Source organism: Carettochelys insculpta, chromosome 23 (assembly GCF_033958435.1).
Source record: "Carettochelys insculpta isolate YL-2023 chromosome 23, ASM3395843v1, whole genome shotgun sequence".
In the NCBI taxonomy this organism is placed as follows: domain Eukaryota; kingdom Metazoa; phylum Chordata; order Testudines; family Carettochelyidae; genus Carettochelys; species Carettochelys insculpta.
In genome coordinates this window covers 13,574,727-13,684,806 of record NC_134159.1, presented here as the reverse complement: position 1 = coordinate 13,684,806, position 110,080 = coordinate 13,574,727, and the positions used below count along the sequence as shown (strand labels likewise).

Here is a 110,080-nt window from a genome sequence, read left to right as displayed (position 1 = left end):
CATAACGGCGCACAGTGAATCCTCCTGTCTAGACATCTGCAAGGAAGTAACAAGCTGCCAGGGAGCGTGTTGGGGTTGGAACACGCACAGTCAGCAGCTCTGAGCATGCAGAGCTAGGGGTGGCTTCAGGCAGGGCACAGGGACAAGCACACTGGCTGTTTGGCCCAGGTGACTAGGATTGCTTGAACACCCCTCTCCAGGGCTGTGCAAGTCAGCTTGGGGCATGGAGAGGTTTGGTGCCTTTGTCTATTCAAGTGTCTCTTCCTGAGGATAGGGTCAAAATTCAAAATGATCTGGACAAATTGGAGAAATGGTCTGAGGTAAACAGGATGAAATTTAATAAAGACAAATGCGAAGTGCTCCACTTAGGAAGGAACAATCAGTTTCACACATACAGAATGGGGAGAGACTGTCTAGGAAGGAGCATGGCAGAAAGGGATCTAGGCGTCACAGTGGACAACAAGCTAAACATGAGTCAACAGTGTGATGCTGTTGCAAAAAAAGCAAACATGATTCTGGGATGCATCAACAGGTGTGTTGCGAGCAAGACATGAGAAGTCATTTTTTCACTCTACTTTGCACTGGTTAGGCCTCAGTTGGAGTATTGTGTCCAGTTCTGGGCACCACATTTCAAGAAAGATGTGGAGAAATTGGAAATGGTCCTGAAAAGAGCAACAGGAATGATAAAAGATCTAGAGAACGTGACCTGTGAAGAAAGACTGAAAGAACTGGGCTTGTTTAGTTTGAAAAAGAGAAGATTGAGGGAGGACAGGATAGCAGTTTTCAGGTATGTAAAAGGGTGTCATAAAGAGGAAGGAGAAAACTTGTGGTCTTCTTGGCCTCTGAGGATAGGACAAGAAGCAATGGACTTAAACTGCAGCAAGGGAGGTTTAGGCTGAACATTAGGAAAAAGTTCCTAACTGTCAGGGTGATTCAACACTGGAATAAATTGCCTAGGGAGGCTGTGGAACCTCCATCACTGGAGATGTTTAAGAAGAGGTTCGATAAATGTCTATCAGGAATGGTCTAGACAGTACTTGGTCCTGCCAGGAGTGCAGGGGTCTGGACTCAATGATCTCTCGAGGTCCCTTCCAGTCCTCGTATCCTCTAATTCTGCACATCCCTCCTGGGCACTAGGAATTTTTTTAAAAGTGCTAATTTAGGGCTAGCCCATGACCTCCAGCAGCCCCTTAAGGACAAGTGTAGGAGCGGCAGCCAGAACCCCAGCAGCCGCTGCAGGTCAGCTTTGGAACTCATAGTCCTGGGAGAGTTCTGCCGCTGCTGCATTCGGTGCTGTAGTAACACTGCAGAATTGCCCCAAGACTGAACTCTTGCTCCTGCACCAGCCACTTTATGGGCTAAATGTAAAATCTGTCTTTGGCTGGACTCCCCTGCCCTGTGGTACTTCCTTCACTCAAACTGCTCCAAGGACGGTCTCCCAGGGCAGATAACAATGGACCTTGAAGTAGCAATCATGTAACAAAAGAATTTTACCACTAGATTACCAAGGGAGACATCTGAACTGGAATTCATTTGCAAGTTTGACACATTTAACATGGGGCTTAAGGACAATTTCCCCACTTTTGATATTCCCAGGCATGGCACCCATCCCACTTAACAGGTCCTATTAATGATAGATGACTTCTCTGCCACCCTACACACCCTTTTTTACCTTCTTCTTCTCCTCCCCTCCTCACCCACCACACACACACACACACACACTGTATTCTCATTTTCGCTCCAAAATCTGCAGAAGTGAGTCTTACCCACAAAAGCTCATCACCTAATAAATCATTTTGTCAGTCTTTAAGGTGCTGCAGGACTGATAGTTTTATTTGTGCAGCTACAAATGGACACAGCCACCCCTCTTAGACTACTCCCAATCCAGTTCTTTCACTGCCAGTCTGGGGAGAGGCACCACAAATACGCTGGGGTGGCAGTGGGGTCAGATGTACCCAACTCCATGTCTGGATCTTCCCAACCCTGTGTAGAAGAGTGTGGAGGAGGTCAAGTCAATGGGAGATACCGTTACTGATTTAGCCCTAAGCAAGGGAAAGACTAAGAGCCAGTAACTGTTATCATGGCCTCTCCTTATGAGAGCAGGGATGAAGGCCTCACAGGAGGCAAGCTGATCCCATGTGCTCATCCCAGTGAAGTAGTAATTGCAGCTGAACCAGGCCCTGGGGGAAAACATGACTCACCCGCCCAGGGTGAGGAGATGGTGCTGCAGGTTGTTCAGCGCTGCAGGCGAGCTGGCTGGCAGCAATGAAAAAGATGCTCTACCTTCCCTCAAGGAGCAGAGGTGTCCCTCCTGGAGGAGATGTACGTCATGCATCAGAATTCCCTCTGTCCCTGGGAATTCTTTCTGCAGGCACAATCATGCATTGTATTTAAGATATTGCATGCACATGTTTGGTGCCCTTGTAAGTCAGGGACTAGGCTAGCATCAGTACAGTGCTGGCAGATCCAATTCACAATCCTGCTACTGTACCCCGTTCCTTCCCTGAAATGCATCCTACACTGCCCTGCTAGGAATTCCCGCCCGGCTGGGATACACTGGGGTACCCAAGCACTGCTCAGAGACACACACCTCTGCTGCTGCTCACTGTACCACTCCACAACAGTCATATGCTCCAGTGCTTCTGTAATAGAGCACCTGCACCCGACTGGGGCACATAACCCCACTCCACACAGCGTCTGATGCTGAACGCACACGTTATTCCAAGAGACTGAGTCGTGCCCTCAATTTTCCACCCAGCTAGGGTGTTGAGCCTGTGGACAGAGTCCCATCAGCCTCCAGGTGGGGACATGCAGACAGGACAATGTCAACTAAGCTGGCATGTTCCATTTCCTAACTGCTTTGCAGGGATTAACTAATCGGTCCTCTTGACAGGTCAGTATCAGCCCCCCCATTTAAGGGTGGGGGAAACTGAGGCACAGGGTGAGATTAAGCAGTTTGGCAAAGGCACAGATGTCAAGATTGGAAGAACTCAAAGTCCCAAGCTGCTGGGTCCCTGTCTCATGCTCAGACTCGATGCTCTGACTCGATGCTATGCAAAGTGAGGCGTATGTGTTCTACCCACCCAGTCTTAGAGCATCTGATAATAAATGGCAATTTGCTGACACAAAACAGGCCACTACTACCCAGCAATACCCCACTATCCCCAGGAGAGGCTATGTCTATTGAAGATGGGTAAGAAAACCTTGTGTGCACATGCTCGCTACAAACAAAAGCCCCAGCACTGAGTGCGATGCAGCCATGTGGCCCAGTTGCTAGGTCATTGGACTGGAACGCAGAAGACATAGCTTCTATTCCTGGCTCTGTCACTGGCTCGCTGGGTGATCTTGCATGAGCCACTTTAGCTGCTCTGTGCCTCAGCTTCACCATCTGTAAAATGGGGATAATGAGACTACTCTCTTTCATGAAGTGCTGGCATTACAGTCAGTCCTCAATGTAAGTCACTCCAGTGTAAAAATATTTCACGCTCACACCCTTGAAACTTTGAGGAACAGGACATAAATATTGCTCACACTTTAGTCAATACCTCATTTAAAAATCAGAAAATTAACATAGCCTCCCAGCATCCTCTGCAACTCTCCTCTGCCTCATACTGCCCATAGGATAAAAATCGTTTAAAAATGTACTTTGGGTGAGGATCATTTCTTTAAATGGTACTTAAAATGCTTTAAATGCCTGGTACAGTAAGTGGTACATTAGGATTTAAATGGTCACATAGGCAAAATTTATGCTCTTACATACCTCTTTTTACGTTATTTCTTATGGGGGGGAAGATTCCTACTTATACATTGTTTCAGTTTAAGTCATAACTTTACGGTCCCGACCCTGACGTACACCGAGGACCTGCTATATAACATTACAGCTACCTTCCCATGCAGTCTTGAGGCTCGTAGAGGGACCTGCCTGCATGGATGCAATTTCAGTTTTCTAGACACCTCCTGGGGCCAGGTTTTCACAGGGGCTCAGCTATCAGGAGCACATCGGGTGCAGAGATCTTTTGAAGATCTGATCCTTAATGTTCAACATCAAACCAGCCCATTAATGGCAGAGAAATCAAGCTCAACCTTTTCCCCCTACATCTTTTTGAGAGGCCAACACACCGAACACACAGAGGCCGTCAACTGACAGCACGTGCTAACGAATAGATAAACCGAGAGGATCCAGCTCGTTTTTCCCCTGCAGTGGATGGGGCAGAATGGGAGCCCTTTTATGCAACCTTGTGCACCTGCCTGGAGGCAGCAGGAGGTCTGGATCTCGTGCCCTCCATTGGAAGGCACAGAACAGCATCAGGGCAGGAAGAGGGTCTGCTCAGCTGCTTGCAGGGATCCTGTCTTTCCTACACTTCTTTCAAGTGAAGGTGCGCTGTGTTGGTTCTAGAAATCTGGTGGCAAATTACACATGCGCCCTGTAAGGTGAAGGACAATACCCTAACCAGAGTCAAGTTGAGACTCGTGCAGAGTCTTTATCTGCCTTTGCTGGGACTATTTTTTGTATTAGCCAAAGAGGGCGTTTTCTGAGGAGTAAAATATTAGAGGTTTTTTCTGTGTTACCCTCCCCCCCGGTACCCTGTCTTCCTGAGGCTACCCCTACTCTTTCTGGAGAAAATCAGCTGCTGCAGTTTGATCTTCTGGGGTGCCGTTTCACTCCTCCTGAGCTGCGTGGCAGTAAGGAAGGTCAACGGGAGGAGAGCTCCCATCGACCTTCTGCTGTGAAGACTGGCACAGAAGTCGACGGCTGCAAAGTCGATTTTTGGTATGCAATTGATATACCAAGAATTGCGTAACAGCTGTCGTCCTTCGAGGTCAGTGCAGACGCTGCCTGAGTGCTGACAAACCCAGGCATCCCCTGTCGAAAGAGGTTACAGCTCTACAGACAGGACAAATGACAGGTGGGAGGAGAAAGAGGCCCTGGGGAGCTGAAGTGATTCACCCACAGTCACTGAGCTGGGAATAGAATCCAGATTTTGTGACTCACAGTTACAGATTCCCAAGGCCAGAAAGAATCACTGCGATCGCCTAAGAAGGGGTGGCCAACCAGTTAGGGACTAAGAGACACAGAGGGAGTCCAAAGAGCCACACATTGTATATTTAATCTATCTAATACTTGGCTCAGTGCCCTCCCCCAGAGCCAGGCACCCCAAGCCCCCTGCTCTAACCCATCACTACCCATCCCCCAGAGCCAGGCCCCTGCTCTAATTGAATGCCCTACCCACCCCAGAGTCAGGCACCTCCAGCTTCCCAGCCCTGCAACTTGATGCTGGTGACTCACTGAAGCCACCGCCACCACCATGCATGTTTCCCACCAAGCGTTGGGGCACCAGCACAGAGCAGCTGATAGAACTCCCGGTGTGCAGCTCTGAGAAGGGTCTACACTGAATGGCTGGAGGAGCTGCATGCAGCTCGAGAGCTGCGGATTGGCCACTCCTGATCTGAGCAGACGCGGGTAGCCCGCAAGCCGGAGATTTGTCTTACAGTAATTCCGAGAGCAGAGCGGTTTTCAAATCAAGCTGGGATAGTTTTCTAACATGCCAGGGAGGAAGAATTCACCACGACCTTTGGCAAGCTGTTCCAGTGGTTAAGGATCCTCACCATTACACATGGACAGTCTGAGCTCGTCTAGCTGCAACTTGGAGCATGCCAGACCCTTCACTGCCAGACCAAAGAGCACATTATGAAGTGTTTGTTCCCCACATAGGCACCTGTAGATGGTAATCAAGCCGTCCCTTGAAAGAATCCTAGTCCAGTGTCCCATCCGCTAAATCACGAGGCTTCTCGGGCTCTACTGATGAATGCAAAAGTCGTGCATAGTTAGACGGGGTGGGCTACCAACCGAATGTGTACTCAGGATCCCTGGCAGGCTCGCGGTCCAGTGGCTAGCCCCCCATGTTGCCACATCTTCATGTACGCTAGCTAGATTAAAGCTGGGGCAGATACGTCCACATGCTGCAGTCACATCTTTGCTCTGCTGTGTAGACAGACCCAGCAAGGCCACCAACTGGGGGAGGGGGTAAAGAGGGCAGCTGTCCTGGGGCCTGGCAATTTAAAAGGGCCCAGAGCTCTGGGCCACTGCCACAGGAGCAGCGGTGGAGGTTTGGCACCATGGGCCCTTTACATCACTGCCAGAGCCACACAGGACATGGTCTGGGTGGTGCTGTGGGCTGGCTGGAGTAGGCAAAGCACTGTCCAGCAGGGCTGAGGACCAGCTGCCCCTGGCTAGGCTCCTTCTACTCGAGGCCTCACCTTTCCAGGTGGCCCAGAGCTAAGCCCTCTCCATATTGTGTGTCCCCAGGCCTGATACACAGAGAAATTTGCCCAAGGTCACTCTTGTCAGTGATGAAGTTGGATTCTGAACTTGAGGGTTCCTGACTCCCAGCTCTGTGCTGGTAAAGTTGTTAAAATGGATTTTGAAGGGGAAAGAGGCAAAATTAAGTGAGGTCAATGGACAGCCCTACATTTCTGCAGAGCAGTCACAGGTCTGATATGCCAACCTTCCAAAGGAGAGCAGGATGCTAGAGTAGTCTTTTCCCGAGCGGTTGCGAGGATGAAAACATAGATGAGTTACGCAGGGAGCTGTGACAGAGCCATCTATCCTGGGAAACCTTTTCAGGTCCTGAATCAATCACCAGCCAGAAGATAAGGCATTTTTGCACTTTCTTGGGCATGGTTGAAATATTCATAAAAGTTGTTTTAACAAAATATAAACATAAAAAAACTCCATCTGGTCAGAAGTCAATGTGTGAGCTTCAGCTCCCTCCTCTGATGAACTACCACTTCTGCCCATTGCAGCTGACTTCCCCTGCCAGCTTCTGACCAGGAATGCATCCTACCCACTTTGCTACCACCTGGCTTAGTAGTTTGGTCAGAAATTGGGACAGAAATAATACCAGGGACTCTGGCACTGAGTGACAGAGTCCAGTATCACCAGTATGTGGTGAACAAAGCAGCCTAGAACTATTACACAGATTCCCCACATTATTGCATAGGCATGAAGACGGGAGAGAGGGGAATTCATGGGTGTCTACATGCATGAATGTGAAAGTGGAGTAGTGGTTGTCCATCTGTTCCTTCCAACCCAGGAAAAGCTCATTCTGTCCTCCCTCGCTAGACAACACAGGCAAGTCAACACCTTGCAGGCATCAAGGGAGGAAGAACCGGATAGATCAAATTAAACCCATGTGGACCTTGTAGCTGTGTCCATGGCTGGCCAGGAACATCAGCCACCAACATTCACCCTCTCCTTTCCATAGCCAGAGCAATGGTAACCCAGGAAATCCAAGTGGAGCAATTCAGCTGCAACAGCGACCTTCCCCTGCAGCTATTGTTGATGTCCAGAGACGGTTTCTTGTGGAGTGGCCACTCAAGAGGAGCTGGCAGATGATTTCTTATCGAGGAGGGATGAATGATCAGTCAGAGTGGGCCCACAGCTTTCTGCCCTGGCTTTAACCATCCAAAAAGGATATGTCAATCCCACACCTTGGTGAGCAAGGCCATGCAGCAGACATAGGGCATTCCTTCCCTTCAGAGTGAGTTCCACACCAACCTTATCTGAAAGCTGACAGCTCCTTGAAGAAGGGATGCTCTACTCAGCTACTGAGCTGAGGCAGTCTGGAAGAATCAGATCGCCTGCTACCTGGGACTGGTTCTGCCAGCCTAGATGTCGCAGCTGTTATAGTGGCAATGGGGGACTCTCTCCACCTCAAAGACAGCCACAGCAGGGGGTTATGAAAATCTTCTTTAGTGCAACTGATGGGGCTTGGAGGGTGTCCCAGCAGCAGTACTTCTGCCTTTGCTGTTTCAATGGCATATCACCATGGGGAATAGCCAGACTAACACAATGGCCAGATTTCATCTCTCACATTGTGAAGTTGCTATGCTCAGAACTGTAAGAATACCTGAAAAGTTGTTAACTTCCCCTCTGAGCCCACAGATCTCACGAGGCTTCAGCTTGGAAGGTTTTTAATGAGTTCTATGAAACCGATGGAAAAGTGAGTCTCGGTTAGAACTGAGATGCTTAACTATAGCAGCATAGAAAAAGCCATTGTGATACTGACAGACAGCAATCAGCGACTGCTAGAGGAGATCAGCTATTTAAAACCCAGAGTGTTTTAAAATAACTTGCCTGGATCAGCCACACCCAGGGGAATAAAATGGATTCTAACTCCAAAGCACAAGCGTTTTGTCCTTCTTGGTACTAAGGAAGAGATCCAAAGGTGGGTTTAATCAGAACTCATTTTCCATGTGTCCTTACAACATTTCACTGGAGGAAAGGCATCATGTTACATAGAACTAGAAAGGACCTCCAGAGGTCATTGAGTTCAGTCCCCCACCCTCACAGCAGGACCTAGCACCAGACCTTCCCAGTTAGGACTCTCCATCTGTAATCCATATAGTTTGGGCCCTCTTTATGCAAGCCTGTCCTTCGATCAACTTTTGAACAAATTCACTAGTGCTGAAGTTACATGTTTTTGCTACATCAGCCCTAATAAGAGGGACATCACACACATAGCAAATTCTCTCTAGCCAGGAGAGACTGCCTGGTTCATCAGAAGCTATATATGGCCTAGATTTCTGCAGTGCTCTGGGAACGAAGGCTTCCCGCTTTTGCAATTCATCAACGTCAAATCAAATTAAAAACAAAAATTAAAAAATCCCCACTTGACAAACAACCGGTGCTGGCAACAGGAACTGAGGTCTCTCTCCCAGCAAGAGGAGGAGAACAACTTCTCAAGGAGGAATTGTGACTCTATCCTGCCTATAAAAATACTATTGTTATGAACAGAATCAGAGGAGCAGAAATGCAAGTTAAGGGAAAAACGATGCTTTGAAATATATTTTACACTCTCTGTGCTCAGTCATACTTACAGATGGAGGTGCTGAGAGATGGTTCATAACTAACCCCTAACGCCTGGATATCCTGGGAAGGGGGTGTGTGTGTGTGTGTGTGTGTGTGTGTGTGTGTGTGTGTGTGTGTGTGTGTGTGTGTGTCTCCCTGAACTCCTCGGAAGGGTTTGGGGATGTAACTCCCAGATTTCCTAGGAAGGATGAGGGTATGTGTGTGTGATGCCCCGATCTCCTAGGAAGGGTTTGTGTGTGTGTGTGACCCCCGGATCTCCTAGGAAGGGTGTGTGTGTATAGTATGTAACTCCCAGATTTCCTAGGAAGGGTGTGTGTGTGTGTGTGTGTGTGTGTGTGTGTTTGCGCGTGTAACGCCCGGATTTCCTAGGAAGCATGCGGGGGGGGGGAGTGTGAGTCCTGGCTGCTGAATCTGCAGGGCCAACCCCTCTCTTGCTCCGAGCTGTGCAAGGAGCAGCAGCAGCCTCAAGACGACCCCGCGGCTCTCTGGCTCCCGATTCCTTTGTGCTGGGCTCCCCAAATTCTACTGGGCTGAAATTGACGCAAATGTAAACCAACCAGGTGCAGGCAAGACTTTTAAGGCCGCGCCGCCTGCTGCCCCCATCTTCAGCAGCAGCGCAGGGGGCACGGCCCATTGGCTCGCCCTTTTAAAACCACAGCGGCCGCAAGGCAGCTACAGAGCCGGGGACGTGCCCGGACCCGCGCCCAGATGGGCCCAGGCAGTTCAGCTCTGGGACAGAGGCGGAAGCTGCCACGCTCCGTGCCAGTTCCTCCTTAAAAAGCTGCTCTCCCGGAGGGTGCAGTACTGCAGGCTTTTAGCCACTGCACCTGGTGGGTTTTTTTCTTTTTCTTTTTGGGGGGGGGGGGTGTTAAACTGCTCTTGACCCTGCTCCCCCCCCCAAGACTTCTGCAAAAAGCCCCGCTCTGCATCGCGCCAGCTCAGCCCTGCAAAGGGGAGTCACCTGAAATAACCCCGCCAAGCAGCGCGGGGTTAAGTGCCCCCAGTGACCCTGCGCGTTAGCCGGGAATCAGAGTCTGTCTGTCTGTCCTCCTGGCCCCTCAGCCTTGCAGGCTCCGCCGCTACCCTTCCCTGCCCCTCTCCCACAAGCGCAGCGGCTCCGGCCCCGGAGGAACAAAGGGATGGCTGGTCCGGCTGGGAGGCGAGACCAGACGGCAGCGGTCGGGGAAGGACGCATCGCAGGGGCAGGACACAGGCTGCCTTCGTGATAGAGACGCCAGGCTGCAACCGAGCTATGGGGCTCTGCAGTGAGTCCACCTTAAATCTCCCTACCCATTGTTCAGGGTTGCTGTCCCCTAATGTCTCCCTTCCTCTGCATGCAAAATAATAATAAAGAGCCTTTCCCAGCTGGTACTTACCTAGTGAAACGCGTGAGGACGTTGGAAACCACACTGGTGTCCCAGGACTGGTATCCTAGTGGCTTTGCTAAGCCATGGTTGCACTCACTTCGCGGGTTCAAATCCCCCTTCGCCCTCCCCTTTTGCCTATGTCACAGGGAGGCTTCCTTTTCTCCCCAGTGCACCTTTCTCAGCTGTGTCTGGCAATAACAGTCCTCTCCGTGTAAAGTCGCCGCCTGCTCTTGGATTGCAAGCTGTGATGTGCCGGGACTGTGTGGTACAGACCTCCTCTTGCATTGCTGTGATGGACACACGCCAACAGGATGTAGGTCATCACTCAGCGTTAGCAAGAATCATAATCTAAAAGTGGCATTTCCTTAGAAAAATATTGTAAAATAATTAATACCAATGTGGAAAGGGGTTGGTTGAGAAAGATTCTTTTAACAGGGCTGAGATTTGCAAGTGTCCCATTGCAACAGGCACCTTGCAACTCCCTTCACAATAAGGAAGTGCTTTAAAAATTGATTCAAAATCACTGATCTCTTCCTCCCCTGGAATCCAGTGTGTCTGTAAGGCCCAGAAGAGGAATGAATGCCTCCTGCAGAGCCCCACTGAATCCAACAGAATTACACACATGGGATCTAAAGGGATTCTCAAGTTCTTGCAGTATTGCAATCTTTATATATGTCTATAAATACAGAGAGAAATACATGCTATTATAAAGTAAGCTTGAGAGAGAAATTTGAATGGTGAGAGCAAGTATTAAATATTAAACTATCTCTCTGTATAGCTTGGTGGTCACTGAATAACAAGTTGGATGTCTTCATGTCACCCTCCTATTTGTGAGTCTGTTGACGGCTGATCAACCAGATTCTGGAGCCACGGATCTTATCAGAAAAGGGGCAGGTGGTGGTAGCTGCTGCAGGGGGGCAGAGCAATCTTAGATGATCTTTTCTTCTTCTCTGCCTCTCCTCATCTGCACTGCAGTGGGACCTCTCAAAATGCACCACCCCTTCCCAGATTACCATAATGTAATATAATCATAATGTAATACGGATCAAAGAGGTAGCCGTGTTAGTCTGTAGCTTCGAGAACAACAAGAAGTCCTGTAGCACCTTATAGACTAACAGATATTTTGAAGCATAAGCTTTCGTGGGCAAAGACCCACTTCATCAGATGCATGATGAATCCCTCATCATGTTGTCCTTGTTGTTCATAATGTAATGTAATGGTTAGCGCATTGGCCTTGTAAACTAGGGGTTGTGTGAGTTCAATTAAACTATATGCATTGTAGAAAACACGAGACAGCAATTTGGCATTAAAGTCTAAACATTCAGTCTTGAAACATCTTTGTTCAGAGCACATTTTAAAAACTCACCTTCCTCCCTAACAAAACACTCCCCTGCACACACAATTCTTCCCCTTGGTAGTGCGTATGAGAGAGAAGGAACCACATGTTACTGAAAGTTGCCCAGCATCTAAGAACCTATGCAGAACAGATCTCTTTGCACAGATCTAGCGACTGATACCCAGAGACATCACAGAATTCTATAGATAATAAAGATTTCAGGCAACCTTTTTGTAAGTAGTTAGTTAATTAGTTAGTTAAACTCTTCCAATGGGTCTGGTTTTCAGCACTTTTGGAAAATCAGGCTCCTTTAAAGTTCCTCAGGTTGCACACCCACATACCCTAAATCTTTTGTCTCTCTCACAAATCTGGCCGAGAGCTCTGTCAGTTGGTGTCTTTACAAAGCAATGTACAAATGTAAAAAGCAAAGGTCTGGTGTTTGTTATTTAATACTGAAATGACTGTCTCTTTGTTAGTAGAGAGATTCAGTGCTCAAAAAGCAAGCATATCTCCAGTTTCAGTCTGTGCTTGTTCGGTGGAGGAGAGGTCCATCAGTGGCTCGTAACCCAGGAGGTCAAGGTGGTAACCCCATGCTCTGGGAGTCCGTAGCCTCTAAGGGCAGGTCAATGCTTAAAATGCTGCGGTAGTGAAGACTTACTATGCCACCAGGAGAGCCTCTCCCATCAGAGCAGGTGCTCCATCTCTGTTAGAGGCGGTAGCTGTACTAACTGGAGAAGGCTTTCTGTCGGCACAGCACTGTTAACATAAAAGGCTTATCTACACTGAGGTTTTTTGTTTGTTTGTTTGTTTGTTTGTTTGTTTTTGGCAGAAAAAACCCTTGCATCCACACTGCAAAGCTTGCTTTTCTGGAAAACAGGGCATTTAACTTATTTCAATAATAGAACACCGAAATAAGTTATTTCTGAAAAGCCCTGCAGTGTAGACATAGGGATTGAGTCACTTTACCTGTCTGGGGGGTGTGGATTTTTCACACCCCTGACATTCTACTGACTTTAATTGCCTAGTGAAGACCTGGGCTGGCTCCTAGAAGCTGGGGATGGACAGAGGATGGATCACTGAAAAAAAAATCCCGACTCTGTTTATTCCCCCAAAGCTTCTGATCTCAAGGCTACTCCCAGCAGGCAAAACCCTAGGCTAGATGGAGCATTGATCTGATGCAGTGTGGGCCTTCTGATGTTTCTGATGGCACTCCCGCCACTCCGTGTATGCCCATTAACACAGAGTGAGCTGGGGTGTACTAACACTTGCTGAGGCCCTAGATAAGAGGCCCCATAGCATTACCATAAACGTGTAGTATTCTAACAGAAAAGACAATGAAAATAAAAATATCAATAGGTTTTCTATTTGGATATGTACGATTCAATATCCAATAGGTTTTCTATTTGTATATGTCCACAGCAGGATGCAACTAAAATTTAGCATTTTTTTCTATGTAGAGGCTCCCTCATAGCCTGAGGCCCTAAACTGTCCTAGATCAGTGTCTGCCAAGCCCGCCACCGCAGCTATCGACATCCGCCCTGCCGCCTCAGGACTCTGCACACCCGCAGTCAAGAACCAAGGAATCAATCCAGCCGGCTTGCTGGGGGCCTCCCCCTTCGGCCGCTGCATTGTGGGAGAGGCCGAGCGCCGGGCCGCACGTTGCTGCGCCATGGCGGCTGGAGGCAGGAGGTAAGGGGGGCGCGGGCGGGCCCGCTCAGCTGCAGGCGCGGGGCCCAGGGGTTGCTGGCACGTGCGCGAAGGCTGCAGCGTGCGCTGGCTTTGCTGCATGAGCAACCTACGCTATTATTTGGGGCCCCAGCAGCTGGGGGGGGGGACAAAATATTCTTGCTCGCCCCCCCGTGGGCTAGCACCCGCCAGTGTGTGTGTGTGGGGGGGGGACTACTCTCGATATGCTCTAACCCCAAGGGAGTCTGCACAATGCAGGAGCCAGGGATCTCCTGGGGGAGAGACAGGGGAGAGCCCCTCCCCCCGTTGTCATGTTAAGCAGTACAGAGGAGACCGGGAAGGGGCTTTACTGGGGGAGGGGCAGAGAGATCTTTGCAAACCTATTTCCTGGCTGTGCTCCGGGCAAGGGAAGGGGTGTCCAGGGTCAGAGTGCTGGATGAGGACGCACGAGGGTCCACTTGCAAAGCCGGAAACCCGATGGGGACCGTCCCTGCAGTTGGGGGGTGATCAGAGCCGGATCCAGGGGTGGTTTCAGTATGTGCTAGGAAGGTGTTTGGGGTGAATGGTGCCATGTGTTTAGTAGGTTTTATTCATCTCAGGGCTGAGAGCTTGGAAGTGGGGGCCCCTTTTGTGAGTGTTGCACTCTGGCCTTGTGTAAAAAATATTGTAGAGCAGAGGTGAGCAGACTTTCATGTCAGGCCCTGCTTTTTTATCTCTGCAAATGGCAGCTCCCCCCACCCCCGTCCTCCCCACCTTTCTAACGTAATCCAAACTGATGGAAATTTTGGTTATATTCATATGGGGGCGGGAAAAACCACCTTTGGTTACATGTAAGAATATAAGTACATAGCACGTAAAAGCTTTATTAATACATATATAAAAGTGAACACGTGTACATAAAAACAGAAAAAATATTTCAACGTTTGTGATGAGATGGATGAGCCTGAGAAACAGCAGCTGAACATGCTGTGGCCCCCTTAGGAAATTTCACACCCCACTCCTGTTATGAACACTAAGACTCTGTTTTGCTTTATGGGTGATGCCCACAAGGACAATTATGGATTTAGTTTTTAAAATCCCCACACCTACCTCCGGGACATGGTGGGTTATACCTCTTGCTTTTGAACTTTGCTTGTTCTTTTTCTCTTTCACCCACTCTTGACCCCTGGATCCACTATACTTTTAAACTTGCCTTTGCTTTCAGTTTGTTTTAAACATTTGATTGATAAAACTTTTCCATAATAGGCACTTGGGGTACCAATCACAGATCAGGGCTCCATAGTGCTGTGAGCAGAACGCACATAGTGTTTGGAACTTTCCATTTGTACATGCTTGTGTCTCTTCAGACTGAAATGTCTTAAGGTGATGGTGTCTCCTGGAAAGTTAGCAGCGGTTAGAAAGTTATTTATTCTTTCTCATCCTCAGGAAGGATGTTTGGTAAGCAGGCAGAGACTCCTGCAGCAGTTCACTTTTGTTGAAGAGTTTGCTTTTGAGTCTTTGGATTATAAACTAGTTAGTAAATCAAAAGGCTGTTCATTCCTTGAGCCGGTTGAAATAAAACTTGGGAAGGGTTTTTATGTTTAAATGAAAGAGCTCCTGGCAAGCTACTGAACAGAAAGCAGGTAGCCTGGTCAGTGGTGTAAGTGCCTTGGAAAGGATTCTTGGGCTGCAAAGCACTGTGTTTTGGGTGTAACTTGTGCCGATGGGAATAAGGACAGTCAGAAGTAATTGCTGTATGGTAGTTTCATTACAAAAAATGCCATATTGGGAATATGTGCTCTGCTACTGATCAGAAAAACACATCTTATATTAAAGGGGCTGTACCTTTTTTTGGGCCACATTTTTGCATCCCTTATGAATAATCCAAGTGAAGCCCATGGAACCACTTCCCTAGTAAAATTTGAGGTGCTGCTGAGTAGGGGTATAAGATCCTGTTTATTAGTTAACCAGTTAAGCATTAAGTTTAATGAGTATCCGCTTAAAACTGGGGGTGGAGGAGGCATTCCCAGAGCTGCCACAGACCATGGCTGCTTCAGCCCTCATTGGTTAACTGTAACCGGTAAGTCTCATCCATTCAGGGTCAGGCTTACCAGCAATGTTCCTTCTGATTTTTTACATCCACAGGTGGAATAAATTTTATGTACACTAATGTGTGTCTGGATGTGCACAACCAGTAGAAACACATGCTGCTGGCTGGGGGTACTCTGCTAATCAGCAGGGTGGCACCTGAATCTCTCCTGGGTGGCTCATCTTTCAGAGAACATCGCTTACCAGTTAACTGTTAACGTCTCTACTGTTGAGACATTACATGAACTACTAAGTTTCTTTAGTAAATACTTCTGATCATACTTGAGCATGTGTTCTTGGTTGGTTGCGGGGTGGCTGGGAGCATTGTGTGATATAAGCATCAAATATGTTTAATTTAAAATCTTGAAGACTCTTCCCTTTCTCACACTTCCACCTTATGACTCTTTTCCCTCTGGAACTAGAAAACTGGCAGAGTTGAGCGTTGATGAATTTTTAACCTCCGGATTTGAGTCAGAAGTTGATGATGACTCAGAAGAGGAGACTTCAGAGCTGGTGGAAAAGGTTGCTAATGGGAAACAAAGCCAGAATGGCCAGGCAGATGGGAAGAAGACAACGAAGAAGCTGCTCCAAGTTAAATCAGCAGAAGTGTAAGTCTGGCTCCTTGTGGATTGGGGAAATGTGAAAAGTTCTTCACCTTGTAGATTCTGTCATTCCACTGACCCATCCTACGTTTTTCAGTTCTAAGCAAGTGCTCTTAAAAAGGCATGAAATATGGTTGCTTTGTCCACAAAGTGGAAATAATATCTAGCTCATGTAGGTTTTTTTTTTTTTTTCTGGTGGTAGATTGCAAAGTATTTTACAGAAGAGGCGTGTAGCCTTATCCCTATTGTACGGATTGGGAAACCGAGGCACAGAGAAGTGTAGTGACTTACCCAGACACACCCAGCAGACAAGTGGAAAAGCTGAAATCATTGTGGCCCAAAACCCTCTGACCCAGGCTACACAGAGCTTTGTTTAATCCAGGCTGAAAGGCTGTTCTTTGTGTCTGTCTGAGCTACATCAGTAATGGAATCAAGACATGGTTCCAACAACTATAACCCCTTATCTGGTCTGCCTAATTTTTGTTTGTTTGTTTTAGCTATAACGTGGACAGGATCTACCCATATTTTAAAGCCATCCCTTAACTAAGGCCATATGTCCAGGGTGGTAGTCTGGTTGAGAGGCACAGGTTCATAGCATAAACAGGACTTTATTAACTGGGCTGGGGGCAACTGTTGTAGAATTAATGGGCCTTCAAACTGGGTGGGAAAATCTGGCATGGATTTTTGGCTGTTATCACTGGCATTCTGGAAGTCCTTAGGAGTGTTGTAGAGATAGAGGCAGTTAAGGTCAGATTGTTGTACTAACTTTGCACTGAAATGTTGTTGCAATTTAGTGTTTTAAGTTGTTTTTAAATGTCAACATTTCACAGTTTGTTTTCCCCAAGACAACTTTTTTAAAATAGTTTTAACGGTGGTTTGTAAGGTGACATGATCTTTTGGCTTGCGCCTTTGCCATGTTTGCAAAGGGATGTGTGTTCCCTTGTATATTCTTAAGACAACTTCATGTCCTTCCCTGTGTAATTAGGCAGGGCCTTCCTGAACAAAGGATGTCAGCAGAAATGTGAATGAAAGCTTTTTTTAATCAAATCCAATGGGTTTTCTCCCAAAGCAGGCAATGAAAGAGTCCCAGCACCCTATGCAAGGTGGTTCCAAGTCAGGGAAGCCAGCTCCATTTTGTACAGCATTTAAGCATGTGCGTTTTAGAGTCAGGATTTTTCTGAACAGCTTAAGTTGGGTTACTTGTACACCTCGTCGTGTGCCTACTGTGCTGAATAAATAACCTGGTCTTAATGCCTCTGATTCCTCCTCCGTCAGGAGAGTGAAGAAAGGTAAGGCATCCGAGCATAAAGACCAGCTCTCCCGGCTAAAGGAGCGAGATCCTGAATTCTACAAGTTCTTGCAAGACAACGACCGTTCCCTGCTGAATTTTGATGACTCGGACAGCTCCGAGGAGGAGGAGCAGGGAGTGCACATGCTGCCAGAAACACTGGAGGTACTGGCTCCTCCTGGAGGATCGAGGAGTGTCCTAAGCACCTTTCATAGGTTACCTTCATGGCATAACTGTTGTTTGTGAGTTTCGGTGCAAGGGCGGAACTCATTTCTGGCGTGTGATGGTACAGAACTGCCTCCCCAAAGGCCCGTAGGCAGTTAGGGCTGGTGGCCTCGAAAGCGGTTGTGGTTTGAAATAAATAATAATAATTTAGCCTTTCTAGCAGCCCATCACCCCACCCAGAGCTTTGCAACATCTTGGTGATGTGGAAGGGTATTCTGCATGGAGACACCGACGTCTGGCAGTGGTTCTCTTGTTGCATGTCCCCTGGACTTTCTCTCCCACACTCTTGGAAGAGTCTCCTGCTTCCCATCCTTAGTCCCCTCCAAATCTCTCCGGGCAGCTCCCTTGTTCCTATGATTATTATTTGTATTACTGTAGCTCTTCAGAGCCCTTGTCGTGCCCCAGGACTCCACAGTGCTAGGTGCTGTACATTTCTGCACACTGTGATGTTTGCCCTGTTATCCTGTCTCACATATGTCTGTAAGGTTGGAAGCTCTTGTGGGGTTCATGTCTGTTTGTGGTCAAAAAGGACTTTCTTCTCACTGTCTCTGAGGCCTGGGTGATCCTTACAACTTAGGGTGATGAAGCTATGGCGTTCGAGGGCGTGGACTTTTCCCACACCTAACACCTGCTGTGGATGCAGCAAGGTTCTGGAAAGGCCGTGTTCCGACAGGGGCAGAAATACCCTTCTGTCACTGCAGCCTGCGCCCACGTTGCTGAGGTGCATTGTCACAGCTACAGCAGGCCCAAAGGATGGGGTGGCCTGATCCTGTGTCAGCTGCCCTAGCCGCTTGGCTGGTTTTCCTTTCCCAGGGGCTATGATAGTGGTGGGCAGGGGCAGTGGAGACTGATCTGCAAACCCAGCGTCACCGCAGGGGACATCTCTCATCGTTGTAGGAAGCGAGCGATGACGACGACGACGAGGAAGAGGAAACGGTCAAACGGAAGAGAGTTGCCTTCGTCACCGTCACCTTGAAGATGGTGGACCAGTGGAAACAGGCTGCGGAGGTGAGATGGGCCCTGCAAGCAGTAAGGGGGAGAATTTGGGCTGGCCTGGGACTGGGCCTCAGGGTTCAGGCCTGGCTGAAAGGCCCAGGCATAGCGCTGAGACCTTTGCTTTCTAAAACCACCTTAATGCTAGGTGCCAGGGAGATGGTTCTTGACATGCGCTGGGGAGGAGGGTGGACTCGCGAGGCAGATGTCATATCTGCGCCTTGCTGCCTCTTGGCCCGTGCTTGGCTCCTGTCGCTGCTTGTTCAAAGCACAGGCTTTGTTCTCCTCAGGCCCGCTCACCACATGGGCTTTGTACAGTTTGGCTATGTCCTTTTGCACTGCAGTAGTTACCTTGGCACAGCCCCCAGTGCAGATACTGTTATATCAGCATTGCTGATTCCCTTCCCATAGGCACCTGGGTGCCGATATAACCAAGGGCCAGGCAGGGCGCTTGTACTCCTTCAGCTGCCCGGCAGAGTTAGTGCAGGGCAATTATTGCACGTCGATGAGCCCTTAGTAACTGCTTGACTGTATTGTTGACTGTCCTCTCTCCCTCCTGCTGCCTCGTTCCCTGTTTGCCTGAGTTTAGGGAATTTGAGGGGGGAGGGGTAGCTCAGTGGTTTGAGCATTGGCCTGCTAAACCCAGGGGTGTGAGTTCAATCCTTGAGGAGGCCATTTGGGGATTGGGGCAAATAAGTGTCAGGGATGGTGCTTGGTCCTGCCAAGAGGGCAGAGGACCGGACTTGATGTCCTCTGGAGGCCCCTTCCAGCTCTAGGAGATGTGTATCTCCAATTATTTAAAAAAAAAAAAAATACAGGGCCCAAGCCTGGTCTGGGGATATTCAGGACTGGCTCTGTACCCAGGTGGCTTGTCCATGCTGCCTGCCTCCCTGTGTCCACACTGCTTTCTTTGGCGTGCTAGCTTGAGCTGATGTTCAGGGCTGCAGTGGTTGTTCCCAGCTGCAGTGGGTAGAGCTACCCATGGAGGCCATGGTTTTAGGACAGGCTTCTCTCTGCCTCTGAGCATCTACTGAATAGCATAACGCCCTCCCCGCTGAGGTAGTTTTTCTCCCCCACGCGGTGGCTGCAAAATCCTGAGAAATCTGGAGCCCTGGTCTACTTGGCTATGTCTACATTAGTCCCCCTCTTCAAAAGGGGGATGCGAATGAGACACTTTGGGGTATGCTAAGGAGGCCCTTTCATGAATATGCAGCACCACATTAGCATAATGGTGGCTGTGGCACTTCGAAAGTGCCGCTTTCAATCGCGCGCGGCTCGTCTTTGTAGGAATAAGGGGATTTCGAAGCATGCAGGGTCCTTTCGATGAGCTGTGCACGACCGACGGTGGCACTTTCGAAGTGCTGCGGCCCCTATTATGCTAATCAGGCTGTGCATATCCCTGGAGGTGCCTCATTAGCATATCCCAAAGTGTCTCATTAGCATCCCCCTTTCGAAGAGGGTGCTAGTGTAGACATAGCCCTTGTGTTTTCAGGTCGTCTGGCCTAGAAGGGCGGTTGGAGCCTATGCTCCGGAGAGGCTGGTGGTCTCTTGTAGTGAGGTACGAACCAGCAGGGTACAGCTGTATGCTTCTGGTGTGAGAGAGCAAAGCTGGTGTTTATCCACCTCAGCAGCATCTTTCACCCTGGAAAACTACATGGACCAGCAGAACAGAGCGATCGCCCGGAGCAAGGCTGTTCTGCTCACTGTGTAATGGAGAGGTGGGCTGCCCCCTCTCTGCTCCCTTCCCCCCGTGCCTCTTGCTCACTGTCACCCTGGACTCACCTCCTCCTCCCCCTTCCTCCCAGCATTTTCACAGTGCCACGAATCAGCTGATTCACGCTCTGTTTGAACGCCCATCCTCAGCTGATGGCGGCATTCAAGCTCTGGGGGGTAGGGGAACAGCGCAGGCATCAGCTGTGCTCTGAGAGTGCTGGGAGGTGGGAGGAGTAGGTAAGCGCAGAGCTTCTGTGCTATGGTGTGTGGGGAGAGGGGACAGGCAGGGTGTGTGGCCGTGGGTGGAGCCCTAATGGGCTGCAGCTTGTCCATCACCGCCGTACCTAAAGTGATCCTAAATGTTTCTTTTTATTATTCGACGTTGATGATGGTTCTATGAATAGAGGAATGAGCAGAACATTTCTATTGTGTTGAAATGTTCCGCATATTAATGTATTTAATCTTATTTGTTGGGTCATGGTTAGTACACAGGATGGATCTCAATCCTGTGGCCTGCTGAGGCAAAGGAGCACCACTCCCTAGCCTTGGCTGCCCATCACTGGCATATCATATGGATGAGGCATCCGGCTTGGCCTTGCTGTGATGCTGGAGAATGATCAAGCCTGCACGGTTCCTGGTGTGAACAGGGGTTCACAGCTCACAAACAGAAGCTGAATTTAGAGCCCAGTGAGATTCAAGGGATTCACATGAGGTCACAGGAGGAGTGAAGTTGCTTTCTTGTTTTTGACACCCCAGGTTTCTTCCTAGGCGCTCTGCCTCCTGCACATCCTGTGGACTTTTTTAATAGCATGTAATGTGGTGAGCCACGTCCCCCTCCGTGCCTCAGTTTCCCCATCTGTATAAAGGGGATACTCATTCTTCCCTCCTTCTGCAGAGCACTGAGATTGCTGACAAGTGTGTAGCGAGAGGCGATTATTAATGAGGAAACAGAGCTGTCTCTGTTTGTCCCACCCTGGAGTGCTAACATTTATTTTTTCCTCCCCTCTAGAAGCAGCTAACCCCTCGGCTCTTCCACGAGATCACACAGGCTTTTAAAGCATCTGTGGCTACTACCAAAGGAGATGACGGAGGGGCTGACCACAGCAAATTCAAAGTCACTGACAGTGCCGGTGAGAGTTTTTGTTCAGGCTAGAGGCTGCCGAGACTTATTTCACAGGGGGAGACATGGAATGAGGGCCTGACACACGGGTGGATGGACAATTCCAGGCCCATCTGGATAAAAGGAGAAAATAAAATTATCAGAAATGAAAATCATCCCTTCATCTTCATGTCTTGTAGCTTTTAGTTTAACAGCACAACTCCTCCAGGTCACGAAGGAGTGACACGGGGATGGTCCCAGCTTGTATAGAGCCCATTCTGGAAGGGGGTCCTGAACCTCCCTACTCCGGCGCCCTCGAGGTCTAACTGGAGCCAGATGAGAGAGGTTGCCGGACCACAGGAGGTCAATATTGTCTAACATATTATAAACCCTTCCACTGCTTACTGGGCTCTGAGAAGACATTTTGGGGGGTAAATTACAGCCGAATAACCACCCAGAGATCTGAGAGCCAGGACTGGTGGCAGGAAACAAACTTTTTGGAATCGTGTGAAACTTGGCCACAGCCATGATGAGTGAATATGATAAATAAAATCATGCCAGCTTACGGAGTTTGCCGATGAGAGAAGTTCAGTCTGTACTGTTGTTCGGGCAGATCTGAAATATCAGGGAGGGGTGTCGGCAAAGGTGCTCTCATTGAACACCCCCGTGTGCTTCTGAGGTGATCATGTCCCACGTAAAATTGGGACTTAAAGTCAGCCACTGATTCTTCCCTTGCTGCACTAATACTTATTTGAGGAATGAAAGAACAGCCCCAGTCTGCGTGCATCTGTCCCTGCTGCATATGTTTATTTTTAGGAGCACTGTTGTTGTTGGAAAAGCTGCTTAATACCCTGCTTAGAGCCAGCCCTGGATCACTGCTGAATTTCAGAAGCGATTGAATGTGTCTTTCCATTCCATAGACACATTCCATTCCACATGTGGCCAGTGGCTAGTGTGGTGGATGCCACAGTTCGAGGGTATGTGCATTGCGCATCCAGTAGCTCAAGAGGATCTGCCATTTGACACAAACCTTTTGTTGTCTGTTGCAATAAGTCGCACAGTAATGAGATGCTGTCCGACGGCGTTGCTCTAAAAAACAACAGAAAACCAGAATTCCTGGTTTCTTGACTCCTATTATTCTTTGCATCGCAGTAGTGCCAAGCGGTCCAATTGTGAACCAAAAGCCCAGTGTGCTAGACGCTGTGCCAACACAGAGCAAAGAGCATCATGTGCGTGGAGGTCTCTGTCCAGAGCATTTGCAGTCTCAATATTCTTGCTTTTTAGGACAGGGTTTCTTCCGATGTTCAGTCTAAACTTTGCTGCAATTTGAGCTGGCTGTTTCTTGCCTTACAAGTTTAAAACATCTTCATAATACCAATAATAGCTCTCTCTTATCTAGAGCTTTTCGCCATAAGTTGTCTAAGTGTGTCTACACAGCAAAGTTATTTTGGAATAATGGCCACTAACTCTGCAAACGTCTACAGAGTAAAACTGCTGTTTTGAAATAATTTTGAAGTCTGTGAACCTCATTCGCCGAGGAATAGCGCCTATTTTGAAACAGATTGTTCGGAATAGCGCTTATTTTGAAACCGATTGTTCGGAATAGGGGCTATTTTGAAATAAGCTCTTGTGCTTCTTGTGGAGTGGGTGGAGAAAGAGAAAGCAGAGAATGATTTGTGGGACCTTGTGAAAGCCCCCCAAACCTGTCTGGTGCATGTCCTGTTTTGCACTCGTTGGGGTGAGCTCTGTTGGAAGTTAGCAAGTGGACCAGGATGCGACTGGGAAACCAGTTGTAAGGATTTTTCTGACTTGTTCTTTTTTGGTTCAGTGTTCAACGCACTGGTGTCCTTCTGCATTCGGGATCTCTTCAGCCTCCTGCAGAAACTGCTTCAGGTGAAGGTGACGAAGGACAAATCAAAGTAAGTTGTGTGGCTGTCGCCCTGCAGATAAATGTCACCTGGGCCTTTCCCAGTGCTGAGACCTGGAGAAAAAAGTGGAAGACCTGGCAGAGAGGCAGCTCTTCATGGCTGTGTCTAAACTACAAAAATAACTTCTGAAGTTGAGCGTCTACACACACCCTACTTTGAAGTTAAACTTCGAAGTAGGACGCTACCCCATTCCCAGGAATGGAGTAAGGACTTTGAAGCTGGGCTCCCTACTTCAAAGTGAGGGAAAATGCGTATAGAGTCTCTGCTGGCTACTTCGAAGGAGTGCCTAACTTGGAAGTTAGTTCCTAGTGCAGGCGCACCCCCTGGGGTCCTGGAAAAACCATTTGTCCGTGCTTATGGGCTTCTTATCCTCGTGTCTTGGACCTTGTGAAGCGGGGCACAGCATAGGGGTGTCCCATGTGAAGCTTTTCCTCCTGCTCTGGGGAATGCCAAAGCAGGTGAGATTTTATTCAGGATGAAGGGAAAAATGGTTTGTAACTGACCGGCTTGCCCTGGAGCTGTGACTTGGTCGCAAATCAGCCAGCTGCTTTCGATGTTCACTGCTGCCAGTGTGCTAGGCCCCAGGTGGGGTAGGTTGAGAGCAGCAACTCCCCGGCTTGGCCTGGTGCGTGTTGGTTTGTGGGTGGGTTTAGGGAACAGCAGTGGGCAACTGGGCTGATGGGGGGCACAGTGAATCCCTTGTTCCTTCATGTGGGCGTCAGTGCAGAAGTTCTGTTTTGCATTCCTTCCTGCTGTCATCTGACTCAAGCCTTCACTGGCGACGGAGGAACTTGTGACTCATGGGCTCTGTTTTGTTCTGTGGAATTCTGGCTAGCTGCCCAGCGACCTTGGGCTGGAAGCTCATCCTGATCCAAGATCGACAGGGATGGGTTGGGACAGCACTTGGATGGGTGACCACCAGGGGGTCATTCGGGGCTGCTGGAGGCTCGATAGGTATCAGTCTTAGCACCGAAGTCATGCTGGACCAGTGCCACAGGATGCTGGGTAAGCACAGAGGTGCTGGAAGTAAGAGCCAAGCTCTGTCTGCAAGACGTTAGGCCCTCTGGCCTGGCTGTGTTCTCCTTCTAGGCCTGTGGTGTCCAGCCAGTGCTGAAGTAGTAGTCACACTATTCTGAAAATCTGCTTATGGTTCAAGCCAGCTAACCACACTCAACTGGCCAATCTGTGGCTTGTTGGCTTGAACAATAAATAGATTTTCAAAATAACATGGCTACGGCTTCAGAATTGGGTGGACCCCACAGGCCTAGGAGGAGAACATGGCTAGCGTGTTGGACCCTTCGGTTCTAGGCTGTGTGCGTTTGTCATTTTCTAGAAGCCCTGTGGTTTCAGCTACCTACAATTTTTTTTCCTCTTTCTCCCCTAAAATCTTGTGTTTATACAGCAGGTGTGTTCCACCCCAGGGGTGGTTGCACTTAAGTAAGAGCCTGCGAATCATGGTAATTGTGAAAAGCGCTTTGGCATCCTGGCAGGTTTGAATGCAGTTATTGTTAGTGTTCCTTTTTCGCTTGGGTAGTAGATGGGATGGGAGGTGTGGGGGTGAGCTCAACTCTGAATTCCCTGTTGGGGACGAAGCGTAAGTCTCCGCTCCTGGTGCCGTTGGTCTGAGATAACATGACAGCGCTGACTGCAGAGAATAGCCTCCCCCTTTCCTCCTTCCTGGAACAAAGAGTAGTGGATGTCCTGGGTGGTTTTGCCTGACAGATGCTCAGCCCTGCAGTTCAGTCGATGGGGGCGTGAGCTCACGACTCGCACGAGTGAGATCCCCATGCTGGGGAGGCCACCCCAACCTTACATAAGAAGCAGTGTAAATCCAGCCACTTCACCAGAGAAATTGCTCCTATTTTTAAGCCCTGGCCCCCAGGCATGCTGCATGCCAGACGCCCCCGCTCTGTGTCAGCCTCGGGGCTGTTAGCCAGATGGAGAGGGCTGCTGGGGAGCTTCCTCCGCTGCATCGGAGTAACGTGCTGGGGCACCCTCTGCATGACAAAGCCTAGCTCCTTTTAGAATGAGATTGTAACACTTTGACGCCCCCTCGCCTCAGCAGGAGGAAAATGCTGCTTTCCTGGGAGTTTCCATAGCGCAATGACTCATTGTCACTTGGAGCTCTGAATGATACGCGACACATGCACACAACCTGTGTTCTCTCCTGTTGGGTCCTAGGTTGGTGCTGCCCTCATCCAGCCCACTCTGGGCCAAGCTGAGACTGGACATCAAGATGTATCTGAGTTGCACCATCCAGGTAACGAGCTGCAGCGAGGATGCTGGGTTTCTCTTGGGAAGCAAGTTTGTCTTTTGGGGTCATGTGTCCAGGATCAAGGGAGCTAGCTGGATGCATGGAGCCACCTAAAGGCCAGCAAGCCAGCTCACAAAGCAGGCTGCCCACAGCGTAAATTCCTCTAATCTTACAAACCCAGCTTCCTTTTGGGAGCCAGTTGCTGCTGTTTTAAGGTCCCTGCTGCTCATCTCAGAATCTCATCAGGTTAAAATCGTGTCAGGTGTTGGGCCTGCTCCTGCCTCCCAGCACCAGTGCATTGTTGACTTCATACAGGTTCAAACTCCCTGGTCCAGCACCCTTGGGACCTGAGTGGTCAATGCTGCCCCCTGCCGGCATTCCAGCCCCTGTTCTGGACTCCCCGCTGTCACCTGCGGCTCCCTGACTCCCACCCCCCACAGACACCTCAGCCACCCCTCCCGAGCTGCAGCTTCCCCAGGGGCAGCTTCCTGCCCCTCCCCAGCTTCCCACCCAGCCCTGGCAATGAGCTGCTGCTCCCAGGCCAGGGGCTTCCAGCCTGGCCAGCATCACACCAAGCTAGGGTCTCTCATTGCAGCTCTCTGGTGGTGGCTGTTGTTGCCCTCCGTCCCCGCTCCTTTCTGCCAGACCAGCTGTGGCAGCCCTACTCTGGGCTCCTGCCACTGGTCTGGCTGGCTCCTCCTCCCCCTCGCCCCGGGACTGTCTGGTTCTGGAAGATCTGTAATATTGCCAGATGAGGGAAGGCTAAATTTGGGAGTTTCAACTTGTGGCTGGTGCTCCCTTTCCTGCAGTGAAACCTGTGATGGGGTTAGGTTTGTCCAGTGCCATATGCTGACGTCACCAAGTAGAATTCTGCTGCAGCTTCCTAAGAAGATCCCATCTGCAGACGTCTAGTTTTCTAGGGATGATCGAAGTGGGTTTATAAAGCCAAGTTCCTCTCTTCCTACATCAATGTTGTTGGAACAAACTTAGGGAAGCCAACAGGCGGTTTCATCATCCAACCCCACATGGAGAGAGTTGGACTTCGAGAAAGAGCAGTTTGGTCTCCAAGGCAGCGGTAGGGATTTGGGGGGAAAGGAAAGCAGGGAAACAAAGTGAAAGTGCTGCCCCCATCTAGTGCATAAGTCAGCAAAATGATTCAGCAGAAAGGCTGACTTGAGCAGCAAGCCCTTTTCCTCACAAGGGCTGATAATTAAGGGGCACGAGTAGGCTAAAGATTTCCGTAGAACTGTGAAAGGCATCGATAAACTGGGGATAATTATATAATTATACTTACTTCCCTTAGGCTATGTCTACACAGCAACATTATTTTGGAATAAGTTGTTCCATAAGAGATGTTCCAAATAGCTTATTTCGAATAGTGCGTCTACGCACAAAATGCATATTGAAATAGTGCTCAGCTGTTTCGAAATAGAGCGTCCACACACAGTAGACCCTATTTCAGATTAAAACCCCTGGAAGCACAATGGCTTATTTCAGAACAGCCCCTATTCTGAATGATCTGTTTCAAAATAGGCGCTATTCCTGGGAGAATGAGGTTTGCAGAATTCAGAATTATTTCAAAATAGCAGTTTTGCTCTGTAGATGCTTGCAAAATTAGTGGCCGTTATTCCAAAATAACTTTGGTGTGTCGACACACTTAGACAGCCATGATGAAAAGCTCTGAATAGGAGGGAGCTATTATTGGTATTATGAAGATGTTTTAAACTTGTAAGACATGAAGCATCTGAGTTAAATTGCAGCAGAGCTGAGGTTGAACATCGGAAGAAACTTCCTTACTTTCCATGGAGTTAGGCACTGGAATTGACTGCCTAGTGAGGTTGAGAGATCTCTGTCACTGGAGATGTTTTAGAGCAGGTTAGAAAATGGCCTGCCAGAGATGGTCTACCCCAGTGGTTCCTAACCTGTTCACTAGTGTGGACCCCCAATTGTCCACCCCGTCCCCCTTCACAGACCCTCCTCAAAGCCAATTTTATTTTCTATGCTCATTTTTTTTTTCCCCTGGGACCCCCTGCAATGCCCCGGTAGACCACCGGGGTCCGCGGATCCCAGGGTGGGAATCATTGCTCTAGTTATTACATAGACCTGCCTTGAGAACAGGGAACTCAACTAAATCACCTCTCGAGGTCCCTTTCTGTCCTATGTCTCCAGGGCAACTTGAAGTCTAGACCATTAGAAGTATTTGCAGTACTCTGCCTGCTCCTGAGCACCAACATTACATTGGTTTTATAACCCTACTCCTGGATTTATGCACATGTTTCACTCTCCCCTGTTGCTGTATGAGAGACCTGGCCTATACAAGGCAGGTAAGTCAATTGCAGATACACAATTCTAGCTATGACAGTTGCATAGCTAGAATCGATTTATCTTCAGTTGACTCATCTGGCTGTCCAAACGGAGGGAGGTTGATGGCAGAGTGACTCTTGTCGATTTCCCTTAGTCCTTGCGATATCGAGGAGTACAGCGGTCATCCGCCAGCCCCAGACAGTTCGATCTCACATGTCTGTGCCAGGTGTGTGAAACTGACCTCCGGAAGATTGATCCTGAAGGGGTCGTGTAGACAAGTGCCGACTCTAGCTACCCCCACCCCCAGCGTTGTGTTCAGTCTTGCACCCCGTAGAGCAGGGATAAAGGTGGGGGCGCGTTGCCTCTTCTGTCAGCGGTGGGATTCGGGGTGAGAATTGGAGCAGGAGCTGATCAAACCCGCTGCTTGGGTTTTGGCCTGGTGGGGGCTGAACCTGCCCTTCCCAAAGATGCTAAGCTGTGGTCTGTGTGTTCTCTGAGCCCCCATCCTGGAAGCCATTAAGGAGTCTGTAAGATTCTGGCCTGTCTCCCCAGCTCAGGAAGGGCACTGGGCCTGCAGTTGTCAGGCCTTTCTTTCAGGGCACAGCGCATCCTGCAGACATCATAAAACCATTCAGCTTAAGTCCCACGTATAAACTAGCTTGTTCCCTGACCCAGGACCTTCTGCAGGGACTCAGAAGTCTCCGCCTCTCTTTTCCCTGCTGCTCCACGGCCTGCCACAGGAGCCACGTGCCTCTTGCAGCTCTCCCCCTTCAGCCCAGAACTGCCTGGCCTTTGTAATCCTTTGGCCAATTTCTGCTGGGAGGCCGCTGATGCGTCACAAGCCAGGCTAGGCCCAGGTTCCCTGAAGGGCCGGCCGCACAGTAAGAGACCTGCTTATTAGGTTTCTACTGAGGCGGAATTCACCCCTCAATGACTTGCTGGTGCCTCTGCTTCCTTCCAGCAGCCTGCTGGGGAAACGGCCCAACCATGTTGGCTGTTCTCAGGCTCCTGGAGGCTAAGGCGTTCTTAGCGGGGCTCACAGCCAATCCCGTCCCACCCCTGCCCTGTTGGGGATAGTGTTGTACCTTCCCTAAGGCTCATTTACCAAGTGCAGGGAGACCCTGGGAGCCAGGTCACTATCCAGTGAGTTTAGCACTGTGCTGGTCCTGGCTTTGCTCGGGAGTTCTTTGGCTTGGCGGATGGTAAACTGTACACCCAAACCATGGCTGAGGCTGTGCACCTCTGGGCATCGGGGAAACATGAGGGTCTAGTGAAGGGGTTCCCTAACTTTTCGGCATCAGTCCCCCCTTTTTGATTTTCGAGAAACCTTCCAGCCCGCAACTGCTTCTTTACCATCATTCATCATTATCATTCATATCATCATTAACAAAAAATTCAATTTGTAATTTAAAATAAACACACAAATTGATATAAAAACGTTATTTAAAGTTAAAAATAAGCACAGATAGTTTTTCTTGGCCCCTTGTGGGTGCCTGGTGCAGCCCCAGCTGGACAGCTGCCAGAGCTGCCTGCGCTACCCGCCTGCCTGCCCGAGCCCTATGCTGCCAGAGCCGCCTGCCCAAGCCGACCAAGCCCCACGCTGCCAGGGCCAGCTACCCGAGCCTTGTGCTACTGGGGCCAGCCATCTGCCCACCCGCCAGCCTGAGCCATGAGTTGCCTGCCCTACTCCTTCCCTCCCCGAAAACCAGGCATCCCCAGCCCCCCATCTAACCCCATCCTCCTACTCCTTCCCCTCCTCCCCCAACCCACACTCACTCACCCACTTTTGCAGGAGACAGCTAGCTCCACCCGGGTCTTCCAGCTGCATGTGGGTCTTTGCCGGCTGCCTGCTTTTTATAGCAGCTGTGCCAGGTTGCCCAGATAAAAAGGCAGGGGCTGGGAGCTGGAAAAAAGGACCTGCTCTTTCTTGGAGTGGGGGAAAAGAATGTGGGGGAGGGGGGCTGGGTTGCCTCGCACCCCTCCTGGAATTTCTTCAAGCCCGCCAGTTTGGGAAACCATGCTCTAGTGGGTCCTGGAGGAATTGAGTGGGAAGCACAGGAGTGACCAAGGTTTCGTTTTGCCTTCCCCCCGTAGCTCCTGTCGTGTCTAACCGAAGCTTCTGTGGGTGCTGCCGTCCTTCACCACGTGAACGCCATAGTGCCTTATTTCTTGGCATTCCCCAAGCAGTGCCGCATGCTGCTCAAGGTAAGGCGCAAGATAACGGAAGCTTGATTTAGGCCTGGGAGAGGGAAGTGAGACCTCCGTGGCTGCGTTTCCTGTTCCCTGAGTGCTTGTGTGGCCAATCAGGAGAGATTCCGGTGCCTCTCAGTGGATTAGCAGAGTGCTCGGAGCTAGATTTTGTGTTTGTCTTGCTGGTGCACATTTGCATGTGCTTCAGTGCATGTGACAAAATTTATTCCACACGTGGATGGCAACACTCAGCAGGAACATCGCGCCATGTGCACCTCGCATGGTATTGGATCTTTGGGGTTAGAACAGCATCTAGGGCCCTGAGCTCTGATCCCAGTTGCTTTCCTGGGCTGTGCTTCTGTTATCATCATCTGTTATCATCATTCTGTTACCATCAAGGGTGTCAGCCCATCACCCTTGCACCAAGTTCAGCAGGGGCTTGGATCCGCCTGCACAAGGCCACGAATCCCAGGGGCACATCATGCGGGAGCGGTACCCGTTGCGGAGAGACGTGGTGATGTTACGGGGAAGGTGTTTTCCTAATCATGTTGAGAGTAATTGCTACCCGTGGGGTGTCTGTGCGTGTGTGATAGCATTTTCCTCTGGAGGGTCGGGGGTGGAGTATTTGTGCAGTGACTTAATCACAGCTAATGCACGCTCGAGAGAGACAAAGCGGGAGGAGGAGCGGGGTGTGGGGAAGAGGGCCACGGGAGTGCTAAATCAGGGATGCCTGACAGTGCGGCAGGTGAACAGAGAGGGGGACCAGAATGGCTGGGAGCATCCATGGTGCTGCAGGTGGAGATAAGGGTAATTTGCATCAGTTCTTTTGAGGCCTCTAACTGGCATCAGAGAGGAATTTTCGACTCTTTGCAGCTGACCAGGTGCTTCAGGGTATTTTTGCTGTGCTGAGTGGCTGGGAGAGGTGGGATACTTAGAGTTATGTGTGTTCTAGCAGTTCCTAGAGGCCTTAATTCTGAGCGCAGCCCCATGGCACCAGATGCTGAGTAAGAGAAAGTCTCTGTCCCCAAGAGCTTGCAGCTGAATAGACTCAACAGATCACCAATTTCATTTTTACTGCTGGGGAGTGTAGGCCCTAAGATTAAATGACTTGCCCCATATCTCACAGGAAGGCCTGTGGCAGAGACAGAAATTGACTCCAGGGATGTTGCATTCTGATCTGGTGTTTCTAGTCGCCTTCTGCCGCTCAGTACTGGACCTTGATAAGGCAGTGATCTGAGGTGGGACAGCAGAGCCCTGTCTTGTGAGCCCCTTTGTCGTGTCTTGGGCAGGTACTACCACTACTACTTGTACTCCGAGTGGAGCACAGGTCATCTACAAGTCTCCTCCACTTCACTCTGTCTTGGGACAGCCCTTCTAGCTGGCTCCAGGAGTACCCCAGTTGTTGTCCTTCAGTCTCAATAGAACTACTCCATATTGTCCAAGGTCTTCCTCTTTTGCGTTTTCCTTGCGTGTTCCATGTGAGAGCTTGCTGGATGATGCTGGATGATGTTTTTCTGAGCGTGTGGCCGAGCCATCCCCACTTTCTTCTCTTGATTTCAATGTCAATTGGTTCTTGTCCTGCTCTGCTCCAAAGCTCCTCGTTTGTGACCAAGTCTTGCCAGTTGATGCAAAGGAGGTACCTCAGGGCGTCTGTTTATGAACGGCTGTAGCTTGTGATTTGAAGGCTATTTTAATGCACCAGGTCCCGCATCCATACAAGAGCACACTCCTCACATTCGTGGTGAAGATCCGCAGTTGTATCTTTGCAAATATTATTTGTGAACTCTCTGTGGGATGGAGAGTCTTCAGTGCAGCTGTTGATTTCCCTGTACTGGCATTGATAGTTCTTTAAAGCCAGGGCGGGTTGTTCTCCCAGGGAGGGTATTGAGAAGAGTTTGTAGAGTGTTCGACCTGCAGGAACGTTGGTTAGGCTGACTCTGCCTGGAGTGTTGGGTGTGCCCCGCATCTGCTGTGATGCACATGTGATGGGGTCGGCAGACGCAGAGAGCAGCTCCTAGCTAGAGGTGACAAACCTGGTTTGGTCAAGGCACCTTCTTAGGAAAAGCCCAGGAAGTTGAGTTAAATTTAGGCTTGGTCTACACTAGACCTTAAAGTTGATTGTAGATATGCAGTTGTAGGTACTGCTATTGCGTAGCTGGAATCGACTTATCTATGATGCACTTACGTGGCCGTCCTCACTGAGGGAGAGTTTCTCCTGTTGACCTCCCATGCTCCTTGGGAGATTAAGGAGTACAGGAGTCAACTGTTGACCCCGATAGTTTGATTTCGCACATCCCCACTAGGCGTGTGAAACTGGACCCTGGAAGATTGACCCTGACTGTGTAGACGTACCCTTAGAAGGAGGTCAGCAACCTTTCACAGGCAGCGCTGAAATTTGACCCTTTGACCTCTGCGCGGTCCCAGTGCTGGTGATACTTTTTCATGTCACCAACAGTCCTACTTACAACAGCTTCATGAACAAATAAATGAAGGTGCAGAGCTTTGCCGTGTAGGTGGTGGTTGGTAGCATTAGCTGGGCTTTTGTTAATTCACAGCTGGCCTGGCTTTGAGCAAGCTCCTGGCTGCGTGGGGGAGGAGGGGCCGGGCTGAGCTCCTGCCTTGCATGCCAATGAAAACCGGCTCGCCTGCTGCTCTTGGCATCTGTGCCAGGGGTTGATGACCCCTGCCTTAGAAAGTAGGTGCCTAAAGTGGGCTTGACTTTGCTGAGGGCATGCACCCGCTGCCGTTAGCTGTAGCAGACAGGTATGTTTGCAAACGCTAATCTTGGCCTTTAATGTGGAGGCTCCCCCTGGCCAGGCTGTGGGGATGGGGCAGCCGCCAGCGCCGTGCTCCCTCCTGCAGCATGAGCTGCCCTTCCTCTCTGACCCTTTTTCATGAAGGGCGAGGGGGCGCAGTCGCCTTTCTGCTGGGGTGGGATCGTGTGCTTTTGCTCACCCGGGCCTTTCATCTTCCTTTCTTCTTCAGCAAGCCATCCGCCTGTGGAGCACAGGCGAAGAGACCGTGAGAGTGCTGGCCTTCCTGGTCCTGAACAAGATCTGCCGCCATAAAAAGGAACTGTACCTGAACCCCGTGCTCAAGGTAATGGCGGGGTTTGCTCAGACCGGTGAACAGATCTCAGTGGGACTGCAAAGGAGGCCAGACTCGTTATCTCTGTTTGCAAATGGAAAACTGAGGCACTGTGAGGCAAAGTGCCTTGCCTGTGGCCACCCTGGAGGTCAGTGGCGGAGCAGTGAATTGAAGCTGGAGGTCCTGAGTCCCAGCCCAGTGCACTGTCTGTTAGGTCACGATTGGCCTCGGTGTGCTGGTGCTGTGCTGCTGCTCTGTCTAGATGGCAAGCAGGCATGTCAGTGTGCACGTGTTCTGGGGTGTGGGCAGCGATACAGAGACTGAGCAGGGGCTGTGACTGGCATGGAAAATGCTGTGCCCAGAGCAGTGGTGTGTGAGGGTCACGAGGCCACCATCCAGCTGAGCAAAGCAAGTTTCGTTTGAGCTGGGTGTCCGCATTGCCCCAAGCGCCCTCACCACCAGCGTCGCGTGTTTGTGGTGGGGAGAGCTAGTTGCAAACGCCAGGGTTCCCTGCATGCCGAGTGCTTGGGCAGCCGACCTGCAGAGATTCTAATGCCGCCCCGCTGATTTGCAGAGCGCTCATAGCAGGCGGCCTGGGCTTCTGCTGGTGCCTGGTGGTGCACATCAGCGCATGCCTCGGTGCACATAACAAAATTTATTCTGCACATGGATGGGAAAAATTATTGAGGGAACGTTGGTGAGCGCTCCTCTGATCTGCACAGGTCAGGCATGCGGATTGCTAGCTGGGGCAGCAGGGGGAGACTTGCTCTGCCTGTGGCATTTCTAAGCAGAGGGTAGCTTCAACCTCCAGACCTCCCAGGCTGGCCCCCATCTCCAGCACTGATGTGCTGGAAGCCAGGCTGTGCCGAGGTTTTGGCTGGGGGCTGCTGGCGGGCGCACCTTCCCTGCCAGGATTTTCATCCTTACTCTAGTTCATGCCTTGCCCTCTCCTGCAGCAAATGTACATCGCCTATGTGAAGAACTCCAGGTTCACCTCCCCCAACGTCCTGCCCATGATCAACTTCATGCAACGCACCCTGACGGAGATGTACGCCCTGGACACTCAGGTCTCCTACCAGCATGCCTTCATTTACATTCGCCAGCTGGCCATTCACCTCCGCAGTGCCATGACCCTGAAGAAGAAGGTAGGTTCTGAGACCCAGCTCGGGGGGCTTTATGAGCTGCCCTTACGATGCTCCTCCCCTGGCTTGGTGGAGACCTGACAGCGTGGGTGATGCTGGCTTTCCCACAGGCTGGGCTGTGGGTTGGTGCCTGGGGAAACAGGAGAAATATCCCAGTTTCTGCCTCAATGCTGCAGGGTGCTACAGGTGGGAGAGCAGGTGGTCGATGGGAATGGATTGGCTAGTTGGAGCATTGGGGCTGAAACTGGAGCCTTAACCTGGATTCTGAGCGAGGGCAGCTGGTGTCATTAGGCGGGCTGTGCTCCAGGACTATTGCTGGGAAGGGCTGGGAGGCTATGCAGATGAGAACTTTAAAACCAGGGTCAGTCTGCTGAGCAGGGACCTTTACAGCTCTGACTCCATGTTTGTCCTATTCCTGGGCTAAATGACCTCTTCTCAGTTAATACTTGTCTGTGCAAACTGCTGGGAAGTAGTGGATCTGCCAAACCTGTTCCCACCCAGTGGTGGGAGAAAGAACTTGCCTGTGTGTGTTTTGCCGAGTGCTTTGGTTTCTTTGGGGTTGAACGGCACTGTGTAAAGAGCAAGGGGATTGGGGTTCTCTCTTTGATAGCGTCCCCCTGCCCTGGGAACGGGGGAGATTGGAGCCCTTGCTGGGTGGATGAGTGGCTTTTAACTTCATGGTTTGGTGTCACTCCCAGGAAATGCCTTCTGTGGAGCCTCTGGTGCTGTGTTTGGGAGAGAGCTGACGCACGTGTGTTTGGCACACCCCTGGAGTCCATGGGGCACGTCAGCAGGCATATGGGGAGCATCCTTGGGGAATCTGGAGCCAGTAGCAATTGGCCGTGTAGGAAAGTGTTCCACGAAGCAGGGCAGCCTTGTCAGAAGGGCACCAGCCTCTTTTGGGATGTGCTTAGGATCCAGCAGGCGGCTGTTCTGCCAAAAGGGTGGAGGGAGCCAGAGTTCTGCCAGCTGCTCCTGGGAGAAGAAATGCTTTTGCGTATGGAGCTGTTTGGGTTTTTAGCAAGGAGGTGGAGCGCAGATACTGGCTCGGTCGTTCTCTTCCCAAGCTGTGTCGATCCTGGCAGAGGGTCTCTCTTATGCTCTGGGCGTCTCTCCCCTTCTCCCTCCCATGCATGTGAAATTAATGTTTCAGCCACTTAGCCAAACCCAGAACAAAGGTTTGATAAGCCACCCCCCTGTCTGTAGTTGTTTCCAACTGCAGTGTCTGGCAGGCACTCTCCCCGTCAGCCTGTGCCACCTGCTCAGGACCTGTCTATCCATTTCATTGAGGCAGCTGGGGAGCTGTTTTGATTTGGGCCGGGCCCTGTCTGAGCTGCCTGTGCTGGGTCAGATTGCTAATCCCATCCTGACCTGGGTTTGAGAGAACAGCCCCCAGATAAGTGGTTTGGTTGCTGCCGTGCATGGCAGGATTGGTTACCACTTAAATCTCCTGGATGCTCAGACATGGGGATAAACCCCACTGAGCTAAGAGAGTCTGGTCCTGGGCATTTGCCCCTAATTGGATTGTATTGGCTTCTGATACCTTCAGCCCTGGCGAGACAGGCCCCGAACCCAGTTGGTGACGCAGTAGGGGTTCGAAAGTGGAGGCGGAGAGTGCGGTTAAATTACAGTGGCATGATCAGTGTGGCCAAATCCCAGCAACAGGTCAGTCAGCGCTAAAGCAGCCCCGGGTGCTTACAGAAGCTGGGTGGATGGGGAGGCAAGAGGGAGCGACCCACCCCTCGGGGGGGGGATGTTTACCGGAGCCCTCCCAATAGGTGCTGGGCTTGTGTGTAATACGGGTATGCTGCAGGCCCGCAGTCTGTCATCCAGTCCATGTGCACCCTGCACAGGCATGTGTGAGAGAGGAGCAAAGGAGCCAACAGCCTCCATAAGCCGGTGGGCAAAGTGTGGGAGGGGAGTTGGCTCAGCAGTCTGGGAGGGGGCGGGGCCTTGGTTGGAAGGGGCGGGGCTAGGAGAGCCTGCCCTCAGTGCTGGCAGAGCATGGCCCTTTCCCCCAGCCCTGAGAGTGCACGGTGTGTGCAGCTCAGTGCTTTGGCAATGATTTAAAGGGCCTGGGCCTGCTGCTGCGGTAACAGCAGCCGGGAGCTCCAGGCCCTTTGAGTTGCTGTCTCCAGGGCAGGAACTGCCCCCTTTGTGCCCCTCCCACCTCTCCAGGTCTGCTGGGGAGGAGCCACAGTGGTCTGGGCTGTCTCCATTAGCCAGCAGGTGGGAGAGGCTCCCTGAGGGGAGAGAAAGTTGGAGTCCAGGGTCCCACCCTAGGAGCGGCTTTGGGAGCTGCCAGACACTGGGGTTCTTCTCTGCACGCCGAGCTTTTTGCGTCTGCAGCCTCTGGTTGAGCAGTCCCTGGAGAACTGGCTTCCATAGGGACTGCCTGGGGGCTGGGTGGGAAATACGGGCTGGGAATGGCTCTTTCACGGAGGGTTTGTGTTTGGTGCTGCTCAGAACCAGGCCGTGCACTGGGAGGGCGGGAGGGAGGGAGATGCTGCCCATGGTTCCTTGGGAAATGCCCGATGCTTGGCTGGAGGCAGAGGCTGCTCTTTGCAATGCTGCTTGGGCAGGCTGAGTGAGCTGGGGCTGCATGTATTAATTCCCGAAGTGGCCTGTTGCCTTGCTTTGTCTGGTGTCGAGGGAGGTGGCCGTTGGGCTGAGGTGCAGGCCGGACCTAGGAATGAAGCTGAAAGCTCGTTCTGGGCGCTGGTTTCCTTTGTGTTCCCTCAGTTCCAACCCGCTAATGTCGCGTCCCCTCATTACCGTGGCTGTGAATGCCCATGAGGTGGGTGTGCTGGATTGTGGCTGCAAGAGGCTGACTTGAACAGGGAGTGCATGATGGAGAAGCTCTGAAAGAGCAATACCGCGCCTTGAGAGTCTCAGCTACTGCCCCGGCTCCCAGAGCGAGGGAAGGTCTCTGCTTTTAGTGTTTTGTTTTTGAAGGTACAGACTAACGCGGCTCTCTCTCTGATGCTTAGTATTGCAATTGAGCGAATGATCAGAGCCCTCTAGTGGCAGCTTCTGTGCAGCTTGTCCTGCTTGGCATTGGTCTGCCTGCTTCATGGGTAGTGCCGGGGAAAGCTGGTCCCTAGAGCAGGGGTGAGCAAACGTTTTGCATCAGGCCCCACCTCATCCCTGCAATTAACAGGTCTCCCCTCCCCCCCAACCCTGTCGAATGTAGTCCAAAGCGGTGGAAATTTTGGTTAGGTTGATATGCAAAAAAACACCAAAAAACAAAACAACCCCCCCTTTGGCATGCATTAAAAAATAAAAAGTTTGTAGATGTAAAAACTTTGTGACTCAGGGTATATATGGGAATACACAAGAACAGGAACGTATTTCAGCATTTTGAATGAGATAGATGAGCCTGAGACCCAGGAGCTGATTGTGCTGTGCCCCCCCCCCGAGGAAATTTCGCGCCCCGCCTGCCTCCCACTTTGCTCACTGCTGCCACAGAGGTTTCTCTTCCTTCCCGCCAGCAGAGGTGGAGTAGGAAGAGAGTCAGCCCAGCTGTAAAAGGGATTTTCCAGCCTGGCTGCTCAGGAGAAATCAGGGTTCGTCTCTGTTAGCCAGTGGATGGGAAAGGCTCCTCTGGAACATGGCCCTGGCCCCCATCTGCTGTGGGCAGGGATGTTCAGCCCCACTCACCTGCAGATAAATGACACGAGGAACAACACACCTAGACGTTTCCTTCCAGTGAATAAGCAGCACTTGGCGTTTCCAAAGCGTGGCGCAAACCTCTGACCATCCCGACCGGCTGAATCCTGGACTAGACCGGTCACTGCGCAGTCCCCTGATTCCTCCTGGTGTCACTAGTCTCTGCCAGAGCCAGGGTTAGAATGCATGAGTCCTGGGTTCCCACTTCTGCACGCCATGTGTTAGACCACTGTGCTCCTAGACAGGGGTTCCCAACCTGGTGTCTGTGGACGGTATCGTAGGAGATCCATGAAAAAAAATAAAGGATAAATACAAATGGACACCGGAAATAAGTTTTAAGTGAATTGCGAAGTTGCAATCAATAATTTGTTGTAATGAGAAGTGCAGTCGAATTGTTCTGACGTCAGACATGAGTATGCATTGTTTTAAACGTCGGTTGTTTAAGTTTCCCTTTTTCGTTTAATGGCTTGTATGGAGTGGCTAGAATTGGCTTTGATGGGCGTCCACAAATGGTTTGAGGGAGTTATTTGGGTCTGCAGTAGTGAAAAGGTTGGGAACTGCTGCCTTAGAGAACGCACAGTCTGCGTGCTTGCTGCAGAAAGTCAGTTCGCTGCCTGTCTCAGCTGTTCTTGTGCCTTTCTTTCTCCTGTAGGAGAACTACCAGTCTGTGTACAACTGGCAGTACATCCACTGCCTGTTCTTCTGGTGTCGGGTCCTTAGCACCATCTACCCCAGCGAGATCATGGAGCCGTTGATTTACCCTCTGACCCAGGTCATCATTGGCTGCATTAAGTAAGTAGACGTGGATAGTTCTCTGCTTCCCCCGCCTCATTTCTCTTCCCTCCACCCTTCAAAAACTTGGGCTACGAGTTCACATAGGGGATGAACAGGAGGGTCTACGTAGCTATTAACCCTTCCTTGTACGGGTTGAACCTCTCTTGCCCAGCACCCTCGGGACCTGACTGGTGCCTGGCGAGAGACTTTGCTGGACCACAGGAGGTCAGTATTCTCTAGCACATGACCAACACTTTCTCTGCTTGCTGGGCTCTGAGAAGACATTGAGGGGTAAATTACAGCTAAATAACAGCCCAGAACGCTGAGAGCCAGGACTGGTGGCTGGAAAAAAAACTTTGTGGGACCACGGGACGCTTGGCCAAACCCATGATAGGTGGTTTCCTGGCGAACGAAAATCATGCCGGGTTACAGATGTTGCCAGGCGAGAGAGTTCCAGATTAGAGAGGTTCAACCTGTAGGAGACTGTCCTGTTATATGCAGGAGGGCTGCTCTCATGAGTTGTGATGTATTGAAGTACGCCTGTGAGATGTGGCTTGCTGCACTGTTGCTTGAATGTAGTATGAATGTTATTGAAATGCTTTTGTGTCCATTAACCGAGATCATTGGTATGATCACATGTGTGGCTGAGTGGCTGAAGCACTGGATTGGGATTCAGGAGACCTGGATTCTGTTCTGGGCTAAGCCACTGGTTTGTTGGGGGAGCTTCATGGCTCTGTGCCTTGGTTTCCCCCATCTGTGAAATGGGCATAATATTACCTCCTTTGTAAAACATTTTGCGATGGACTGGTGCAAATTGCTGTCTAAGATCTAGGTATTCTTGTTTTTACTATTTTTTTTAATTTGAGTGAACAGCCTCAGGATAAGGGTGCAAAGGAAGGAGGCTTGGAGCAGACTGGGAGGAGTGGAATAGTATGTCTGTCCAGCCGAGCGTTGGACATGGTACAAATAATGGGTGTACTCAGTACTGGAGGTGCTTTTTGGACCCGTTAGCCAGAAGCGCTTGCACAGTCACTCTTCCACTAACACCTGCTGTTTCGAAACCCTCTGGTGAAATCTAGCTCCTGTGCATTCACCCAGGCTCCTGGGCTGAGCTAGTCCTTGTCCGGGCTTGGACTTAGCACCAGACCCTCCGAACAGCAGTGCAAACACTCCAAGGTGGGCAAGGATCACTGGGACCTGCCGAGGCAGAGCCAGGCTGAGTTGGATCAGGGCACATTTCCTCCAGGGTTTTATGCTGGGACACCTGGGGCGAAGGCTAACCAAGGAGCTGAGACCAGCATCCCACTGAGAGCTGGCTTTCGTAGATGTGCTGTCATTTCTCATTTTAAAGGAAACCAAAGCAGCCCAGTCCCTTAGTGAAATGAGTAGCCTGCACCTTAGTCCAGCCTGCGTCTTTTAACCTGAGCGGGGAGTGAGCATTAATGTTCCCCTGTCTTGTTTTGCAATGGGCTGGCCTGCAACCTGGTGTTTTGGGAGCGCCTTTCAGTTCTGTGCCTTACCTGTGCCTTTTCCCTTGATCCCTACACTATGGTAAGCTCTTTTGTGGACAGTTCTTGCCCCTTGCCAGTGTGCCCTGGAAAGTGGGTGCTTGTGTGGCCACTTGGGAGAGATTCAGATGCTGCCCAGCTTTTTAGCAGAGCTCCCAGAGCTAGGTTTTTGTTTCTACTGTGGTGCACATGGACATGTGCCTTGGTGCACATAAAAAGTTTATTCCACACATGGATGGAAAATAGTAGCACATGGAAAACATTGCCCCTTACCCCTCCCTTGACACCCTGTAGGCAGTGTGGTGTAGTGGGTAGAGCAGGGGACATGGCTTGGAGAACCTGACTTCTAGTCTTTACTCTGCAGCTTCCCTGCTGGGTGACCTTGGGCAAGTTGTTTTGTTCCAGGTGGGGGTAATGATCCTGACCTCCTGTGTAAGGCACTTGGAGTGGGATGGATGAAAAACCCAGCAGAGAAGCTGGGGGCTGTTGCTGTTGTTTACCGGAGCATGTATCTCTAGCAACCTACCACCCTAGTTTTGCAAGATCTTTGGTGCCTTTTGTGAGGTGTGCAGCCCCTTCCATTTGCTGTTTACCAAGCAGAGGTTCCACTGGGAGGCCAGCCTGTTAGACTGCATTCCCTCCCCCCAGCTCCTCCCCAGCACTCGCGCTGCAGTTAGTAATTGCAAGCCCCAGCAATGTGCCCAGTCTTGCTGGCTCAGCAAAGATGCTAGCAGTGAAGAGCTCAAGGTAATGGAAACGGAGATAGCTTGGCATCTCCCTGCATCAGAGACCTGGCAGGAAGGGGAAAGCAGCCTTTGCCAAATGGCAGCTAGCAACCTCACTGGGGACAGCAATTCTCTGGTCCAGCTTTTCGGAGGGGGCAGCAGATGATGGGGGTCGGTGGGGATTGCCTTCCGCCAGAGTGGCGTTTTGTCCGCTGCTTTTGCACGCTCTGTGCTACAGGCGTGCTGCAAAGCAGCATTTCTGCAGGGACTTAGGGCACTGAAGGGAAAGCTCATAGGTCTGCTGTAGCCACTCACGACATCCGAGCCGGTTTCTAGGGAAGAGTCATTCTGTGCGTTGTGGGAAGTAGCTGGCGTCTTTCATTCCCACCGGGGCAGATGTGGTCTTGGCATGGTGCCTCTTTGAACGACATCATGTCCCTGTAAGAGTGTCAGCGCTGGGTACCAGCTGAAGTTGGGCTATGGGACATAAGCCCTAGCTGTCACTGCTCTTCTAGTACTGTCTAAGCTACAGCTATGTTGCTGTAGTGATGCTGCTTCCTTGGTCAAGGGAAAAGCCCCTCAGCAGTCAACGGGAGTCATTTCATTAACTTCAGTGGGCACTGCTTGGATCCAGGCCGTGAATGTTTCATCCAAGGCTGAAATGCAGCCACTTCTGGGGTGGAACCCAGCAGCAGTGGAAATGTGCACAGCCATTTCAGACAGGGTACAGAATTTACAACCCCCTTGATGATTGGAATGATGAGCCTGATCCTTAGGAGCACTGGGTTAGAAGGGAACACAAGGGTCATCTTGTATCGCCCCCTGTCCAGATGCACAACTTGTGTCAGACTGTCCAAGACCGATGGTACTCCAGCCTCCTCCTGATTCTGACCCTGAAACTCCTCTTACCTGTGTTCTGATTACATAGGACAGTGGTCAGCAACCTTTCCAAGGCCGAGTGCTGAAATCTGAACTTTTGACCTCTGTGTAGGTCAGAGGCTGGCGAGACTTTTTAAAGTCACTAATAGTCCTACTTACCACAGCTTCATTAATAGGTGAATGAAGGTGCAGCGCTTTACCATTTAGGTGGTGGTTGGTAGCATTAGCTGGTCTTTTGTTAACCCGTGGGTAACCTGGCTTGGAGCAAGCTCTGGCTATATGGGAAAGGAGGGGTGGTGCTGAGCTCCCATCCCGCATGCTGGTGAAAATTGGCTCGCCTGCCGCTCTTGGCACCTGTGACAGGGTTGCTGACCCCCCGATCCTTGTGGTTTTGGGTGTCCCCAAGCCGTTTTGGTAATCGCTTTCCTTGTGCTGTCACCCCTTGAAAGCACAGAGGTGTTGGAGGAAATAGTGGCACAAGTTAACGTTGGTATCAGGCTCTGATTTCGGGGCTGCCCGCCTTTCATGTGTAAAGAGGGTCAAGGGACCTCAGGGTGCGGGAGGATGAGACCTCAGAACTGCCCTGCTCAGAGCTCTGGGACCCTTTGCTGGGACAGTGTCATTTATTTTTATTTACTCGAAGGAAAGATTGTCACCATGACCCATTCCAGCAGCACCATTGTCCCCCTTTGCTTACTAGCTCAGGCCAGTCGTGCAGCGTTGAACGACAGTGCTGCTCCAAGGATTATGGTGGCCTGTTTGCACTGAAAACTGTGTCTGGCTAGTCAGCCAGAAGGCAGCAAATCCAGTGAGGTAAATAAACATGTTCAAAACAATCTCATGCCAGTGAAGGCACCTGCAAGGAAATAGGAGGGAGTTCTCTCGGCTGTCCCACTGCAGGAATAAGCTCCTAGCACTCGCACCAAAAGAGCAATGGAGACTTGAGAGCGGCAGGGTTTTTATACCTTAGCACTGATTGCCTGTGTGTCATGTGCTTGTGCATTTGGACATGTAGACAGCTTCTTATTTATTTGCACACTTTATCCGGGCAGAGCAGCGGCAGTGTTGCTATGGCGCTGGGTTTTATTCACAAAGGTGATAGATCTCCTTTTATTTCCCCAGAGAAGAGAGCTATCCATGTGCAAACACCTGAATGGGTCCCTTCATTACAATGTCTGAGCCAAGCTGCTGTTATCCAGGGATTGAAGGCTTGTTGACTCCAGAGCCTCAGTGTGTAATTAGCCTCTGGTTTTTTTCCCCCCTTCCATTTGCATGCCAATGAAAAATGCAATTGTGTGGGGAGAACTCGGGTCGCGTGATGGCTGTTTGCCTTCTTCCATCAGACCAGCAGGAAGGGCCAGATTCAACCCTGATGCAACGTGCCTGGCATCAGTGGAGTCACACCAACAGTAAATTTGTCCCATGTCTTTTTGCAGCTCAGCTTGTGATCTCGTTTAAATCTGAGCAACTGTGCGTGGAACAAGTGGGGTGTTGAGTAATTACAATGCTCTGTAGAAAAGACAGCGGAGCTCAGCTGAGATCCGAGCTCGTTTGTGCAAGGCACTGTCCAGACACAAAATAGGAAACAGACAAGACGGACCCAGGGTGAGAGGGAGGAGGGCGTACTCTTCCCCACAGAGAGATGGAAAGACTAGCCCCAGGTGACATTGGGAGTCATTGGCAGAGCCAGGAGCCAAACCCAGATTTAACTGTGGATAAAGTACATCTAACCTGGATGCGTCTTTCTGCAGCCTGTAGACTACGTACACACACAACCTCTCCTCCACAGATATAAATAGCTGGGTCGTTGATGTGGCATGGCTGAGACGTAAGGACACGTGGGGAGGGTAGGGGTATGGATGTGCGCACATGCCCTGTGTGGCTCTCTGCTTCTCAAGCCCAGGCTTCTCCACCTATACTGCTGTTGGCCTTGTCATCTCTTGCTTCTGGAGCCTTCCCCAGCCCCAGGGAAGGAGCCTTTCACTTGTATGTGGACGCAACCTGCTGTGTGTTCTCTCTGCGCTGCTAACCCTGGCGCAGAGCTGTGTCTCCTCTCATGCTTTTTCCATCCATGGGTGGAATAAATTCCATTATCTGCACCAAGGCATGTGTGGCTGTGCACCACCGATAAAAACACATGCTTGTCCACTGTGGGTGGCTGTGACTGCTCTGCTACCATGGAATGCTGTCCAAGCGTTCAGCTTGCAGGGAACACTGGTGCGTCGTGTACATGTGACTGAAGTTCGGTACTTTCTTGCCTCTGCCATCTTGAGTTCTTTCACGGTCTCTCTTTGGCTTCTGTCGGCATGTGGTGGCACCTCGGTTTGCAGACTTGTGACCTCTTTCTTTTCTGCGGTGAACTTGACTCCGCTTCCTTCTTGCACCCTCCTGGTTTGTGACGGAGAAACGTACTCTGTGCTTTGAAATGGCAGGGGATAGGTGAGCTCTGAAATCCTCATAGACCCGTTGCTAGTTTCTCAGTCTCAAATGCTGCCGGCCTGGGCTCAGAACTGCCCCGGGTGATGGGGATAAACAGGGTCCAAATGACAGTCAGGAGTCTCTCACCCCCAGTTTCCCTTTGCTGTTGCAGCTTTTTAATTGTCCTGCGGACAAGCCTAGGCAGTTCCCCACCTGTGCAGGCAGATAAATCAGCTCTCTAGGGCCACAGAAGGGTGAAACTGGAAAGGCCCTGGGAGAGCAGCCAACAGAACTAGTAGGCATGTGTGATGTACAGGGCCTCCTGGAGCACTGTGTAGCAAGCACGTAACAAGCAGTGCAGGTTTGGGGCTGTGTCAGGACCTGACTGTGGGGTAGAGAGAGCTGGGAACAGAGCCTGCATGACGTTCCCCTGGTGAGCAAGCCGGTGACGTGTAGGCTGGGGTGAAAAAGATGGGTGCAGTGTTTCCTGTAAGCTGAGCGGTTGGACAGCTGCCCTGGGGAGAGTTAGGTGCCACCCAGCTGATTAGCGGAGTGCCCAGAGCCAGTGGCCTGTGTTTCTACTGGTGGTTCACATCCCTCCATTCACACATCAAAATTTGTTCTTCACATGGATGGAAAAAATGAGCGGGAGCCTCGGATGGGTGTTGTCAGCAAACCTGCGTGAAAGGGAGAGGTCGCAGCGTGGGGCACCATGGGGTCTCCTCCCTCAGTCCACTTGCTGCAGCTGCGCTGCCAGGTCCAATCCTGCAATTTCAGCTGCTGGGCAGAGGGCTCCTCCAGGGCTCTGGACTGTGGCTGCCTTCTGGCTCGGAGGTAGCAGAACAGGAACGAAGCCCACAGATCACAGCACAGCAGGCAGTCTCTGGGAGAAGCACCAAGGGCTTGCAACACGTTCAGATAGGACCAGGCTGTTGCTCATTTCTCCATCCACCCTCCTACCTGCTTCCTTGCATGTAACCGCTACACACTGGTGAGAGTCCCATGTGGGCCATTGGGTTGTTTCTCCTGTGCTACAACATGCTGCGGACAGCGTCAATCCAGCAGCACTATCTCAGTCGGTGGCTGGAAGCAGCTACTGAACGTAGGGTGTCTGGAGGTGGGGGCTCTCCAGGGAGGCAGGATGTTGCCCACTTAGCTTTCACAGGGGTGTGTATCTTTAACTGTCTCTCAAGGGTAGCTCAGATCCTCAGCTTGTGTCTGTCTGGGTAGCTCTTTTGGTGCCACATTGCACCAGCGGAAAAATCAGGCCTTAAAGGCTTTAAAGGAAGAGGGTTGATTACACGTGCCCCTGTCATCCTGCTCCCATTGCTTCCCCGCTTCCCCCCTGGAGATGTGGAATAGAGCAAGGCAAATATAGGGGGTCCTCGTTGTAAGCCCAGGTTATGTTCCTAAATAATGCAACTTATGGTGAAACGACTTACAAAGGGGAGTTAGTATCCATTTAGGAATAATGCGATTAGCTTGAGATATGTTCTCAACATGTACAGTTCACACACGTGTGGTACATATAAGACACCTATAATCCACAAAACCAATAAGTAGAAATAGAATAGAAATAAATGAATAGAATAAATAAACAGATAAATAACAATTCGATAAATAAATAAGTAGAAAAAGTTAAGCCAGATCCAGGCTCCCCACCAGTCCCCTGTGACTTCAGGGCTCACTTCCAGGGCCCCAGCACTACAGCACCTGCTGCCTGGCTACCACAAAGCTCTGCTCTGTTCCAGCTTTTGGTCCCTCAGCCCCCTGATGTTAAGTGCAGATCACTGCAACTTATGAATCTGCTTTCCTGCATGAATTAAGGACTTATATGCAAAACGACTTACAGCAAAGCAGCTTATAACGAGGACCCTCTGTATGCCAAGGAAAGCGTGAAGTTACATGAGACCAAATGTGCTTCAGCTCCTGGGCTTGGTTTTATTTTTTAAAGCCGTTCTACTGCGAGGGAAGGATTCCAGCCGACTTCTCTTCTGTAAATAAAACCTTGTCTCTTGGGGAAATAATTTACATCCTGTCTGTTTGTCATTCATCTGGGTGGCATCATGGGGTTGGAAGAGACCTCAGGAGGATATTGATTCCAACACCTCCAGTGAAAGCAGGACCCATTCCCAGCCAAAACATCCCAGCCAGGACTTTGTCAAGTCTTAGCTTAAAGACCTGTAGGGCAGTGGTGAGCAAACGTTTTATGTCGGGTCCCGCATCTCATCCTTGCAATTAGCAGGTCCCCACAACCTGTCTAGTGTTATCCAAACTGACCAGAATTTTGGTTATGTTCATATGAAAAAAACAAACAAAAAACCCCTTTCAGCACGTGTAAGAAAATAAGTCTGTAGAATGTAAAAACTTCATGAATTGGTGTAGAAATGTGACTATACAGACATAAAACCAGGAACATATGTCAACGTTTGTAAGGAGATGAATGAACCTGAGACCCAGCAGCCGATCGTGCTGTGCACCCTAAGGAAATTTCACACCCCCTGAAGTGGCCAGCTCCCCACTTCGTGCACCCCTGCTCTAGGGAAGGAGTTTGGAAATAAGACCTAAGATAGGGTCACTTGAGTTAGAGATGCTGAGGGTTTAATTGCTAAACCTTGCTCAGCGGGGGCAGAGAAGTTTGCCCAGGACACAGGTGATGGCTTAGATACACCTGAGAAGGTCCTGTGCCAATCTGGGTAGGGCTCTGCTTCACCAGGGAGTTTATCACGCCCCTTTGGACATGTTACACAAGCAGAGGGGCAGCCACTAGCATTAAGGACTGTAAGTCTAGGATGGGTAAGTATCAGGTGGCTGCAAGCTGATGTCCTTGCAGGAGGCAGGAAGAACCCTACAGGTTGAACCTCTCTAGTCCAACATCCTTGGACCTGACCAGTGCTGAGCACAGAATGTGCCAAACCAGGAGGTCAGTATTATCTTGGCAGCATTACCAACACTTCCACTGCTTACTGGGGTCTTAGAAGATATTTTGGGGTAAATCAGAACTAAATAACAGCCCAGAACCCTGAGAGCCAGGACTGGTGGCTGGAAACAAAGTTCATGGGACTGCAGGAAACTTGGCCACATTCATGATAAGTGGTTGTCCGGCTCACTAAATTCATGGCAGACTCCAGAGAGTGCCGGACTAGAGAAGTTCAGCCTGCAGAGGGACCTGCTGTTCATTACTCTCCTATTGTTCTGTGTTCATAGTACTCAGTTTTGGGGTATTTATCTGCCCCCATCCTGGCACCTTGAATAGGTTGTGCTCTTGCTTGTGCCAGTTCTTCACAGGGGTGGCTTGAAACTCACGTTGCAAAGGAGCAAATAAAATCCTGCGGAGAAGCTGAAGGAAATAATTTTCTCCTGTTGTTGTTTTGCTTTTCCCTCTGCCGGCAGGTGGCACTCTTGGTCCTAGAAAAGGGCTGAGAGAGAGGAATGGAGAGGGGGAGGGAAAGGTGTGCAGCTCCTTCCCCTCATTACAGGAGGGGACTGGGGAGAAATTACCGTCCGTGGAAGCCTCATTGCTCCAGGCAGGGACCAAGGCAGAATTTGAAATGTGCTTAAACAAGATAACTAGTAGCAGAGGGCTGCCTGCTAACCTCGGAATTAGCTCCCTCGTTTTCTTATCCCTCACCCACCCCAGCCAGCCCCTCTCTGGGGTATAAAACTCATTAAAAACGTATTTCGAAGGATGCGGTGGAGAAGCAGATCTGGCGCAGCTTGAACTTCCACGGGATGGGGATCCTGCCCAGGGAAAGTGGAGGGGAGGCCAGGGGGAGACGATGCCGTCCCAGCTGCTGGGGGAGAGGGGAGCCCGGTTTGCTGGGGGCATTGCAGGGAATTGCTGACACTTCTCTTGCAAATAAGGAGCAAGAAGGATGCTCTGGCTAGGCTGGGTCTCTCCTGACATTGGAACACAGGGAGAAGGCTGCTTCATTGGAGCACCTCCGATTCCTCTGGTGTCTCACGTGCTTCTGCCTTGCCCCCCCACTTGTTTTGGGGTGCACCCCCCACTTCCAGCTCACACCAGGACTGCCCAGCCCTGCCTACTTTGGGGACACATTCAATAAGTACCAGGCTCCTCTTCCTTTTATAGTTAACCAAGCATTGCCTTGGTCCCCTGGGACTCCGTCTCTTCCCTTGCAGGCTGTGCTTGTGAGGAGGCAGGAACCCCATTTCAACAGGCAGAGGAGATGTCGGGGTGTTTTGGGAGCAGCCCCGTGATTGGCTGACTAGCCTTGCCTGGGCTTACATGAACGTTGGAGGGGCTTCCGGCAGCCTCCCCAGTCAGGGAGATTGTGGCGGCCAGTAAGAGGAGTTGCAGAGAGTGAAAATAATTCTTGTCAGGTCGTAAACTTCCTGCTGTGCCGCACCCGGGGCCCTGGCCTCCCGGGAGAAGCTGGGCAGGCGTTTCGGGGTTAGCCATCGCGCCCCTCCACAGCGGGAAACGTGGGCGGGAAACTCAGCAGCCCGAGCCGGCCCTTCGAGGGCCTAGCCAGCCCACCCCCCGCCCCAGCAGGCTGCAGGGCCCTGCTGCGTTTCCCATGCTGCCTCCGTCCCAGCCAGCCGGAGGTTAGGCTGATTGCTGCTCTGTGGAGTGTTCTGAAATTAATGGTCTGGGTTTACAATAAATCCATATCTTTAACAGGTTTATCCCTCGATCAATTAATTCCTGAGGAAGGCTTTCGTCATCTCCAGCGGTGCCAGCGTGTGGGTGCAAAGTAGATTTATTTCCATAATGGATCCAGTGATAATTATTTCACTATTTGGTGGAGGGAGGGGGGGAGAAAGGGGGTGATTTATCTTGGTCGGCGATGCAGATGCTTTCTGCTGCGTTGCTCAGTGGTCTCTCTCTTTTGGGGGGGGACGGGGGACTTCGCCTCTCAGGATCAAAGCTATTCTTTGGGAAGGGCATTGAAAAGTATCCGTGTTAGGTGCAGTTCATTCACGCCCAGGGTGTTCTGCCGGGGGCTGGTGGGCCAGAGCCTTGGCCTAGTGATGAAAGTGTGGGGGGGCCTCTGGCCTGCTGATGGGACAGGGGTGATGGACAAGGGGGGCAATTGCATAGGGGCCCAGTGTCTGAAAGGGGTCTGGAGCTCTCAGCTGCCACCACTGCTGCAGTAACAAGGTCCAGAATCTCCAAGCCCCTTTCAAACATGGTGGGAGTGTCACTCCCTCACTCCCCGTGGCCTCTGAGGGCTTTGGAGAGGATGGTTAGTGCTGTGCTCTGGTCGGCGCTAAGGGCTGACTTCAATTGGCCCCACCCCTTCCCCTGAGGCCCCGCCCCTTCCAGCGCATGGAGTTGCCCCCTAGGCATGCCATGATTGTTGGTCCTGTTGAGGGCCTGGGGTCAGTTTCTTTATTCTCTGCTCTGCCCCTCACTTGCATTGCAGTCCGAGTGCCCCATATGAAACACGGCTGCTGTGGAAGTGGAAGGTCCTGGGTGAAGGTGCTGCATGAGCACAAGTGAATTACAAACTAAGATAAGTCGGACAGATCAGGCCGTTACCATTCTAGATCAGTTTCCAGAGCCATAAACCCTGTGCTCCTGTTGCTGAGACAGCCAGGGCTGGGGAGACTAATCATGATTGTGGGTTTAGAGATGGTAATTACTTGACATGCCTGTACCAAAGCAAACCTCAACCCTTGTTTCCCCAGGGTGGTTGGAGCACTCCGTCCTGGAACAGTAGTAGGGGATGGTAATAAAAGGCAGTATTTCCCACAGTGCCGTTGTGGTCCCCTGATGAGCAGTGTTGCCTGGTTCTGAGTAGAGCTCTGCCTGGTTGCTCAGTTCTTGTCCCCTTCCTGCCTGTTGGGTTCTGGTTTAATGGATGGGGGAATGATGCTATTAGGGACATCAGAAGACAATGCAGGAGTACACGGGAATTGCTTGAACTGTGGTTTTCAACTTTTCTTCATTTGCGGATCTCTAAACATTTTTGAGCGGTGTCACACACCCCTTTGGAAATCTTAGACGTACTCTGCAAGTCCCTGAGGTGGGGAGAGGACCACTGGTTGAAAATCACTTGCCTAGGAGGAGGACACAAGGAGGATGAATCATGGTTGCAAGAACTTGGGGTGCTCAAGTCAATGAGGAGCTGAAGTCCGTGGGTTGCACACTGGCCTAGTACAAGAGGTCACTAGGGAAGTCCGTAGGTTTCACGCTGGCCTAGTGCATGAGGTCACTGGTGAAGTCCTTGTGCTGCACGCTGGCTTAGTGCATAAGGTCACTAGGGAAGTGCACGCTGACCTAGTGCATGAGGTCACTAGTGAAATCCTTGTGTTGCATGGAAACAAAAAAGGAGTCCAGTAGCACTTTAAAGACTAACAAAATAATTTATTAGGTGATGAACTTTCATGGGACAGACCCACTTCAGCAAGTCAGAGAGTAGAGGGGGTCTGTCCCATGAAAGTTCATCACCTAATAAATTATTTTGTTAGTCTTTAAAGTGCTACTGGATTGCTTTTTTGTTTTAATAGTATATAGATTAGAACGGCTTTCTCTCTGTTACTATTCAACTTGTGTTGCATGTTGACTTAGTGCATGAGGTCACATCTCTCACTGCAGGCTGGCCTGAACAGCTCTGACAGCCTCCTACTCAAGAGCTAAAACAACTTGCCTTTTCAGGTAGAGAGGCCTTTGCCATTAGCATTTAAGACTGTAGATGTGATTAGCTGCTGACCTCACCTGCTGACCTTCCCTTTGTCTTCTTTCCAGGTTGGTACCCACTGCTCGTTTTTACCCCCTGCGGATGCATTGTGTCCGGGCCCTCACGCTGCTCTCTGAGAACACCCGGACCTTCATCCCTGTTCTTCCCTTCCTCCTGGAGGTAAATCATCCCGGTCGGCTAACAGCAGCAAACACACACATGCGATCTCCCTGGCATCTGCAGGCAGCTGCTCATGCTCTGCACTTCCTAAGCTCCTTTGCAGGGTTCAAATAGTCCTAAACAGGGTTGAATTTTCGCTATTTATGTTTCACTATCTATGTTGCAGCCTTGGAGGCTGCTGGGAACTGATGGACAAAAGACATTTTTGTGATGGCTCCCAAACAGAACTGAACCCTTCCCCGGATAGCACAGAGTTGGGGATGCACTACACAGCTTAGTGCTGCTGTGCTGGTAATACTTTGCCACGCTTGAAGAATGCTTATGGTTTCTCCCCTTTCCAGGGCACGTTCCCCATCCCCAGAAACGGATTGTGTTTGTGAAAGGAATTGTCTGTGTCGAGGCTGCGGGTTGTCCCGTTCATAAATTACCAAACCAGAAGTGATCATTGTGGTCATTTAGTCTGACGTACATAGCCCCAGCCTGAACTAATTCTTGTCTGAACCGGCCAAGGATGGAGAAATCCACCCCAGCTCTTGGTCAGTTGTCCCAGTGGTTAATTATAGCCTGGTTCAACGATGTTACAGCTCAGCACCGGACCTGAATCATCTGATCTGCCTGAGATGTCCCAGCCAGCCAATTGGGGATGTAACTTTGCATTCTGTCTCTGGTGCTTCTGTTGCACCGTTTGGATCTTGGGTTTTAGCTTTCCCAACCTGGGAGTGTGAAGGGTACAGGAATTGAGGGGCTTGGCTCTTTCCACCCACCTCAGAGCCAGAATTGAGCTGAAATGCCAGGAGCTTCTTGCTGAAATCTGGTTGCGCCTTTTATATGAAGAACACATTTCTCTGTAGTTTGTTCTTGATGAATGGGTGTTGAATGGTTATAGGGTCCAGCAGATTAATAGGTGGCTTATAACTGTCTACTGCACTTTTGAGTGATGGGCTTCTAACCGCGTGTAACATATTCTGCTCCTCCCTGCTGGTGAGCTGGGGAGGCATGTCTGACTCTAAGTGTGACCGTTAGTCCTCGCTTGATGTGAACAGTCGCTTGCGGCCATGATGTTCTGACTCAGAGTTAATAATAGGCAGAATTCTGCTCCCTTCGCATGTGTTTTCTCTCAGCTGGGCATAGGTGTGGGCATGTGACTCGCCACGGTGGCCGCTGGATGCCATTGGAGGTGTCACGTGAATGCAGCCACAGTGACAAGGAACCTGAACTAACCAACTGGAGAACTTGAGTTTGAGTAGTGCTCGCATCTGCCTGGGCTCTGGCACCCCCTTTCCTGCCTCCCCCAGGCCCTCTAAGGACAAGAGAGCAGGTAGTGGCCTGGGGGGAGGGAGGTCTTTGTGTTAAGGCAGCTCAGCGCAGCAGTTCCAATGGGAAATGGGAGGAACTGCGCTGATAGGCTTTGCTGGAGCAGAACTGTCAGCCCTGCAGACTGATGGCCACGGTCCACAGAATAGGCCCTGCCAAAGTAGCATCAGGCCACGTGTCTCCTGGGGGCTGCCACAGCTGGGGGCCGTAGGGGCCAGCTGTAGGTGTGGAAAGGGGCTTCGTGCTCCATGGTGCAGACAGGCCTTGGCATCTCCAGGCTGCCTGCAAAGGGCCCTGTATTGCAGTTGATTTCTGTGGTGGTGACCTGGACTGAGCTGGCTGGATAGCTTTCCCCAGGCCCACTGAATGTCTGTCAGGATGCTACCACTGCAGTCCACTGAGTTCTTGTGGTTTAGGCACTGGAACGAGCCTCTAGAGGTCCATGTTCAATTGCTAGCTCTACTATGGACTCGCCAGGCTGTGTCACTTATCTCTAACTCACCTGTAAAATGGGAGCCATTGTCCTGCCTCAACTGGTCGGATTGTAAGCTCTTAGGGGTGGGGCAAACTCACTGTGTGTGTGTACAGCACCTGGCACGGTGCGGCCTGATCTCAGTGTGTACAGCACTGGGCGCGGCGGGGGAGGCTTACCTTGGCGTGTGCAGTGCCAGGTGCTGCAGGGAGGCTGTTCTCAGTGTGTACAGTGCCTGGTGCAGGGAGCCTGATCTTGGCATGTACAGGGCCAGGCATGGCAAGAGAGGGATGAGGGGGTTGATCTGGGTGTGTACAGCACCGAGCATGGCAGGGGGGCGGGGCCTGATCTCAGTAGGGCTGCCCAGGCAATGCCATTGTACATATGACTAACAAGCTACCTATTCCTTGGTGAAAAAGACGAAACATCCTGAGCGACTACCCAAGGTGTTCTGCAGAAAAAGCCTGTTGGACATAAAAGGCTGCTTAAAATAGCTGCCTGCAAGCAAAGCCTATTCTTAGTCCCCGTGAGGTGGGGCCGAGCAGGCAAACAATCAGCCCCTCACCCCATCCCGCTCCCCCGGCCTTTCTCACAGACCTAACGCGCTGGCTCCTCTTCCCCTGAGCCGGCCAATGCGAGGGAGCAAGCACGGAGGTGGCGGCTCAGCCTGCGCCCCGCAGATCCGGGTTGGGGCGAGAGCCCTGGCACTCGACACGTGGGGAGGGAGAGGCTGGAGGGGGCCCTGGGTTCGTTGCTAGTCCGGTTCTGCTGAAGCAAAGGCGCTCGCGGTTGCATGTTGTTGTAAACGTTCTTGGCAAACCACATCCCCTCAGCCGGTGGAAGCGAGGGCTGTTTATAACTCGCTCCCGCCCCGGCTCTCCCTGGCTCCGGGAGGGGTGGCCCTGATCTTCGCCTCTTTCCTTCCTTTCGCCGACTGTTCTTCAGAGCTCCTGCCAAGCCTGCCGCAGGATAGGGGCATCTCCCCATGGCTCTGCAGGGTTGTTTTTTCCTCAGGATCCGGGAGATAAAGGATTTGCCCCCCGCCCCACCCTTCAGCCCTCTCTCCTCTTCACACCTCACTCCCTGCAGCCATCACCACCACTTCAGTGGCGAGCTCTGTATCGGGTCCTCACCAGCTGTTACCGCGTTGCATGCGGAACTTCCTTCTGGTTTCCGCAAGCCTCTGACCACATCCAGGGCTGCTGTGTGTGCGCCTGTGCTCTGGCTTGGCACGTCCAGAGGGTGGGGAGGTGTTACCAGGGGGCTTCCTCAAAATGCTTCGTTCCCTGTGACAACATAAGAGGATTGAAATGGAGCAAACCTCTCTAATCTGCCGTTATCTTTCCAGCCTCCCCTAGCAGCCACAAGTAATGTATCAGTCCTGTATCGAGTCTCTGAGAGCTGTCTTTTCAGTCTCTTCCCGCCTCCCTGTTCCTCTCTCCCTGGTTGTGCTAGTATCCACGTACCATACAGTCCTGAGTGCATTTCCTTTCCTTTCCTTTCCTTGTGAGGTAGAGAGAGATTATCCCTGTTGTACAGAGAGGGAAACTGAGGCCCAGTGGATCAGTGACTTGCCTGGGGATGCGCCTGGTGGTCAGTGGCAGAGCTGTGAAATGAATCCAGATCTCCTGAGTCCCTACCTGATTCTTTAGTGATGAAACTCTCCTTATAGGTCTTCAGCTCTGCTGGGACTTAGCCCGTCTTCTCTGGCTTGAGACCCCAGGGGTGTCCCCTGTAAACCTCCCATCACACTCCAAAGTGCGAAGGTCAGTTTTAAGCCCAGCTTCCATAGCAGCTTCGTTGCTTCACTAAACGCCAGCAGGCATAACAGGCTTTAACTAGCTAGCTAGCTAACTAGCTTCCATAGCAGGCAGGATGGGAGTGTCCCTGAGGGTCTGTCAGTACCACGGGCTACCTCTGGAATCCATGACTCTGTTTTCTGTGTGCACACTCTGGTGGTGTGCTTGTGATCACCCCCCGTGCCCATGCTCTGATGCCGCCTGGGCCTGTTGGCGTAGGTTCTGCAGGATTCCAGCAATCCGTTTCTCTGGAGCCCAGTAGCTGGCGTGTTGGAGATTGTGGGTTTGGGCTTTTTTTGTGAGTGGCAATAGTGCTAGTTTACCCTGCGTGCAATCCAGGAAATCCAGCACTCACTGCATGTGCCCCCATCCCTGTCATCACCAAGCTTTCCAGAGCTGGCAGATTGAATGTCTGTGCGATTCCTCAAGGCACAGGAATTCCCTGAGCCCCTGCCACTGTGAATGAGAGCTGGCTCCCTGATTTATCTTGACAAGAGCTTCTGTTCCTCCGTGCAGGCAGCCAGCCGGCTCCTCTGGATCTCTGCTTTCCTGGAGGGGGTGGGAGGGAAGTCTTCCAAGGTTACCTCTGGGGGGAAGCGGGAGGAGGAGGAATCTGAGAAGGAGACTGAAGGGGTGGCAGAGGGGGGCAGCATTTTGGATTCTTCCCCCATGCAGACCGTGAAATCCTGTTGCTTTTCTGGTGCATCTGTTGTTTGGTGACAGGCGGGAGAATTGGCGGTTCAACTGCTGGAAGGCAAGTGTGAGTAAACAAGGTGGAAGTCTCCCCAGGGGAAGTCTTGGTACGCTAATTTAAATGTAGCTTCTCCTGGGCAGGGTGGGGGTGAAGGCAGGAGTTGTTCACCACACTGATCCTGAAAGCAGCAGGTGTCTTGTCTCAGGTGTGTAGTCGGCTGGGGGCTCAGGCAGGTGTGGGACGGTCTCGACTGTGTCTGCAAGGGTAGGATCACTAGAGCAGTGAAAACGCCAGGCATGTGTCCATCACTTCTTGCCAGTGGTCACTGTTCTTGCTGCTACGCAATTAGGGAAACTCAGTCATGGGAGGGTGTGCCTTGCCTGAGGTTACTCGCGGGGTTTGGGTGCGCACGGTAAACTTCCCGACTCCCTCTCCCTGTCTGCTGCTGGTGTAGCAGGAAGACGTTTGTTCTCAGTTCCATTCCCGGACGATAGGGGCTTGTTGCCACAGCTGGTGCTCATCCTTGGGGATGGCTGGGGCAGTAGGGTGAATCCTAGGACAGGGCCATAGGACGGCTGGAGCTATGTGTTCTGTGCAGAGCCCAGAGATGAGGGTAATGGGTGGGGCTCTGCCAAATTTGTGGTCCATTTTGGTCAATTTCACAGGCACAGGATTTTAAAAATAGTAAATGGAATGATTTCAGCTCTTTGCATGTGAAGTTCCACAGTGTTGTGATTGTAGGGCCCTGACTCACAAGGAGTTGGGGGTTTCACAAGGTTATTACAGGGGGAGTTGCAGTTATGTTGCCTGTATTTCTGCACTGCTGCTGGCTCTGCCCTCAGAGCTGGGCAGCTTGAGAGCAGCGGCTGCTGGCCAGGAACCTAGCTCTGAAGGAAGAGCTACTGCCACAACAGCGCAGAAGTAAGTGTGATGTGGTGTGGTATTGCCCACCTTATTTCAGCACTGTGGCTGTCAGGGTGCTGCCTTCAGGGCTGAGCCCTCAGCCAACACGATAACCATCGCTTTCCATTTGCTAGGTCAGAAGGCAACGCAGAAGTAAGGGTGGCAATATTGTGACCCTCCTAAAATAACCTCGTCAGCCCCACTCCCCATTTGAGAAATGCTGGTCTCCCCAGTGAAAGCTGTATCACATGGGGTAACAGCACACAAAAGACTGGATTTCACAGGAGGACACCAGATTTCACAGTGCGTGATGCATTTCGTATGGCTGTGAATTCGGGAGGGCCCTACTGATGGGTGCTGGACGGGGCTGAAAATGGAAGAACTAGAGATCTGGTACTGGCAGCGAGTCCTGTATATACAGGGGTACAAGAGAGGCCCTCTAGATGTAGGAATGAATGACTCTGTATATGAGCCCAGATGGTCCTTCCCGTATTGCTTTAGGTTGCTATGTCCTTTCCTCTGGCTAACAGATGTTATCCCAACTTCAACGCGATCACAGGCCTGGGTGTCTTCTGCCCCTCGTGTTCTCTCCATACTGCCCCAGGGTGTCTACCCTTCACCCCTCCTGCCCAGCTCCCTCGCTAGTCTGCGTCCCTTCCACCCAGCTGATTCATCTGTCATCTCCCCAGCCGCGCCGGCAGCTGCCTCCAAACGTCTGCCTGCTTTTCCCCCTCAGCCGCCGGCATGTACGGTCCCGCCACACCCGACGCCTCTCGCTTTAATGCGTCTGACCAAGGGGATCGATACTGCTGTTTTGGCCAGAAAAATAATTGTGCATAATGAGGTTTGTGGCATCGATTCCCCGGAGACGGGCTCTTTGTTTTCACAAGCCACCGAGCTCGTCCCTCCCCCGCCGCCCGTAACCTGGCCTGACAAATCAAAGGCAAAGGATCGATCGCTGCCTGCATGGTTTCTGGCTTGGGGGCAGCCGTGTGACCTGGACCCTCTTTGCTCAATGCTGAGTCCTCTGCTTGCATTTGCAATGCTGGCTGGGTTCTGGGGTGTCCCAGGGGCCATGTGCTCCCATGGCTGGGACATCAGAGAAGCGCAGGATCAAAGCGTAGTGTTTGAGGTGGGGTGTCCTCAAGGTGGAGGAGAGGGAGAGAATGCAAGGTATGACAAGAGACCTTGCTGCAACATACAGCAAGTCTGCTACACATGGGCACCTGAGCTGAATGGCCCCAACAGCTGGAGGTGGTGTACGGAGCTCCTGTTCCCTCTGTCTGGGAGAAGCCAAAAGGTACCACCCATGGTCTGGCCAATCTGAAATGAGACCTCTTGCCAGTGGACAAGTGTCCACCTTCCAAATCTCTCTCTCTCTCTGGCTGATTCTGGGCTCCAGGGCAGAGTTCCCTCTTTTTAGTTCTTTTCCCCAATCCATGTGCAGAATAAATTCTGTTATGTGCACCGAGGCCTGTTCAGATGTGCACCACCAGTAGGCGCATGCATTGTGGCTGAGGGTGCTCTGCTAATCGGTTTGGGTGGCACCTCAATCTCTCCTGGGTGGCTGCCCACCCAAGTGTTGAGCTTACAGGGAACACTGGTTTGGGGGGCAGGAGGGAGGTGTAAGTGGCATCTCATTCAGAGATGTGGGGGAGGGCAGTGCTCAGGCAGGACAGAGGCACGTGGTGGGCAATCTGAACCTGTCCCCAGGGGCTAACATTGGTCCCTTTCAGTGATGCTACCCTGCCCTATAGAAAAACCCTTGTGTTGAGTATAACACCATCATCAGGACAGGGCATCCCCACCCAGTGCCTGCCCAGGGCATTGGGTGCAGAGGAGATTACTGAGCCAACTCTTTGGTTTGGATTTCAGCTAATGGGCAAGTCTGGTCTTGCTGAGCGTGACCTTTCCGGGAAGATTAGATAGAGATTCTTATTGATCCTTCTTCCCCTCCTCCTGCAAAGCTGGGACGACTCCCCAGGCAGGGTAGGTGGGTGGACTTTGACCTCCCTTACAGTGGCTGGAGTTTTACAGCTTTTCTCATTTAAACCCAAACATCTGATGCCACTTCAGAAGACGAGTGCTGGAAGGACAAATCCAAGCCTGTTGTTCTGATGATGCATGACGGTGCGTTGGGGTCCCAGCCGAGCTGTCAGAGCTCTCCTGCATTGGGCCTTTGTGTGGCAACCGATGTTCCCTCTAGTCTTTTCCATCCACGTGCAGAATACATTTTTATGTGCGTCGAGACAAGCGCGAAGGTGCACCACTAGAAAAAACAAAAAACCTAGCTACGGGTGCTCTCCTACTCAGCTGGGGGGGGGGGGGGGCGGGGGCGGGAATTGAGTTGCTCCTGGGTGGCCGTCACTGTTCCCTCTAATCTTGTCCACCCAGGTGTGGAACAAATTTTTCTACACGCACCAAGGCATGTGCAAATGTGCACCACCAATAGAAACACAAAACCTAGCTGTGAGTTCTGTGTTAATCAGCTGGGCCACACTGGAATCTGTCCTGAGTGGCCAAACAAGTGTGCAGCTTACCGGGAGCCCTGGTGGCCCCTGCTTGGAGCCTGGAAAAGGGACAGTTTTTCCCCTTATGTTTAACTGGTGAATCCAGATGTAGCACTGGAACCATCTGTGGTTTCTCCCTTCTGTAAAGGCCAGGATGGGACGGACACAGCAGCCCGCGTTTCAGTGGGGTTCGGCATGCCAAAGGAGGCCTTGATGAAGGATGGCTTGTGAAATATACCGGCTGGTCTTTCTGTTGCGTAGGAAAAGTCAGGATGATGTTTCAGTGAAAAAAAGATAATAGAAGTGGGTTCTCCACTAATGAGCATGTCCTAAACACAGCCATAAGAACATGAGAACAGCCATACTGGGTCAGACCAAAGCTCTGTCTATCCCAGTGTCCTGTCTTTCCACGGTGGCCAATGTCAGGTGCCCCAGAGTGATTGAACAGAGTAGATAACCACTCTAGCGATCCATCTCCTGTCACCCATTCGCAGCTTCTGACAAACAGCGACTTGGGACACCGTTCCTACCCATCCTGGCTAACAGCCTTTGATGGACCGAACCTCCGTGAATTTCTCTCCCTCTTTTTTAACCCTGTTAAGGTCCTGGTCTTCACAACATCCTCTGGCAAGGCGTTCTGCAGGTTGACTGTGTGTTGCATGCAGAAATGCTTCCTTTTGTTTGCTTTAAATCTGCTCCGAAGTCTTGGCTGGCAGTAAAGGAACCCATTCTTGTGAAGGACCACTCAAAAGTTTCTTATGGTTCAGCTCTGCTAAGGAGCAAGTTTCTGGTTTCTTGTGTAGCTTTGTAAGAGGGGGTTTTGTTGGACATCGTGTTTCCGTAGCCTCTTTCACGTTCAGCTCTTCGAAGCGTATAGCCAAATGAGACATTTGATCCTGGACTTCCTCTGCAAGCTGCCAAGGGCATGGATAAGATACATAGGAATGAATGAAGACTAGTGGTTAGAGCAGGGCAATGGGGGAGTTGAGATTCAAACCTTCTGGGTTGTAATTGCAGTTCTGCCACTGATTTTGTATGATCTTGGTTTAGTCATGCTCTGCCCCAGCGGACCCATCTGTGCAATGATGGACCTTGGGAAAAGCTTCCTAACCATCAGAGTGGTTGAACACAGGAATAAAGTGCCTAGGGAGGTTGTAGAATCTCCATCACTGGAGATGTTTAAGAGCAGGTTAGACAGACATCTGTCAAGGATGGTCTGGACAGTCCTTGGCCCTGCTGTGGGGGCAGGGGGCTGGACTCGATGACCTCTCAAGGTCCTTTCTAATTGTAGTGTTCTATAATTCTAACCCTTCCCTGCCATTGAGGAACGTCTGAGGCTTTGTAGAGCAGTTCATGCTCACCCCAGCTCAGGGCTGCACTACGGAAGGGAATGGGAATTGTGCAAATGTTATCCAATCTGGGACCCAGCTCATGGGCCTTTCAGCAAGGTTGTGTCCTTGTTAGTTACGCCTCTCTGTGTCTATCTGCACTGTGGGTTGTATCGTCCTTACCCTGGGTTTTCGCCTGTTGCAGATTTTCCAGCAAGTGGACTTCAATAAGAAGCCAGGCCGCATGAGTGCCAGGCCCATTAACTTTGCCGTTATCCTGAAGCTCTCCAATGCCAACCTCCAGGAGAAGGCTTTCCGGGTATGTGTATACCCCTTCCCTGAGCCATGGAACCTCCCTCGCTCTGCCTTCCACCCCTGAGGTGTTGCTCTAACACCCAGCACAGAGTGAGCCAAATGAATCCCTAGGCAGCTCCTTTGAGGTCAGTGTGGTTTGATTTTGTAAGCGGGTTGTATCTCCATCACATTTACCTATGGATGCCACATGGCATTTGTACCCAGTTTGCCTGTGATGGGGGCACAAGAAGGCACAGGCAGTGAGTCCATTCCCACCTCCTAGGCTGGCTTGTTCTGTGGTCTGTGTATTGAGATCTTCACATGGGCCCATCTTGGTGTGTCTGTTTCTCTTCCACCCACAGGATCCTGGGCGGCACAGAGCCCTGCCCCAGAGCGTCCAGGGCCCTGGCAGAGTGCGGGAGGCTTGGGATTTGGCCTTTATCTGATTTCTTTTTCCTTCCACCCCCTAACTCAGGATGGCCTTATTGAGCAGCTGTATGACCTGATCCTCGAATATCTCCATGGACAAGCCTACAGCATTGGATTCCCAGAACTGACCCTGCCACTGGTCATTCAGGTAGGGCACATTCCTGTGCCAGGGCTTTGTGAATTTGAGGTGGGCTCAAAATGGCTCTGGCTGTACTAGGTGGGGTGCCTCTCTCCTCTCCCAGGGGGCCTCCCCGTGGCACTTTGCCTGATGTTTTTCTCCCCCTCGGGCTGTGGGCAGAGGGAAGTCTCAAGGCAGCAGGAGGATGAGGCGAGTGACGAAGTGGTTCTGTATTTTGCTTCTCCCTGGGGAGAGGTGAGCAGCACCATGGGACATCTAATCACTGTAGATGTGTCCTTGTGACTGACGACTGTCCCAGCCCGGAACAGCCATGGGCTGGTAGGTCTGTCTCGTGAGGAGATCTGGGTCCCTTCCTCAGACATCCACCACCCCGTGAGCCGCTGTCTTCCAGGCCTCCCCTGAGCAGATGCTCTTTCCCCTCATTCGCCCCCTGTAAAATAACACACGTGCCCCTTTCCCCTCACATGTGGCCAGACCGACAGTCCATCCTCATGGCTGCTTACACCTGTCCCGTCCTGGTCCCCTTCCAAACAAGTCCTGCCGTGCTCCAGCTCCTCCCTGCCAGTGGCGTTGTCTGCTGATTGCTATTGTGTGTTGACCAATGCCTGGTGCACCTGGCTCACCGGATGGCTTGTATTTCCATAGCAGCGGGTCCCTGGTTCTGAACAGTAGCATTTAGCTTCTGGCTCAGTGAACATGTTAATCTCTCTCCACTCCCTCCTTCCAGGTTCCCTTTCCTAACTCTTAATTAAGGGGCAGCGTACGGGAACTGGCTTAGGTTTTCCGCCCTCATTTTGTTCAGTACATGCCTGTATCTTTGCTTCACCGATGCTTGGTCTGTGCTAGGCAGGTAAGTTGATTGCAGATATGCAAGTCAAGCTACCGCAGTTGCGTAGCCAAAATCAACTTATCTGCAATCAGCTTACCTGGCCATCCTCACTATGGAAGGTCGTTGGGAGAACTATCGCGAGGCGTGCGGGGGTCGAATGCCGACTTGTGATAGATCGATTTCATGCGAAACTGAACCCCGGAAAGTTGACCATGAGTGGATCGATCTTCCGGATGATAGAGACGTGCCCTTAGTTGCCCTGGGCTAGTGTGTCCATGCACGTGGTTGCCAGGACACCCCTGGCTGAGCTGGTGGTTATTTCTCAGCTCGGGAATCTGGGTGGCCTGTGTGCTCCTGGCTGCAGCGTTGCAGACCAGCGCCTGCCCAGTTGTCAGCTGGGTACCTGCAGTCTGGCTAGCCCCTTGCCTAGCTACCTGGGGGACCTGAAGTAATGGGCTACTCTGTGCTTGGAGAGCAGCTCCCCTGCTCGCTTCATTTACTGATTTACAAGAGACGCCTGAAAGCTTCTGCTCCCTGCGTCCCTTTTCAGCAGCTCGCCAGGGCTTCCGAACCATCAGAGCCAGGGTTGTGGCTGGAACGGGGCGTATCCCTTGGCCCCTGGCATCGAGTGCCCTGTAGCCTCCAGACAGCCCCGGCCGTTCTGCAGATAATTACAGTTGTCTGTGCAGTGTGGTGCGACAAGTGCATGGCTCAAACAGTCTGTTCCCTTCCTGTGTGGCCCCCACTGACCCCAGCCTCGGATATGTGCTCAGTCTGGGCGCTGGGTTCGCCTGCCCCACAGCTGAGGTCCCGGGAGGCCGGCCATGTCCACGGGACACGTCCGCTCGGTGATTAAAAATGCCTCCGGCCTGACGCTTGGAGTGGCTCCCCGCCCGGTGCCTTGGCCCTGGGGCCGGATTCCTGCTGGCAGAGGGCGGGTTCCACAGCTGCCGGTCCGTGGCTTGAGGAGAAGCTCTGCTGAGCCGACTCCAGACGGAACTTGACAGCCCGGCAAGCAGGAAGCACAAGGGCCGATCAAAGGCACGCGGAGCCAGCAGGAGGGAGGGGGTTCAAAGGCTTCTCTTCGGCCCAGCGCCTCGGGAGCGCCCCGCGGGAGGCTGCCAACAGCGGGGAGGGTTGAGTGCCCTTCTGAGGTGGTGCCGGTCTGGCTGCCCTGAGCCTGTCCTGCTGTCTGGTTCTCAGCACTGACTTTGAAGGCGGCCGCTTGTCCCCTCCCTAGCGCCCGTCCCAGGGAGAGCACCAGGCCGCGGCTGACAGAAGGAGAGGCACAGGGGAGGGGGAATCCGTGGAGGCTGGGCAGGTCTAGCCACATGCCGCTCCAGCTGTCCTCTCCTGGCTCCCTTTGTCTTTGGAAGTGGCGGGTCTGGGCTTGGTTTGGATGGCTGCGAACACGCAGACACGGCGGCTTCGGGTAATTTATAGTTCCCAGTGGCGTTTCCAGTAAAGAGACTGTTTTCCGATGTGGTCCCAGCTGGTGTAAACCATTGGTGTGGCTGGCTGACAGACCCACCCCAGCTAATCACAGGGCTGCCGTGCTGGTGCAAGATACCTTTCCTGTCTCGCTCTTCCCCGCACCCCCTGCCTTCCCTTCTGCTGGGAACACACAATTGTGTGACTTGGCAAAGTGGACGCACGCTCCCCGTCTCCCCCCCCCCGCCGCCTCTCTGTCGGCTCCAGCCTTCTGGGCTGTCTCAGTCTTTTCAGGCCGGAACCAGAGCGGGGGTGAGATCTCATTACCCCTCGCTAGTATCGGAGGCAGGGGGCGGAGGAACGGGGGCAGCGCGGTGGGGGGAGCAGAGAACGGCACGGATAGAGCTGGCGGTTTGGCAGGATTTCGGGTGACACTTGTGCAGCGGAAGAAAAATGAGCCTGTGCATCCCCACGGCTGAAATGGATCTGGCGCTGCAGCTGCGGGGGTCCAGCGAGATAAATAAAATGCCAAACGCGTCCCTGGGTGGAGATAAATATGCAGCACCCATAAAGATACATATTTTAGGGGGAATGGGGGGGGGAGATGTGAGCAACAGAAAACCAGTGTCAGGGGTGGGTTTTTAAACACCTCTGGGGGGAGGGCAGCGAGTGTGTGTTAACCCCACTGTTTCGGTGGATGAAGGGGAACCTAGGGTGGTGCAGACTTGGGGGGGACGGGGGGAGCGCAGGGCTGCAGTGGAGGTGTTGGGAAAGGATTCATCATGTGGGTTGCAAGCTCGAGCCAAGGACTGGCTCTTCCTACAGTACTGAGTGAGAGGCCAGCGGCGGGGACCCCAGCACAGAGCAGAGGTGTTGCCTCTCGATCGCGCTGGTACCCGCCTCCCAGGTGATCCAGGTTAGGGGACTGACAGAGGGAGTCCTCCTTCCACTTCTCCTCACACAAGACTTCAAGTTCCTCTGTCGGAGGCTTCTAATCAGTGTCATGGTAACATCTGCAGGCCCCAGCTGAGATCAGGGAGCTGTTGCACTAGGTGGCCAGCCCATTAGGGGCAAAGAGCTGCTGACAGGGTGCAAAGAGCCACCTCTTATCTCTCCAGATAAATTAATCGGCAGTAGTGGCTCCGTACCCTGCCTCTCCTCCCCCGGCTCTGACTTGGTGCTGGCGGCTCACTAGAGGCACTGCTACGCGCATCTCACCAAGCACTGGGGCATGTGCCCAGAGTCGTGGATGGCATTCCCGCCTCAGAGTCACATTTAATGGCTCAAAGAGCCACGGGTTGGCCACCCCTGCACGAGGTTCTCTATGTGTGTAGGGTGAGAGACAATCCCTGTCCCGAACATAAGAGATAAATGGTTGGAGGAGAAACTGAGGCACTGTGCGTTTAAGGGACTTGCCCAAGGTGTCACACGCAGTCTGTGGCGAAGCCAAGGACCAAACCCGGCTCTGCGGTCCAGTGCCAGAACCTCAAACCCCTCTCAGTCCCGTGGTTGGTTGGTTCTGGTGTGTTGGGGTGAGGTGGAAGTGGCTGTTGCAGTTCTGCCCCGGTTTGAATAATGGGTGTGTGAAATCAAAGTAAAACCAGCCTCTGCCTTGAGCCCATGTTGTGCCTCAGAGCCGTCAGCTGGCCGGTGTAGTGCTTTGGCTCTTTGCACTGCTTTACCTATTCCCGACCCGCTATGGGCATTAACTGGTCTAGCATCCACCCCCCCACCCCATTGCACTAGGAAGATACAGAACAACCCTCATTTTACACATGGGAAAACTGAGGCAGGGGAGTTGCGTGACTTTCCCGAGGCCCCTCAGCCAGGCAGTGGCAGCGCTGGAATTAGAAGCTGGGTCTCCTGACCGCCTGTTCCTGACGCTCTCTGCTAAACCACGCCGGCTCTCTGCTCTGAGGGCTGTTTAGGCAGCCGCACGCCCTGCAGGGGAAGTGACTGGCTGGCCTTTCACCCTCTGCTTTGAATCGCCTGACAGGGAGCCGTTTGTCCGCCCTGGTGGGTTTTCTCAGAGGGTGTGGCTCTGGCCAGGAGCCTGCCTTAGATTGCTGCTCTGTGATGAGGGCGGAAGCAGTTGGCAAGCAGTGTAATGCACCTGGGAGGAAGTCGGTCCGTTCACCCTGCACCCGCCGCTGCCTCAGCTTTTCCTGGGGGGGTGTTGAGCAGCCTGAGAATGGGTGCAGAGCTGGGTGGGGGGCGTTCAAGGACATGGCTGCAGGCGACAAGTGCCTCCCAAGGTGGTTGGAATAAAATACCCTCATTGTAGTGAAACCGAAGCGTGTTTCCTGGCCAGCAGCTCCTCGGTGACTGGGAGGGTCCCTGTACAGGCCAGCGGCAGAGTCTGTGGTTTCCAAGCAGTGCTGGCCGGGAGCCTGCAGGCTCCACGGTAAGGTGTCAGGTCCAAGAGGAAATCAAGGGCCGGTTGGGGGCCTCCCAGCTGTGGACAGGGAGGTTCATTTTGCAGATTCGGAGTGTGTGCGCGGTGGGGTTTGCTCTCGGGAAAAGGGAGAGGCTTTGGCTGGACCTGGGGGTGGGATGGTCATGTCCTGTGCAAAGTCACCCCACCTGACTCTTCCAGGTGCAGCTCAGTCATGATCACCAGCCCCCTTGGTATTCCAGCTCTGCCATGGCCCTTCTGTCTGCTCCATGGTCCCCTCCCATGGTATTCCCTTTCTCCCCCTTCCCCAGCTCTGCCACTGCCTCTCTGCCTGCCCCATGGTACCCCCCACTTGGTATTCCAGCTCTGCTAGTGCCCTCCTGTCTGCCCCATGTCTCCCCTCCCCCTGGGATTCCCATTCTGCCCTTGTGCCTGCTCCCTGGTCCCCTCCCTTGGTATTCCAGCTCTGCCACTGCCCCTCTGCCCGACCCCTGTGCTCTTCTTCCCCAGGTTATTCCCATTCTGGGCTCCTCAGCCCTGTGGCTGCCCCTCTGTCGACTCCCTCTCCCCCCAGTATTCTAGTCATGCAGGGACCGTTCATGTTGTGATTATGCAGCAGCTGGGAGGGAGCTCTGCGCTCAGCCCGCGGAGGAGTTTGCAGCTGGAGGTTGAGATGCCCTCTCCAGACAGGCGCTGCGCTGAGCGAGGCCTGGGGCTGCGCTCCAGGCTGACATCTGGCACATTGGTCTGCTCCAGCTAGGCTGGCCTGGAGTGGGGAGATGGGAAATAGATGGCTGTGAACTGAGGGGAGGAGGAGCCCTTGGCTCTGAGGGGGAAAGGCTGTTTGTGGGGTCAGTCGGGGGAGGCGATGACAGGACCCTCATTTCCTGCCCTTCTCCCCCCTCTGTTTTCTCCCTCCAGCTCAAAGCTTTCCTGAAGGAATGCAAGGTCGCCAACTACTGCAAAGCCATCCGGCAGCTCCTGGAGAAGGTGCAGGACAATGCTGCCTACGTTGCCAGCAGGCGTCAGAAAGCCACCTTTGGTGTGGCCAGCCGGGAGGCCGTGGTGAGTCTACCTCGTCGATTTCGCTTCTGGGAAACGCAGGCGGACTCTGCAGCTGGAGTTGGTGCTTTTGGCAGCTGGTGGGGGGAGCCGGGGGCGGGAGATGGACACACACAGGCCATGGGCTGTGCTGGAAGCTTGCGGTGTCAGTGAGGAGATTCCCCAGCCAACAGCATCCTGGAAAACGTCGTTGCTGAATCGCACGTGTTGTTACACGTAAAGGGAAGGGGGTGCGCTCCCTTTGGGGAGTAATGAGCTGGGCCTTCCGTCGACGGAGCTCTGTTGGCTCACAATTCCCGGCTCCGGATGGGGCAGGCGGGGAGTGGGGGATGCCTTTGCCACTCCGCTGATTAGCAGCATGTTGTGTTTGTCAGATGAGGGGCCTGGTTAGAGCCTCCTCCTTTGCCTGGCCACTGTAACATCAGCTGGAGGAGGAAGCCCTCAGGCTGTGAGATTAGGACTCCTGCGTGTTGTGCCTCTGTAGCTGCTGGCAGACGGCTCTGGGGCCCACAGCCTGATGCCAAGGAGAGCTGCCAGGCCACTGCTGAGGCAAAGGCCATTGTGTGGTTCTGCTCTCCACCTTGGGGGCAAACCTGATAGGGAGGGAGAGGAAGGGGAGCGGGAGCCTGAGATGTTACATGGCAGCGCTGGAGGAAGGGGAGGGAGGCAGTCAGTGGAGCTGCCAGTGGGCGAGGGGAGCTTGGCTGCTGAGCAGGGGGCTTTTGGTCTCTGGCTACCATGGAAGGTTTCCTCCCCAGTAGAAGACTGGTCTTTGGGACCATACCGCTCAGGAAGGGGGCTGTGCCGACGGTGCTGAAAGGGGAAGGCTGGGCTTTGAGAGGCCTCACTCTGCTTCCATGGGAGGAGCTGGGATAGCTACCATTTGTGTCAGCAGGAGCTGAATGAGGCCAGTGGTCAGGAGTTACCCACCAGTAGCCCTCTCTGCTCAGAGCTGGCCCAGCACCAGGTAGTGTTCCTTCCAGGCCTGAGAAGGCAGTTCCAGTTTCCTGGGACTGGTCTAGCCCTGTCTTCCCTGCGGGGAACGTCCCACAAGGGAGTGGCTAGGCTCAGTGGTGGTGATGCTCAGTTTTCTTGTCAATGGGCACTTGCCCATTGGGACCTGGGCTGAGACCTGGCTGGCACATTTCTTACATTCTGCTGGGCTGGATTTGAACCCTCAACTTAGTGATGAGAAGTCCCCTGGCTCATTTCTCATCCTCTTAGTCCACCACCTCGCTTTCTCATACCTGCTCAGCAGGGCAGGTCTGTGAGTCTTTTCTGGTGGATTCTCTGGAACCAGGAAGTCTTTAAATTGTGTTTTGAGGGCGTCAGGAGCACAGCCAGAGGCCAGGGGCCTCATGCAGCAGTGGGCGGGTGAGGTTCTGTGGCCTGCAATGCGATGAAGATCAGGCTGCAGGAGCGTGACGGTCCTGCCTGGCCTTGGGCATCTGAGTGTAGGAGTGAGGGCAGGGTGAGAGCGCAGCTTTGGATGGTTTCTTTCTGAGCTGTGGAGCGAAATTCCCTCCTCTCCTGGCTTGACCAGCCTGGACGCCTGCTTTGCACGACTGTGGAAGAGGCTGGAAACCCTGTTTCATTCTTGTCTTATCCTCCAGTTCTCTATCTTTTCTGCACTGACTTCTTAGATTGGCTCCTGGCTGTGTGGTGTTGGAGATGCTACTTCCTAGTGTCTCTCCCGGGGCCTGTCTCCTGTCTGCTCAAAGCTAGGCCCCCAGAGAGAGAGAGGTGAGCCCATGGTCAGGCCTTGCGTTTAACTCTTTGCTGCATTCATGCTGAACCCCCTTGGTTCTTCTTTCTTGCTTGCTTGCTTGAGCGCCCTGAGTGGGCATTTGAACCCCGATTCCAAATGCAGCCTCTCTGGGCAACTTGTGAGTGCAACCAGCCTTCCCTCTAATTTTTTCCACCCGTGCGGAATAAATTTTGTTAGGTTCACCAAGGCACGTGGATGTGCACCAACAGTAGAAGCATGTGCCTCCCACTGTGGACACTCTGCGAATCAGCTGGGCAGCGTTTGAATCTCTCTTGGGTAACTGCCCAAGTGCTTGGCTTACAGGGATCGCTGAACGCCATCCAACAGGTTGCTCTCCTACTAATACATTTTTGTGCGCTTCAGTGCCCAACGTGGGATCCTTCCCTTCCAGGAAGGGAAGAAGAGGTGAAAATATTTCATCCTCCAGAAGAGCACGTGGGGTCAGAGCAAGCCCATGCTCCCCCCACTGTGCCAATGGCTATCAATCGGCTGATGCTCTGGGTTGGCAGAGGCTCCACCTATTAGCACTGGACATGGAGCAGGAGACCAATTTATCTTCAGGCGGTCAGCCACAGGGACTGCGGGGAAATGATCGTTTCAAATCCTAGTGTATCCGTGCCGGGCTGCAGCAGTGTCGTTCTGGGATTAAGGGGCTGATGGAGCTGGTTTTGTAGTGCCAACGTATTCTTTGGTTCTATAAATGCCTTTCTGGATCGGACTGTCTTGCCAACAGGATTAGGTTTCCCATCTGGAACAAGGCTGTTTTCATTTTATCCCCCCCACGCCATCCCCAGTCAGTGCCGTGACCACCCACTGGCTCTGCAGAGGCGGAGATTTCAGCCTCTGGGGCTTTCAGTGTGGTTCGGGGCTGGGGAAGATGGTTTGGTTTCTAGCAACTATGCAATTATCTACTGGTTCCCAGCAGCTCAAGCTGCAGCCTGTTTATCATTATTTTTAACACCGTGTTGCCCACACAGCTCCTGGTTCCTTATCACACCTGCAGCTGCTGTGTGGGACAGGAGCCAGTCAGGGCAGACCTCCCCCAGGCAGCGGCACATGGGCTGTACTGGGAAGGGTGGGGGAGCACCAGGCACATTTTTGCAGGGTTCTGTTTTTTGGGTTAAGGGATGTAGCAGCAGCGTAGATGCAGGGTTGTCTGAGCTCCCTGCAGTGTGGGTGATTGCTGGTCTCTGCTCCTTGGAGGGGCAGGAGCCAACATTTTTTTTTTCCCCATATCATAGAACTGGAAGGGACCTCCAGAGGTCATCAGCTCTGGTCCCCTGCACTCACAGCCGGGCCTAGCCTCATCCCTGACAGATCCTTCTTTATTTTAAAATGCTCCAGACCAGGGGTCAGCAGCCAGAAAAGCCGTTGTTAACATTCAGTAAAATAATAATTCAAGAGCTGCAATGCGTGTGAATACAAGACATTCCTTAATAAATGACATCAAACGATACTTTTTGTAACCCCTATTTTAAGAACAGCGCGCACTGATTTGTGGCGCGATGCATGTTTATTGCAGGACATTCACTGTTTATTGAAAAGTATCAGGAGGGTTTTTTTTTTTTTAACTTAGCAATTATAGTGTCAGGAGCCACAAAGAAGTCCTTAAAGAGCTGCAGGGTGCAGACCCCTGCAAGGCCCCCTCAAGGAGTGTGATCACAACCCTCGGTTTAAAGAGACCAATGCTCTAACTGCTGAGCCATCCCTGCCTGCAGGAGTCCCTCTCTTTTTTTTCCCCATCCATGGGTGGAATAAATTTTATGCGCACCGAGGCGTGTGTAGGTGCACCACCCATAGAAACACATCCTACCTATTCTGGGTGGCTGTGGGTGCTCTGTTTATCTGCTGGGCAGCACCCAGATCACTCCTGGGCAGCCTCCCAAGCACTTGACTTACAGGGAACACAGGCAGGAGCCATTGCCTGGGAGGAGGGGGGTGTAGTTTGTGCCTCCTGTGCATGTTGGCAGTGGAACGGCACTGCCCTCTGGATGAGGGGAGCAGCCGGTGCCAGGGGAGAGAAGTGGCGATGGCCCATCTCATGCGGCTGCCAAGGAGTTCTGAGTCCAATGGACAAGAGCCCTGTAGTGCCCTGTGCCGCCTTGCGAAGAGATGATGCAGATTTCCCACCGGGGCAAGGCCCTGATCTAGTGAAAGGCTTCCTGTGGCCCTCTGCGTGAGTTGAGTTCACCAGCCTGCCTCCAACCTCCCAGTGCATGTGGCAGCAAATCCCCGCCAGAGAGGGCAGGCGGGAGGGAGACCACAAACATCCCTACTTCTCCCTCGCCAGGAGAAGTGATTGAAAGCAAACGCTCCCTGGAATTCCTGTCGGCGCATGAGCCAGGGGCCTGGGTCGCACGCGCTGCAGCGGGGAGCAGAGCCCTGGCACCTGCACGCCAGGCTCGCCTGACTGCTTCCTTTGCTCTTTGTGCCGCAGCACGGAAACACAGCTGCCCCGCCCAGACAGCTGCAAGCCAGCCGGCTGCAGAGCCAGGGGAGTCCTGCCTCTGGACATGGAGCCACGCCAGCTGTCCGGAGAAGCGCTTGTCTAACGGAGACAGCATGTTCTAGCTGAGGGGAGGATGCTGGACTGGGGGCCGCGAGGCTGGTTCTCTCCCTGGCTCGTTTATGATCTCGTGGGAGCTAGTTTAGCTCCCTGGGGCTCTGCTTTGCTTCCCGCTCTTCACGCAGGGGCTGGGGTGGTACAGTACCCACCTCAGTGGGGCCTTGATTTTGGTTGAGGCCTTTAAATGCTACTGTAATTTAATAACAATAGCTGGACAAATCAGACATAGCCCCAGATCTGAGTTCTGATATGAAAGACCGTAAGCGATAGTCGAGCTCATCTCCCTATCTGCATCTTCTGACATGATGGGCTTGGAAAGCTCATCTCAGGCTCTTCTTAGCTTTGCTCCCGTCTCATCCTCTCTCCTAAACAGGCTGATGAGAAAAATAATCCAGCATGATTTTGGGGGGTGGGAGGATGAAGAAAACATGGGAAAGAGAAGGGGCGGAGCGAAAACAAGGAGAGATGACAGCAAAAGGGGCAGAGAAAAATTCCTGTGAGAACTGAACTGGACCTCTGGGGCAGGTGTTCTGACCAGCCTGGCTTTTGGTTCAATTCACAGGTGACTGTTTAGCCGAGAAGAATTATTTTCTTGGAGAGGTTGATTTGTGGGGAGCGGGTTAGGGTGACTTGTTTCATGGACATGTTTCCACTCAGTTCCACTGAGCAGTGAGTATGTTGGGGGAAAACTTGGGGCTTCACCTGCCTGGGCTTAGAGTGTTTTCATCTAAAGGGCAAAGGAGCTCCTACCGGAATTGGAACTTGCAGCCTAAGGGAGATTAGAGGCATCAACCCTGATTCTTAGATTGCTAAGCCAGCCAACTCTTCCATCCTGCGGGGCAGCCCCTCTGGAGGTTTGCCCTCCTGCCCCAATCCAACTCTGCATCATGGGTGGTGATTCCAGTTAAATCTTTTGTTAAGTGTCGTATTCCAGAGCCCGGGCTGCTTTGAGAAGCCAAGTCTGATGCTAATAGGATTAATGCATTAGTGAAGATTTTACTGGGGAGGGCCAGGCAGAGGACCGAGCCTGCCACTAATTCTTAATCCCAGAGCACAGCATGCAAACTCCAGCCATAGACTGCTTGGCACCAGCACAGGTCTCTGGTGCAGTGACATGGAATGCAGGCTGGGGAATTAGCGCCATGGGGCCTGCAGTGATGCCTCTGCAGAGAAGGCCGCTCTGTCTGAAGCCAGGATAAACTGACTCTGTTCAGTAGAGGTGCTGGCCTCATCCTTACCAGCAGACTGTCTGAGCACCTTCCAGAGGTCCGTAAGCGACAGGTTCCTTCTATCTCATCGATTGCACGTATAATTTTTCCACGCCCAGAGTGTTCTGGGCTTTGTTTGTGTTTTAAATGTCTGCTCTGCTGTGTTGGTGTTGGGGAAGGCTGGTTGAAGAAGTGCACCTGGCCCTTGGATGGGAAGGCAGTGGGGTTTGTTCCGCACTCGTGGACTGGCCCCTCAGAAAGCCCCATCTCCTGTCCACCTAGCTGTGTTCAGCCCCCATAGCTGTCTCTTTCACCTGGTGGCTCCCCCTTGGTGAAGATGAGCTGTAGCCAAGACTTTTCCTAGCACAGCCAGCATCTGCAGGGTGCCGTCCCTTTCCCATACCCTCTCATCCGTCCAGCTCACGGGCCGCTTCTCACCCAACCCCAGTTTAGCACATTGGGACCCTTATTTGTGCTCAGCACCCTGGTCCCAAATATTTAATTGTGCTGGAAGGAAAGAAAATTGTAGATAACTGGCCAGCAGGCCTGGACTCAAGCCCTGCGGTCCAGAGCTGTGTGTTTCCCAGGCTGCAAAAGGGTGTTAGGAACTTGGGTAGGAAAGGGGCTGTTTGGTGTGAGACTGTGGTCCTGGCTGTAACATCGCTGTGTTGAAGATTGGAAGGGACTGTCGGATGACCTGGTCTGATCGGTGTATTGCAGGCCATTAACACCACCCAGTACCTGCACACTAAACCCCAACCGCCAAACTGGGACAGTGTTACAGCCCCCAGCAGACTAAGCAGTGATGTGCTGCAGGCAGAGAACAGGAGGGGCCTAGGGCCCCCAGTATGCCAATTCAGTGATAATCCCAGCAGATGACCCACACCCCATGCTACAGAGGAAGGTGTGTATGTGCCCCGCCAGAGTGCTTCAAAGCCAAGGTCACTGCTGATCTCACCGAAGGAAAAGGGCTTCCGGATCCTGCCTACAGTGATCAGTTCTTCTCTGAACACATGAGCAAGAACCAGTCAGCAAACGCCCGTGACAGGTTACTCGGTGCCACCTGAGAGCCCTGGCTGGCCTTGGCTTGTGTCCTGTCTCTTCATGTGACCATCTTTCATGTGTTCTTTCAGCAGCCTCCTGCACAGGTGCTCAGAGCAGCACGCAAGCTGGTTTTCCTCGGCACACTAGGTGGGAGCTCAGCCCCCACCCCTCCTCCCCCATGCAGCCAGCAGCTTCCTCAAAGCCAGGTTGCCTGTGGATTAACAAAAGCCCAGCTAATGCTACCAATCACCTGTTCTATGGTAAAGCTCTGCACCCAAGTTTGTTTATTAATGAAGCTGCTGTCAGTAGGACTATGAGTGACTTTAAAAAGTATCCCTGGCACTCGGGCTGTCCATAGAGGTCAAAAGGTCAAATTTCGGCACTTCACCTCAGAAAGGTTGCTGACCCCTGCTTTAGAGAAGGGAGTCCGATTCCCATCCCCTGACTAAACAGATTCCAGATCTGGTTACCGTTTATTTACCCAAGTGCTGTTTGTGATGTTCTTTTTTGACTTTCCCCTCTACAGCCAGTTCTTGAACTGGTGGAAACGGGTGCAGCCCACTTCTAGCTTCCATAGATCCATGCTGACTTTCACCAGCCGAGGATCTGGCCTGCTGTGAATTGAGGAGCGGCTGTATCTCTGCCTGTCTTAGCAGTGTAATGCTCTTTAGACGTGCTTTTCCCCGGTGGGCTGGGCTCTGATTGGCACTGGCAGGCAGCACGCTGTCACGTCTGAGCTGTGATGAGCTGCTCCCCAAAGCCCAACCTGACTTTCTTCCAAACAGACGCTTGGTGTTTTAAAAATGATGTCCCAGGGAGAGCTTATTTGAACCTCCACCTCTACTGCGTTGCCAGTACGTTTCCATGGCGGGAAATGGAATGAGTCGCACAGCTGCTCGGCATGTGCCGGGTTTGCTTGTGACACTGGAGTCTGGAGAATCCTTTTTTCCTTCTGGGTCTTGATTGGCATTGTGTAAACACACGTTCTTGGTGCTGTTTCCATGGTCGTCCTTCGCCTGTTCCGTCTGCTGGTGACCCACACTGATGGTCTTCCATCTTGCATTAGATTGCTTTTCCCTGTGTCCTTCTGCAGTGCCTCTAGGAACTCCTAAAATAAAGTGGATGTGGCTGAGGATGTCTGCAGCTTATTTTTGCAGATGTGGCTACAGATTTTGCATCCAGGCAGGGCTCTGCCCAGCTGTGTGGGGTCTATGGTAAAGGAATGCTGCCAGGGTTCAATTTAACACGCTTTTTGGCTGATCACACACTGGTCACATCTTTTGAGAAAAGAAATTTTAACCATCATGAAACTGACTTCCCCTGTTTCTCCCTTCTTGGATGGGGAGCATAGATGAGTCAATCTCACTTTCTGCCTTTGCTGGGCTGTCATGTTTGGGTGGCAAAAACTGCCGGGAATGTTTATTTAAAAACCAGATGCTTTAGCAGTCGAATTAAAAGCAAACCCGGCAAACATCTTTCAGACTTATGCTTGGCAAATGCAGGTGGGTTTGGTGTTAAAAAGCCTCATGCCAAACATTGTTTTGAGGACCAAATTTACCCCAGTGGATCCCATGAGTGGAAGAAATAGAAATCCTGCTGATGTCTGCTGACTGTGTCTGTCTCCATCTCTTCTCTCCCAGACTCATAGAATATAAGAGGCCTAGATACGGGGCAAGAGCTTAAACAGTCAGTCCCTAAGTAGAAGTGGCCTGATGTTCAGAGATGCCCAGTGAGTACTGCAAGAGCTCAGGACCGTTGAGGATCAGGTTGCTTCTCTTAGGGCTGAAATGTAGGTTTAGGAACATACATTTTAGGCCAGAAGACTTAAATCCTCTGGCCTGAGTTCCACTGTCCTGTGTGCTAATGTGTGAATGCCCCAGGGTCGCTAGTGTGTCTAGCATTCCCTTACAGATCTCTCCCTTTGCTAAGCCCTCCTGCCCCCGTCTCACAAGCTGTATCTCCGTGCTGGATCTGAGCACTGTTGATTGGAACTCTGATGGCAAGGCCGGGACAAGATTTCCAAAGTTAGCCCTGATTTTTGGGCAGCCCGGGTTGGCATTGGAGAGAGGGCAGAGATTGATTTGGCCATAAACTTTCGTGGGCAAAAAACAACGTTGAGTGTAAGCTTTGGTGACTCTGACAATGAAATGTTAGTTTTTAAGGTGCCACAGGACTGCTTGTGTCTGTATGTACAGACGAGCATGCTACCCCCGATACTCCTCTCCAAAGGGTGTTTATTTCGGAACGTGCTGAGCGCCTGGGAATCAGGCCACTTTCAGGTGTTTCCAACTGGAGCATCCGACATGGCCTGTTTCCAGGGGAAAATCTTGCCCCTTGCCTTGATGTCAGTGGTTCTGTCTACAAAGTGGGGAGAAACGCCCCCAACAAACTCTCAGCAGCCAGGCTCTGACCCCTCCATCTCTGCACACTCAGGCATGGACTCCATCCCTAAATACTGCCATGCGGATGCTCTTGCTAAGGCTCTGAGACTCACCCTTCTTTGGGCCCCATCACCTGAGGAGCAGCTGGAGTGGGAACATCTCTGTGGCTACTTTCAGAGCCAGCACGTGGACATGTGTCTGCCAAGAGGTGCTGATGGGGGCGGTCTGGGTTTTTGTTTTTTTTTTGCCATGTGCTGTACTGCAGCATGTTGTATCTGATCCTGCAGTTGCCTGAAATGACTTCAGAATTCACGCTTTGCCTTGCCCTAGTTCTGTGAGGTAGAATCTAGGTTCCCAGGTGGTTCTGTGTGTGCTTGGAACAGGACTTAGCTACTGTGGTCCACAGTCTGTCAGCCGTCAGTCACTCCCTCTGCAGCTGTTACCCGAAGGCTGCTAGGAACCACTGCTTTGACTGCCCCTGGTCCTGGGCTAACCTTGTTCTCCTCTCTCTCTCCACAGGACCTATGGGAGAAACAAATCCGGGAGGAGGGGACGCCACTGGTGAAGTATTACACTCAGTGGAAGAAGCTGCGGGAGCAGGAGATCCAGCTGGAAATCAGTGGCAAGGAAAGGGTAAGGGCCTTCCTTGTTGGGCTGTGCAGCGGGAGACCAGGGGCTCCCTCCATCTGGCTGCTGAGCCAAGACCGGCCCCTGGGCAGCATGGCTGAGCAACCCTTGCCCTGGAAGGGGGTGCGGTTTGGGATTCTGCCTGGCTGAGAGCTTGTGTGAGCGCCCCAGCCAAAAGAACGCCGTCGGCTCCCTGTTCAGCCTGGGCGCTGCCTTGTGAGGATCCCAGGCCTAATGGCCGTCTTCAGGTCAGCTTCCTGGCTACCGTGCCTTTCCCCCAGTTCCCAGGGCAAGGGTGGGCTGGGGCTGGGCCGAGCCCCCTCCGATGGCTGTATTGTTCATGGGTCGGTGACTGTGGCATCTCTTCACACTGACGGCAGGCGTCAGTGGAGGTCAGGCCGAGTGATCGAGTTCAGGCCCGAGGGTGACTGCCGCTGTGTGTTCAGGGGCACACAGGCCCAGGGAGCGGGGCAAAGGGGGGCACGAGCTCTGGAGCTTGGGGCTCCTTGCCACAGCTGCTGCTGCTATTAGGGCCAGAGTGGTGCACTGGGTTCTCCACGCAGCTCTGAGGCTGGGGGCAGGGGTGGCAGCATGATCTGGGTGGCACTCAGGGCCAGTTGCCCCAGCCCTGCCCTTTCCACCCAAGGCCCCGCCCCCTCCAGCAGGCACAGAGCCCCCCTCTCCCACACACCTTCCCCCAGGGCCCACAGTGGCTGGCTCTTCTTCCCCTATCAGGGAGCAAGGGGAAGGTACACAGCTTACGTAAGTTACTCCTCTGCTCCCTCCTCAGCCAGCCGGGAGCGTGAGGACTGCACGCAAGCAGTGTCCTTTCCCCTCACTCCCTGGCAGGGGATCGGGAAGAAGAGCAAGTCGCGCCCTGGTAAGCGTGGCTGCAGCTCCTGCCAAAATGGCGCCCTTGTGCAGCTCTGGGCCCAAACTTCCCCCCGTGTTTGGCTCCCGGGCTTTGCTTGGCTCCCCCTAGACCTGTAAATCCAGAAGCAGCTCAGGTGGAATGCCCTTTTTTTTTTTTTTTTTTTTTTTTTTTTTAATGCGCTCATTTCAGCGATAGTGGTGCTGAGATTGTCATATGGGCAGTGCGACCAGCTCTACATGATAGTGCAGTGGGTGGGATGCCGGGCAGAGAGTCAGAATTCCTGGGTTCTGTCCCCCAACTTTGCTATCTAGTCGCTATGGAACCGGGGACAAGGCATCTCGCCCGTCTGTTCCCCTGCCTGTAATGGGTGGCCAGCAAACCTTGTCCTTTCTACTAAAGCACTTTGGGGCTGAGAAGTGCTGTGGGTAATTTTTCTCTGCGTGGTTTGGTTCCTCAAGGGAGAAGGACTTGAATGGAGGATACGCTGGGTTCTCTCACAGCTTTGGGATCCTGTTGCAGACCTCTTGGCGACTGTGGGCAGGCCCCCGATGCATGCTGAGGCCTTGAGACCCAGGCGTGCAGCGAGTTTTAGAGATTCCCTCTTTCATTACAGAGTGGGAGGTCTCTCTTTGAGCTGTTTGTTCACAGGGCCAGTTAAAAACAGTATCTAGCACTTCCCTCAGTAGACCACAAAGTGCTTTATAAAAGAGGCCAGCATCATTATCCCCCTTTTATAGATAGGGAAACTGAGGCACCGGACAGCAGGGTGGCTTGTCTGAAGACAGCATCAGCCAGTTCAGGAACAGAATCCAGATCTCCTGATTTCCCATACAGTGCCCTGTCCACTAGGCCACACTTCTGTCTAGTCCATTGTTCCCTTTAAACCTGTGCTAAGGAGCCAGGGATTTGGAGCTGGCATGTGTAATGGAGTCCACTGTGCGGAGCAGGGGTCAGCAAAGTGAGGGGCAATTTCTAAAAGGTGGTGTGCAGCACGATTGGCTACTGGGCTTCAGGCTCATCCACCTCATTAAAAATGTTGAAATCTGTTATTTTTTAGGTATGTGTATTGCCATTTAGAAAGCTTTTACGTTCTACAGGCATGTTTTCCTTACACATGCTGAAAGGGTTGGGTCTCTTTTATATGAATATAATGCATATTTCCCTTGGTTTTGTGTTACATTAGACAGGTTTTGGGGGGGGGGGGCACTGCTAACTGCAGGGACGAAAAGTGGGCCCCAACATAAAAAGTTTGCTCATCCCTGGTACAGAGTACCTGGGTTAATAGCCACCTTGGATGTTTGTACGTAAAGAGAGATTTCCCATTGCTGGGGCAATGCACCTCAGTTAGAGTCACCATTGCATTAGTGAAAACAGAGGAATTATGCGGGATCTCTGGAGAAATAAAAGTTACATGAAAGGGAAGAACAGCACAGGCTGCTGTGTTGGAAGGCCTCTGACCTTCGGAACTGGGGGTTGGCCAACAATGGTGGCTTCAGGGCAAAATATGCTGGGCTGCTTTGCAGTCAGTTTAAGTGCTAATAGCTTTGTAGTAACTTGGGGGGAAGGGGAGCGAACATGGATTATGTAGCTTTACAATGCACCAAATTGCTGCAGCTGTGACGCATCAGTTTAGAAATTCCTGTGGTGACTAGTATCAGAGGGGTAGCTGTGTCTGTCTGTATCTGCAAAAACAACAAGAAGTCCTGTGGCACTGCACAGACTAACTGTACGTGCACTTTTGTGGGCAAAGACCCGCTTTGTCAGATGCACAAAATCGTATGCTCCAGAATATCTGCTAGGCTGTGGCCGCACTAGCCGCTCCTTTCGGAGGGGCTATGGTGATGTGGCACTTTGGAATAAGGTAATGAGGCATCGCCATGAATATGCAGCACCTCTTTAGCATAATGGCGGCTGTGCATGCTTCGAAACTGCTGGTTTCGAAATGCACAATGCCGGTGTAGCCGGGGGTCTTGTGAAACGGCCCCCTAATTTTGAAAGCCCCTTCTTCCCATCTGGTTTTGGGCCAATGCCGGCTGCCCCAGAGGGAGTGAACAGAACAGGTAGTCACTGAATGATCCGTCTCCTGACATCCATTTCCAGCCTCTGTCAAGCAGAGAGTAGGGGCACCACCGTTCCTACCCATCCTGGCTAATAGCCGTTGATGGACTGAACTTCCAGGAATTTATCCAGCTCTTTTTTGAACCCTGCTAAAAGTCGTGGTCTTCACAACATCCTCTGGTGAGGAGTTCCGCAGGCCTGCTGTGCACTGTGTGAAGAAAACTAGAAAACTTCCTTTTGTTAGTTTTAAACCTGCTACCCATTAATTTCATTTGATGAGCCCTAGTTCTTTTGTTATGGGAACAAGTAAATAACTTTTCCTTGCTCACTTTTTCCATACCAGTCATCCTTTTATAGACTCTAGTCTATCCTCCCTTAGTCGTCTTTTTTTTTAAGCTGAAAAGTTCCAGTCTTTTAAATCTTTCTTGGTATGGCACCCACTCCAAACCCTTAATTCCTGGTGGCAGAGGGGAGGAGGAAACAATCGGGATGGGGAAAGAGCCGGGGGCAGAGTTGTGCGAAGACAAGAAATGATCTGAATTGCCTTTATCCGAGCAGTACATTATGTGTGTTAGCAGCTTCTGCTGAGAGGTGTCATCTCTGTTTTTGTCACATGGGTGTCATACATCTGCATGAACCAGACGGGTCAGAGCATGAGAAATCTGTTCCCAGCTCTGCCTCTGGACTTTCTAGCTAACTTTGGAGTGGTCACATGGCTGCCTCATCCCTTGGTTCCTCTCTGCTAAAATGGGTTGTGACAGGTTCAATGACAGAGGTCTCCTTGAGACTGTCACTTGATGGGTTGAAATACCCCTTAGCCCACCTGTCTGCCCTCTGGGCCACCCCAACACCCTTTCCTGCTCAGTCACACCCTCTGGTCTCTTCCAGCAATGGCATAGGGGTTGGGGTCACAGCCCACAGCAAAGTGACACAGACCCTAGGAGCAGCTCAGACAAAATGTAAGATAAATCCATCTGCCTGTGTGTGAAGTTTATACAGAGTAAGCTCGCAAGTTGCTTTCCCCCTTTATTGAGGAGAGATGCACAGCTGTTGTCCTCTCCCACCCAGTAATGGTGATTTACACTGGGTTATTCATAAACAAGAGTGGGTTTTTTTTTTAAGTATAAAAAGTAGGGGTTGAATGGTGACAAGTGAGAACAGACAAATCAAAGTAAGTCACTGAACAAAATTAAACAAAACACGCCAGCTAAGCCCAATACACTGGGAAACATTTCAAACCCTTCTCACCTTGAATGGAAAAGTGCAGCGTTCAAAATGGTTTCCAGCATCAGCTGGCCTGGTCACGTGTCTCTGTAGGACCTACCATAGTCCGAGCTCACAGGAGAAGCAAGGCTTTTCACAGCTCATTGTCCCAAATACCGGGCCATGAAGTTCCTTTTCTTTCATGACGGACCCTTAGAATGGCTTGATAAGTAAACAGGTTTATGCTTCATCTTTCTGGCATCAGATACAGGATTGGTACGTGCACAGATAGATAAGCGCACACATGGAACATACACATTCAGGTATTGCAAGCTCTCTGATGATAAGTTACATGCAGTATTTTTCAGAACACGTATTTTAGTTAGGTGTATACTCTTATTTTCATAAGGAATATATAATACACAACACAGGCGTGACCTGCCTCACCAGGCTAGGTCCGTTGTCCGAAGCACATAGAAATCCTCAGTTGGAAGGGGCTGGCCGAGAGAACAGAGCCAGTCGTTTTGCTGATGTTGTAAACACAGGAGGTGTCTGGGAGGAAATAAATCTTGGTGATGGGGTGTGGAAGATCGGGAGACCAGATCAGTGGGGAAAAACTATTTCGATGCGTCTAGTTAGCTTGTGTTTGCTTGATGCTTTGAGACTGTACAGGTCTATGTAAATGCCAAGTGTACCTGGCTGAAAACTGTGACTCAGCTGGGGAAGGGGGTTGCTGGATTGCTGTAATGCCGCTGGCTCTTGGTTTTGTCTGCCTTTCCCCTTAGGTTCCTCATGTGACAGGGCTGCTTGTCCTGCCCTAAGGTAGCTCTGATTACAGGGTGGCCCATACCTGGGTTGAATCAGGTGATCCCCTTGTAAAAAGACCAGGAAGCTGCAGTGAAGTGGGGGAAGCCCAGGAGACCACAGCCAAGTTTGCAGATACCCTAGGGAGCAAAAGGGTTCGGACAAAGCAGGGGAAGATGAGAGGGAAGTGCTCCAGGCAGGGAGGCCAGGCAGAGACAGTAAAGGGCCGGCTGGAAGGAGGCTGGTGGGAGTTGGTGTTTTCTGATCAGTTAATCAGGAGAGAGGCACTGAATTGGCCTGGAGGGCAGGTCTGCTGGCTGGGGATTTGTTTGATGTGGGGGAAACAGAAGCAGGGTGTCGCAGGGCGACCTCTGGCCACAAGGGGGCACTGGGGTCATGAGAACTCGCCTCTTCCCCTCTCCTTATCGTTTGCCATGGTTGATTATTCTTATTACAATAGCTCTGCTGAGCCCGAGCCTGGGGCCCGCACCCCGCTGTGCCAGGTGCTGCGCAAACCCAGGACATAGGGTGTTCCCTGCCCCCAGGAATTTACAGTCTTACTCTGGGTGGGCATGTAACCGCAGCATCAAAGGGTGGAGTTCTGCGGGGTGGGGGATCTCCGGGCCAGTGCCCATTGGCCCTTAGCTACGGCATTGGGCAAATTCCAGAAGTCCTCGGTTTTAAGATTGGCCTCTGCCCCGGTCCTGCCTCAATACCGAGCGACAGCAGAACGGCCTCAGCAACAGCTTTCCACCAGTTCAGGGCACAGCGTGGGATGAGGTGCTGCAAACTCAGACCTGCCTGTGTAGCCCTCTTCCCCCCCCCGGCTCTATCCCACGTGGGCCGCTCTGGCTGCTGCTCTGGGCACAGCACTCAGCATTTGGAAGCTGGGTCGGGGGCTTCTTCGCATTAGGACCACAGAGTAAAGCCGTCTGTACGCTAACGTGTTTGAAATGGTCGAGCTGGGGAGCAGGAAAGGGCTCTAATTGGCATCTCCAGGGTATGATGGGGATAATTAGGTGGTTGATGGGACATAGTGGTGGTTGGCTCCAGGCCAAGTCACGGCAGGTGAGAGGAGACCTCAGGGATCCTAGGGGCTTTCAGACTCGTGCTCCAGGGCGGAAGATTCCCCCAGGGCCTCCTGTGGAGCAACTCGGATGGGCTGGGGAGCACCGGTTGCTTCAGCCGGTTCGGTGTGTGGGAGGGAACGTAGCATTTGAAGCAGTGAGGGAGGGCTAGCTCAGTGGTTTGAGCATTAGCTTGTTCAATCCTTGAGGAGGCCATTTAAGGATTGGAGCAGCCTGGGGTGGTTCTTGACCCTGCTAAGAGGGCAGGGGACTGGACTAGATGATCTCCGAAGGTCCCTTCCAGCTCTAGGAGATGCGTATCTCCACTTATATATATATATAATGTTAGCTTACAAAGCCTGCTAGGAATCAGCTAGCTGGTGCTGGCCTCTGTTGGACACAGGTCCTGTTGTTGCCAGCTGCGGCTGGCCTTGCTCCCACTGCTGTAGCTACCCCAGCAGCTGACAGCTAAACAAGACTTCAACGCTGAGCAGATCCGAGCCCTGTGCAAAGGCACAGAAAAGGAGGGAGGAGTTTGCTGAGTGGCTGGGTGTGAGGCTCCCTTGGAGGGGTCTCCTGCAGCGAGGGTGAAAGGGTAGCCCCCCAGCACTGGGGGGAAGTGGCCAGAGGGAAGTAGCAGGGCTTTGTTTCGGCCCCGGAGGAGCGGGAGATGAATAGGCGGAGGGCAAGGAAGGGTGAATTTTCAAGTGAGATTTCAGAAAGGCCTGGCGCTGCCTGGCGCTCTCCATGCTTTGAATGGGGCTGTTGTCTCCCTCCGTGAGAGCCGCTGGCTTAATGATGCGGCATTGTGCTCCCCTGCGGGACGTTGAGCTCCATGAGGCCCATTAGGGCTGAGAAAAATCCAAGTCCCATTAACGGCCATTGGAGAAAAGAAAAAAAAAAAAAAACAGCCAGCCTCTTTCTGAGGTGAAACGGGCCTCATCAAACAACTCTGACCCACCCACCAGGTTCCCACCCCTGAGCCCCAGTGGTTTCCAGCAGCTAATCCGCTGCATGAGGGCTGAAGAGGTGGGTCCCAAACTGGGCCAGCCCCAGAATTACCCACTCCCTGCCCCGTTTGAGGCACCCAGGCTGCAGCTGTTTGGCATCCTGGCTCTGCGTGCTGCTTGTGCTGGTATCTGTTCTCGAAAGTGACCAGTCATTTTGGGGTGTGTCCCCGGGTCCCTTCCTCTTGGGGCGCCTCCCTTGAGACACTGCGAAGGTGTTGTTTTCTCAGAATGACATCCTGCAGGGCAGGCACCCCAGTCACGCGAAACCCTGAGCCAGTTTTTGAAGTGTAGGCCACTGTTTGTTCCTGACTGAGGGTACAGCTGCGCTACTCAGAGCGACCTGCTCAGGTTTGAGCATTGCGAAATGGAACTGTCGGGGGTCAACCCCGAATGCCTCGATCTCACAGGGAGTAAGGGAAGTGGGCCGGGTACGTCAACTGTAGAAACATTGATTCCAGCCACCCAATTGCTGTAGCTGGAATTGCATATCTAATAGTGACTTTCAGGTCTAGTGTAGACCTGCCTGCCCTCAGTGTAGGACCCCATTGTGCCAGGTACCAAACAGACCCTTAGTAAGAGCTTGCACTCTTAAGGGGTGGGCAAAATGTTAATTAAAATACCTTTCCCCCTCCCCTTTGTTTGAGAAAGCAAAGTCCCGCACTAACAGTGATTTTGCCCCAAACCAGCTCCATTTCCACTTAAACCCTCGAGCAACCTATCCCTGGAAACAGGCCCTTATTCGTGCTCCAGATGCAATGAGGGGAAACAGATGCCACCACTAATGGTTTTTTTGCATTTCATAATCAATATTTAGCAAACTGAATTGTTAGGTCCTGATTTGTCCCTGTTGAGGTTATAAAAATGTAGTCTGGGGAGCTCTTATTTCCTGAAGGACTTGACCAATCTTTGGAGGACTGGCAGTGGGACATTTGAGAAGCTGAAATGTCAGCTTCAGCTTCCCACACCCTAGCTAGCCCTTTGAGTAGCTTTGTGGTAGGAAGGTGAGTCTTAATAACTAGAGCCCTGCAATTCCGTGGATCGCCACAGTTTACTTTTGTGGTTGCAGGTACAAATTTTGTAGCTAGAACTCTGTAGATTTGCGGATATCCACTTTATATCCACAGGTATCCGCATCTGTGGATGTCAGTGTGGATATCCACAGCTCTCATTTGCAGCTAGAGATGCGGACTCAGAAGCAAATGTTGGAGCTGTGCAGGACTCTCTTAATCAAGGATGCCCAGTAACGTTTGCGACTCGCCACAGGTGGCAGATAGGACACTGCATTGTGGCAAATACGGGAGTGGCCAATCCACGGCACTTGAGACTTTTGTGGCTCTTGGAGCCTTTGAACGTGGCTCCTTCTGAGAGCTGCACTCAGGGAGAGCCCTGCCTGCTCTGCACACGCACCCCACCGCTTGGTAGGAGAAATGTGTGGCGTCAGCAGCGGCGACTCCGTTTGTCAGCTCCGTGGGCTCTGGTGAGTTGCCGGTGTTTCATTAGAAGTGGGGTGGGGGGCATTTATCTGGGGGGAGTTGGGGATGCCTGGCTCTGGGGGAGCGGTGTTTGCGAGTGCCTGGCTCTATAAAGTTTTGTATAATATAATGTTGTGAATATGGAAGGATGACAAGCACAAGTGTGGCAGTCTTTAAATTCCTATCGGACACTGTTGCTCTAAATAACTGGTTGCTGCCAGTTCTGATTTTGTGCCAACCTTGGCAGTCTCAGCTGCAGGATTGGTTGGCCGGCGGGAAGCCAGCTAAGTACTGACTCCTCTTTTTTTTTCACTGGATGAAGCTAACAATGTACCCTGGAGCTGGTGCTTGTACCGGAGTTCTGTAACACATTTATGAGTGATGTAGCAGAGAAAGTTGATGGTTTTCTCCGGCAACATTGTTCCTCAGCTTAGTAAGATGGAAGAGCATTGCAAGGAAGTCCCAGAGTTTTCCATTGGCTCTGGGAAATTGGGCAGCATGATATGTTTGTACAGCAACTTGCACAGTGAACTCTTGGTCTGTGGCTGGGGCTCCTAGGAGCTATAAATAATTAGAAAAGCAAATTAAATATGAACGGGGATCAACGTCGGGCGAAGCAAGATCAAACTTCATATCTGCCCTGAATCACTGTGCCTGCAGCGTAGGCAGAGGAAAGAGACTTGGCATTTTTCCGGGGTGCAAAAGATGGGGAGTAACACAGAATGGCAGAGAGCCAGTGTTGTACCCTGTGCTGGTTGCCTGTGTACTTTGCACACAAACACGCCGGTAGGCTCAAGACCCTGCTCCGTTTGCGTGCTGGGCCGATGGCCAGTGACCCCTGTAGGTTGTGTGGAAAGTTAGAGTAAGAGATGGACAGACCTCAAGGCTGACGGCCAGGCCCCCGCTTGTTTGTAGATACGAGGCGGTGATGCAGCCTCTGCTGGGCTGCTGCGTGTGCTGGCAGAGGTAGGCAGAGATGGAAGAGGGACCCAATAGGTTACTTGAGTAAAAGTGCAGCTGCTGTCACTTCTGGATACTTGAGTACAATCTAGATATGATGTGTGAGCATGCGTGCATGTATTTTTACTTAGGTAGTTTTCCAGGGGGACACCGGTGACTTGTACTTACCCCGACCCCCCTAGATGCACTTTTACTCAAGTAATTTTTTGGGTGCTTTTTCCACCTCTGGCATAGGTCTCCACTGTGGGAGAACAGCTCCTGGAGACCTACCTCTGACCTTGGTCACTCAGCTACCGGTAGCAGGGAAGCTGCAGCTGCATGGGCCTGCTGCTCGCGTAGTTACCAGGGTTACATCTGCTGATGCTTGGGCTGCCATGGCTTCACCCTACCAGTCCGTCAGCTTAGCAAGATTGAAGCTTGCTTGAGTGCATCTGCATGAGCTGCAGTCGCACACTTCAGTTGCAGTGTTAAATGTTCCCTTGGCTGCCTGCTTCAAGCGAGGGGAAGAGAGGCTGGTGTAGAGGGGACAGGACCTGGCAAGGCCCTATCATATGCAGCCTTGCAAGACGGCCTGGAAAAACGTAACCGTCCGGACACCGAATGGATTTGCTTGCCTGGGTTAGAAGGAAACCGGCGGTGATGCTCAGTCGCCTGGCACAGGCAGCCTTCCTGCTGGCTGAGTGGAATTGTGCACGATGGGGCGATTGTGATGGCTGAATTGTGTGCGCATCCTCGCTCCATGGTGATATGATCTGGGCTGGGATTGGAGGCAGAAATCATGGGCTCCTGCCCAGGGAGCATGGACTTGGGATTTCTCCTGCAAGTGCAGGGCTTATGGCTTCCCAGGAGGACGGCATCTCTACCTTTTCTCCTGCTGAAGGAAGTGCTATATGGCAAAATCCCTACCTGCACCTAGCCTGCAGCGCATGGGAACGGCCCTTGTTGGCCATTGGAGCCATCCCAAGATGAGCTAAAGGCTTTTACCCCCGTGACTGGACAGGATGGTGCAAACGGCAGTGCTGGGGAAGAGGGTGGTTAAAACAGAGGTGGTGGTTGGGTCAGCTCAGGGCAGCTGTTTGGTGCTCCCGCTGTGGGTTGCTACCTGAGTCTGTCCCATGGCACATGGCTCCTGCTGTTTTAATGCCAGTCACATGGGGTTCTCCGCATGTCCTTGCAACACCCAGGTGACTTGCAAGGCACCTGGAGGGACCATGGGAGAACAGGTCACTCTGTATTGAATGGGGAGGCAGGAGATCATTTCAATCCAAAATCCAGGAAGTGGACGGTGGTTTAGCCCTGCCTGGCTGGCCTCTGCTCTTGTCTTAGTAGTGCTGGTCTCTCCCTGTCAGTGCTCAGCTTTTCATAGGGGGACCACAGCAGGGAAGCAAGCTGGGGAAACAAGCTGGAATTAGCTTTTTGGCCTGTTCTTTGTCCCACATCCCCCAGCTCGCTGCAGGGCTGCCTTTGTGCCTGGGGAGAACTCTGTGGCTTCTCCCGAAATGTTGGATATCATGGAGATGCCAAAGTGCTTCTGCCCAGAATGGAGCAGCTCGGGTGTGGCCTGGCCAGAGCTGGGAGGATGAATTGTCAGGATCTGGGGGAAGGATTTCAGGTGGGCTATAGAACACTCATGCATGGCGGTTCCCAGGGGCTGGTGTTCAGAGGGCAGGTGGGATTCGGTTTGCACACAGTTATAGAACTGAGCAGCAGAAGGAGCCCATGTGTCTATCTCAGGCCACCAATGCTGCCCATACTCTTCACCCAGCGCCCAGAGTGAGCCCAGTGTCTTACAGCCCACAAGAGGGGAGACTGTTAACGTACCACCGACGGGGAACAGGAGGGGCACCAGTGCCGCCCGTCTGATTAGCAAAGTTGAGAGGCATCATCAATACAGAGAGAGATGGAAGTATTATACAGTCAGAGACTATGGCCAGCAGTGTGCGTTTCTACTGGTGGTGCACATCTGTACATGCTTTGCTGCACATAACAAAATTTATTCCACCCACAAATGGAAAAAGTTAGAGGGACCATTGGGCACTGGTGCCCATCACTGCTGCAGTTGGGAGGTAGATCCAGATAACCCTAGCAAGTGAGGCATATCCTGCTGCGAAAAACCCCCACGGTCATGACCAATCTGGCCTGGAAATTGCTTCCTGACCCCAAATACTGCAATCAGTTAAACCCTGAGCACGTGAATAAGAACCGGCCAGCCAACACCAGCTGGCATGCTTGCCCACCCTGTGCCATATCCCAGCTCTGGCTGTGGTTCATCCTGATGGCACAGGGAAAGGAGAGAACCCTTGCTGATGCCAGACAACTTTGGGTCACCAGCAAATTGCATTAGCTTATTCCTGCTTGTGCGTGCGTGTGTGTGTGTGCACGCACACAGGTTGTTAATAAAGATGTTAAATGAACTCCCTGGGCCAATCCTTGAGGAATTCCCCTAGCAATCTCCCTCCAGTCCGACAGTTCACCATTCAGCACAACCTGTTACTTTCCCCCCATTAGCCTGTTCCTTACCCGCCTCTAAATTCTTGACCCTAATGCCCATTGTCTCTCATTATCTCCCATATGGGACTGTTCAGTGTCATACTGCATTTGCATTCAGATGGTCCTGAGTCCTTGCCAGCGAACTCCATCCTTGTTTCTTTTGGGGAAGTGCAGAGAGCACGGAGGAGGTGCGGTTTGCTATCCTAAATGGCACCGGAGGGGTGAACTGATGCTGGCAACATTTGCAGTGGGGCCTAGGACTATAAAGGTGGAAGCTGTACTGGAGACAGAGCTCTGGCATCTTTACCCCCTTATTTAATCCTGCTCTGACCAGGGGAAGGCCATGCTGGTTGCAAAACATACCTCAGACCTGACTTTGTTGTGACTTTCACAAGGGGTTGGCGCTGGTGGGAACCGCTGCTGCTTCAGGCAGGAGCAGCTTCAATTGTACCTCAGTGAGCAGTGACGAGCTGAACTCTGGGGACAAGCAAAGCTGTAAATCCGGTTGGTGGAGGCCTACCAGTCAGGCTGTCCACCCGTGTGAGGCCGTCTGGTCGCCAGGGCTACATTTTTGGAATTGGTGGCATTGCTTTTTATTCCTGGGAGATACAATGGGCCATCTCCTGCAGGGGTCTGTCGCCCAGGGTGAGGGTTTGGTAGTGAGGTCACTGCAGTGACCTTATTTCTCATGCATTAGTTCAGTGGGTCCCAATGTTTTCACTGGTGTGAACCCTAATCACCCTCCCCCCAGCTGCTCAGGGACCCCTGTCCAAGCCAAGTCTAGCTGCTGCGTATACTTCATTCAGTGAAAAAGGAAACGTAAATAATTAACATTTGGACCTTCCACTTGTGGGTGCCTCCACTCTGCTCACCAGTCACCTTTCTCTTCAGTGAGCCCGATGTCGGCCACAGAGCCACATTGAATGCCTGGCTAACGTTCGTACGCTTCTAACCGTCGTGATCATTTCATCACACAAAGGCGCCACAACATAGATTTTCAGACGGCAATCAATAACGTTATTGGAAGATGTGTAATTTAAAAATAATAACTGGTTGTAACTTTGCAGTTTACGTAAAACTTATTTTCTGTGGTCATTTTTATATTTTTAATTTTTTTCTATGGATCCCCTGCAGTACCCTCGTGGACTCCAGGTTGGGAACCACTGCATTAGTTTGTAACTATCTCCTGGGTGTGTGTTCTGCTTTCTGTACAGGAGGCAGGTGTAATTGTCTGGCGAGGTGGGTTTTAGCAGAAGTGCAAAGCAGAGGCTCAGCATTGGCTTGCAGACCAGGGAGGGCCCGGCAGCATTGCTGGAAGATCGAGATCATTGGAAAACCTGATTTCATTGTTTTTTGGCCTGTCTAGCTCGATGACTTGAACCTGCCAGAAATCAAACGAAAGCGGCTGGAGGAGAAGAAGGAGGATGACAAGAAAGAATTCAAGGACCTCTTTGAGCTGGAGAGCGACTCCGATGAGGGGAGCAGTGGATTCTCTGTGCGAGGTATGGGGCTGGGAGGGATTGGATTATATGTTGCAGAACAGCAGGGGCCAAGTTCATCCGCAGCGCGAGATGGCGCAGCTCTGACTTAGGGGAGTTGCATTACTGCCGAGTGTGGCCTGTCAGACGTAGGGACATGGAGTGAACCAGCATTTCAACCAGCTGAGAGAAGCTGATTCTGAGCCTTTAATTTTGCCCACATGTCTTTGTGCTCAGCTTTTCTCCAGCGCAATCTAAAGTCCCCACTAACCTTCATCTCCCTTCCTGACCCCCTGAACTTCTCGTTCTTTGTGAACCCTGGCCAGTAGCGCTCTGATAGTTTCGCATCGGGGATGCTCAGATGCTACAGTGATATGACTGTGATTCAGCCGCTTCAAGGAGTTCTGAGAGAGCCCTCAAATGCAGATCTCTGGTCCTGTGTGTCTCTCTCTCCTTCCCCATCTGAACAACAGGGATCATAGCACATCCTGCGTCATAGGGGTGTTGTGAGAATAAAGAGAGTACAGACTGTGAGGTACATAACACCCCATGTAGCTCCAGCAACTTCTGGTTTTTAATGGCTGCACTGATTTTTGGTGGGGCAAGGAAGTTTGGGTTTGTAGAGAAGAGTGGTGTAATTCACCAGCTGATCACTAGGGTCCGCGACAGAACATGCTTAATGACACCACTGGGCAACTCAGAAAACTGTCACATTCTTCTTTCAGAGAGGCTTGTGTTTATCTCCTGGTTTCTGATGGTTTCATTTCCATTTATTGCTAGGGGCTTTTTCACCAAAACAGGATATTTTTGCTTCTTTGTGGGAGCTGACCAGGTCCTCTTTCTTAACCCCCACTCCTACTCTTTTAGATTTCTGACCTCCCGCAGTGGGTAGTGATTATTATGCTGTGCTGGGGAATTAAGCCAAAGAAGTGGGTGAAATCCTGGTTTTTGTTGCAGCTGTTGCGAATCAAAAGGATGGGAGGGAAAGTTCAGAGAACTTTTACCTATCAGCTACATGTTTTAATTAATGGATTTTGCAGGTGTCCCTAGTGGTGAAGAGGAGCAGGAAAAATAAAATGCACAAGTGAAACTGATGAATGCTGAGATCCCTTCAGGTCTCCCAAACACTGGGCTGGGGCTGGGCTTGAACTCTTGTGGAACAAGTCTCAGCAATTCCCAAGGGTTAATAGTATGCACAGTTGAGAAGGACGGCAGTTCAGGACTCCTGGGTTCTATTTTGGACTCTGCCACCAGCCTGCTGCCTGCATTGTTAGAAAGGTCACTTAACCTGGAAACTTATTCTCAGTAACTCTGTGAGGTACTTTGAGATGCTCACGACGGGGGCCCTATCAGTGACATGAGATTTCTGCTTATTTCGTTTGCAGAAGAGTGAGGGGCGATTGGATAGCAGCCTTCAACTTCCTGAGTGGGGCTCCAAAGAGGACGGAGAGAGGCTGTTCCCAGTAGTGAGGGGTGACAGAACAAGGAGCAATGGTCTCAAGTTACAGGGGTGGGGGTCCAGGTTGGATATTAGGAAAAACTATTTCCCCAGGAGGGAGGTGAAACACTGGACTGTGTTACCTAGAGAGGTGATGGAATCTCCATCTCTAGAGGTTTTTAAGTCCCAGCTTGCCAAAATCCTGGCTGGGATGACTTAGTTGGGGTTGATCCTGCTTTGGGCAGGGGGCTGGACTTGATGACCTCCTGAGGTCCCTTCCAGCCCTAGGTTTTTGTGGTAAGGCCATCCCTTCATCTCCTGGTCCTGGTCACCTTTACCAACGACACCTGCTTGGGCTCTGGTCACCTGCCTGCCCGCCCCAAAACCCCTGACGAATGCAGAGCTTCACATGGTACGATACGCTGCACTGCGTAGAGGAGCGGCCTCTGAGATCGACACAGGCCCCTGCCCAAAGTGAGCCACACTCCACTGCAGAGTGGTGGGCGTCTGAGGGGGCTGGGGTGCGTCTCTGGTAGAGGAGCGTAGGATACATGGTTGGGCCCATGCAGTCCAGTGGCACTGCCATCCCTGTGGAGAATGATGGGGGAAGCCTGGTAGGCTGAGGCAGGCTGGCGGAATGAAATGAGCTGTTGTACCGACCTGTTGTGACGCCTCTTAGATGCTGGTAATCTTCCTTGAGAACGTGGCCAGTAGTGCCTGCCTGGGCTGATCCACCAGGGCCCTCAAATGGGAGCCTGGCCTGTCAGCCGGATTCCTGAGGTCCTGGCCCCTGTGCGGGGTGATGGAAAGCACCAAGCCCCAACTCCTGCATAATGTGGGGCCAGTCTGGTGAGCAGCAGGAGGCAGTGGCAGCGGTGGTCTGCTGTGCTTCAAGGAGTGCAAACACTGACAGCTTCCCCACTGTGGCAAGGTGTGGTGGAGGCAGGAGAGAGGAGAACCCACTCTCCCCGCTGCTGCAGCCTGGCCCTGCACTTTATTTCTGAGGTAGAAGTTTGCCTCAAAAGAGACAGGAAGAGTAGCCAAGAAGTGTCTTACTGCCTGTTAAGTCTCCTCCAGTGAACCAGCACCATTTGCAGCTTTTCTGGGGCTTATATGCACCCCTCCCAGCGGCCAGGCCATAATTGCAGAGTGGGGTCTGTACTGCTCCAATGTCCCAATATCTTACAAGCTGTGCACCAGCCCCATCCTTTCAGTAGGCTCTGTGCTCGCAAGCAGAACGTTGCTGATGTCTGTATTGGCTGTTCAATATCAAACCAAGGTTTCAGCTCGCCAGAGCGGAGCACGACTCTGCAGCCTTGGCATAAGCTGGCAGGTGGGATTTTCAAAGTGGTCTAGGTGATTTAGAAACACGTCGTCCATTCATTTCGCTTGGAAAATTTCAGCCCAGCCTTAATCACTCGTGTCTGCCTCAGAACATGAGAGCAAGGGGACGTAGCGGTAACTGAGGGTTTGTCTGTGCGATACGGAAGATGGAAATGGTTAGGGTTGAACTTCTGGACCAGTTGCATGCAATCAATCTGTCTGGGGTCGGCAGTTGACCACTGCTTCTCAATATTGTAACGTGTAAGGGAGGTCGATGGAGAAAATCTCCCATTGATCTCCCTCTGTGTGGACAGCCAAGTCGGTAGTTTGCAGATAAGTCAATTCTAGTGCTGCAGTTGCCATAGCTAGACTTGGGTATCTGCAGTCAACTTACCTGCCTAGTGTAGACCAGGCCCGAGAAGAAGCAAATGGATGAGGAAACACTTTTTCCACACAGCAGGTAGTAGGACTGTGCAACTCTTTGCCACTGGATGTGATCGCGGCTAAGAACATACCAAGGCTGGACATTCGTATCCATAAGACTGTTCAAGGTTATGATTAATGCTAAATAAGTAATACTGGGGGGAGATACAACTACATTTCAGGGTTTTAACCAGCCTCTTAATTATTAGAAATTGGGGCAGAACTTTACTGGGGGAGCTTCTACCCCACACTGGCCAGTTGTGGGGTTCTTGCAGCTTTCAGAGGGACCTGGGTTCTGATCGAGTCTGGTGGTCCCTATAGTAGTGCTGTGGAATGTAGAACAAGCCTTCTGTCCCTCCCTCACCCAACTCTTTTTTTTCCTTAATTGAACCTACCAGCAGCTGCAACTGGCTCTTGCAGTGCACAGAGCTGGCCTAGAATAGAAATGCATCCCCCTCCCTAGTCAGAAACGGGGCATTTGGCAGGGGAGCCCCTTCCTTGTTGACAGCATCGGCCTCTTTCCAGTTGTGGTTCAGTTTTGCTCAGGCAGATCCCAGCCTGCGTTCAGCCAGTGGAAAATCAGACTTTAATAGCTAGGAAATTAGCAATTTTCTGTTAATTAGCTGCTGTTCAAAGCCCCGTTCTCCCCCACCTTTTTTTAATTAAATATTGCAGTAGTTAAGTGCTCATTAGGGTTTACAGTGACTGTGATCTCCCTGGAATAGGTTAGCATGGAAAACAGCAAGGTTCCCAGGCTTAACTGTCACTAACTAAAATGCCTTGCTTGTTAACTAATGTGTAGCAAATGTCAGGGTGTTTGGAGCCCAGGACAGCAGGTTTATTCAAGGGACTGTCCCACTACACACAGCTTTGAGGAAGGCTTAAGATGCAAACTGAACAGTAAGGGACAGTTGAGTTCAGCAAGTAGCAGGGGAAAAGTATAACAAAATACCAGCCGCCCGTTCCCCCAGCTTTCCCAGGTTCTGTAATTGGAAAGCAATTAATTGTGAAAGGAGAAGTGTGGCTAATGAGTGTAGCAAATGAGGGATTTCACATGCACAGCCACAGAATCCCGGGGGGGAAGCGGGGGTGCTGATTACAGCCATCGCTTTAGGGGCTGAGGTGGGAGAGGACATAGCTGCTTTGGTCACAGCAAGAGCTTCTTCCCAGCTTGTCCTTGGTGACCAGGCGGTCCTGTTGTGAGCCCCAGCGTGGCACGTGCCTGTCTGGAGCATGGCTGGACCGGGATGGACTTGAGCTGGGTAGGAGCACGCCCCAGGCCGGGGTAAGCCAGCAGGTCTTTGCAGGATCGGGGCTGGTGCAGGAGGCAGAGGGGTTCTGAGAGCAGAGCTGCTGATGTTACACCTCCCTCGGCCGTGTTCCCTGCCGGGCAGGAAAGGCTCTGCCTCTGCGTGCTGGTCAGTGGAGAGCCGCATGACACGCAGCACCCATCTACCTTGTCTGGGCAAGTCGGTTAAAATCCCCCATCCAGCCACAAGAGCAACTGAACATCCAGCCCCTCCCCTCCCTGTCCCCCGTACCTCTCGACACCCAGTACAGTTCCCCAGTGCTCTCCCTGTCCCTTGTCCTCACGCCCTGCGTGCCTCAAATGCCCGTGGCCCAGCTGCAGGGGTCCTGATGGACATCACTCTGCTCCCTGGCTCCCTCGTTCCCTGAGACTCCGGGACTGGGACACACGAGAGCTCAAGGCCCAGCCTGGCATGTGGGCACAGCCCCTGTGCAGCAGCCTGGTGTGAAATTGGGCTGTGTTGTGGGCGGGCTTCCTTCTGCCCCAGGAGGGGGGCTGGGTGGTTGTGGGAGGTAGTTAGGTCGGCTGTATACCGGCTGTGCAGGCACGGTCAGAATGGCAGGCTGCTGTCTGTCCTGCCGGAGTGTGCCCTTGTAGCCAAGAAGGCTTATGGCATATTGGGGTGCATTAGGAGAGTCATTTCCAGCAGAGGTAGAGAAGTTGTTACTCTCCTCAGCACTGGTGAGGCCACATCTGGAGTATTGTGTGCAGTTCTGGGCCCCCCCGGTATTGAAAGGACGTGGATGCATTGAAGAGGGTTCAGTGGAGAGCAATGAAAATGATCAGGGGGCTGGAGCACATGACCTATGAGGAGAGGCTGAGGGATTTGGGCTTATTTAGTTTGCAAAAGGGAAGAGTGAGGGGCAATTTGATAGCAGCCTTCAACTTCCTGAAGGGGGCTCTAAGGAGGATGGAGAGAGGCTGTTCTCAGTAGTAACAGAAGGCAGAACAAGGAGCAATGGTCACAGGTTACAGCAGGGCGAGGTGGCGGTTCTAGGTTGGATATTGGGAAAAACTGTTTCCCCAGAAGGGTGGTGAAGCACTGGAATGCGTTGCCTAGAGAGGTGGTGGAATCTCCACCCCTAGAGGTTTTTAAGTCCTGGCTTGACAAAGTGCTGGCTGGGATAACTCACATGGAGTGGATCCTGTGCTAGGCAGGGGGCTGGACTTGATGGCTTCCCGAGGTCTCTTCCAGCCCAAGGATTGTGTGATTCTAGGAGTATGGGGGTGAGGTTCCTTTTTTGGGCAGCTCAGTGTGCTCCCTTGTGGTCACAAGATGGATCTCTCTACCCACCCCGCCCCACCCCCTGGCTTGACTTACGGCAGGAGCTCCACTGCTGGCAGGGTTTGGGGCAGGAGTGTACCCCAGTCTCTGCTCTTGCCTTGGTGCTGAGGGCTGCAATCTCGCCATTCTCCAGCTGGAATAGGTGTCTCCTCCTGCCCTCCCCCTGGGGGTGCACCTCTCCTCCCCCCTCCTGCACCCGGGGCTATGTACTGCCTCCTGCCCTCCCCCTGGGGGTGCACCTCTCCTCCCCCCTCCTGCACCCGGGGCTATGTACTGCCTCCTGCCCTCCCCCCGGGGGTGCACCTCTCCTCCCCCCTCCTGCACCCGGGGCTATGTACTGCCTCCTGCCCTCCCCCTGGGGGTGCACCCCTCCTCCAGCTGCACGGGGGTGGGATGGGGACCTATGTCCTGCCTCCTGCTCTCACCCTGGGGGTTGTATGCAAAGCCCCAGCAGCAAATGGGTTCATCCTGGGCTTGCCCCCGTCCCTCCAGCAGCACTGGGACAGGGGCTGTGTACCACCTCCTGCCCCAGCTGCACCAGGGGGTCTATGTGCTGCTCCTCTCTCCCACCAGGTTGCGCGAACACACGCCAGTGGCACTGGTGCAGGGAGGGGATTTGCTGCTTCCTGGCCCACGTTCTGTTGCACGAAGCAGCTGCCAGCAGCTTGGGGTGTGCTGCCTGAGCAGCCCTTGGTGCAGCTCCACTCAGCTCCCGGGTGGGGACCAGGCGCCCCCCTCTCTCCTGCCTCCCGGGGGTGGGAGCAGCAGATCTGCCAGAGCTTCCTTGGAATCCTCCCCGGGGAGTTCCTGGGGAGCCGTATCCCCACCCTGCGGGGAGGTGAGAGGGTCCATAGGCAGGGGCAGGGGGTGTTGCTGCCCCTTATGAATAGATGGGGGGGGCAGTACTGAGGGTGCGGAATAGGAGAGGAGATACTTGTGGGCCAGAGGCTGCTCTGTAGCCCAGGGAGCAGAGCACAAAGGGGCTGGGGAAGGACTTATGGGGGGGGATTATGTAATTATGTAGTGCCGGGGGGGGATCAGTGGCAGGTACTGAAGGGGAAAGGATTTTGTAGGGTACAGCGTCTCTAGTATAGGGTGCAGAATGGGATGGGGAACAGCGACATGGGGCAGCGCCACGATAGAGGGGTTCTTAAAAGGACACAGATCGTGTAGCCCAAGGGAGGCGGGAGATGCTCCTGCCCATGTGAGTCCTGATGTTACCGTGTGCGCCCCCGCAGGTCTGCTGGTAGCAGGGTGAAAATCCGGGCCGTTAACAGGGGGAGGGAACCGTAGTTAAAAAGGGAAGAGACCTCTGTGAGGTCCTGCACCCCCTTTGGATGGGCTCTGCTGCTTCTGCATCCTGGAGGTGGCTTCTCTTCGGTGATAGGAGAGCCCAGGCACCGGGTGTGTGCCCCAGGCAGGGTTACGTGCGGATTCAGAAAGGCTTGAGGTGACGATAAACCATTCCAGTGATTTTTAGGAAGAGCTCTCTGCTGTACTGGCCTAGCTTGTATGTACCTGCGGCAACTCCAGCAGACTTCGTTGGAGGCGGGGAGGGACCAGGGGTTTGCAGGTACAGTAGGTGCTTAATTGCATCCATTATTGGTGGTTTTCCTTAGGGTCCACCATAAAATAATGAGGAATTGATTATTTTTGCTGTAAATTCATGTTCATGCCCTGGGCTGCCGCTGTGAAAATACTTCATACCGTGGCTAATGATTTATTGTAGTGCATGAGTGTAAATGTGTATTGTGCATAAAAATGTACACAGTTCTCTGTGTGTGAGATATATGTGCATTATATAAATTCCTGCCCATTGTTTGTATATGTACAATGGATGAACAAACATGATGTTGGTTGAGTATAATATAAATATCTACATGGATGGAGGAAGACTGTGATTAAAGGGGCGAGGACCAGTGTCCCCTCTAATCTCTTCCATCTTCGTGCAGATTTTTTCCATCCATGTGCAGGATAAATTTTGTTACATGCACCAAGACAAGTAAATGCGCACCACCGGTAGAAGCACAAAACCTAGCTGTGGGCACTCTGTGAATTAGCTTGGTGGTGTTTGCATTTCTTCTGGGTGGCTGCACAAGTGCACAGCTTACATGGAACATTGGTGACAATACAATAGCTAAATATACCATGTAAAGGTGTGTGTAAAATACACACTCTCATTTGCGGAAGTTCAATTTCTAGGCAAATAAATCAAAAACATCATGTGTTTCCCTCTGCAAAGATCCACTAGCAACTTAATGCAATGCGATCCAGAGCCCAGGGCTTTTCTCCCCCCACCCCCCGAGCTTCTGCTGCAAAGAAATCCAACTCCCAGGCGAGGCTGAGCATATACAGATACAGATACATAAGTAACCACATGTAAGCAGTTCAATGGCAGAAGACTATATTCATAGCTGGTGTGAGCAGACTCTACAGGAAAAAAGTAGAATTGTCCTCATGCTTCAGGGCTGATATGGGTCAGGATGCTCCAAACTGTCCGTAGAAGAGTTTCGTGCTCTCTAAAACATTTAGTGCTGGCTACTGACCCAGACCGGTCGCTTCTGTGGTCTGCTGTGGCTGTTCTTGATTTCACCAGATCACATACTGGGCACCTGAGAAGTATTTAGGTGGGCTGAAATGGCATTACGCTCTGTCTGCAACATGGTAACACGTGGATACTACATCTGTTCAAACCCTGTTTGGGTTTCTCTCTGCGTCACGTAGGGGTATGAATATGGTGGGATTTGGCAAGTGTTGTCTGTCAAGATGGCAGCACGTGTTGCATGTGGGATTGTGCGGCTACAGTAACGTTCAGCATGTTGTCTTTTTGCCCTTTAAGACACAACAGCTACCTAAAATTACCCCAGATGCAATCCAAAGAGCCTGGTCTTGTCTCTTTGCTTCCATCAGTCTTTAATTCCAGACCTGAGCATGATGGAGCCCAGTAACTTTCTGGCCCTGGGATTGCGTCCGACCCCCCAGCTCCCTGTTTTTGCTTAAAATCTGATGTTGCAGACTTGACTGGTTGTGTGTATTGGAGAGGGAGAGGGTGTCGATCAATACTTAGCCATAAAAAACAAGGCACATATGTAGGGTCCAGTCTTAGCCACCTATGTATTGGTGAATGTCTGCCGTGCTCACTTCCCCAACCTAATGATTCTCTCCCCCAGCCCTTTCTTCAGGTCTTTCGTTTCTGTCAGGCCCGTCCAGGGCTGTAGCATTAGGTTCAGTACCTGCTCAGCCTTTCCTGGAAGTTGAATTTCTTTGCAGCAGAAGCCCAAGGGAGGGGGAATGAATAGCCCTAGGCTCTGGGTCGCATTGCGTTCAATTGCTGGTCGATCTCTGCAGAGGGAAACACATGATGCTTTTGATTTTTTTGCCTAGGAATCGAACTGATTTCATTTATTCTCCCAGCCCCCCTCCCCCCAAAATTAAAATAAAACCACCGTCGCCGACCAGTCCTTCTGCTGGGATGTCCCTGTCAGCAACTCTGGCTGCTGCATGCTGATCCAGACCTGATCTGAGCCAAGTAAAGCAAAGTTCCGTCTTATTTTTCCCATCCCTCTAATTTTTTCTAGAATAAATTTTATGTGCACCAAGGCATGTGCGGATGTGCATCACCAGGAGAAGCGCACGCTGCCACCTGTGGGTGGCTGAGGGCGTTCTGCTAATCAGCTGGGAGGCACCTGAATCTCTCCTGGGTGGCCACCTAAGCTCCCACCTTACAGGGTGGTTGGGCATCAGGTATAGAGGGATCGTCTCCTGCTACTTTTTAACCAGTTAAAACATCGGCCTGGAAGGGGTGAGTGAGCCTTTGGGCTAAGCTGTGAGGGTACAGGGAAGAGGGGCGGGAAAGAGGCTGATATTACAGACCACACAGCTCAGGGTTTACTGGGCGAGCCAGACCGGAGGTGGGAAGGGGTCTGGTAGAGGAGGGGGTGGGCCGAATGTTCCCAGAGCCACATGGGTTGTCAGAGGGTCAGGATGCAGGGCGGGGGACGCGCGCGGCGTTGATGGATTGGTCTGTCGAGGGCAGGGGAGGGGGGCGGCCGTGGTACGCATCCTTCTCATTTGCCAGCTGACAGGGCGCTCCGGGAGGGAAGACGGCCGCTGCTGGCAATTATTAATGGCTTGGGGAGAGATGCCGGTTGCCTCGTCATGAGGCAATTAGTGGCGAGAAGGGAGCGTGGCTGCATTCTCTCTCCGGGCTGAGCCGTAACGAGCAATCCGTCTGCATTAGGCAGCGGTCGCCCTCTAATGAACTCGAGCAGGTTTCTTGGTTTATCAGTCACGTAAGCATCTTACATCAGCGGGGGCGGGAAGGGTGGTCCAGATGTTTTCATTTGTTCAAGAAATAACTGTGGCCTTGTAGAGGGCAGCGGGCCTGGCGTGGGCCCCTGTCTGTGGGATTAGGCAAGCGAGCTGTAGGCGATGTGCTCTCTGGGTCGGGGGGGGCAGGGGAGAGAAGAGGGATTATTTCTTGTATCGGGTAATTAGTCGCCCGCGGTGTTGCTGGGTAGGGGTGAGGGAATAGGTTATATAATAACAATAGATGATTAGCATAAATGGCTTTGACCTCTTTCTCGCTCCTCTTGGGTTTTCCACAAGAACTCCCGTGTGTCAGTTGCATGGTCGTGATTCTGCAGCCAGTCCCTGCAGAGCCCCGCCCAAGTGGAGCTAACCCAAGGACCGGGACCTATCATAGCACCGTGTCCCTGGGATGATGTAAGGGTGGGCCAGTCTGCTCCCGCTCATTGGTGGGGTTTGACATTCTCTGTCCTGTGGGGTCCCTGTTGAGGGAGTCTGTCAGCAGTGTTCCTGCTAATTATTTCCGTCCATGAGGAATAAATTTTGTTATGTGCACCAATGCATGTGTGGGTGTGCACCACCCATAGAAATACACGCTGCTGGCGGTGGGCGTTCTGCTGATCAGCCGAGCAGTACCTGACTCCCTACTGGGCAGCCACCCAAGCGCTCAGCTGACCGAGAACGCTGCTAGCTGTGAAGGCAGGGGAGAGTGTGCATAGAGAGGGCACAGGGAAGCAGAAAACAACTGTGCATCTGATAAGAACCTCCACTGGAGAGTTGCCGGCAGTTCTGGGGCAGGGGAGTGGCATTCCTATCTCCCCAGCAGTGAGGAGTTGGCCTGGGCCCTACTTTGTGGTAGGTCGGGGGAAGCGATAGACTCAGGGCTGGCGAGGGTGCCTGGGAGCCCTGAAAAGGGCCTGCTGTGAACAAAGGTGGGTGAAACAGTGCCGTGGGAAGAAGCGGCATGAGGGCCGTGTGCTGCCCCAGTGGTGAGCATGTTACACATCCCCTCTTGTGCTGGTTCAGAGAGGGGGCAGCTGCAGAACTTTGACCCAGGCTGCAGCAGTGTGTGCTGTTAGCACCGGATGTCCCTGGTTTGAACCCCGGTCTCCCAGACGCGGTGACGGTTGTCACATGGGCACTGCATCCACCCCCAGGAAGGTTTGCCAGGCACCAGTCTCCTGCCCAGGCATGAGCATCGGGCCCAGGGACTGAGTGAGTGTGGAGCTTATTCCTCCAACTCACCAGTCACTTCCCACTCCTACCCCCGACCTGGTTGTATTTCCAGACCCTGCGTGGGAGACCCCAGGTGGTTGTGTGGATTGTAAGCAATGGGCGGGAATTGGGGCTCTGGTAATCCTGCATGTCTGGCTGCCAAACTGGGGAGTGGCACAGGGGTGTGGGAAAGCATGTCTGTGCCAGTACAGCCATCCAGGGGAGCTCTGGCTATCAGGGTCCTGCCTCCCCCTCTCATCTCCAGACACTCGCCATGAGCATCTCCCTAAAGGCCATCTTCACAGAGCACCCAAAATTCCAAGTTGCAAGCTGGGCCTTTCTCATTCAATCCTGCAAGGTGCTGAGCACTCTCTGGCCTCCAGTACAGCAGAATGGCTGAACAGGAGGCTTGGTCCCAAGGCAGTGCACTCAGCATAAATTGGACTACAATGCTCTCTTGTGCCTCAGTTTTCCCATCTGTAGAATGGGACTAGTAGCGCTTCCCAGAAGGGTTTGCTATCATGCACAGAGAGCTTGGTGATCCAGGCACAGAGAATGCTGTGGAAAGACAACGTCTGTGGAGGCAGGCCCAGACTTGCTTTAAAAAGAAGTTGTGTCATGCCTTTGTGGCCTCTTAATGAAAAGCGTGTGTTGGAGACAGTTATCGCCAGCTGCTGCAGAGGGACTTCTCCCTTGATAATGGGTGGAGCATTTTTTAAAATTTCTTTGTTTGGAGCCAGTTATTATCTGCCTCCCCTCTCCTTTGTTTATTGTTTGTTTACTGTCAACCCGGCCCCAAAGAAGCTTGGAGCTGATCTGTCCCACTGAGAGACCCAGAACCTGGTGGTGCAGTATATGGTCCTCTGGTGTGTGTAACTGGACAGAGAAGGAAAGGCTCTTTGGCTACATCTACGCTAGGCAAAGTAAGTCAACCACAAACACGCAATTCTAGCTGTGGCAGTTGCATAACTAAAATGGAGCTATCTGTGCTCAGCTCAAGTGGCTGTCTGTACTGAGGAAGTTTCTCCTGTCTATCTCCTGTACTCCTCCTGTCTCACCAGGAGTACAGGGGTCGACCAAGACCCCTGAGAGTGCGCATTGGCAGGCCTCTACTAGACACACGAAATCAAACCCTGCAAGACCAACCCTGAGCGGGTCGATCTTCCGGGGTGGCGTAGGCATAGCTCCAGGTGACAGGACCAGGGGGATTTCCAGGCTCCTGTCTCTGATGCCAGCCAGTACCAGCTGCTTGACAGAAGGTGGATGAGCCCTGCAGTCGGGTGTCGTGGGATAACATGCCCCCAAGATCAGAGCTTATTCTGACCTCTTGATAGCTAGAGATGGGTTTGAAGCATGAGGCTGAATATCCCTGGCAGAGCAGTGCCTTGTATTACCTATTCACACACTGCCCATCCTCAGCCAGAGAAACAGCCCATCCCTTTCTGAACCCAGCTGAGCCTTTACCTGGTGTTTGGTTTGTTTCACCACATGCTTTTTGCAACCGGCTAGCCTGGCAGTAGAGCCGGGCAGCTCATCAGAATGGCTGTGACCTCCCGGGAGCACTGGCGGATTTCCCATCCTGTCCGGGTGCCGTCTCTCCTCCCCCTGCACCAGTAATAGCTTCATCATTAAAGTGATTAATGCAGGCTTTACAGCGCCCACTTTCCGACCAAATTGTATTAAAAGTCAAGCTAATATTTCCTAGTCGAGTCAGCAGGGACTCCTGGAGGCAGGGGGGGCAGAGGAGGGATTGCGTGCAGAGGGCTCTCGGCTCTCAGAATTGCAGGCAGCACTGTGCTGTTTTACGCAAGCGATGGGTCGGCCTGTGGCATCTGGGTGTTGTGCTGGTGCGTAGGGTTAATCCAGTGTTGGTCACCCTTCTGAGCTGGTTGCCCCTCTGAGCTTCCCAAAGGAGAAGAGGCTCTGGAGACACCCCCCCATCCCTCTGCATTCCTCCTCCTTGCATGGGGGAGAGTTGTCCAGGGTTCCCTGTAAGCTGAGCGCTTGTGTGGCTGCCCGGGAGAGATGCAGGTGCTGACCAGCTGATTAGCAGAGCACCCACAGCAGGTTTTCCTACTGGTGGTGCACATCCCCTTATGCCTGGGTGCACATAACAAAATGTATTCCGTCCGTGGAACCCGTAACGGTCAAATCGCCCTTCTGACCAGCTGTTCCCCAGATGAGCCTTGATTCCACCTTCTGCCTCCTGGCTGCTCTGACCCTCTTGCTCAGCCTGAGCGGGTGAGCAGGATCCTGCTCACGGATGGGCACAGATTATCTCCCTGCCCTTGGGCACAAGAGGGACACAGGCGCCAGCCAGTGATTGTCACTGTTTGGTTCTGGCCTTGTCCTGAGAGACGGGTGCTGTCCCTCGCACAGGCCAGCCGGTGACCGATCATCGTTTGATTCTGGCCATGTGTTGCCCAGGCCGTAGGGTGTGTTGTGTTACATCCCAGCCCAGTATTCAAGCTGGGCCAACCCTGTGCCAATTTCTGCTTCCCCCCCGCCCTCCCCAACTCACCCTTCTGAAGCAGAGAAAAGTGGGAGGGGCTGTGGAGTGGATCGAGCTCTGCACAGACGTCTGTGGCAAAGCAGAAGTCGCACGGAGGGTCTCTCTGCCCGTGAAAGTGGAGCTGTGACATCCAGCCCAGATGGACCTGCCCCACCTAGCGCATTAGGCATTGAAACGTCACTGCCGTGGTGGGAGAGGTTAGAGCCTCGCCCCACGTCGAAGCCCTGCTCCCTATTTGGGCAGGTGGCGCAAGTCCATGTCCTTGTGTAGATGTACGCAACCGGGAGTCGAGAGCAGGCGGTGCAGGTCCATCTCCTTGTGTCGACGTACACGAAAGGGAGTCGAGCAGGTGGCACAGTTCTTTCTCCTCGTGTGGACGTGCGGGAGCCGAGCGCAGGCGGTGCGGGTCCGTCTCCTCGTGCGGTCGTGCGGGAGTTGAGCGCAGGCAGTGTGGGTCCGTCTCCTCGTGTGGACGTGCGGGAGTTGAGTGCAGGCAGTGTGGGTCCGTCTCCTCGTGTGGTCGTGCGGGAGCCGAGCGCAGGCGGTGCGGGTCCGTCTCCTCGTGTGGACGTGCGGGAGTCGAGCGCAGGCGGTGCGGGTCCGTCTCCTCGTGTGGACGTGCGGGAGTCGAGCGCAGGCGGTGCGGGTCCGTCTCCTCGTGTGGACGTGCGGGAGCCGAGCGCAGGCGGTGCGGGTCCGTCTCCTCGTGTGGTCGTGCGGGAGTTGAGCGCAGGCGGTGCGGGTCCGTCTCCTCGTGTGGTCGTGCGGGAGTTGAGTGCAGGCGGTGCGGGTCCGTCTCCTCGTGTGGTTGTGCGGGAGTCGAGCGCAGGCGGTGCGGGTCCGTCTCCTCGTGTGGTCGTGCGGGAGCCGAGCGCAGGCGGTGCGGGTCCGTCTCCTCGTGTGGTCGTGCGGGAGCCGAGCGCAGGCGGTGCGGGTCCGTCTCCTCGTGTGGTCGTGCGGGAGCCGAGCGCAGGCGGTGCGGGTCCGTCTCTTCATGTCCCAGGAAACGAGCTCGACTTGGGAAATACTTCTGTTGCTAGCGATTGGTGTGTGGGGGCCGGGGGTGGTTTGGTCCACGCCCTTTCCGGCCTGGTGACCAGCGCAGAGCAGTGGGGAAGTTCAGGGGCCAGGTGTCTATCAGATGAGCTCTCCGAGTTGCTAGCTGGTGCTGACAGCCCCTTGCACTCTCACTCTGTGGTGAATTGGCAGGAGCTTTTGTTCTGCCTGTGTCCTGTGTGTGTGCAGAGAGGCTGCTCGGGTTCTCTCGGGTGGGTCACATGGCGATCCATCTTCCCCCTGGCCGGCCCCTGGGGGGAGTGTGGCATTGTGACAGGGCGCAGGGCTGAGCTCCATTTGTCCCATTGTCTCCGTACCTAGTAAATGGAGGCCGGGGGCAGCCTGATTTTGGTTGGGGGCGGAGGAGCTGGCAGCACTTGGGACCGACTTCTTAATGGCTCTGGGTGCAGCTCAGGAAGGAGCACCAGTCAGGCTGGCGGCTGGAAGAGGGGAGGAGGCTCAGAGAGAGGGAGACACAACAGGAGCCCCAGGAATGGGCAGTAAGGAGCTGGCAGTAGCCGGAGGTGGATGGCTGCTGTGGGAGAGGACAGAGCGGGACACTAAGGCTGCCATTCCCCTGCCTGGGTAGCCTCCAGTGGTCTGCCTGGGGCTGTCCCTCTGTCGGGGCAGGGGTAGGATTCCAGCCGCCTGCTGCCTTGGGAGGGCTGCCCTGGATCTGCAGAACAGGGGCAGCCAGCGAGCTTCCTCGGCAGTTCGCCCCCGGCTGTGCGCTGCCTGGGCCGCCCACCAGTGGGAGGGGAGCTCAGGCCCCAGTAGGGTCTGGGAACGGGAGCAGGCACCAGGCTGTCTTTGTCCGTGGTGGGCACGTGCCCCCTGCGATGCGCCAGTTGCTGGAGGAGGCCAGGCAGTGCCCGTGGGCCAGCGCTGGGTTAGGGCTTAGCACCTCCTTGTTCTTCTCCCTTTCTCCCTCCTGCTGCGCTTTCCTCCCAGATCCCCACCCCGGCGGTAGCAGAGCCGACAGCCGCTCGTTGGTGTCGGCTGGTGGATGCCAGGCTGGGGTTGCTCCCACTATGGCAGGACACCGTGCTACACAAATGCCCAGCGGTACTCATGCCTGGCCGCAGAGGTGACTCCCTTGCCTCTGCTGTCCTGCACCGGCAGCCAGCCTGCCCAGTGCAGCCGACGGTGCCGTTAGCCTGCGGGCACGTGGCTGTGGTGCTGGCCCTGGCTGGCTGGCGGCCCCAGGGCGGGTGCACACGGCAGGGGATCCTCAGCCGGGAGGTCTGTGTAACCGGACAAAATAATTGCAGGCAAATGGAAAGCCGGGAAGGGCTCAGCGGGCAGCCCGGGCGAGGCGCGGGATCTGAGCAGCGAGGAGGACGAGGATGGAATGGAGGAGGAAGAGGACGTCAGCGACGCAGAGGGTGAGCAGCCAAGGAGGGGTGGCGGCGGGTGGGACCGGGCTGATCTCGAGGGGGGAAGGAAGGGGCAGTTTACATCCCCCCAGCCCCAGCCTGGCTTTGGAGAGCTCATGCAGGAAGGCTGAGCGCCCCGTTTCCATGTGCTGGGCAGGGCTCTGCAGCAGCTGGGCGAGTGGAGGGCTCAGACGGATGAGCACAGGCCGGCCGGTTCAAGGACTGCCTGCGGAGAGGCTCAGGCGCACTTGCTCCCCACAGCCCGGCCTGGCTCTCAGCCTCTCCGCGGGTCACGTCCACGCCCACGCCCAGCAGTGGCACTTCACCTGAGCCGAGTGAGCGTATTTCCTCCCCCGCCCCCGGTGGGGTGTCGGGCAGACACGCTTGGGGTGTGGCGGCGGCAGAGCAGTCAGCACATGGATGGTGGCGCGCGCTGACCGGTGCTGCTTCGTTACCAGGGCTGCACCTAGCCTGCGACCCAACTGTGCTTCCCCATTAGCGGCCGGTGCCCGGGAGGGGGCACGCGGGCTCGAGCTCAGCTTCTCTGGCTGGCCCTGGCAGCATTGGATACCAGCTGTGCTTCCCAAGACCCCCAGGCTGCCTGCCATGAGCCGGGACTCCAGGGGCCAGCCAGAGCCTGAGGCACAGCCTGGCCAGCTGAGACGCTCCTCCTCTCTTGCCCAGCTCAGTGCAGCTTATCCAGCGCTGCCCTCTGGTATGCGCCGCACTCGCCTCTGGCAGCACGACCCAGGCACGCCTGCCGCTCAGCTGACAGAGCAAGGCCAGGCCTGTTGCGCCTCATGGCTGCCCTGGGCCCTGCTCGTCAGTAAGAGCAGAGCGGGGTCTCAGCACCACCGAGCCCAAACCCCCTCACTGCCTGCGCTGTCTGAGCGGCAGCTTGCCTGGCTGGCCATGGGCAGTCCCAGCGAGAGCCTTGCCCGGAGCCTGTCTGAGTCTGCCTGGCAGATGGCTGAGGCGTGGCACACGCACGCCAGCGCCAGGGCCCAGACTCGGTGGGCATTGGATACGTGCTGAGAACAAGGCTTGGGAAGGTTTTCCTGTCCGCTCCAGCCTGGCAGGCCCCGCTCCGGAGGGCGGCCCGGTGGGAGCTTTTCCCATGCAGGGCTTGACCCCTCGGGCTGCAGTGGGAGGGTTTGGAAGAGCTGGGCTGGGACCAGGGCCCTGTCCTGTGGTGCTGCACCCCAAATGAACCGTGGGCCTGTCTCCTAGACCACAGCGTATGGGCTGGCCCAGCTGGGGCGTAGGCAGATACGCAGCAGAGCAAAGCCACTGGAGGCTGCCCCAGAGCTGCTGGGTGCCTGGCTGTGGCCACGCCTGGTGCTCGGGGTTGAGTGCGAGGTGGGGATGGGCTGGGAGCTCAGCTGTGTTTTCATAGAATCATCGAACAATGGAGCTGGAAGAGATCTAAAAAAGCCATTAAGTCCAGCTCCCTGCCCTCGGCAGGACCAAACCCACCAGATCAGCCCAGGCAGGGCTTTGTTGAGGCGAGGCTTAAACAGCTCCAGGGATGGAGACTCCACGACTTCCCTGGGTAGAACATTCCAATGCTTCACCACCCTCCGAGTGAAAAAGTTTTTCCTAATGTTCAACCTGGACCTTTCCAAGCGCAACTGGAGACCATTGTTCTGTGTTCTGCCATCCGTGACCACTGTGAACAGCCTCCCTTCAGTATGTTGAAGGCTGTTATCAAGTCCCCTGTCAGTCTTTTCTTCTGCAGACTAAACAGTCCCAATTCCCTCAACCTTTCTTCATAGGTCACATGCTCCAGACCCTAATTATTTTGGTTGCCCTCCGCTGGACCCTCTCCAGTGTGCCCACATCCACCCTATAATTGGGGGCCCGCTAGGATTAGGTGGTGTGGGGTCATTTTCACTCCTGCTGTGTGGCAATCCAGGCTTCAGGCCACCAGGGTTTCAGTGGGAAGAGATCAGGTGCTCGCACGTCCCTGGGGGAGGCAGTTACATGTTGGGGACACTCTGGCGTTTCCAAGGCTCCGGCCGGAGGAGCTAATCTCCAGCCTGGGCTCAGAGGCTGGAGGGCCTCTTGCCAGGCCAGTGGGTTTTGCTGGTAGTGGACTGGGAGAGGGGAGCCCAGTTCTGCAGCTCCCCCCAGCCTGGGCTCCTCCAGAGGAGGAAACGGGCGCGAGACCCAGCTCTGCCATCAGCGGCGAAGTGCCCACGTGCTGTCGGCGCTGATGCTGGGGTGGTGCTGAGCGAGCACGGCCCAGGAACCAAGCGCAGAGCAGCCCTGGCTCTGCAGGGTCCCCGTGGCTTTTGTGGAAGGAAGACTTGGAGGGGACTGGGAAGTGTAGCAGGGCCTCTGTACGCCAGCTCTCCCTGGTGCTCTGCTTTGCAGGGGGCTCTCAAACCCCTTCAAAAGGACCAGGGGCTCCCGGGGGCAGAGCTCGGGGCTCGTTTTCCAAATGGGTACGGGAGCCTCTGCAGGTCCAACCCCCACGCGCCAGATACAGAGCAGCCGTCGAGGGAGACGTGTCTGATTATGGGGAGCTGGGAGGAGAGGCGTGCGGGTAGCTTAGGAGTCCTGCTTGGCTCTTTCCGCCACTCTCCCCTTTCCAACACTGCATTCAACACACACAACCTGTCTCGGAGCAGGCGCTGCTCCGGAAGCCCCCAGCGCTCTCCCTCCCACGCTCTGGGAGCTGCGGCGGTGCCTATAAATTAATTAGCATCTGTGATTAATTAGCGATGGGTCGCCTGCTCTGCCTGCCCCCTGAGAAAGCAGGATTTCCACCTCTCTGCTCCTTCTGCCCACAGGGGGAGCTGAGGAGGGGCCCTCCACCTCCAAGGAGACACAGAAGCAGCTGGCCTATGCCCAGCGGCTGTCCTCGGCCGACCTAGAGCTGCTGGCCCAAGGGGAGGATGACATCTTGGAGGACCTTGATGATGAGTTTGACGACCTCACCGGTGACTGAAAGCTCTGCGCATGCTCTGGGCTCCCTCCCTCTGCAGCTAGGAGGGCGAGTTTGGGCCTTCACCGCCACTCGAAGCTGGCCACGGTTGGGATCCCTCGAGGCTTCCCTCCGCCTGCTCCCCAGGCGGATTCGGAGCAGCACGGGACAGGCAGCCCGCATGGGGTGGCATTTCTCCCCACTGCAGCAAAGATGCTGCCCAGACCTTCCCGCCGGCATGGCAGCGTCGGGAGCGCAGTGAGATTTGTGGGCACGTCAGGGCCGGTAACACTGCTCTGCAAAGGTAATAAAAAGCCCTCGTTAAACTCCAGTGCTGTAAATTATGCAGGGTTCGGCGCCGGCCTGCTGGAGCCCAAAGACGCCAGACCTTGGGGGACTGGCTCCTCGGCCCATGCACTCAGCTGCCCAAGGGCTGGGCACTCTGCCAGGCTGCTCGCAGGTGGCCTGCCTTGTGTGTCTGTAGCGTCCCAATCCCTGGCAGCTTCTCCCGCTTGTCATTCCAAGCAGCTCAGAGCCAGGCACGGAAGCAGGGGGTGCGCAAGAAGAAGCCGAATGGAAGAGCCCGCCCCAGCTAGTGGGTCAGTCTCCCCCCCAAAGACCAGCAGTAGTGCTGCTTGTGTGCTTCGTACGGAGGGGTTCTGTTCTCCAGCGCGAGGGCTGAGCAAACAGGCCTGCCTCTCCCTTCGGCTGCCTTATTGCTAGCCAGGCTCCAGCTCTGGATTTGCTACCTGCGTTTGTACGCACGCACACGCAGTGAATTTCCTCAGTGATTCGTGCAGGGGAGGGAGCAGGTTCAGCGGGGGATGGACTTTCGCCTGCAGAGCTGCTGTTGCTGGGGAACAGGGTGTGGGGGAGAGGTGCCAGCCTGACTCTCCGCTCCCTGGTTGGGTTTGCCAGGCTGGCAGCTGCGACAGGCTTGGGAATGGGGCAGCAGAGTTGTTAGGGGGATGGGCTGAGGGGCTGGGTGTGGTGCCACCTTGTCGCATTTTGACCGTCACAGCTCTGCATGGGATTTTAAAAAAGCAAGTGAAAAAGATTCCCCTGCTGCCTTGGGCACCTGAGGGTGCCTCACGAGGGGCAGTGCCACTGCGGCTTCAGGGGCGTTTGTGTGTGCCCACGGCCAATGAAAATGAGGCCTGTGTGGCTCCACACAACCTCAGGAGGGCGTGTTACGCAGCAGCCTCTGACAGCGAGGGCCGCATGAGGCTACATTTTGCTTACACGCCTCTTCCGAGGAGCTCTGTGAAAATGCATCTCAGCCAAGCTGTGACAGGACCCCAGGGCAGAGGCAGCGCTAGGCCCCTGCCCCATGGAGCCCCTGTG

General features: G+C 52.8%; 1 protein-coding gene across 1 annotated transcript; it reads left to right on the top strand.

The window, feature by feature from the left end:
• Positions 1 to 13,226: 13,226 nt before the first annotated feature.
• On the top strand, positions 13,227 to 109,572 carry NOC2L (NOC2 like nucleolar associated transcriptional repressor). The gene is made up of 19 exons (XM_074975993.1): positions 13,227 to 13,264; positions 15,751 to 15,936; positions 17,206 to 17,383; positions 18,341 to 18,451; positions 21,159 to 21,279; positions 23,077 to 23,167; positions 25,358 to 25,436; positions 29,829 to 29,939; positions 32,910 to 33,023; positions 33,968 to 34,156; positions 38,475 to 38,614; positions 50,842 to 50,953; positions 60,179 to 60,292; positions 60,743 to 60,844; positions 66,412 to 66,555; positions 76,039 to 76,152; positions 89,451 to 89,586; positions 105,703 to 105,816; positions 108,603 to 109,572. The coding sequence occupies exons 1-19, from the start codon at positions 13,245 to 13,247 to the stop codon at positions 108,758 to 108,760; spliced, it is 2,334 nt and encodes a 777-aa protein (XP_074832094.1). The 5' UTR covers positions 13,227 to 13,244; the 3' UTR covers positions 108,761 to 109,572.
• Positions 109,573 to 110,080: the final 508 nt, after the last annotated feature.

Excerpts from the sequence above, each read along its gene's own strand:
- NOC2L (XM_074975993.1), top strand. The coding sequence starts at position 13,245 with ATGGCGGCTGGAGGCAGGAG. Across the intron at positions 29,940-32,909 it reads AGTGCCGCATGCTGCTCAAG|CAAGCCATCCGCCTGTGGAG; the intron begins GTAAGGCGCAAG and ends TTTCTTCTTCAG. Across the intron at positions 60,293-60,742 it reads TCCAGGAGAAGGCTTTCCGG|GATGGCCTTATTGAGCAGCT; the intron begins GTATGTGTATAC and ends CCCCTAACTCAG.